Source organism: Glossina fuscipes, unplaced genomic scaffold, assembly GCF_014805625.2.
Source record: "Glossina fuscipes isolate IAEA_lab_2018 unplaced genomic scaffold, Yale_Gfus_2 0, whole genome shotgun sequence".
NCBI classification, from domain to species: Eukaryota; Metazoa; Arthropoda; class Insecta; order Diptera; family Glossinidae; genus Glossina; species Glossina fuscipes.
Genome location: NW_023998414.1, coordinates 20,925,182 through 21,069,360, shown reverse-complemented (window position 1 = coordinate 21,069,360; position 144,179 = coordinate 20,925,182). Strand labels below are relative to the sequence as shown.

Here is a 144,179-nt window from a genome sequence, read left to right as displayed (position 1 = left end):
CGTGGGCCTTCCTTCAAGTCAGTTTAATATCCGTAAGATAATTCTCAAAGTTCATAGTCGGGTGAGGTAAATTTCAGTCTGTACGGTGAATGTATGTTATTTCAATCCCTACCCACCTATCTAGGATACAAAGTTGTATTAAATTTTGTTGCGGATTTATACGGACATTTTTTATTATACCGATTAATTGCAAATCATTTTCTCTATCTGTCTGTCCGTCCATCCGACTCCTTCTGTTCAACCAAGAGTTCGCAATTTTTCAAGTATTTTGATGATATTTGATATATCGACTCGGCTTGGTCGATGGACAAACCCTATTGAAAATTGTTCGGATCGGATCACGTTTTCGATCACTTCCAGTATAAAGCCTCATTCAGAAAACTCGTGTTAAGCGGGATTTAATGATGGACCGTATCCCTACATAGTGTTTTTACCTGTTTTTCCCTTTTCTCAATCAGACAGAATTTATTATAAGGCATAAGTGCGACCATATATTTTATATATTTCGTGTTTGTGCACACGTAAGGATCGCATGTCATATACGAGTGAAATCTATTTACGAATTACGACTGCTTACTATGATAGAAAACCAATTTATTGCTTTTAGTTATTGCACAAAATACGATTTCATATTTAAGTACAAAAATATGTTATAAATAGTACCATACACACATATAAAGCGCCTTAACAATGGCGCCCAAAATAAATTTGAGAAAAATACCCAAATGTCCAGTAGGGTTGAAGTATTTGCACAAGACAACATATTATTATTATTATTATTAATTTCGCCAGGGAAATAAATTCGAAGACTAAACTCATAAAAGCACTAGCATCTAAGGCTATCGGCCTCTATTAAAAACTCTACCGCACTTGAGATTCGAACCCACGACCATTGACTTGCTAGTCGAGATTCCTCGCCTTCGGCTACTCAGGCGGATACAAGACTACATATATAAGGTCGGCGCTGAGCAAAGAAAAGTTGTACGTGCAAAAAAGGGACTATCTATAGGCCAAATGGTAGGCCCGCATGAAAGGCATTTCCTTTTAATACGTTACACCTGAGCTAACACGGGCAGTAAACTACGAGGTTGTTGCCGATCTATCGCATCAGGAATCGAGCCTGGATCTTTCGCCGGTTGATAGCTGAACACCTTAATCTCTAAGCCATGCGATGATCAATTGGAGTTAAGCAATTTCTCTTCAAGTCCTAAAAGTTTCAAATAAGAAGAAGAAAATTTTATTCAAAATTTTGGAGAAGATACACTGATGCTGTACGATGTCCTTTTATATTATAATTCAAGGCTATTAACTCGGATGAGTGAACAATTCTGTTCGTAAATCGTGCAATTATTATACGAGTGTATTGTATATAGGAATGTATTCATTTTATGTGTGCATAAAAATTCTCAATAAGGCGCCGAGTAAGACCCGAACTCCCATCCACACATCTATCATGCCTGCCTTGATTTTTTTTCCTCGGTTTAACGATGATATTATTTGTAACTAAAAATGGGAAGCTGAAGCATAAAAGCTTTGGCCTGAACTGCTTTTCCATTTTGTAATTTTTGCAAACATATCCATCGGCACATCGGACATTTCATCGGCTATTTGCAACAAAAAATGTATTATATAGATTAACTTCTTTGGTGACGTAAGGTTTGCACCGATTTCGTTATTCTTCATGAACTTTTCTCGAAAAATTCCGCAAATGAATATTAAGTACAATTCAATAATCATTATTGACTCTTAAATTAATAAGTAATGGAATCGATTGGAATGCAATTTACGCAAAACTTGTATTCAAACACACAAAAGTGATAATCACTATGACTGAGGTGATCGTAACAAATTTTGTATGATATTGCGAGCAATAATAACAACTGAGTGAATTCAACTAAACTTTGTAAGTAAAAGTAAAACAAAATTTATAAGAAATTATGGAAACTCTTGATCAAATGATTTTCTATTCAACCAATTACCGTTCATCGTTTTTCTCACAATTACTGCTTTAAAAATGTAAGAGAGAAGTCTTACCTTAGGAAGTTGATGCATCCTTGCAAGAATTACATTGACACGCAAGCAAGAAATGAAAGTAATAATTGTAACAGCAATGTCATATAAAAAGCACTAACAATACGAATAATACTAACCATAGCATTTACAAGAACCGCAACATAGACATTAAAAATGGCTACATCGAAAGCAATAACAAAAACTTGGTATGCTCGGTTAGCTCGGTGGCAAGAAAGCACCTACAACAACCTAATAATAAGTATTAAAAGTATGAGCAGCTACAACATCAGTAGCAACAGCATTTTATTTAATAACAATTAACATATATTAGTAAAACATTAACAACGTCAGCACTACTAAAACAAATACCACTACTGCTACCGGTTTGTCAATTTCTTCATCATCTACAGCGGTAATTATAATGCAGTAATGCCATGGCTGTAGGAATAGCTGCACCAGTAGCGAAACGCCATTAACAATAATAATCATAACAATAACAACAACAACAACAACAACAGTAATAACAGTAAGAAAATTATCATTCATTCCAATATGATCTGGTGCTGTGTAAAATGCTGGTCGAAACATCATAACGATTCCTTTTTACTTTATTTGTTTGTTGACAGCTAAGCGCAGCGTAGCCCAATCCATCCTGCGCCGAACACGTACAATTGTCGATGAGATATTTTGACCGCATAATTATCGCGAAGAAGTCGCTTCCCTTGTGCATATTCAAAATGACGAGAAAAGCGGTATGATTTTTTGGCATTAGTCGGGAAAAAGCGGGATGTTCTTGAAATGTAATCGGAGTCTCCCAAAGACATCGTGGACCGATAGAGACCATCAGAGAGGATAGGGTGAAGTTAGGCCCAGGGCGTTGCCCTCAGCTGACTAGCATTACTAAGACCATGCAACGCTCAGGCCAAATGTTGGGAAAAATGCCACGAATTCGTTGCTTGACTCACTATTTCGCTACATAGCAACGCTTGTAGTTTTTGGTCAATTAACAAACTCAATCACTGCTCAATTCACGAAACAATGAATATAGAAATTTGCGAACCACAATTGGATTTAAAAAAAAAATTTCTGAGCCTACAATACGCTGACTATCAGTCATACGACCTATCTCGTCCGGCGATTCCTCGAAACACTAAAGACTTCATTGTCATCAATCAGAATTCGGTAATCGCAAAAAAGAAGACATGTTATGTAAAGGGAATGCCGTGAACTGTTGGTGAACTATTTTATTTTCCTTCTCCTCAATAGGGACAAGTATCGGCGTCACTTTGTTCCATGAAAAATATTTAATGCACTGTATTACGTGCACTTAACTCAAAGTTGAAGCGCAAGGACAAGGCAGTAAAGTTCAGGAAGATTTTATTATTTCGCATATCGTTGATAATTCTGGCAGATATTGCACATCAAAAAAGAAAATTGAATCGTCGATATAGATATGTCGCCAGCATGCGAGACACAAAACGATTAAATCAAAATAATCTAAATTGAACATATACATACACACAAGCGTATAAGAATAAATAAATACTACATTGATAAATGCACATGCATTTCTGAAATAATGCTAACAAATGAGCGCGCAAATGGAAGCTCACTTACATAACCAAACGAATACAATTTCACACACATATAAGAAATATTGTAGAAAGACATATCAAAACGTAAAGAAAAATAAAAGAGAAGGAAATAGCACGTGTGAATGGCAGATATGCACATAATTAGAAATTAGCAGCGACTTGTGTTCGAAGAGTTAAGTTGAGTTGAGTTGAGTTGAGTTGAGTTGAGTTGAGTTGAGTTGAGCAAGTCAGTCAAGTTACTTGAATTGCGAAATTCAATTGAGATCATCAAGTTTAGTTGTGTGAATTCAATAAAGTGCGTTAAGGAATTAATTGTTGAAAGATGTCTCTTTTTCATTTTTTTCCTCGTCAATACGTCGTACGTAGCTGTGTGTGTTCGACAAATAAATCATATTTTGACTGACCGAAAAGCAAGTGGTTCGTGTTCACAATCCAGCGATAACAATAATAGGTTAATACGAATTTATGGATTTTGTTAAGCATTTTCCTCGCACTATTTGCAAATAGATAATTTTCATGGTTGTATTAGTTCAAAGTAAAGGAATAAAGGAGAACACAGTAAAATAAGTGTATCTTCATTGCACAGAGATTTTATTAAGGCAGAGAAGAAGATTTTTATCCGATTAATTTTAACGCTAGTTACGGGTATACTCCCTCCAAGCATTCCAAGCAGAAATCTATGCAATCTCCGCATGTGCTTCGGATTGCTTAAGAAGGCGATGCAGGAGAGAGCTGCTCTGCATTCTTTCCTATTGTCAAGCCGCCATAAAGGCCCTGAAAGGGTAAGCGATAGCATCTAGGCTCGTGTTAGAGTGCGTTTCAACATAGAGTGAGTTAGGCAAGCACAATGATGAGCATTTGATATGGGTGCTTGGCTCTTCGCGTATCAATTGAATCTTTTTGTAGCGTAGCATGACGCCAAGGCTGATACCGAAAAGGGGCCAGAATAAGTCGGATTACCATTGGAGGCAGTGTGCTGGACAATGGCAGAGGAAAAGATTCATAAAATCTTCCGTAGCAGCACGCAAACTACTACACGCAAAGAAACTGAGATGGAGCGACCTACGCTTGATCGTAAGCATCTATACACTGGTCCACATTCCGTCATCACGATTCTGCCAAGAAACGATTGAGATGTCCCATCACATTCTATGTGAATGCAAGGCCATCTGCATTATCAGACACCATGTGTTCGGCGAACACTTTAAAACGCCGGACACTGTATGGTGATCCGAAAGAAAGAAAATGGCGGAATTCATTGGAATCCTAAATCTAAAGGATATATGAGGAATAGATTGTTTAGGTTGCCGTACGGTGGCGGTGAGGTACAACAGTAACAAAAAATATCGTATCGAAAAATTGATATGATGTATGTGTGTACGATAAAAGAGATATTGTGAATCCACTTAAAGCACAACATTCATTACTAAAAGTCATCCACCTAAACTTTCTCTCTGAATTGGTCAATACTTTCAGCGCTCACATCTGGCGTAATGTACTACTACCAGGGATTGTACTATTTCTTCTAATTTCTTTGGGAAGACAATCTATTCTTCTAAATTGCTTTAATTAGCCGATCAGCTTGGTGACGAAGTGTTGCTTTCGATCACCTGTTTTCTTAAATGGATGTTGTCTGCACTTATTTTAGTAAAGCCTTTTCCAAATTAAGCCACAAATAATTATTATGGAAATTATGTCGATAAAGTTCGCACCTAGACTTAGTTACATCATCATTCTCGAATTTTCATGATAGATCCGGGAAAATGCTTTCCAACACATACCAATTCGACGAAATTTCCGTTACATCAGATATCACTTAGGATCTATGCTATTCACCCTACACATTAATGATCTTTTATTCGCTACCAAATTGTCGTCATATCTTCATGTACAACGACAACATTAAATTATTCTCTTACTTCAACTCAGAGTCTTATTAGGGTGTCCTTTAACCTGAGCTAGATCACTTAACTGTCGACGGTTTCGATGTTGTTCAAATGATGTTTACTCAAAGAAAACACTTTATCGTGTTACACAGGTCGGAGAACTTCTTTCTTTTATGCCTTGATTTAGGCGCTCCGCTTGATTATAAACTTCACTTTCACTTACATATTCAAGAATACTTAAGCGAAGTTCACTTGGTGCTAGGTTTTGTTAAACGCTGGTCCAGAGAATTCGATGATTCGTATATAACAAAAAAGTGTTCAAACTGCAGAGGCATATTTCAATAGAGAACGTGTCAAGCTTACCTATAGCTTTTTTGTTATTGTTGCCACATTGACTCTTTAGAGGAACAATTTCTACCGTTCTACCTTCTAAGGAATTTACATTGGGATCCATTCGTCTGCCACCCTATGAAAATATGCCATTACTTATATTCCGACTTTCACTTGAAAAACATTATAGTATTCTAAGGATATCCTTTACGCCGAAGCTGATAAGTGGTGTTATTAACTTAACAATTTTCATAAATTGTATAGCATGTAAACTTCAAGTGATTTACTTTCTAGCGTGCTAAGCCAATGCAAGTTTAATTATAAACTATTTAACCTTAAGTTAGAGTTCTTTGTAAAAGTGTAAATCACGTATATAACAAACTAATCTTTTTACTGGACTCGTTAATGCAACATTAAATTCTCTCTTCCTTATATTCGGACATTTCGGACCATGCCATCGTTAAGCTAAAACCTGTTATATATATTTCAAAGTGAATGTTCCGAAAGTTGTCAGTCTTCTATTTATATGCGATGGCTTGATGCATATCTGCCGCATAGGGTATTTTTGAGTAATCATACACATGCTATATATTTTCTTTTATCTTTTCGCTTTTTTTCCAGATTTATATTCACTTTTTTTATTTTAATCCTTAATCTTTAATAATTATATCATAGTTGAAGCCTTTAATCTTAAGTGTTCCTCGATTTATCCGAATCTAGTTCATAGCTAAGTTTTTTACATGCGAATAAATAAATACATAAATAAGTCTATTTATGGAAAGAAAAACCAAACTTATTGTTAAAAATGCTTTTAAAAATGTTAACAAAAGTCGTCATCTGTGTCGATAGAGCTCAGCTAATAAAGTCTTACTACCTACGTGTAAATAGTGCATAAGTACATGTCTTTCACCTTGTGGTTGTCACTCTGTACAGTTGTTTATACTTCTTTTAAACAATTAAGTCTGCGGTACAAACTGCTGCTGTTAAGAATAGCGCGTAATTAATAGATTCATGGTCTTTACCGAAAGGACCGCAAACATTCACTGTATAATTTTAATTCCTTGAATTGTGTTTTATTGTCATAGAAGCATTGGAGGGAATATGCATCAATTAGAACTTTCTTATAAAGCGTTCAGCTCGTTCTGCGCCATAAATTGGCATTACCGCAAAAGGAAAAAAGGATTTTACGAAACATTTTTGAGAATTTGTAAACGTCGTTGAAACGACGTACACTGTTTCATGATTAACTGGCTGACTGGCTGAAAAAAATGTCAACTTCAAAGGAAAGTGACGCAATTGTTATGACATAACGATATTGAGTGCGTCTTTGAAAGGACAGCCTAACAGCGTGCTGGTTAATCGGCATTCATTAGGTTTGAAAGTTGATGTAATCGCTTATGTTTTTGAATTGCACCGAACGAAATGGAATTAACCCAAGAAATCTTAGTAGTTTTCGCAATTAGTGAAAACTAAAAGCCTTATATGACTTATGAATCTGGTTTACATTATGCATCGAATGAATGAAAACGTTTTAGTTGAATAAAAGTGACGATTAAATCCCTTACACCACTTTGCTTAATATAACTTTTCGTCTGTCCTTTTCATCAAATATCAAAGATTACATCTTGATGACGCACGAAAGCTTACCTTACTTTTATAGATGGACGGAGGTCGCTTGTAGTCGAAACTGTGCTAAGTAAAGCAACCACGGTGTATGTTAAATCACTATTTCGATGATAAAGTACAACAAATTGTATCTGGTTGCCATGTAAATACTCTTGTGAGAGAGGATTCAAAAAACAGATTCATGGCATACAAAATTTTTCGTAACCATTAAATTGAGCCAAAATGAAATTTTGAAAAAATGGCCTTTACGAAGATCAGCACATTTCGAGCAGAATTGGATCAAAAATTTCATCAAAGTGCATCATCAAATTTCAGCGAAATATTTCGCAGACCGACAGACGGACATGGCTCCACATACTTTCCTAAATCAATTTGGTTGCCCGTATACATCCGTATAAAATTTAACATACCCATTTGCACCAGTAGTGTAGAGTGCAAAAAGGGATAATCGTTTTAAGAAATGTAAAAGTGAAACGTATGTTTTCATACATACTATTAAATGTTATCGTAAAGTGGAATATATGTTGCAATATATTTTATTATCCACAAAATGGAATATGGGAGAGAAGTCTGCCTAAGCCACATATAAATGTATAGAATATGCAGAGATGCGGAGAGATGTTTGCCTAGGAATTTAATTTGTGTTAAAGTTATGATGTATGTTTCTCAACATAAAGTGGATGCTGCAAATGTATGGAATATTTGGATGTTGAGTATCTGGGTGAAGATAGTGGCCATAATATTGTTTTCAGTTCGTTTCTGCACTCAAGGATATACGTACACGCGAATCGGAATTGTTAATAAATTTGAAAACGTTTCATTACTTATCACTTTCATTTCTAAACTTAACTAAAGTGTAAAGTGTATGTGTTTGTTTAAAAATAAATATTTAAATATTTGAAAAATAGAATTACGCTTTAGACTGGTGCGTCGATAAATTAACGTCTCGTTTGTCTATTAAGAGAGAGAAAACAAAAAAAAAAAAAAAGGACTACACATGCAATAGGGATATGAAGATGAGCCGGTTTTAGAGGAAGACTAAAGCATCGCTTTACCATTGACCCAGTCAAAGAGCAAACAAAAACGGAATAATAGATCGGTAGGGAATTGCTGTTGCATTTAAGTAAGAACAAGTTTTGGTAGTTCGCGTCTTCTAATTGAATCTATCGTTCTTAGAAGAATAAATATTGAATAAAAAAATGTATATATGGACGATAGGGATATGAAGTTTACTCAAATAGGAAAGATGGGTTTCTTGCGATGCTTAGCTCTAACCCCTGTGTGAGTAAAAAGCAAAGATAATAAATGTGCAAATAATAAATAAATAAAGTTCGAGTTAAGCTCGAAACACAATGCCATTCTCTTCGAATGCGATAATTTCCAAAATGAAGGCAATGGGAATTAAACAATATTTGCTTCTTCACTTCTTCGTTCCTTACCTAGAATCGTTTCGGCCACCACCGCGCCCTTAAATGCCTGCCCTAAGGGGAAATTGACAAGCAAAAAAATCATTTAAAATTAAATAGTTCTGCGCGCATATATACATGCATACGACGATATATTTGTGTATATGTGGATGCATAATACTACAAAGTGAAAACTCGTTATAATTAAACTTGGACCGATTTTCGGAGTTCCAAATATGGATAACTGTTTGCGAAAAATTTTTACTTAATACCTATCGAAGTTGTATGTGGTTTGGTGTGGGTTTAATCCTCTCCATCATCCACACCTCATGTTTATTTTCTAAACGCAAATATTCATTCACATTAGAGCAAATTTTCGCAGAGAAGAATCGGGTCGCGTTGTGCTATTACTTGTTTTAAAGAGTTGCGGACAGATTTCGTTTCTCATATGTTATGTGTTTGCCAAAAATAATTTTTTTTTTTGTTGTTGTTGTTTTTTCAGAGGTTACTATGACCATATATTGTGTATGTCCATTGATTGATATCATAAACTAAATAGATGTATTTGGATTTAGTTAAGCATATGATTGCAATGAATGTAAATATTTGTCGTGAAATTAACCCAAAACGATTAAAAAGTTGCATCTTGTTCGCCTAACAAACTTGCAATGGTTAAATTATTACATGACGATCCTGTGTATCTCTCGTTTGCTTCGAAATACTCAAGCGCGAATGAATATGAATAAATATGGAAAAATTTAATTAAGATCATCAGCACCAAATATTTATTGCGGAGGTTTTTTTTATTAAAATTTTGAAGCAATAAATTTTAAAACAAACGTAAGCACGAACCTAGCAAGCAATACAGTCGTATGTTGTTATTGAATAACGGCTTTGTTGCTCTCATAGAGGATTACGCACAATTTTTAAGGTAAAACTGCATTAATTCGCATTCTTTTTTTTTTTTTTTTTTTTTTTTTTTTAAATAATCCTAATGACAGTGCCTGTCGCTAGGTCGATTACAATGCATTTTCGCGTTTAGGAAAAAATTCCTAAATGTCTGATAAATAGTCGCAAAATATTTCAATTTTTAGTTGTTTTTCCTATTTTTCATATGGTATATGGCACTTATGGGACAAGAGCATATTACGTTTATGCGGATATATGTAACACTTAGAAGGGCTTGAGATGGACGCGTTTCTTATTATACCGATCGATTCAAAAACGCTTCTTGCAAACACTTTTTGAATCGATTTAAACTTGCCTGTTAGCTTGTCCATCTGTCCGACTGATGTCTGCCCGTGTAATCTTATGTTAAGCCTGCAGGTCAGGCACCTTTCGACGAATTTTAAAAAAAACTAAAACCTAAGAACGAATGCCTTTGAAATTGGTGCGGATTGGATCACATTTTAGGCGGCCTCACATATAATGCATTATTTTGAAAAGTTATGAATGATTCGTTGCTTTAAACGAAGTGGTGTAGGGTATTCAATGTTGGGCCGTGTTCCTCTATAGTGTTTTTACTTGATTTTCATGTGAAATGAATACAGAAATTATTCACGCGATGTCTTTGCTTAGTGGGGCGTGAATGAGTGCAATGTTTTCACTTGTTTCCACTACCAATGGCAGCAAGGAAATCAAAAAAAGGGGAAGCGAAATAGTCTTCACGCACATTAAAGGCGGCTGCATTTTGAAATTTTTAAGATGTCGTGAATGAAATTCTCCCAATTTTAAGTTTCATTAGAAGCATAGCTGAATCCCAACAATCGGGGAATTGTTATATTGGCCTTGTATGGCTTAAAATGTATATATGATTCCCTTCAATTGATCAGTGCGCATTTGCACACCTTGTAATTACCTTTCATTAGAAAGACTAAATCATCTGTTTTCACTTTTGGCCTCGACCGAGGGCAATATATGTTGAATAATGTATGAATTCGACAAACTTGTTGCTCAGATCGATATGTCGAAGGCCGAATTGTTTTAAGGGAGCATAATTCAATTCAGTTAGGAGCGTTTTTCGGAATATCTTTCGCCGGGCCAAATTGTTAATAAGGAATACTATTGGAGTTGAGGATTACTTGCAAGGCGGCAAAATAGATTTGAAATAATAAAAAGATTTAAAAAAAGAAGAATCAAGTCGGTCATGCTTTTCTCAAAGAGTAGTACTTGTATACATGTATATATGTAAATATGTGTACAGTAAAAGCTCCTTATTCGCGGGGGATACGTTCCGAATACAGAAACCGTGAATACGGAATTGTAATTTATATAGGACTATAGAGGACACTTTCCCAGGTGACAAAATACAAACAGAAACCGTGAATACAGAATGATAATTTATGTGGGATTATAGAGGATATGTTCCTAGGTGACAAAATAAAAAAAAATCAATTATATAAAAAAATGAATTTAATTGAAGTTTTTGACACATTTTGATTAATTATCTTAAGGCTCAGGCAATGGTTTAAAGAATTTTGTAAGTTTCTCTTGCCTGGCAGTTTTTAAAAGCTCCTTCAATTCAGACTGCTAAGCAGCAGTCGCATTAGCAATTTGCCTCTTAAAAATAAGACTTCGTTCCATAGACGGATCAATGTTCATAAAGAAATCGCGAAGCTCATTTGCCATTCTTCAACCTTCACTAAGACTTTTGAAATTAAATGTCACGTTTCCAGTGCTTGTTGAAACCTCTTCTTCAATGGGCTGTGAATTTATCACTTCCTCCAAGTCAGTTTCAGTCAAATCTTCATCTTGCGATTCAAGCAATTCTTCAATGTCATTTGATTCTATCTGTTCGAACCCATCTCGTCCTATTCCATTCGCGATTTCGGCTATGTTTGCTGTCAAAGTTTGAACTTGCACAGATTTCTCATCATTTTCCGCCAGATCAGGCCACAGTTTTATCCAGCATGACTTCAATGTGTGTGGCTTCAGTTCTTCCAATGATTCTTTTATGTTTACGATGCATTTTGCTATGTCAAATTCCTTCCCGCGTTCCATACCATTCATATCAGGATTACATTCCAGATTATTCAATATGATTTTGAAGGTTCGTCTAATTTAATAGAGCTTAAATATCTGGATTATTTCGTGGTCCATAGGTTGAAGCAAAGTCGTCGTGTTGGGAGGTAAACATGCCACTTTTATGTTTGGATGCATAGTTTCAAGTTCGCGAGGACGACCTGGCGCATTGTCCCAAACTAGAAGCGCTTTTAAGTCTAAATTCTGTTTTTTTAAATAAGTTTCAACTTCACAAAACAAAACAATTCCGGAATCAATCAGAAAAAATCCGCGAATAAAGAAATTTATAGCCGCGAATATGGGAATTGGATCGCATTTTTTTTTATACGCGACTAGTGAAACCGCGAATAAAGGAAGTGCGAATAAGGAGCTTTTATTGTATATGTATATATACACTGTATATGGTATATGGTAATGCAAGACTTACTTTGTTTGCGATAAGCAATTGTAAAGTTTTGACCGTTACATGTTGGCACTTAAAAAAAAGGGGGGAAAAAGGTGTTTGGATAAGGCCGCACGATCTAAATGGATGTGTTTTACCAATTTTTGATGGCAATATTATACATATATTTTTTATAAGTGTGTTCAAGAGAGATTTAACAGGTGCTAAATATATATACCAATCAGTACTAAAAGCGAAGGTTCGTCTGTTCTCGAAGGCATTTGCATAGTATTTTTGATCTTTTTACCGCAAAGTTCATATACAATATTTTACCTACGAAAACATACGTTCGAGAATTTCACGACAGCAAAGATCACAAATAATATAATAATAATAATAATATAATAATAATAATGTCTGCCTTTATTGGTCAACTGTTAGCAGATAGTTTCCTCTCTTCTCCGCATTATATACACACCCGATATACTTTTTTGTTATTTATTTCAACAGGAACTGCGTTTTCTTCCATTTGTCAGCACTAGTATCCTAAAGGGCGACTTTAGTGTTCATAAATAATATGTATGCATGTATATGTAGAGCAGGATATACACGGAGGGATGGATAATAAACATCTGAACAGTTTCCAACGGAACGTTATTCCATTCTTGTATCAAAACAACCGTCAATTTTTTTAATGACATAGGATATATAAGTCACTTGCTAACTCTTCGCCTTTGACGTCTGGCGATTGTGCTAGTCCCGCAAAATGTTCGATAATTCATTTGGACATGTAAAAGTCGGGCAATTTCTACAGTAGTGTGAAACAACGCACCGGGTCTGCAGCAACTTACAGACCTTGCAATAGACTACAAACAAGCGCATGAACAAAGATAATTGACCTCAGATGATCTTGATTCGGAAAGAAGGAAACAGGAATTAATGTACTTAGACTCTCGTTTAATTTACATCCCGTATAAGCTAGATTAGCTATGCAGTCATCTTTAATTTACATATATACTTCATCTCAAAGTACTCTTTCCCTCTCTCTTCCTCTCTTTTGGGCTGTTTCAATTATATTTCACTTGAAAAATCAAACAATCAGGTAAAGAGGTTTTGTCGCTCTAGCAAAAAAAAAAGAAATATTATACAATTTTCTAAATCCCACAATCCAGTAGATACATATTTCTCTTTGACTTTAATTGACTATAAAATATGAATAATTGTTCCCATATATAACCTGTATAAGCAAATGGTAGAAATTTTCTTGAAATAACCTCAAGTAAATTATAATAAAAACAAGATACTAAAGTATTCTTTATTATGCTTACATAACGTGTATAAATACATGTTTATATAAAGTTTTCGTTGTAAAATCTTATTAAACAATAATCTCACCTGGCTCTGAAAAAAAATAAGATTTTTTTTTTTTTTTTTTTGTTAAATTTTTATAGAAAAGCAAAAATTCTTTTTTTTATTTACTTTTTCAAAAGGCGAAATGGAGAAGTCACATCTATCGGAAGATTAAATTTTTAATTTTATGCTTGGCTTCTCCAACCACATTACAGCAATTTTCGGAAAATATGACTCAAAGTCTAATGGGCATGTATTATGATAGGAAAGCTAAAGTCTGGCAAGGTCACCCATTACTTACTCTATACCACTTCGCTCAAAAATTTTCACATTATTTTATTTAAGAATATGCATAATTTGGATGAAGGGACGTATTGGACGATACGTAAACGTCAACGTGCTTGAAAATTAAAAATCATAAAATATAAACCAATTAAAGCTTTTCGGCCTTATTTTTCATTAGCACCGGTATATGGTTTTGGATCCAAAAAATAGACCTGCATGGTCTACATTAGTTGGGATTAATTGTTATATCAAATAGTTATTAAAACGAATTCTCAGCAAAGAGTATTGAAAATGATGCCTTTTTACCATTTATTTATTTAGTTTCCGTAGGAACGCTTACATGGCAAGGGGTTCAAAAAGTCTTTACACCAATTTAGAAAGCCGAAATATCACTACTAAGCGTTTTTTGCAGCCAAATTTTAAAAATTATAATATTCCCTTATATAATGAGATTGATCGGAAAAGTGGTCCGATTCGAATCATTTTCAATAGCGTTCGTCTTTGGTCTGAAGCACTTACCAAATTTCATTAAATTATCTTGAAAATTGTAATCTGCAAGTTGAACATCGGAGTACATGAACACAAATCTAATGGACAGACAGACAGCCAAGCTTAGTAAAAGGGGGGACTTTTTCAAGTCTCGCTTATAAAATCGTCAAGTTTTCATTTTTTGAAAAAATTCCATCTGATCGGATCACTAGACATGAAGAAACTTTAAGAAGTACGCTAAGCGCGCAAAATCTGGTTTCGGAGAAAATGTGCTCAAGTTTAAATATTCATTTTTTCAGAAATTTTCGCCTCATCTTTAATTGGTTATGCCAACACCATATTTTCGATTCGGTGGATTTAAACACTTCCACGGATCTGGCAGGACTATCATCAACGGGACAATTTTCATTTTCGTGTCACGGTGGAGGGCAGAAGAAGATCCAACTATTCAGAACAGAAACAAAATATTATGAAGCGATATTACATCTCTCTCTCTCTCTTTCTTTCTTGCTGTCCTCCGTCACTGCGTGACACGAAGAGTCAACATCCCTTGAGTTATTGGTCCCTATTTGAGAAAAAAAAGGTGTGAAACTTTTTACTGTGTTGAACTACATATTTATGATGGTGCGTGTAATTTTAAATACATTCGCAGAACAAAAAGTATGAATCAATTCTTAAAGCACCTAAAAATATGCCGCAGAAAGTTAGCAAAGCATTAGGTAAGCAAAGAAAAAATTGTACTAGCAGGTGATAAAAGCCCTTGAGTTGTCCCTTTTTTACAGTCAAAGATTCAGCGTAGGCAAATGTGAATGAATTTAATAAGGGCCCAATACTTATATATGCATATATATATATATTTTTTTTTTTAATTTTTTTTTTGATTATTTATCATATTACAGAGTGGTTGCTTATGAGTAATGAAACTAACGACTTAGAATTAAATATGAAATATACACGTACATTTATTCACATAAATCCAATTAGAGGAAAGTATCTTAACAAATTTGTTATGGCATTGCTTTGATTTGTGGTCGCATAAATAAATGCATTGCATGTCAAAAACTGTAACAACCTATATTGGACGAGGTGTTGATTGATGAAAATTAAGTTTCATATGTTCCATCAATTGACATTGAAATAACCATCGTATTCGTTATGATTACGTGTATGTGTGCGTGTATATACTGTATACATTTGCAAGAGCAGACGCAAATGCGTGTACTTTCATATATGTATTTATTTACCATTATTTGTGTATTGCAAATGAGCAGATATGAGTGTGTGCGTGTGTGCATGGGCGTGCATCGCACTAAAACATCCCAAGCACACTTGCAAGAGTAAATGTAATTGCGTGCATACATATATATATATATATATATATATATATATATCGACTATCTATATCCTGTAAACGAGCACATATGCGCGCGCGAGTGTGTGCGAATATGTATGTATATGCTTAGTGTTAATTAGAAATTATTACATTACTTAAATGAGTTTAAAATGCATTATTACTAAAATATGTATATTCAGGCAATATATGATGTTAAGCTTATTATTGCGCAAAATACATCCGAGGTCACTGAATATTAAAAAAAAAAAAAAAAAAGAAATCGAAAGATCAACAGAAAAAAAACCACTTTAACTGTCGTTAAATTCTTCGCTAACTCATACTAACTTTTGCATTGAGTTTCCGGAATTTGGCGAAAACAAAATCAAAACAAAATATGAGAACAACAACAAAAAAAATAAAACATTTTTCTTTTTTTTTTACTTAATGGAAAACTATAAAGTTTTCATAAAGTACTATTCAGCCTACATTATTGAATTGTTTTCAATTTAATTAAATTTTTATTTTTTTTTTTTCTTTTTCATTTGGAATCGAATGAAATTTACCTAAGCATTAACTGAAAGTTTCAGGTTCCTTTTGTTTCCATTTGTTTTTTAATTGCATGCAATTTCTTTAATTAACTTAATCGTAAGCTATGCAAGTAAGATGGTTTGAAATCTATAGAAGATGATCACCCATATCTATATATTTATATACAACTAATATCTATTAATATTGTAGTCGCAATGCTCTTTGAATTGGTTAATAAATGTGAAACTTATTTGTATCTAAGATTATTGACACATTGATACATGGGGAATAAATATCAGCGATATATGATTTCAAGAAGACAATGCCTTGCAATGAAATTCGGCAACAGTTTAATCGCTTTACGTTATGTTAAAACTAGGTGCGGTCAATTTCTTTCTCTTTCTGTTACCTCTGTCGTTGGCAGTTTTCCTAAGAATAAAGTTTAACCTATAAGAGTTAAAATTATTTGGGAATTCTAAAAAGTATATTCAAGACGATATTCTTCAGATATCCTAAGTACTATTTGAGGCATGTTATATGCTTCTGTACGAGCAGATATCAGCAACCGCGGTCGGAGAGGTCAGCTGTCGAGTATTTAAAGGGAAAATATTATTGAAATAAGTTAAAATGTTATTATCGGATAGGACAAGGCCACTATGTATTATTTCTCTTATAGTGCTTCGTCTAAGAACAATTATTCATCTACGTGATAACATAACTGGTTGCCATGGCCATATACGGTTAAACTTTTTATGAAAGTAAATTTTTTAGTAAAGTAAATTTTAATCACACACATCACTCTATGTTCTTGCTTTAATAGATCTTTAAAAGATCTTTGATCTATTTTATTTTGGATGTTGAGTTAAGATGGACGCCACTTTGATCTATGTAATGTTCGCGATGCGATCAATTGGAAAAACAAAGTTTGATATGAAATTTTTCTTTTCTCTCTTTAGGTTTATCCACATTACCTTAACAAGGCATGGTTATCCACTCAAGTCTTAGTACAAGCTATTCGCCAATCCCTAAATTGATTATCATATCTTGCATGATATCGCCCTGCATAATAAGCGTTTTGTAATTGACCAGATAGACATGTGTTAATGGGCTTACATAAAGCGAATGTGTTCGCTTAATCCAAAGCATCGTTATCGCAGCTGCGTCCATCTCGTATTTTTCGTTATTTGATATTGTGGTGAATGAAATTAATTGAAACGGTTTTACACAACAAGAGGTTAGGATTGAATGTTTCAAAAGTATTCAAATGGTAATCAATTGAATGATATAGGACACTAATAATTATCGCTTATGTAGTATGTAAATTTAATTTAATTTAGAAAAATTTGTTTTGCACGCAAAACAAAACAAAATTGAATAATGAAAAGCGTTCCTACTCTGCGAGATTAGGATTGAATTTTCTAAGCTCTTATGTATAGTAATTTTCCATTTTAATTGTTAAAATTAATTCTGTCCATCAATTACCATTGTACGAGATCAAGTTTTTTTCTAATTTCATATTTAATTACCCCTACGACTCTTTGCAGTTGAAGTAAGTTACGCCATTAAGTTGTCAAGTACAGATGCTGTTATACTTTCTCACCTACTCCTAATCCTTGCAGGAGTTTATTGTTATTACTATTCTTTAGCATAAATTAGTTTTTTTTTATTTTTTTCGCTTTCCTCGCAATTAATAAGATGTTACTTTCATATATATATATATATATATATATATATGTGTATTTTTTTTTTATTATTTTTTTGGCTTTTGATAATAAGTAGGTTATGTGTATTTTATTACAGTTTTCTTTTCTGGGTATTACGCCCATGTTTTCCGCATACAATATACTAAATACTATATACTATACTTGTATATAACGGCCGGAGTTACAACAATAAGAGTTTTAATATCGTATGCTGCTTAATTTTTATATTAGTCACATAGGTACATATGTTTTTAAAAACAATATTAGCTTTTTATCTACTGCCAGCATACTTACAGCTTGCTTTTCCTTATCTACAATGCGATATATGTTCGCTTTTATTGATCTACTAAAAATTTCGCGTATTCAGCATCATTCACGTAAGCATATTTTTAAGTTTTTAGTATTTAATCTCTGCGAATGAAAGGCAAACACACATATATATTGCACTCTTTAGAGAGAGAGAAGCTTATAACGCCAAGTTTAAGTTAACTGAAGCTATTCAGACAGATTTCTTATATCTTGCGTAGACTATACGTTTTGGAATTTAAATTTTCTGCTATACTACTTTTTGTCATTGGTATACCTAGATATATATATATATATAAATATATAATAAAAGTTTTATGCTCGCTATGCCAAATAATAATGTGGAAGATTTCATTAAATTGCGATCAACATAAAAGTCATTGATTACGTTTAAGATAATTTTATATACGATCTCGCGAAAGTCTCTTCTATAAATATTAATAAAAACAATTTACGAAAATAAAAAATGAATAAAGACAGCCCGAGAAAGTTACTTCGGTTAGTTTTGCGATGACAAATCCTGCAAGTTTTATGGGTTGATGGCATCATGGTTTGATTATTGTTCGGAGAATCGTTTCGTTTTTTTTTTTTGCCAACAGTAGATCCAATGGCATATTTTTCGCAACCTAGTTCTTAGCTGAGCCCAATTTGCTTCATAAGTTTTAACAGCTAACATAGCAAGGCTTGTTTTCAAAATGATTTGTTTGATTTTACGAAATATTTCACCTTTTTCTTATTGATAGCTTAAAAGCAGTATTTAAGCAGGGAAAAAATTATTGAATGTGTATGAAGAAGATATATGTACTGATAGGAGACCAGTCACACTTTTGTTCCGGCAACATTACTATTGAAGATGTACCGCATTATAGAAGTTCATCTGAAGCTGATGAAGTCAAGATAGGGGGATTAACTGATGCAAACCGAAGAATAAGATCGCTGAGAGCTAACATTTATCGAATTCAACCGTTCATAATAATATATATTTGTTCAACATAAATAAAAAAATCATCTCTCATTTTGACAAAAAGAGAAGGAAGAACGAAATGACTTTTCGAATAATCCAAGATTTATTTTCATAATAAAATTCATGGAAAGCATAATGGGAATATGCCTGACTTTTTATAAATGTGATTTGCTAAAGGCGTATAATAATCACAATTGAATTAATGAAAACTTTAAAGAGAATTCATTGAATAATTAAAAGAGATGTTCATCGAATGCAATAAGACGTCTCTTAAAGCTGCTTAAGACTTATGCAATAGCAAGAAACAAAGAAATCACATTTATGCAGTTGACAGGTTAGCCTTTTCAACTCAAAATTTCACATTCAATAAGTGTGAGTTTTTGCAAAAAAAAAAAAAAAAAAAAAAAACCAACAACAACAACAACCTCAGAATTCTTATCAAGTATTTGTTAAGGATAAAATAGCTACACTTGTATACCTTAGTAGAATTATAGGAAACGTCGGGCATTCTAATGTCTAGAATGCAAAAAAATTATCACATACAACTAAATTTTTTCGTTTTTCATTCATGTTTACAAATAATGGAATCTTTACATCAAAGACAAGACTAGGGCTGATATGAAAGGCGTATCAGAATTCGAACATAATTAGAGGCACGTGGTCTCGACATCTAGCCGTCTTATTAGTCATTATTTTTAATTTCTATAAGATGAATATTTGCTACCTTCTTCATTTTGTTTGTCTCTTGTGCCTCTTTAGAGTAGTGAAAAATTAAAAAAGAAAGTGTCGTACAGCCCGCAAAGTTATCGATAAAAAATATTTCATCTGGTTGAGCAGGATTCATTTACAATATAAGAAACAATTGAAGATGAATTCTTGGCGGACAAACGCCAAGCAATTGTTTTCATCTGTTATTAGGAGACTCAATAAGTTTATGATAAGATTTTTTAGTAAAATTTGCAAAATGCAGCAGAATGTTTTATTTAAACTACACTCCTCTAGGCTAGCAATCACTTTTTCCACGATGGACATTTAGGAGAGGACTCAATTTTATTATCTACTTAGGCAGGAGGATGGTACATTCATTTTAGCAAAACGTTTGTAATACCCAGAAGGAAGCCTTGGTAATCCTATAAAATATATCTATTTATGACCAATATCAAATTCTGAATAGATCGCAGCATGTCCGATTGTACCTGTGAACTTCTGTAAAATAGCAGTGCTAAATATTAAAAATGAAGATATTAGATACTGAGAGCTCCTCGCACAAATCAGTGTTAGTTATTTTTTTTTTGGATGCGAAAGAGTAAAACACATCAGTACAATATTAGAGATGGAGAGGAAGAATTAGATGTTCGTTTTCATCGAAATTGTTTCTTCTTCTTCTTTTGGAAAATCTAAAAATAACACAAGGTTTACTTCATATTGACAGGACATAATGATTGTATGAATGATCGTAGAGTGAAATTAGCGTAAACCAATGATAATGAGTGTGTTGGGAGTGAGTGAGTGACTTTAATTAAACTTTGCAGTATTTAAAAAAAAAAAGAAGAAGATTTATAGTTAAAGAATATTAGTTATTTATATTTGTTTGTCGATTCAAGTGTAATGTGTGAGTACACAGCCAGGTGTTCATTAATTCATTTGTTAACAGCTGAAAGCAATATTCTATCAAAGCTTACTTAACAGATGGTACAGGCGGCTAATAAATAAAGAAAAAAAAAAAAAATTAATTTAGAAAATGGTGGCATCCTCTCTTTCTCTTTCTCTATCTCTTACTCTCTTTCTCTCTCTCTCTCTCTCTCTCTCTCTCTCTGTCTATACTCAATTAAGAGCAACTGAGTGTCAGCAGGATAATAACGACAATCAAATCCAATCTAGTTTAGATCTTTGGCTAAGTGTATGAAGATCTTCTTTTAACGGACAACAAGGTGGACAAAAGTGCCGCTTCTCACGTAATATAGTCACATAGAACTAACTGAGTAAGTAAGAATCGTCAGTGTTCATGGCTTCAGATCTCAGATGCCGTAGAGTTTTCGTTGATCGTAGTTATAGTGAGTGTTCAGTTGGTAAAGGCTTAACATTTATCGATTAACACACATCCACAAGACTGCAGATACCACCTCTCGGTCTCTTTCTCTTTCCTAATTTCTTTCTGACTGTCAACGTTGGTCGATCGCATTTCAAAAGAAAGCAAAATTTCTTATTATAAGAATTTGCATAATAAAAATCTTGCAATCAATTGCATATGAAATCGTTCATGCGTTCAGTGATAGTGATTTTGACGATTTTGTAAAGGAAATCCTATGATAATCGAAATGTAATCCGTTTTCCTTATTATCATAAATAACTCGTCAGCATCTATACAGGATGCTTATGCCAAATTTCAGTGTTTTATCTCACATTCTGCATAAGACGAGGAAACTATGTGCATTCAATCCTAGATATATGAGCATGAAATCGTGGTCCTTCGTTTCCAAGTCTTCAGGACTTAGAAAGCTCTAGCAGCAACTTTAGCATCTTAGATAACATCATTCGGTACACATGTATATAATTTGTATGTATTCAAAAACTTTACGAACTTAAATTTGAAAATTCGAAGAGGAGAAGGATAAAAAGAAAGCATTTTTCCTAATCTTTAGAAATAAGATATGACTTCGAACTTCGTTTGACTTCGTTTAGTATATTAAGGAGTATGACAACGCATGAATTAATATAACGAGATCTAACACTATAATGATTTTAAATTTGTTATTAGGTACATTAATTTCTTAAAGACCCTGTTCTACTTGTGTCAAGCGTTTCAAAATCATTTTCTCAATTGTGTAATCATGTCCGCCCTTCCGACCATTCGTGACGATGCAAACGAAAGGGTATAATTATCGAGATATTTCGATAAAATTTGGTATAGACTGACATGTGCTGGTCCAAGGATGAACTATTGAAGCACAATTGAATGTGATCATTGTTGCGACCACATTCTTCGTGTAAATGTTTAGTTTGAGATAGTTAGCAAATGTGAAAAGTTTTCAATTTTCAGAGTATTAGTGTTTCGTGGTATACTGAAATGATGAGAAAAATGTAGAGGGAATGAATCCCCTTCCCTATAGCGGTTGTTATCACAAGTGAGACAACAACGTTTAATTTTCAATATTTTAATTGGAACCCACACCGGCCCACTATAGTAATGTGATACAAAATGTAAATGTAGATTACGTTGGTCCATCTCTTGCATATCATGCCATGTATAAGGGCTTTCATCTAAAAATAAGCTTGATTTGTATGACAGCAAAGTCCAACTTTTAAATGCGCGGAAAGGTTTCGCATGAACAGATGATGAGGTTGTGCAGGACATTTTTTGTCTCTCTGGTGTGACTCGTGTGTCTGTTGCCTTGCTTTTTAATAAAAATGAATGTTAGAATATAATTTCATTTTAAGGTTTCTCCTTAACGACAACAACTGCACAGATGGAAGAGAGATTACTCCTGCTATCTTTCCTCAGGCACAAAAAGCAGCAATGGCCTGCTATGAAAGTTCTGCACAGTTTCCGTTATTCACGATCGAAGTGCCCAATTTTTTTCCCTTTTCAGACTAAAATTTTGAGTTGAGAAACTTCACTTTTTCACACTTTCATTATATTGATAACATTAACAAGCATTGTATACCATATGCTAAATATGCGGAAAAATATTCATAATATAATCTGTCAAGGGATCAATTTTTTTTGATAGCAAAAAAAAAAAGAAGAAAGTGCTTTGAAAAATCTTCTTCAAAACGATGCTAAATGAAAACGATGCAAAATGTTTGGTGTTAAATGAAAAGAAAATTATGAAAGAAAGAAAAAAAAAAAAATGTGGTTAACGTAATACATGCGAAATTGTTCTTTTTCTGCTCGGGTGTAAATATTTATGTTGATTTGACACGATTGCTTAGAAATTCTCCGCAGTAGAGTCTTCAACATGATTAAACGACTTAAAGCGGAATTTCGTATCCACTACGGACTTAGTTTTAAGAAAATTTACATTATATTATTTTATGTCATGTATATTATATACCATATATTTAATCATATATTATATCATACTTTATATTAGAAATTCTTTTGGATAAATATTTCACGCAAGGTCGTATATTAGTGTTTAGCGAAATTTCGTATGAAGAACTTTTTTAAAATATTTATATGGCATGACTTTAAGAGTAATTATCTAGAAAAAAAAAAAAAAATAAGAAAAAATCATATATTACTTGTCAGTCTTGCAAACATGATTTGGCATAGCATAGATATGACTAATTTTAAAAGGCCGATCGAATATTTTCAGATCGTAGTCCATGAAGAGATGACTTTAAGAAATCAAAATTTAAGATTCAACTTGTTTTTCTAGTCAAATATGTCAGTTCACGGGCTCACTTTGTCGAGCATCGACAATCATCAATCAATCTACCCTATCTATCTTAATCAAGATCTGGCATATAAGATCTTTTCGTAACGATGCTTTATTTTCGCTGACTTCTTTTAAGGTTTTCCATTTGATTACTGGCTGACTACGTTTGTGAGAAATTTCAAGATTTAAGTGATTTGTATATAAACTTTCAAACGTTTGAAGGCATTACATATCGCGTAGCGGTAAAAAATGTTTGTTTTTGACAAATGAGATCTGGCAAGGATGCTTTCAGTGGAAAACTGCATACACTTTAAACTTGAAATTTAGATTGTTTTGACTTTCAGGCTATAGTGTGTTTTAATTTCACACTGACCGACGGCATAAGAGCTCATATGCATATATACGCCGTAAGGCGTATTTCACAGTGTTACAAGGTGTACAAAATGAAAATGTTATTAGTATGCTAAGCCCCTTCTATCCACCTGATGATGGGTGTAAATATTATTTCGTGCACGTCTTTAGTAAATACCCACATGTTCGTAAACATTATTTACACATATACCGAAATATTTAATATGCGAAAAAGTCTTTTGTGTGCGTGTACGGCATAAAGGATTTGCTTTTATATAAGAAATTTCGTCAAAAACACTATCAAAGGAATTTGCTTTTTGACATATTATTTCACATAATATATAGTGTGTGCGTGCGTGCGTGCTTGTGTGTGTTTATGTGTGTGTGTGTGGGCTTATGCTTCTTAACCTTTTCGACACGTCAAAATTGCTGTATACTTTTAGATTTTTTTCATTCATGTGTAAATGTGTACATACCTACATATATATCGCAATATTATAAATTGGATTGTAAACGTTCACTACTGACTCTTGTTGGACTGTGCTGACCGACTACGTTACGTTTGCCTGATTACTTTCAAAAGGGAAACGAAATTGTTGAGAATATAACCGCAAAAAATGCAGTAAAAGCATAAAAAATTACACTAGCACCGTTACTTAAAAGAAAACAAAAAAAAAAAAAAAAAATATATATATATATATATATATATAGATATATATATGTCTCACCATAGACCATTTTAAGTTGTCTTTGAAGTGCTTTTAAATTAAATCCTTAGTCGTAATGCCTTATTATTGTATAAAGCGAAGAAAAATCTTGGATGGAATCATGGAAATAAACTTACGTAACATCTGGTTATTGCGAATATTTCGAGTTTCAATCTTACCTGATTTTGTACAGATGTGCGTAAATATGTAAAAATATGTAAATTATAGAATTTTTAACCAAATCTTGCACAAATAGAACGGAACGAAAACGGAGCAATTGTGCAGTTGCAGAGCAGCAATTTTTAAGACATACCAGGCTTTGGGCTTAAGTGTAGGCTATCGCAACATATATCAGTTAAATTTTTCAATGACATGAAGCTGTCTTTAACTAATAATGTTAAATACGTTATATATTATTATTAAGCGTTGGTTCAAAGAGCTCGACCACGTGTATGTTACAAAAATGCTACGCCTAATGAGACCAATACTTGAATATGTTGCTTTTGTGTGATCTCCTTGCTTTTGGCTCCTGAGAATTTTTTTTGTTGAGACCCGTTTGCCTATTTGAAACAGAGATATTTATACCCAAGCGCTCAGAAGCAAGTATCAGAGACCCCACAAAGTATATATATTGTTGATCAGTTTTAAATTCTGAATCCGAGTCCGTCTGTCCGTCTGTATAATGTCTGTTGTCAACATTCTTTTGGCCGCAGAAATGAAGCTATCGACTTAAAATTCGATAAAAATGGGCCACATTGGTCGAAGGACATGCCTATAGTATTATGTAAAGAATTTTTCTCTTAACAATACCATCGATATGGATATCAAATAAAAGTACTTGCAGAGTAGAAAGCAAAATGTTAAGTGTGTTAATTCTAAAATTAATGATGGTGAACGTCACGCCGCTGTGAATTTATTTTTTCTTAATGATACCTTTTAGTGGACTGAAAGGTGTAAGATAAATTTTATCCCACCTAAATTAATAGTTTTGGTCGAGTTTTTTTGCAAATTCTTCTCTTACAATGAGTTTCTCAAAATAACACGTTATGTAGGAAGGGGTCGTAAAAATGGTCCGATCCATGGGAACTGGTATAGAAGTTCCATTTTATGATATCGTTGAGGAATGAAACAGTGAACAATTTATATAACATGGATTATGAAAGAAAGCCCGATACTTAAGTGTCATGTGAATTAACAGTGAAAACTGTCGTTGTTGAAACAATTTTGAAGAGACTGATCACGAGTGATGAAAAGTGGTTGATATACGAGAACAACGGGAGAAAAATATGGATAAACTTAAGTGAAGGATCACAGACGCCCCGTAAGGTATATGATGGGTTAGGAAAGTGGTGGAGAGAGGGACCAGATGATCGATTTCACTTTTTACAGCCAATAATTATAATGCGAATAAAGTACGTGATGAAGGTAAAAAACCCAGAACTGACATTACGACGATGCCAAACCATGTAAGGCGATAAATATAGAAAGAGTTGGACTGTGAATTTCGGATATATCCTCTATATAGGTTGATCCTTATTCTATGCGAGTTTTTGTTGTCTCGCTATTCCCTATAAATATATAAGACCTTAACTATCTGTGCTGATTTTTCTAACATTCGCCGATTTTTTATAGCTTTAGGTAAGAAGTATATGATATTTCAGATATTTCGCTTAATGTGTATTCTTAAGCACCTCAAAATTCGATACTAAAATTCTCATTTTGTTGAAACTTAAATCATTGGCTCACAGTTGGAAATTGATCCGAACTTTTGCAATAACTGACGACAATGATATAAATGAATATACACACAAACCACGTCTTTTTCTTTTCTTTTCAATTGTTTATTAATGAGAAATGCATATTCACTCTTTAAGCTACACTAAGCAATAATCAACAATTATAGCTTTTTTGTATACGCTGTCCCTTGTGCGAGCTTTCTTATATTCGAAGATCTAAATTTCGCAACTTTTAATTTAATCATTTCAATGCAATAATTTGATGGATTTCCTCATATCATACTGCAGCGCGAAACACTTAAAGATTTAAAGAGATAATGCTTTAAGTCATCTGGCTGTCGTTAAATCTAGCAGCAAGGAAGGGAAGGGTAATAATAAGAAAAAAGATATTCGGCCGTCATGTAATCTTTTATACCCCTCATCTTTCCCCTTAAAAAAAAAAGAAAAGCGACAAACAGAAGTTTCACTACTATGTTATATTGAGCGAGACCGACCGCTATTCATTTCGCGATATCCATAGAATATTTGTGGAAACTTTTATCGTAGCTTACAACTGATGAGAAACAAAATCCAAACTTTTTTGTCGCAAGAATTTTTAATCGATTTGGCGCCTTTCCAACACTTACTCGTGTGGAAGAACTTTGAACTGATCCCCGCGTGGTCGGCATGCACAGAAGCATGGATGGACAGACTGACAAACGGACTTGACTAGGTAAATGTAGAATTTGATATTGATCGAGAATATATATATTTTTTATAGGATATCTGAAATTTTCCCTGTAGGTGTAGGAAGCTTTTCAACTCGACAAACATGCCCTCAACTTTCGGTTGTGAGTATAAAATGGTTTTTTCTTTTCGAATTATCTGCACACATTTACATCTTTTAATCGAGTCAAAAGGACAGAGCGAGCAAAACATTTTTTTTTTTCTTTGGTTCGAGAGATGACGAAAGTTAAATAAAGCTAAATAAAGGGAACGGCCTGCAGATTGGAAAAGGATATAAATTAAATTGCTCGTGACAGTAGTCTCGAAGAGTAAGTCCAATGATCGAAGGAAAAGGGAAACAATTGTAGTTATGTAGTTACGAGAATGTGTGCGCCTACAGTTCACCTATCGCTTTCCTCTTATCATTTTTCTGATCACAGTATATAGTACCGTCTTTATGTTATAACGAAAGATTACTTTTGTTTAACTCACTGGCAAACACTAGCAGGAATATTGAATGGATATACTGCCGTCTAAGGCTTCGATGAGACAAAGCACAATTGCCTGTGTTAATGCCTACTACTGACCACTACTAACAAATGAATTTATTTCGCTTACCAGAAAGAGAGAGAGAGAGAGAAAGAGAAGTAACGTGTAGACCATATAAGTTATATTATTGGTCCAAGACCAATGGCTCGATTGAACTAATTTCCGAACTAAGGTTCTAATCTGATATCAACTTCTTCAAACTTGCCGATATTTAAAATGGTCCTAAAAAATCTAATAAGACATTTGAATACAAGGGAAGAGATGAAGAATTTAAAGAGAATTAATGATAAATTTGATAAGCAGATGCTCCATTTCATATGCTACACTAAACTACTTTTATATTACTAAGCAAATGCAACACGAAAAATAAATAGTAAATAGAGGTCTTAACTAAAACTACTTTGAGAATATTCAAGCAGACTTTATGGCTGATTGGCCACTCAGCATACAACTACTCTCAACTTTCGTCATTTTTCTATTCCTAATGTTCGGGTTGTAATTGGCGGTGATTGGGAAAGACAAAGTTCCAGTGCCGTAATACGGCGAACCTGTCTTCAAAGGAAACCTTTGCAATTTCCTCAAATATTCTTTCTTCAATATATGAAATATCGGTTCAGTTAATGGTCCAAATCCCTTTAACCATTTCTCGTTGAAGCCGATTGTCTATCGTCCATAATCGCATGATGTGTAGAGAAATAAATTTTTTTTTTTTTTTTTTTTTTTTGGTTTCTGGGCTCAATAAGCCAATAGCCAAGCGAATACTATCATTCACAAGCATGTTGCAACTCGTGTACCCACTTATAGAGCGTTGTTTTTTCACGCAGCAACCGCCAATAGCAATATGTTTGTATACATTTTATCATGAACTGTTTGCATTATTTTGAAAACTTTCTTTTTGCTTTATACTCTGCGGCTTTCAATATTTACACCCTACAGCATTGCTGGCAAAGTTGTGCTAAGCTTGGGTGCGAATGCATGCCACAAACACTGTAAAGAATTTGAGTTACTCTCAACTTTTTCTTTCAAGTCATTTTCAACGTGTCTGTCCGTCTGTCGGATGAATATCTATTTAGTTTGTGTTCAGACAATAGGCCGTACTTTTCAAGATATTTTAATGAAATTGAGTTCACCGATATCTAATTTCTAGTGTTCTATGATCAAAAATGATGAAAAGACCAATATATTGTTTGAGATGATTCAGCCTTCGCTTTACGTCCAACGTTTCCAACGCTTATTTTTGGAAGTTTGGAATCGGAAGAAGAAAAGCGAAGCACAATTCTAGTCCTCGGAGATGGGTATGAAAAGGACAACAAATAGTATTCAAATATGACAGCTATGCAAGCCGAAGTTTTTATTGCAGACTATGCGTCTAGTGAGTCGTGAATACTCGTTGATATAGTTCATTATAAAGTTCGCCTTGAACAACTTTAGAGTTTTTTTTTTTTTTTTATTGTTGTTGTTGTTATCATTTTTTTTTTGTTATTTTTCCCGTTTTCTTTCAATGCAAACAGAAGTTTCAGTTATCGCAAATACAGTAAGTATTGACAAATTGCGTTTACCATGCCTGGCATGCATGTGCCGATTTAATGCACTGTATATGCACTGTGTACGTGTACACAATTACACACATCAGAAAACATGTTTTCTGATAATTATAATTGTCGTTATTGTTATTGATGTTTTTGTTATTATTGTTGTTGTTGTTGTTGTTGTTGTTATTTTTGTTATAGTTATTGTATTTGTGTAATATACATAAAATCAAACAAAGAATGGAAGAAAATTACATCTACATAAACGCATTCATTACAATACGATACAATACCTATACGTATACATACAATCGAATCCAATGAAAGTGTAAACAAAATTAAATATGTACATATGCATACGCATGCATGCATACATGCATGCTTGCATGTACGTATCAAATAAACTTGATTTACTGAAGAATATTTACATGCCCTGGCAAATGTGTGTGTGTGTGTGTGTGCGCGCAGCATTGTAAGGATGCAGATGCATATAAGTGTTTTGTGATCATATCTCTTTGATGAATTTATGTCAATGCATTTTGTTACATAAACAAATTTTGTTTGTTTTTGTCTTTTTTTTTTTTTTGTTGTTGTTTTGTTTTTAATTCATTCTCTTGTTTTTTTTTTTTGTTTTTTTTTGTTTTTATGTTATCTTTTTTAATGCATTACCTTTTAAATATGTAGATTTACACACTTGCACACGTGTAAAGTAAAAATGTGCAAAATTTTAAAAATAAAATATTCATGTACATACAGATCGTACATATAATATTTAGGATTAGGAGGTATGTATACAAGTACTGAAGACTAAAATGGAAAAATGTGTGTTTAAACTGTTTTTAGGTTATTACGTATTTACCGTTATTACTACACACATATGTACAGATATAATTCTCTGTCAAATCCAGATTATTTAAGGGATGTGTACATGTATGTGTGTGCTCACATTAGACTACTTCGAGTTCATATATTTTGCATCTGTTACAGGAGATATACGAAATTTGTAAAATGTTGCCATTTTTTTGCCCAACCCTCCCATTTTATTCGGCGGCAAGATTTATTGCCTTGTTTGATCATCATTTCGATAAACAGGAATCCCTCGAGAAGCAGAGAGTGTGTGTGTGTGTATGCTTCATCAAACGGTTTTATTTAAAAAAAAAAAAAAAAAAAAAAAAAAGGATCAATTATTATAAGGATTAGACAAAAATGTAAAATTAATGTGAAAAAATTCGATCAAATCCTGTCAGCATTCGAAAGTTTTAAGCTGCTATCCTACTAAATGTTGAAAAAAGCTAGTCAGCTTCAATTTCTCCTGCTAGGGGAAACATTTAATTTTATGACATCAGACCTTGCCTGAAATTCTAGAAAGGGATTTGCATTCCCTCTATGTATTGCACCTTGCCATCCTTACCATTCCTTCTTACACCTCCTCTCTTGCAAAGAAAACAAAGAGAATTTCGTGATAGGAATCTCATTTCCTATTAAAAATAATAATAAATTGAATTTTATGTATGTAGGTTGTTGATATATGCAAGTTGATTTATAATTATAAAAAAAAAATAAAGATCTAATAAACAAAATAATCGCTCCAAGGCGATTTCACTCAAGCGCATAAAATAGTATACAAACTATGTGATTATTGCTTACTGTGCAATTATTATACCCTATGCCAGCAAGCAGAAGGATTTAAGATAGGCCAACCTCTTATTATGGCGATCGATTCAGGAAATGATTCTAAATCTAAGCCCGTCTGCCGTCTGTTCGTATAGGTTTGCGTTCAAGCTATCGATTGAAATTTTTGAGATATTTTGATGAAATTTGGTACACTGATGTGCTTTTAACCCAAAGACCCATGCTATTGAGACCTCTTCCTATCAAACGCTTTATTTTGAAAAAAGTTGCAAATTTTCAAAATTTCTCGACAAAACTCACTCCGTAATAGTATTTAGACAAGTTTCAGAACGAGGGTTGCATCGTGCACTAGTTTTAAAAAAATAGAAAGCAAAAACATTCGTTTTTTAATTCGAGAAAAAAATTGTGAACGAGTTGCAAAGTTATCTATCTTAACTCTTAGTTATAAGAGAGGTAATATTTTATTTGCAACACGTCACGTTGCACCTCTTTCAGTTAGCTTTCCCCAATTATGGAATTATATCTTTTCTTCTTGTTAATATAAATTTTTAATACATTAACAAAAGTTGTTTAGCTATCGCATCAGGCACTCAACCGGAAGATCCAGATTCGATTCCTGGTGTGGAGATTCTAGGTGATTGCATTGAAAGATAGAAACAATCATTTTCACTCAAATCGCACCAATCGATGCCGAGAGCAATTTTTTGCGGAGACAAATATTATTGCAAATAATTTTACATATATCGCCGACTTATATATGTATATGTATTATGTATATGATTCCGCCCTCCGTCCGCCTCTCTGTCCTTTGTCTACATTCTTTAATTACGATTGCTTTGAATATAGTTTTTCCGAAGCTACAAACTTGGTGGTGAATTTTACTCCATCGCAAATCATTTTCTTAGTTACGGTCTCAACACTGTACAGATTTGAATTTACAATCAATGATTGTCTTGTGATTATATATATAAAATCTGAGCAGGAGTACGTAGGTAAGGTTATCAATTTATCTTCAGAGGGTGCTGGGCGATGCCTCCAATGGCCAATCAATACAACGAATAAATTGATCTTCGCGACAGTATCATAAGGCAGACTTGTGTTAGATCCCCCACGCCCGTTTCCATCATATAATACTTTTTCTGTTTATCGTACGTTTCACGGCGAATGCATATCGCTCAAAATCGATTAAAAAAATTATTATTTAAATTATAAAATAAATAAAAAGGTTACGAAGTTTAGTGATGAAATGAAATGTTTTTTTTTTTTTTTTTTTTTTCATTTATATTTTTGTAAAATATTACTCAGTGTAAGAGTGCTTGATATGTTTGGAAATATGAAGAAAAAGGAACAATTTTACACATTGCAGTTATATTCCGTACAAATTATTGTTCAGGTATTTGTCACAGTTTTGAACAGACTGACAAACACGATAGCTGCAATTGTTAATCCTTGTATTAGTTGCATTACGCGTATGACTAACGTATCATGTTTCAAATGCTCCAAGGTTTATAGCTTCTCAGCATAGATCTGGACATTGATGTGGGTAGACCGAAAAGAACAAGAAAGGAAAAAAAAAAACGATGGACGGCCTCGTTGACCTGTAATTCTCTGGTAAACATATGATGAACGTTCACAACTGAGCTATCACTTTGGCAGATCGTACAGCCCGTTGCATGATGAATCTTTGAATTGTACTGAATATTTTTCATGCATGCATAAAAACTTGCTTTGAAACTGAAAATTTTCATATTAAAACATGTACACACACCCACACACACACACACACACACACGCACACACACGCACTGTACATGGTAAGACCTTCTATCATTATCAATTTATCCATATATAGATATAAACATATTTCAATTTTTATTTAAAACAATTCGTTTTACTAACTTATATTTTAAAATGATTGCTTGTTTGCAACAAACTATGAGAAATTGTTAACTTAGTTAGAATTTACTAATTTGCAGTTGTTGTAGTTGGAAACGGAGTTAGTTTTCTTTTGCAAATGCAATTTAAATAAACAATAAAAAGGAATTTGTTTCCGCTTTGCTTTCCATGTGCATTGACAACAAACTCTAATGGATGTAAAAGTATTTGAAAAGAATTTTATAAAAAATTAATTCAATTATGTTATTTCATATTGCATTTGCCACTGAAACATGACTGACATGCGGAAAAGCTATCATCTCTGTAAAGGCAATATTTTGCCTTTAATTGGAAAATTGACTTTAGAACAGATATTTACTCGATTGATCAAAGGAAATATTAATAAAAAATTTTGCTTAGCATCATCGTTGGTTTTCCAATCGTTCTATCGAAGCACATCATTAGAAATTAACATGAAATGAATCATAAATTTTATCCATATTTAGAATAGAGCGCATTTTCAAAGACTTCAAGTTTGTTCTCTAATAGTTCGGATAATATTTTTTTTTTATTGATTGCTATTATGCGTAAAAGTCAAACGAGAGATTATTATTATTGGAAATGTTGTCACGTTTAGATTACTGCGTTTCTCCTCTAAAATAAGTAAATGTCCCAAGGATTTAATGTAGCTTGAGAGTAGCTTTCTCATTACTATAAAGACTTGCAATACGGGATTGTGTAAGGATGGAAACGCAATACAATTCAAATAGAGAAACGTCCTCCAACATCGGTTGCCTTTTTCTTTTTTTTTTTCTTACAAAGCTTGTACTTTACACAGGCACTAGTGAATCAGTTAGATAGCTTCTCTAAGGCAGGAAAGTAGTGACTCATTTATTGGGATTTAACTTGGCAGGGAATCATTTTGTCCGCTCATGATAGTCCTAGAGGTAAGGGCGGTAATTTAAACATCATTTGCACATAAAGAGAAGTGGCCACGACGCATAGACTGAATTTTTTACGAGTGTAAGAGAATCGCTTTATGATTAAAGAGTGTTTTTTTTTTTTTTTTTTTTTTTTTTTTAATTAAGTAAACGTCGTTTAACTTTCATTTCGAACAAATACAAGATATGCCTTTTTAACTGTCATCATACCAGTGCCAAATAGAACTTGGAACGTTTTCACTTCCAGGCTATAGCTCCCTGGATATGCTGTCGACTCGATTTTTAGATTAAATCGATGCGTTAGCGAACAACTTGATGCTAAAGAGATAGACGAAGCTTATTGCTCGCTGCATGCTGCAACGCCGCTTACACAGCTTATGGAACATTGACAGTATTCGCTGATTGAATTAAATCGACACGCTTTGGCTAAAGACTCTATATACAGGCAATACGAGCTTATTATTGACAATTCGGATTAGAGATCTACGCGTAAAAAGACCCGTTCAAATCTATTATAAATCGAGAAAACCGCAACCATCACTGAAACTTTTTATGGATGAAAGTAAGCCGGACCTGTTCTCGTAAAAACTTACAAACAGAAATAACACTGATTAGCTTGATGGCAACGTTCTCCATATTGTTTCTTAATGCTCACTTTAGGCGATGAGTTTTGAAAACTCATTCCATAGCGGATTCATTTGATTCCTTTGAGTTCCCCGTACACGGAGTCATAGTTTACACTTAAGGCGATCAGTTTTGAAAAATCATTCGCTATACACGAAGGCCTAGACGGAACGTATTACCAAATGTTATGTTTCAAGTCAAAAGAAAAAAACATTGCATTCGCTTACTTACTGCTTATTAGAGTTACTTCCATTTGAGCATGAAAAGCGAAGAAGATTACAAAAGAGGGAAAAAGTAGCGGGAAAAATTAAATTTCCTCTTTTTACTGAAATTTTTTAGTTTTTTTTTTTTTTTCATTTTTATAGATTTTCTGCTATTCTTCCCGCAATTTAAGAACTTTAAAGTATTCTTCATTGTTAACTGTTGATGTAATGATGCTTACGACAAACTCTACTCAACACAACTGCCCTTAAATTTCATTTATTGCAATTTGCTCGTATCCGTACATGTGTACGTGTGTGCATGTGAGTGTGTCAAATCGACAGGGAAAGGCTTTGTTTTCTTAGAAAATTGTATTTTGGTTCATATCGAATTTTTGTTACCCGCCATAATAGAGGAAGTAATAAAATGTGTGCTGAGCAAAGTTTTATAGATAACAAACGAATTTGTCTTTATTCGTGCGCATTATCCATTTTGCCATTTTTTTTTTTTTTTTCCCTCCCCCCCCTTTAAAACAAAATTTCGCCATCGAGAGTATGTTATTACAAATCAAATCATTGCAAATATTCTTAATTTTAGTGAGTTAAGAGTTTTGTTATCGAAAACATTTCAAAAAGCAGTAAAAATAGTAAATAAATCTAACGATTTCGTTCGCTTTTACACCCACACTTACTAACATAATATGCAAGGGTAACTGGGCCAAGGGCCCAAGTATCGCAAAATCTTCTACTTTATGAGCTTTGGCTTTTTTGGCCGATTTGTAGATTAAATTAAATGTGACGCGATAATAGGAATTTAGGATTTTGGGGCCCGATTCCCAATAGGGTTTTTAACTTCGTTGAAAAGCGTTACGATTCATTCAATTTTCGTACTAATGAACCTATTTTTCTCGGCTCCCTTGGAGTTTTGTCGCTTTTCTTGCTTAACATTTGACCAACTACTCAGAGTGTGTGTATATGTAGGCACTGTGTTGCTTACCAAGGTTTATAGGTAGAAGAGCGAGAAGAAAGGAGAAAAGAGTGTTTTTGTGTATTTACAATTCGAAGACGAGGATATCTGAAATAGCGGGGAAAGCTGCAGTCGTTGAATTTTTTTAGAAGCTGTCAGTAGGGCAACGTGTGATATGTATAAACATTGTTTGACGGCGTTTCTTGAACCAATACGATGCTGTACCTTATACATGCAAGTGTAGAGGTTATCAAAAAGAGATTTCGAATAAAATTAATCGCGCTATGTTGTCATTATTTCCCAAGCTGTGCAGGAGGTGATGCCGTTCCTCTGCAAAATCTATAGCAACAATTTCAGGACCGAAAAAGTTAACCAACATTTTTCTTTAACAAAATTCATTCGCTAATAGCGCCATCTGACAATCCACCACCTACTTATCACTCGTTGAGGTCGAAAAGGACTATTTCTTTTGGGGTTTTCGGGGCCTCAGATGTGGCGGACATTTGCTTGTTCATGTCTGTAGGCAAATGAATGCGAATCTCATCGCACAGACTAATTATGTTTAAAAAATCATGATCTTTGTCACACATTCCCTGCATCATCTGTCACATGTCCTCGCAATGGCAGTTGCATGTTGGTAAATCAAAAATAGCTCGAAATCTATAATCACTGTAAACAACCTTTACTGAAACCTTTGCCAAAACCATTGAACAAATTAGTCACAGAATTTCCTTTTTCTAACAATAATACTTAAGAGGGTAAGTCACTGTAAATTTTCCAAAAAAAAAAAAAAAAAAATTTTTTAATAGGATTAGCCCAGTTTCACCAAAGTAACCTTCACGTGTTTATGAGGCTGAAAGCGATTCCGAGGCTTGTCTCTAACAAGAAATTAAAAGTTTGCGGCAAAGTTTTCGAAGTTTATTATGCATTCACTTATAGAATTATAAATCTTCTTCTTCTGTCATTTTGTTCCACAATTTCGCAACATATAAAGTGTGGAAACGTTATAACGGTATACACCCTTCAATTGGGATCATTATCGCTAGGCCTGTTTTACTTTCGCGCCCTTATATCTTACCAGCGCAAGAACATTGTGAAGTGCGGCCGCGTACATGTCGCAAAACGTACTCTTTTTTGGCGTCTGTACTCCCTTTTCGTGTTAGAGGGATATGAGCAGTTAAAGGTTCGCGAAAAGAGCAAATTATGATACAAGAAAAAAAAAACATTTCAGTAACGTGACCGATAAGCAGTCTTTAAGAAAGAAAAACTGTCCTAGTTGGCGAATGACTTTAGCGTGAATTGATGCAGACATTCGGTAATTTGTTTCCTCATCAGGTTAATGCCAAGCACCAGGCTGCCAACTTACTGCTTTGAAGCGTTCACATAACAAAGAATCCTCAAAATCTCACCCCAGTCAATACTATGTAGGCTTTATAGGGATTTTCGAGTTTTACAAATGGAATAATGTCGTCAGTAGACCATTATTTTTCGATGGTTATATGCCTTGATGCAAACATACGCACACAAGACACTATACATTTAATATATAATACATTTCCAACCCTTTTGCTGTTCTAAGAGACATTAGCTAAAATTCTTGCATTTGCATGCCATTTCCATAAGGAAGTCTAAAAATAACAAATAAGAACATTACATTATGGGCTGTGGCCAAACTCTGGCCACTTTCTCTGCTTTTTAAAAGTATTCAAAAAAAAACAAAAAAAAAAACAAAATTTCGTTACTCTATGGCAGTGAATAGACAAATTTTCTTGCATGCATCGATTATTGGTGCTGAGTGATGAGTTGAAAACTATACATTTTACTTTTTTCCTTTTTCAAACTAGGAAAGTCTCCCAATTTGCGTTGTCCGGTAGGCGTACCGTTTACCCAATTCTTATTACGAATATCTGTGCAAATAGTCATAGTGTTCTTGCCAAATTTGAAACTTATCTTACCTTAGTGCACATGTGCAATCGGACAAATGGACAGACGGACATATTTAAACTGACTCAAAACTAAATGCTAATCAAGGATATATATTGATTTTATAGGGTCCTTGGGCTTTTTTTTTTCTGAGCATTGCGAACTATCTTTGCTTTGACAGTCGACGGTGGGACGGGGGACGGGGGACGGGGGACGGTACAAAGAAAGAAAGAAAGAAAAAAAAAAAAATTGAACATAAATGCAATTGTAGCTGTCCTTGGTGGTCTTACAAGCCGAATGAATGGTGTGTTGCCGTAATATATCATAATGGGCGTCTGTCAATCCCCTACCGTGACATTCAAAAGGTTAAAAAAAAAAAAACAAATTTTATGTAATTGTAGCAACAAATATTTATGCTTGTATACCCACACGCGCATACGCGTACATACATTTTTTCCCTGTGCTGGATATGTAAACTGGTTAAAAGCAAGCATGTTTTCATACACATTGTGTGCATACGGGTGTACGCTTATATATATATATGACTGGCGCGATGACGTTATTGATGGTGCGGCAGCATATGTGCATGCACGTTCACGCATATATGAAAGTTTACGCAATTAAATAAGTGCGAAAATGAAATTAAGTTATAAATACTTTGCTTAACATAAAAAAAAAAAAAAAAAACAAAAAGAACAAAGTATCCATCTGCATAAAATGAAAAAAATATATTTTTAAAAAATTTCTACATTTTATAAAAATACTTGCGGACTTGGAAAGTTTTTGAATAAATACACGCGTATGTGCGGGTGTGTATGCATTGGGGCGTGCGACCTTAATAATTACATTAATCTCCTTTGAACATTATGGGCACGCACTCCTAAACACCAACTTGCCCATATACAAACACACATAAGCACGGCAAGCAAACGGATACAAGCACGCACATGGATGCAGATAACCCCATTGCCTAACTGGATTAACGTTATTTTGTGACTCTAATTCCATTTGCAGCTGCACTTTGTTGTTGATGTGTCGGTTTTGCGGTTAATAATATTCACGACTTTAAACCATACCCTGTAGATGCATTCTTTAGCCTCTATAATCATATATATATATATATATATATATATATATAAACATATACAATATCCATAATATATATGTGTACGTCTATACGTGCATAAACAAAGGCAGTAACATAAATGCGAAAATTTATCATATTTACTAATTAATTTATTTGCTTATAAGAGAATACGATCTTATTTGATATCCGCCAGCCAGCAAGACCTAAATTCAAAATCGATATTTATCATCCATCCGCTTTCATACGAGTATTATAACAAAACAGCCAGGGCCAGAGCCAAAGACCACATGACTACTAACTGTGAGTGTGTGCTATGTGAAATCATTTTATTGCATCAGTAAAGCATAAAATTGCTTTACACACATATATTATATATAGATGGATGGATATGTGAATATATATATATATATATAAATTTAATGAATTTCAGTTTTCACATTAAAACTTTTACACGACCATCCATTACTAACTGTTTTACTACCTAAAATTGTACTTCCATCGTGTACGGCACCATGAAGACTGATAAAGAGTACAATGACAATAAAATAATTCCATGGATTTTAAACTAAATTTATGTTTACTTTTTCATTTATACCATTCAATGCATTTGAATCGAGATGAGCTAATTTGTAGCGATTTCAAGTTTATTAAATTATTGGTAATCTTTTCGCATTACATATGAAGGAAGATATGTAATTATTACAAATTTTAACTCCTTGCAAATAGAGTTTTTAATGGACAAACATTTTATTTCAATGTTTCAGGTATATATGTCTATCTGTATACATCAAGCATAATATTTCAATATTAAAGATCTAAAATTTTGGGAATCACTCTTCAATGTTTTTCAAAACTAGTATCATCAAAATGGACATTTTTGCTTCTCCGGCTTCTCTTCTTTAGCGTAGTTTAGGCTAGAGCATACTCTACAATTGTTTTTTTATTTTTCATTTTAACTTCACATATACCCTAGAAGCCAATTGGACCCATGGAGATCAATAGTTGCTGATGTAGAACCCCGATCAACTCCTTGATCTCGCCTTTTACAATTATTTTATTAATAACTTTGCATAATTTAAGCGACGGATTTTCAGCTCATTTCTTAATTTTTCCATCATTTGATGTAACATTCCAGAATTGATTCCGCATATTTCCAATCCCCGAAAAAAATAGCTTACGAAACCGGTTTAACGATTTCTGCCGATGTACATCGATCGGCGCAATCAACGCCTCGTTACTATGATAATAATAAGTTCACGATACACTTGCAATCACTTTTATTATCGTAAAAGTATTTCAGAATTTCATGCAACAACAATAATATTTTATTACTTTATATGCATATCATTTATGCAATGAAATGCTAAGGAAGAATACCGATACAACTTATATATGTGCATGAATATTAGTACTATGGAGAAGAAAATTGGGAATATACTGGATCATATAGACTTAGTGAGGATGGGTTCTCAAACGTTACTCGAATTAAGGTAAAGTTGTCTGGGGTGCGAAAAGTTAATGGATATCCTAGGAATTAAATGCATTGTGTAAAGGCACCCCCAACATATTACGACATTACGACGTGTTTTATTTGCTATCGTGCTTTTCGTTTTCCTGGTCCCACAACTGCCATTGCTGGTGACATTTTACAACAAAAGTTAACGAGGCTTTCAAATATATTTGTTTTGCATTCGCTAATTGGGCTCTGGATGCGCATGAACAAATTCATGACGTTTTAAGCAAAGTTATTTTAAGCGATGGGATTCGTATTAATTTGTAAGTAAAATTCTCGCGCAACTACACCTCCGAAAAGCCACGAAAATTAGTTCGATAACTTCTCTAACCACAACGAATGACAATTTGCGACTAACTGGTTTCCTAAGTGACTGGTGCAGCTTGGCTATGGTTTTTCGAATATGCTACGGTTCAAGGGAATTTACATAATTTAGGCAAAGTGTGCTTAGAGTTTATTTCGTGAAACAATGGCTGCATTGTATGATCGATTGTCAAAAATGAACACCTCTTCTTGAGACATCTTAGATTTCCTTGAATTGCTTTGCACCAATGGTGCGGCAAAATCTTGCTAGTTCAGAGCAATTAAAATTAGAGCATGTAATGCGATGAAAGCTTGCTAAAAGTATTATGGAACACCAACACTTGTAACTTGATGACTTGGTTAGGTGGAAAAAATTTCGCATTTGGAGTCTCAACGAATTCACGAGTGAGAGTAATAGAGAAACAAATGCATCTACAATGTGCCAATGTGCTTGGTGCCAATTTCCGGCTGAAGGCATCATCACATCAATCTTTTGTGAAAATTGAAAATGTCCTCTCAGGGCATTATAGTTAATGATGCTTGCTATCCGTGCTTAAATCGTAAGATACGTAAATACAGAAGATATGCGTTTTCGAGAAGACGATGCCACAGTCAATCATCAATATCCTGCTCTAATATTGCCACACCTTGTACATTGAGGATGCGGTTAAATTTAAAAATGAAAACAGCTTTATTCTCAAGTTTAGATTGAAAAAGAAGAAGAAGAAGAAAAAAAGAAAAAAAGAAGAAGAATGCTTTGCTGCATGCTTTGCTTTGCTGTCAACGAATTTCATTGACTTTAATATTGTATTTGTTGTACATTTGTAAGGCATCATAGGTTTGGTGTATCCAATTTTCAATTTCCTTTTTCTTTACGTTCACAAAAATCTTTAAATTTTTTACTTTCCTTAGATTGAGTTTGATTTCGCATATTTTCTTATCAAATTGTCAAGAAGAAGTGCGCAAATCAGCGTCAGTCGACAAAATATCCCCATGATTAAAGTACGAACAAGCAAAAGTCATATTCGTCTTGCACCACAACTTTTAGTCTACTCAACATTAACAAAATTTCTTCGTTTACTATATATATATATATATATATATATATATATTTATACATATATATACATGTATTTTCCTTATTCCTAAGACTAAGCCTAAGTTCAAATTGCCTGACTTTTCGGAGACACATTTGAAAAAGTTTTTAGAGATTGGAAATAGAAATCAACTCAGAGTAATATTGTGAACAGAATATTCCTAGATATAGAGCAAAGCTCTGGAAAGGTGGTGAAAATGCTTCATTGCTCATTGTACGTACTTTTCGACCGATATTTAAATACTTATTCTTAATCCGAAACGAGAGTAATAGAAAAGTGCTTTTGACAAACACTTATAAGCCAACGACTGTTGACGTTCACAGGATAGACTTGGAAAGGACTTTACCACGACTTTTCCTGGCATGATAAGTTCTGGAAAGATAATTTACTTTAAGGTAAATTAATTACCCCCCCTTCCGTCCGCCCCCCTCCCCAAGTCTACGCCTGTGGTTACGTAGTGCAACCCCATTCCTTAAATTGATCGACAGTTTTCCGAATGTCCGTAAACGTACTTTTGCCGAATTTTATATGCTTAAGAAGATAGATAAAAGAGAAGCAATAAAAATATAAATAAAATTTTATTTTCTATATCGTCGCTGCATAAATATTCACCTCGAGGATATAAGAAGCGCTGCGTACATTATTTCCCTTATCTATAGTTTGAATCTTCTTAACGTTGTCGATAAGGAAAACAGATACAGAAATAGAAATTGAAAAAATAAAAAAAGATCGAAAAACAAAAAAAAAAAAAAACAAAAAAAAAACAGGGATTTTTCTGTTTATTTAATGCTTTTGCTTGTTTTTCATTTCAGAGAAAATGGAGCAAAACCACTTTGCCGCATGTAAGGAATGTTTAAGGAAGGATTCTATGTTGAGTTGAATTAAATTGAAATGTCTACATTTCACATACTTCTCAAAATATATATAAACAAAGGATGGGAATAGCTAAACTAAACTAAACTAAAACTCAACTAAACTAAATTGATACGAAGCGGGAAAGCGACTACACTTCATATGTGCTTTTGTGCGCGTAGTTGAGAAGGGAGGGGACACACTACAAAACGCGCATCATACACACATGTAAAAAGCGTAAAGAGTAAAGGAGCTCAGCAGCAGAATGATTCAAGAAAGTGTAGCTACAGTATAAGGAATTAAGCTATACGTGTGCACTAATGAATATCTATTCAAGTGTATCCTGAAATAGTGTTATCGACAATTCTCACAAATGCCAAGTTATTTGACAGTTAATGCCTGCATGAAGAAAAAACTTCGAATACATAGCAGCTGCTCAGACCACAATTGTATGCACAAGCGATACAAACCTTTACAACAATATGGTTAACTATTTTGATAATGAATTTTAAGTTAAGAGAGATAGAGAGAGAGAAAGAGAAAGAGACAGAGACAGAGACAGAGATAGAAAGAGGGAGAGAGAGAGAGAGAGAGAGAGAGAGAGAGAGAATGTCATACAGCAATGGTACATACAACAGACAAACACACCGTAGTAAATATCAGTGAACAGCAGCTATAAGTAGCAAGGCAAGCAGCGAATGCCTTTAGTTTTTAAGGTGGTCAACTGTTAAGTTGCAAAAGGAACAGTAAGAAATTCTTAACGCACAATCAAATAAACAATTTGAAATACCGCCCATCGTCTCAAATGAGGAACAAAGACAGCAATTGCTGCTGATTCTCTGCGTCAGGATAAAATGAAGGAATGTGATTTGAAGATCAAATTTATTCGCGATAGAATTGAAATCGTTAAAGGATGAGGAGGAGCACGTTGAATCAGCAAATTTCATTTATTACCCTCCATTTGATGACCTTTGCGGCACTTGTTGGTTCGCAAAATCAAATCGTTGGTAAGTAAATTCGATTACCTATTGAAATGTATATATACATGATAACGATGCACATAACAGTCAATCGACAGTGGCTTACATTTTCTGAATTGATTGAAACATATCTATCCATTTGTCTATCCCTTTGATATCTATCTGCCTATGCATACTTTTGTTTAATTTATTCATGTATGTTGATCAAGTTTAATGCATTAAGATTTTCTCGACTACACATGTTAACTGTGGCAAATGGATTTGATCATTCTCAGAAGAGGGTGAAAAAAATAGTTCCAGTTATAATAATTTTTGCTAAAAATAGATTGGCGGGAAATTCATTTCGTACTTCTACTAATGACAAATTATTTCATTTATCAAGTCAAGGCAAGCAGGTGTAATGTGCCATGTGGAGTTTGATTATTTGGCTTATTTGGGACAACTTTCATTAGTTGCGAAGTAGCTTAAAGTGAATAAAGTGTAGTGGATAAAGAGCATATTCAAGACATGGCACTTTGTATGAGCGCCAGAAAGGAAGCGACGCATCGATTGCTCGTGAAAATTTTTATGACACGTTGCCAAGTGAAGTTGTGAATGTTCGGAACTGCGAACGATTCTTTCCTAAACTTTCTGTTCTGGAAATATTAGTTTAAAAAAAAAAAGTACTCTGTGCGTTTTGTAATTACAGAACAACTCGGCATCCACCGTTCAACTGCTCAAATATTTTATTTGAAATACGGCAAAGCTTTCGCGCCAACGCAATAAATCGAACCAAAAATTTAGATGGAATAAAATCATTTATTGAAACATCTCCTCCATAAACTTTCGCGCAAAAATTGCGACTCTGTATGGTAACAGAGTCTTCTTGTAATTATTTTTATAGTTAAAATTTATGCACAAGAGTGTAAGCAATTTTACTGTGTTAAGGTTGCACAGCGTAAGTCTCTAATATTTGGAACCTCTTCACAATTTACGCGAAACATCGCGAAAAGTTAAGCACTATAAGGAAAACAGTAATTATTATGTTGATACGTGAAGCATAAGAATGTTTTTTTATAACAATGATTATCTTTACTACTTGCCTTTGGACGATATAAGCTCTTGAGTTGAGCCCAGTCTCGTGCAAGGATTTTTTTGACAAATAAATCTTTATAAGGGCGAAAAACATATCCATTTTGGTATTTTAGATAAGCGAAAAAGTGTATTAAGGGAATTGTTGTAGCGTAATTAGGGGTCGATCTTGGCTGATGCTAACACTTTGACTTGCTTTTATTGTTTATCTAAATAGAATAATTTAGTAAAGCCTCCAGTTTCAATCAATTATTCGCATCATTAAAAATCTAAAATGTTTCATATAAAGTAGAAATGAGGAGGTCATTAAGGCAAGTTGTTGTTCTTATGTAGAATATAATCTAGATGAGAAAAAGTACATTTTAATTAAGATGAGAAAAGAAAAAAGACAACTTAGTTAAGGAGAGCAGTTTAAATGCTTTATTAAAATTGCGTGGTAAAAAATTTTAGATTAACTTCACATACTCTTTGGAACATTGCCAAATCAATTGTTTTTCATCTCTCTTTCTCTCTCTCTCTCTCTCTTTTTTTTTTCAGGCTCTTTTAAATGTACAAATGCAAAAGAATACGAACCCTTGCTTCTCCCGTTAACATTACGAGACGTTAAGGCGGTCAGGATTTTGGTCTTTATTTGATATGTGGATTATTACACATAAGTCAATTAAGTTCATTCTTTCATTTTCATGGGTCGACCTTGTTGCATAATTATCCCGGAATATTATGAAAGCAGATGAAAAGTTTTTAAGATTCCCTTCGATTTTCCTGTGCCCTTTTGAAAGGGCATTTAAAGACTTAGCCACTTAGCAAAACGATAGAAGTTGACAATCATTTTAAATGAATGGCTTGAACAAGCATGAACAGGCGCCAATTCAGTTCCACAAGTCAAGTGATATAAACAGGGCTCAATATTTCACGTATTCGTACGCTCCAACTATTCCGACATGTTTTCGATGCATTTGCTTTCACTTTAAACCTTTTTTTATTCACTAACACATGCAGATAACTAACTATACATCAATGTTTTGTTTATTTTCTACAAAGAGTTAGATTAAGGAATTTGTGTGTTTGTGACCCACTAAAGCCAGATATATAAGTATTTCCATCCATGAATAACAAATTATTTAAATTGATGTTTTACAGGTACGCAACCTTAGATTAAATGCACATGTACACGTATTTGTTCATTTACAAACATTGTACGAATAGAACGAGACTCGGAGCCAAAGAACGTTAGATACATTTACGTATTTTAACAAAACTTTGCATATATTTTAGTTTAGCGTTTAATATATTATTCTGAAAGTTTTTGCAATAAATAGTTCATTTCAACACATGTGCATATATACATACATACGTGTGTGTATGAGTTTTCATACATTATTAAAACTAATGCTAAGTTTATTACAAAGTTTACATTTTCATATGAATTCTCTACAAAAAAAATAAATAAATAAATAAATATATGTGTGTGTGTGCGTATGTTTATGCAAGGACAAGTGAACATTTGAAGTTTGTCTATCGTTTCTTGTTTATATGATATATGTCTCCTTAAGGGGCATAATAAGTTCGCCAATTGTTTGTAACGTATGCATTGAACAACCGATAAAATAGTGAAGATCACGGGCGGTGTACGTCTTTTAATCGATGCCTCCATTTAATTACTTCAAAATTTACCATAAAATGTTATCAACCTTGTTATCAATTCATTTATTCTTCACTTCAAGAATTAAGATGAACTGGAGCTGCATATAATGCTTACTCTGACAGACAGTCATTTTTTCTTTTATTATCATTTCAATGAATTAATGAATTTTTAATATCAAGTAAAATGTTAATTATAAGAGGACATAATGCAGACCTGTAAACTGTGTGATTAAAAGAAGCAGCAGTTGTCCCAGGATGTGAAAATATTTGAGATAATAAGTTCAATGTCACCTTCGACAGTTATTCTCGGCTAAAAGGCAGAGCTTTTGTCTTCTTAGCAAAAGAAGCCGACTGTTAAAATGCAAATACCTTTGGAAGCTTTGCTTTAAACGATTAAGAGACACTGTCTGAGAGATTATCTGAGTTAGACTGTTGTATGTACTATTAAAGTCAGTTCAAGACTAAAAGTTTTTGACTTGATCAAGATGTGTTATTATTATCAGGCACTTGAGGGGACAAACGATATCGACTAACAACTCAATAGTCGCGGATTTGAACATCAAGTGCGTTAAAATTTTCAGTTGAACCTATAGCCCTTTCGTGCTAGTGCTTTAAGACTTTTGTCTTTTCATTTATTTCTCTGGCTATTATTATAATTTACTTACGCCAAAGAGATTTTGAGAGCATTTGAACACAGTTTGGTAAAAATTTAATTAATACTTTTTTTAAAAGCTAGTTTTGTACGGACTAACATAAGCTTTACACCCACTCATCATTCAACTGAATTAACATCTGCCTCTCATTATGCTTAACTATCCATGCCAGATAAATATCGTTTAAATTTTGACTCATTTGGCGAAAATATATTACTTATCCCCTGGTTTATTTTTGTTTGCCTTTGTATTTGTTTGAATTCGTAATTACGATGAGTGCGCACTGTTCATTGTTGTTTCATTTTTGTTGCCTACTTTTATGATTAAATTCATTTATCCGGCTTTGTATCGCTAAATTGTGATTTAAAACAAAAAAAACAAAAAAAAAAAATAAGAAAGAAGAAAAAGGAAAAGAAACCCTATTTGGATTTGTGTTAGTGTGTGTAGTCTAATTAATTAAATTAATTAAATCCATTATACATAATTTGAAAATAATGCCATATTTCCTCGTGTATTAAGCTTGGGCGCGTTATCCATCACTTTACCCGCTATTTGGCTTTGTTGAGTTAATTCTTTCATTTTGCGGCTCTGACATATCCATTCTCCATGTCTTTATGTATAATGCCGAAAGTGTAAATAATTTGTTAATAGATAGAATCAATTGAATCAATTGAAAACCTCCCAGATTGAAACTTATACAGCAATGAAGAGGAAAAAGAATTCATTACACTCCCAATTCTCATTGTCAGTGTCGATTGGCTTATACAGAGAGTGCTGACAAATCGCCTAAAAGTATGATTTGAATTATAACGCGGCATTTGCTGCAATATGAATGAATTGCTTTTCGCTTTATCATATAATCGAATATCGTATGTAAGCTTTTTCGGGTAACTATTAAGTGCTACATCACTGACGATTCGAAAGCGAAAGCGGACAAAAAGTCGACCAAAAAACTTAATATTTTTTGATCCTGAATCTATAAAAAAACTAATGCTTCACTTATACATAAGCGTAGTGGGGAGACATCTTATTTCAATTACTGCAACTTTTTCCGATAAAAGATAAACGTATGCTTATCTTAACTTCAACAAACAAATCATTTTATAGCAAAAAGCGATTCCGAACATTTATCCAATAATAATAACTGGCATTAAATTTCAAATCCATAACTGAGATTCATTCATTTAAATTCATTCCTTCGTAATATGAATCTTACCGATGACGTATTTATTTTTGCGATGATTTTCAAATTTGTGATTTTCCGTATGTTGCTAATAACATTGAGGATGTTTCAAAAGGGTGTATCGCTTTAAAACCATCTCGTAATGAGGTCATTGTTCTGCGAGCTAAACGACCACAGATGCCGTCCTGGTAAGAATAAACATGCATCAATTAAAGGTAAAAGAGAAAAAAAAAAAAAAGATGCAGTTAGCGCTATTCAGCAACACATCCTTTCACCGTAATACTGGAACAAGTAACATTTTTTAGAAAACCGAAATTATCCTCTTACACCGGCAGCCTAAAGACCGCATTAAACTGTCACTTCTGGTGATTGCAGAGCATATTCGTTTATTTCTTTTGGGTTTCATGAGCGAAACATGTGACAAATTTCCTGGTTTATGCATCTAGAGTGGGGCCATTACTTGCGAAATTAATTTCGTTTAAAAAATCATGATCTCATTCAATGCATTTTCTGCACCCGATTAGCGAATTTACAGCGAATGTGTCCGATATGCTCCTAGTGTTTGTTTATCAAATGTCAACGCGATAACAATCGTATGTTGACCGTTGAAAAATGCCGCAAACTTTAAAGTGATGCGTTTTGTTGAAAGGGGCCCCATATACGATATGTAATTAAAAGCGTCCTTCAACGAATCTTCAATCACTTAATTGTTTCGCCCACTTTCTGGCAAAATAAAAACACACGCAATCTTACAAATAAAAAATTTGAATCGTTTTTTACACAATTCTTTTCAGCCTATTTATGTCTTCATTCCTTGCTGCTCATTCTCATTCTCCATTCCATAGTCTTTTCTAACAAGTAGAGTAACTACATGTGTAGAGATTATTTACTGATTTAGAAATCATCATTTTTTTAATAAAGTTACAAAAATACTACCAAGAAGACAAACTTATTTAATTTGATGGATCAGAAGGAGTAAATGCAAATGTCGCGAGAAAGCTTTTTCATACGCCAAGTTCTAAGCAAGAAAGTTATTAAACGAAAGATGAACGGATGAACAGAACCTAAGGAAGACTCAAGAACCTAATGCAGGTCGAGTAGGTGGCAACCGTGTGCATGGGTTCAAATTTCAGTGTGGCAGAGTTTACTTTGATAACTACTTTGCCCTTTACCGACTGGACATGCAAGCACCAGGCTACGCTCGTCTGCCTAACTCATTTTCTTTACACCAAACTTAAGTCATTTCACTAGATATGGGCTTCGTCTCGTAGGCACGAAACGTGGCTGTGGGTTCATTGTTTTCGTAATAAGTTTTAGCAATGTCCGTATGCCGTTCAACCATGTATGTGTTTGATTCCGCAAATAATGGCGAGCTCCAAACGATATATTGAAAAGAAAATTTGATCCAAATCTTAATCAGAAATGGGTTTTATTTATATTTTACTTTCGGAACCGCACAATATATTTACGCCCTAGAAGAGACAACAACGTTAAAATAAGCTAAGCATTTTTTTTTTCTTTTTTTTTGTTGATCTATAGATTAATGAGTTTTTTTTTTTTAATATTGTTACAGCTGTAGTTACAAAAACAACGGGAACAGCCGTCGCATCAGAAACACCAACAGCAACAGCAACAGCAACAACAGCAGTAAATTTTCGATTCAATGCTTTCGTTTCGACGCGTAACACATCTACACTGTTGGTATCACCACCATTGGTATCATCCTCTAGACCGTCGGCCTCATATGAGCGAGTTGAAAATACAAGAATGTCTTTATTGTCATCATCATTTCCACCAGCAGCGAAATTATCATCATCATCGTTGGTGTTACCGTTGTCGCCGCTAGCAGCATTGTCGACTTCAACGGAGGCGTATTCTGCGTATACAACAGCAACAAGGACAACTGCAAGCTCTTCTGAGAGAAGATCTTCATCGTTTATGAACAACAGAAGCAAAAGCATTAGCAGCAATAGTAACTTTAACGTTAATCCTTCAAATTCTTATCATATATCCACCTCAACTGGCAACAGTATATCAAAAAGCAGCAGCTCATCTCAACATGTTAACAATTACAGATTGACAGCAGCTTTGGCAGCACCGTCAGGTGCTACATCATCATTCAAGAATGTGAAAACCACAAGCAGAAGCAAGTTTCCACTTGAATTTACTTACTCTAGGACTCACTGGACATACACAGGTGAGTTGATGTATACTGTGCACTGCATTAAAATTGAATTAAAATTCAAGTGAATTTAACGATTTGGGTTCCAGTCATAAGGACTTTCATTAATTACAAAACAACTTTTACACCCTTCACAAACGCTACACTGACCTTGACAGCGTATCTGCTTATTCGTTATCATCGCTCAACTACTTGCTGTGGTACTGTCGTGAACGGACTTGTTCTTGCATATTAAGCCTTGCAAATTTTATTTTCAACATCAAATCCCTCCTTTGAGATGTCTATTTTTAGTCAATACTTGTATGTAGATCATCATCACTGGGGATTATGATGTTAGAAATTTGTTTTCGGTTCGAATCTTGCAATTTGGTCACCCTCTCACCTTTTGGGATATTGGCAAACATTTGTTAACAGGTCATCATTACCTTTTACGACATTGGACCTTTGTTTTGGGTTAATATCGTTCAGTAGGTCAACGTTCCTCTTGGTTCTTGGCTTGGATCAACCATTGCTAGCAGATGATCGCTTCAATTGTTTGAGCAAGGGACAAGTAACAACAGTCTGTGTTCACTTAGACTGGAATTGTAAGTAGAGTAATATATCTGAGTGCTTAGCTACCCCACAGCCTTCAACGTGGAGGCAATTTGGATTTGTTCTCAAAAGTTGAAAGTTTTTCTGTTTATTTATAATTAAGACTTAACTAAGTCAACGTAAGATGATGTATGTGTAAATTGTTTATAACTGCACATATGTGTATGTGTACATGTTTTCTAAAAAGTGTTGCCATCCTTATGTTACAGGCAACATGGTTAAGAAACATGTTGCTGCGAAAAAAAAGCAACTTTTTCTTATTTTATGCGTTTTTGCTGGAGTGGGAGACATATCCAGTTTAACAAAAAAAATAAATAAATAAATAAATTTTATAAATGAATCTCTACGAAAGTTAAGAAATTTTAGAAACTATAAATATGGTTTCCCCCAAAGCGATTTTTCGCCGAACTCTGTTCAGCCTTTAAAACGATAGCCTTCCACGCACATCTGCCCAAATGTCTGATCAAAACAAACAAACCGATAAAGTTTGCTTTTTTTGATCTCATATATCCCCGCAAGATACAGATACGGTCTAGTGCAGTGACTAAAGCAACGCAGAGAAGACTTGGGAAATCTTTATATGAATTCGACCTTTTCTTTCCAGAACTTTCCATTGTCTCCTTGTCCTCATATTACTGATCTTTATCTATCAAGTTACTCGTGTCTGCATGAAGCAGAAGTAAGCAAAGGCAAATCTTTAGAAAAAAGAATTTAGATAATTGTTAAAATGTGAACAGTTTTTTTTTTATGATACAATCGTGGACATTTCCAAGTAGAAATGTCTAAAGGAAGATTATAATATTATCCGCAAAAAACCACAAAAAAATAACAGGTAAGACAATTATGTTCGGCCGTGACCGAATCTTTTATATCCATCACCGCGATCCTAAACAATAGGACACGATCTAAACTTTCATGCCCTATTATATTAGTCGACTTTTTCCATTTTTACAGATATGCTATAGCCTCGTCCATGGAATATACGCTCAAATTATTGTGGATTCATTTGCTACAGTTTTTGAGTAATGAGCAAAAAATCAATTTTTGATTCTCTTTAAAACACAGAGATGTTCTCACTTTACGTAGCATAGTAGGCGAGTCGTTCCATCAATTTGACGCATTTTCAACACCAGCCTGCGTACAACAACTTCCAATATTTCTGTCATATTTGAAGTCGATAGCCTTATTTTTGCGAACAAGAGAATGTCTACAACAGACATTACGCAGACGGACTTGCTTAAATCGATTCCGAATTTGATGCTGATCAAGAATGTATATACATTGTCGGATGTCTGACGCTTCCTTGCAGATGGTATAAAAGTGCTCTCAAAAACAAAACATTTTCTTTTTTATAGCATCTCCTTCGTCTCACCGTTACCGATACCTTGGCCCTTAATCAATTGACTCGAAATTTCGTCTACAGCTTTGCAATGCCACATTGTTCTCTAGTGAAACATGTCGGTTTTTATACCCTGCGTCACTTGTGGCATAAGGGCGAATTAAGTTTGTGCACATGTGTGTAACCCCCAGAAGAATTGGAGGTATTATAGCGATCGATCTAATATTGTCTGCTCGTCTTTTTTTTTTTTTTTTGTCTTACCTACGGGCCGCATTTTTTGAGATCTTTTGACGAAATTTGCTACATTAAACTCTTTTGGCCCAGGGAAGAACACTATGGCAAATGGTTCGGATCGGACGACTTTTTCGAGTGCCTCCCTTCTAACGCTTTATTTTGAAAAGTCGTTATATAAATAACAGTAAACCGGGCCGTGGTCGACTATACTGTTTATACTTGTTTTACTTCTCACAACAATTATAACTCGAGAAATGGCTTTCACTTGAATTTTTAAATATGACGTCGCCCGATTACTAAACAATTGTATGTATAGAAGAAAATTGTGTAAATAGCTGAAAAGCTGAAAATATGTATATAGAATGGCACACGTCTTCAATTGCCTTCCATACAAACGTTCTTACAGAATACAAGCTTTCTTATGTCAAATACATTGTTCGAATACATTGTATTTTATGGTGATTGATAAAAGAACAATGGTTTGTCATACGAATTCATTGTGATAAGTTTGGACGGCGTAAATTTATTTTTCGGACTCCTCTCCATACCAGCGTTCTCATAGAAAGTAAGCCATGACATGGAATTGGGATATAATTTTTGAAAAGTTGAAATTTGTCTTTATTGACACGAAAATGGATAAAGAATATTCTTAGAAGAAGTGGTTTCGAATATTTGAAGTACGGACTTGCTTAACTGTAGGATGTAAATATGATTAGATTAGAACACCATACCATTTAATTTACACACTACAAGTTCAAATTATTTAACGCGTACTGAAGAACCTTTGCATTACTAATCGAGTTAAAGAGGAAAGGCATATTTTTACATCATCAGCCAATTTTTTTTTTTTTTTTTTTTGCACGAAAATCCTTTTAGAATGATGGAGGGAGGGCTTTTCATTCATGCTAAACAAATTTCGAATTTTCTATCGGCGAGCTGCCAAGTGTTCAAAAATTGTTATTTTTAATAACATATATGGTTAGAAGTAAGAGAAGTAAGTAAGGCGGCTCGCCATCATTTTGCGGCTATCGCTAAAAGTCGTCGTCACTTAAATTTTCAAATCGTTGTTAAGTCGAACGAGAAACTGATATCCAGTGGGTATCCTTTAACTCATTTTAAAGAATCTGTGCCAATATAATATTGACAGAAAGATATTTTCTCCTCCAATTTTTTTTTTTTTTTTTTTTTTTGGTTTTCCAGTTTATTTTATTTATTTACTTTCTTTTTTGTCTTCTTCTTCTTCTTCTGCTTTAACGATTATACATTATCCTTCAAAAGAAAACCGCACTTTATAAAATTTCCAGCATTCAGAATTGTTGGCGGAAAACCTTAACGCATTTCATGAATGAAACTCTTTTTCAAATTTCTTTGCATTAACAAAAGAAAGAAAAGTGAAACCATTCATAACTGTGCTTCCTTTTGTTATCAAATGCTTGGTGTTTTTTTTCTTTCTTTTTTTTTTTCCCCCATCTAACGCCCTTCACTGATGTTGGCAATAAAGCGAAGAGAAGGGAGAGAAATTTTAAATATTTTAGTATTAAAATGAAATAATTCTTGAAATCTATTGAATTTATTGGTCTATCTTACTTGATTTTTTTTTTTAAATATTTTTTCCCCTTCTTTGAACTGTGAGCTACACAGTAAATAGAAAACAAAAACATATCTCTATCATTTACTATACAGCTAAGGATAGAGTAATATATTATTCAGTCTATTAGAGGCGGGAGCGAAGAACACCATACATTAATAAATATTAGGAAGAAAAAAAAAAAAAATGAATAAATAAATAGAACACGTATTTATATTTAAAGTGTAAATAAGTTAAAATTTATATCATATTTATATTCACTTTTAAATTTATGGCTATGGAATCACTAATAACGCAAATATACCTTTGCTTTAAATTACAATAAAATTTAAAATTTTTATACACTTCCCATATACATAGAATAGCAAGAAATTAAATTAATTGTCAGGATAGAGATGGGTCCCTCTTCACTCTTTCTCACTCTTTTTATATATTTCTTTCAATATCGTTCAATTATCAGTTACCCTAGCATAGGTAGCGTGGGAAAGAGGTGTGAAGACAGCTCATCTTTTACCAAAGGCAAAAATGTGGAACGCGTACCGTGGGCTAACTTCACGCTAGTGAGAAAATAATAAAAATGAAAGTTCACTCGATACATCACAAAAACCGTTGCATGGAAAATGCTCCAATGCGGTCCAAGTTTACGAAAGGAAATTTTTTTATTAAATCATTTTTATGATCATAAAATTCTAACAACTTTACCTTGTTGCCATAAAGAGGGTTACTTTTTATGAGAAGCCTTGCTTAGCATGGAGATGGCTCTAGATGTTTTACATGGATACATGCCGTGAAAGCTTAACTCCACAGTGCCCGATGCCGCACCGAGTGCGAACACTCAGTTGTTATGAAGATAATAGTTACCGCATAATGAGACACTAGTTGCCGCGAGAAAAATGACGAAGAGTGATACGAAAAATAAACCAATTTAGTCCAATTTAACTTTTGTTGACCAATTTTCATTATAAACTACAGAAAATTAGATCGTGCCGCCATACAAGGGCGAAAGTTAACAAAAAGTGTTCTCATCCAAATCAAATTCTCTACGCTCATACCACAAATATCACCAAATTTTTGACGGAAGATATTAAAATTGGAATTGCTTTTATTTATATATCCACATCGGCATATGTGATTCAATTCATATTTTATTTGCAATGGGGTTATTGGTTTCAGTAAAGCGAATCAGCGAACCGAATATAACGAAAATATTTCGAAAAATCACGATACATATGTAAAGGTTGAACGCAATAACACATTTACATGTATATGTAAGAGGGATAAACGTATGCATATCCTTACATTGGCTTGCAAAATAATTCTGTATCGATTGGTATTGTGAGAACTATGCCAATCTTAAGTCATTCTGCGTTTTGCACTTAAGATGCACTTAAGCTGAATGCACGGAAATTAATTTAAAAAGCTAATGTAAAGCTTAAGATGAAACTTTAAACGCCTATAATTTTTTTTTTTTTTTTTTCTTTTTTTTAACTTTAACATTCTGAACATTCGGGAATTAAAGAAATTATCGTTCAATGAAAAGTTACCGCAATGCGCTGCACTGACTTGAGCATAGGCTCGACCTTAACTAATCGGACTGCCATCTTTTAACTGTGTAAAAGCTGATTTCAAAATGGGGCCTATTAGAGATGCTTGACTCAGCTTTCCAACTAAAAAATAGTTCGAAACTCGATCAGAACGGTATACATTTGACTTAAAAAAATTCATTTGAAATGTGATGAAATTATAGTTGAATTCTGGTCAAAAAAAGCACGAAGTTAAGCAATCAACTGACTTGTTTGAGCGACCAATATACGCTTCCAAAGTCACTCCGCACATAATCGCATTTATGCACTCAACACAGTTACGCTTTCATTTCAATATTTCGTATTCACAGTTACACCAAACATTTCATTACACTGTTAAAGAAAAAGAAAAAACAAATCCACCCTCGTTTGTCTATCAAACTTCTCTTCGTTAAACAATCTCATATATAAACAACACAAATAATGTCCTTCAAGTTGGTGCTTAGCACAGCGTTGGTAAGCGAGACCCCTAACCGGCACAATATTTATGTTAACAATAAACTACATAAACTTCCATACTTTCGGTCATTCTTGTACATAGGGTTGGTATAGAAAATGGGTCAAATCGGTTGACGGGCACGTCCGCAACTCCCCGCAACTTGGGAATACCATCATTACCCAAAGGAAGAAAAGAAGAAGTTGTTTTTTTGCTCATGCCCCAGCAAATAAATCAGTTGTGATTTATTCTATGGGTGATGTTTTAACGCCTTTGCACTTTTTTTGTCAGAATCTTTTGAACGTCCAGAACGAACTTTCTTTACCAGCGTGAAATTGGACATCCACCAAAAAATGTCCGCCTGTCTGTCTGTCTGTCTGTCTGTCTGTCTGTCTGCCAAACTGTGTAGTGTCTGTGGTAAACACTATTCCGACCATTGGTTGATAATGGGCCAAACCGGCCGAAAGATTCGTCTACAATGACAATAAAGTGAGAACACCATTGCTTTTCGTATTCTTCGCTCGTTACTTAAAAACTGTAATGGACACACTTTCACTTTTTGTGTCAAAAATATTTAAAAAATTAGCCACGCCCACCTAATATTAATATAGAGTAAAGAAATTTAGTTTTTTGCTTTCTTTGTTTTTTTTTTTTTTTTATCTTTTTTTTCAAAATAACGATTCACAGTCACAGTCGAATATAATTTTCTTAGCATTTTTGTTCATTTGAAAAACGGAAAAGCCAAAGTAAATAAATAAAGTGAAAAGAAAGAAAAAAGAAAGTAAGGAATAAGAGAAGAGAAGAAAAGAAAATAAAAACTGATATGCATTAAAATAGATGCCCAGTTAGGGCCGATAATCATAAAGCTACAAAGTGGAAGCTTACTACCACGAAATCAGGATAAACAAGTAAGATGTTTACCATCAAGTTATTGGAAAAATTAAAAAAAAATCCGTAATAAATGTGAGTAAAGTTTATGTCAATTATCGTTTAATTACACACAAAACTTGTGAGTTTTTTTTGACGCTGCATCACTATGGTCTACGATACTATTCGTAAAATACTCTTATACTTGCATATGATTATTAAAAATGAAAAGTTGATAATTTAATGCGATAAACAATCGTAATTCATGGACAGATCTCATTACTATAATAAGCGCTTTTATCCTTACGAATGCTCAGAGACGATAAAATGTGAAGCTAAGTTGCCTTATAATAAATCTTGATTGCATAGCATAACGAAAATGGCACTTTGAACTGTGGTTTAAAAAAAATAAAAAAAATAAAAAACCCATAGAATAGTCAATTGAAAAGTTTATCAAGAGTTGAAAGGCGACAAATGCAATAAAAGGTAATGTGGCAGTGGACTAAGAATTTTTTCTTAACTTAACGGCAAAAGTTTTAGTTTTGTTGGGCGGAAGTATATGTGTGTGCCATCATTGTTGTTACAATATTTGGGCAATAAGCATTTTAAAAATAATTTGTTATTATGTTCCGTTCATTCATTTTGTCCTCGTTTACCTTACCTTACCGTACAGATGCTGTCAATAATAGCAATTTTGGAAAAAGCCCATTATCAACAGCATCGTTATCGTCGACGACGACAACTACCGAATTGCCGCGAATATTTCGCAACAATAACAGGCATCACCATGAGCACCACTGGGGGCCGTTTTTTGAGGAGCCACTCAATTCAACGTCTTCAGGTGATAACATCATAACAACAGCACATCTATTCACGGAAGCCATACTAAATTGTCGCGTTGGCATGTTAAAGGATAAAACGGTAAGTGCATGCATAAGATAAGCCCGTATATGTATCTATCTATCTATCTAACTGCATAGTTATGGGAGTTTGGATGTTTAAAAAATGTTAAGTACAACAATAATAACAATAACAATAACAGCAGCAACAATAGCAACGACAACGAGTATATGTAATCTACAGAATTATATGAAAGACATGCAAGCAGGATAAAAGGAAAACAGCAGCTAGACTTGATTTTTGAATTCATAAATAACAAAATGTTTCCTCTAAAGAAAGTCAAAAGCCATAAGAACAGCGGCGCATAAATACATAAAGAGCTAAAATGGCAGCAATAACAGCAGTCGCATAAACAAGTATGCAACTAAAAATCCATTAACGCAGTTCCTTGTTTTGTAAAATTCCCCAACAGGCAATTTCAATTTGTATAAAAGCTTACCCGTTCCTCGTGGCAAACAGTGAGCATAGTTTACTTACTTCCTTCCAAGCGCCTAACTGCCAGTTATACATGCCTATGTACACATATGTATATATACATACGTATATACATAATACATATTTCTAGTGCATATACATAAGCATTTATAAATATATATAAAAACCGACAGACAGATACACCCATATATATCTATATATATATATGTATATACAACATGCATTATATAAATGTATGTGCGGACAAAGCGCTGTTTTAACTCAACTAGCCAACGCAATATACATTACAAGTCGTTACCATCTTTCTCATATAACTCATACAACTTCAAAAGTTCTAATGCCTTGAATATATTTTCATAGGAATGCATGTAAAATAACATGTATCACATCGCTGATAATTTCTTAGTGAAACGATTGCTTATTTACAGTTGACCTACTCTCGTGTAATCTTCATATCAACGTCTTACGCAAAATAATTACTTCCCTTTCTTCCTATTTAATGCAGCGAGTGTGCTTGGAACTCATTCCCAAGCAAAAACTCTTGACAAGTCATCTTAAATTGTCAAACGACCGTGTCTCCTCTTTCTTACAATCACACTTCATATACTCTCTGAGCACACGTTAACACGAACCAACTTGTTTTTCTTTTCTTTACATCGAAGATTAAAAAAAAAAAAAAACAACAACAACAACAACAAATTTTCTCTCTAAGACATTGACAATGAGCCGTAACGTTTAACTAAATGTATTCGTTGTGTAATTTCCTTTAGCACTTTTCATAATGAAGTAAGTTCAGTGCTTGCAGCGCGAAATCATTATAATCATCTGCCACGGTTACTATATATATGAGTGTAAAACTGCTTAGTGGTGATGACACTCTTCATTTTAACATAAACGATATCCCAAAAAGGAAAAGCAAAAGCAAAAAAAAAAAAAAACTATATATGCAAGAAATTGCATTCAATACATTTTATAACTAGAAACCAAAATTTGCTTTTTATATAGAAATTGCCGAGAAATCTTTAATACATTGAATAAGGGGATCATCGATCAAGAAATAGTGCGACTGTAAGCATTCTTCAGTTATCACAGTATAATCCATTATGCATTGCTTTTTGACGAGCCAAACATTATTATACATGAAGCTAGTCGTCACAATTATCGACAAACGGTTCTTAGCAAAGGCATAGCGATAATGTACTTTGGCACATTTAATTGATTCTCTTTATTCATAAAAAAAAAAAACACACTTCATATCACTGAACAATGGCCCTGTTCAGCTATTCTTAATAATGAAAATCTTACTCTTCGAACATTATTTTGACTCGATTTGAAAAAATAAACTCGAAGTGAAAGAAAGGAAGGCATTGTTTTTTCAAATTCAAATTAATAAGGCCCATCTCAACTTCCGAGAAAGAATCTAGCCTTCTGTCGGTCTGTAATATACATCTGTATATTGATAAATATTCATGAGCAGCTTCAGGATGAAAAGATTTATTATGATCAGCAGGATGGAGCACCTTCCCACTATCATAGTCATGCGAGAGGTTATATCAATGAAAATCTGCGCGACAGATAGATTGCGTGCAGAGATGCTATCGAATGGTCCTCGCGCTTTCCAGACCTCATCTCACTGGATTTCTTCCTTTTTTTTTTTTTGCGAGGACGCATCTCTCTCGTTTATCTAACAAAACCGGCAATAGACGATCCGTTGAAGGCGGAACGAAATTCCTAAAGGAACGATTCGTGATTCCGTTGTTTCGCGTTATCGGGGACGTTTTCATCAAAGTGGACATCCATATGTCTTCTTTATTTTGTACTCTTAACCTGTAATCCTTCCAAGTCTATACGCTTTTTATAATCACCCAATGTGTGCAGAACTTTTTTCGAGACACCCTGTATTATGTTTGAAGAAAATCTATTACTACTACTAGTACTACTACTTCTACTACTACTACTACTACTACTACTACTACTACTTTTTTTAAAGAAGGGTTTCTCAAGTTTTAGTACGCCCATCCTATGCATTATGTTCCTATTCTTTGTGCCGGGAGACAATCAATTCAATATTTTATTATAGGAATTTTAGGAAGATTCGCATGCAATCAACAAAAAAAGAATAAAAAGGAAGTAAAAAACTTACATTCGACTGTGGGCGAATCATTCACACCCACCTCCGTTGGCTTAAAGAAGCTAAAATTTCGATGCTCTGCGATATTAATGTCAAGTGGACGTAGCTACTTTGTACCATTTTTTGCTGAGGTCGTACAATCCCAGTAAAATTTATGGATAATGAGTAAAATACCTAATTTTTTATTCGTAAAAGCAGAGATGTCCTCCGTTTGTATTGTTATGTGATTTGTGCGTCCTCTAACCGATTAGCCCTATTTTCAATACTAAACTGCGTGCAACGATGTTTCCGTTTTTTTGTATCAGGTTTGAAACCGATAACCGGTGAGGCCGCGTTAATGTTTGCCATAGATATTGCGCGATCGGACATAGGGACAAAGGGATAAGCGCACAGACGAATAGACAAACACTTTTCGATTATAGATTGCTTAGGTTATAAGAATATCTACGTATTATAGAGAAACTAAAGCTTTTTTTCTGCAAATGTTGGAAATGTTTCGAGAAAATTAATACACTCGTCCCCTTTCTCATATTACGACGATAGGTATAAAAAAATGGAAAAAATACACAGAGCTCAGCAATCTCTTCACATGCTATACATTTGTCTGTAATAAAAAGCCCACATAAGGTAACGAGAAAACTTTCAATATTTCTTGATCGTATTATATATATATATACATATATATATATGTACATATGTGTATATATAGTGTACATATATGTATATATATGGACAATTTAAAGTGTGCGATACGTTTTTCTGCAAACATTCTACAAATTTATCACTTTTGCCCACAGGCGCTACTAAGTCCGCAAGTATAAGTCAAGAATCAAGGAATATAGAAATGAAAGCAATCAACCGTTAACTTGTAGTTGATTGAAATTCAACATTATTTTTAGATCCACTACGATCTTCTTTATATTCAAACTATCAGAAAACGTCGGTATATTAATTTTATTACTTGCCTTGAATTGAATCATAGATAAAGTCAGAGGCTTCTGCTTCATTATAAGCAAATTCTTTATTCGCTTTGTACATTGATTTGTCTGCTCTCATGTTCGAAATCGTTGGGCGTGGTTAGTTCATGATTCAAAGCATTTATATCATATGATTAAGATAACAACAACGATTAACAAAAACTTCAAGATAAAATTGATTGTACACGACACGAACACAACTACTTTCTTATTGCATTTTTTGTAGGGAGAGAGTGAAAAATAAAAACAGATCTTATTAGAAGCAAACGTAATTTGCTTAGATATTTATTTCGCAGGATTCAAGTCTCCCGTAGTCATAGTTGTTGATGAAGTAAACAATATTCTCGGATGGCGGCTACATCATGACTTACATTTCAACGTGTATTAGTGATGCTTCACATTCAACTTGAATATCTACTTAAAAACAAAATATCGTTTTAAAAAAGAGCTATATAAAAATAAAAAAATAAAAAAAAACTGGCACTATATTTAGGTTATTGCTCTACATTGCCTTTTATATTCAATTGCATCCTAGATTTAAGCGTTTCACAACTTAAAAATGCGATTTCTTTATATCTGCGCATTTATCTAAGCACGTGTAAATGTGAGTTGCTAAAGAACACGTAATGCATATACATAGTAAAATTAAAGAAAAACTTTTTTGCTCTTCTCATAGTTTAACATTTGTTTTTGTTTTACTTTACTTGCGTTTTTTGTTTTATTTTTCTTGTCACATAAACCTCGTATAGGATTGTGTAACAATAATAAGAAAACAAATATAAAAAAAAAAAAAAAAAAAAAAAAAAAAAAAATACTAAAATAAAATAATATAAAAAAGAAACAACGCCATTTAGTCGCAAACTTTTAGTGTTCATGTGTCAAGAGTTGTAATCGATTACCCAAACAACAAAAAATATTTTGAAAAACTACTTAAAGTTATTGGCTCTTGAGCTTGAATGCAAAAAAAAAAAAAAAAAACAGAGGAAAAAAAAAAACATCTCAACAAGAACACTTACTACATACTATACTTCGTGTGCGTTAAATATTTTGATAAATTGCCCTTGCATCATAACCTTCTGTGTGTTCTATTAATTTAAGAAAGAGAGAAAAGCTTTTTACTTAAGAACACTTTCATTCTTTCATTTTATTAATTTCATCATCATTAGTTTGGCAAGTAAATTATATCAATTTTTTAGTTTTTAATTTTAAAAGTAGATTTTCATATACAATTTAATTATAATTGCCTTTATACACCTACAGGTCAAGAAAGGGCCAAAGCAAAGGAACATGAAAGAATTTCTACTCTGCCAACATCGTTAGAACCACTCCGATTGTGTAGAATTCATAAGCCATGCCACAGCCTATTCATGGCGCCCTTAGCTCTATACAACTGAACAACATTTCTATATATTATATATACACTCACTTTCTTGCCTCCATTGGAAGTTTGAATCGAGGTTGATTTAAATTTGCTTTTTCCTGAAAATACACTCTACAAAAAGTTTCATGATAACCATCATGGTTTCACTCTTCGACAAGTAAACGTTTTGAACCATCAATTCTCTGTCGTGCGAAAGATAAACGTAATTGTCAACAAAATAGTCTCGACTTCAACACCATAATGCCCTTACAATAAGTCTTTGCGGATACCGTACCCATATTTCTCTTGGTGTTCTTAAGCACTTTGAGATATTCAAAAAACCTCATGTCTCACATCTTTACTTAGTACTTACTTGGCCCAATTGTATCTTATTTTATAGTATTCAAGCACAAGTTATGTCACATATATATATAAAAGGGGATTATTTTTCAAACTTTTAAAATACTGTCGGTTTCTAATACGTTTCCATAGGGAAGTTACCTGCAACTCCCTCTAATTTCATATGTTTTCTTTTTTTTTTTACCGTAATTCGATTCGTCTTTAACTGAAGAAGATATTAATACTCGGTCGCCTATTTATTGCGTATTGAACACTTTTGCGACACGTCATTTAGCTGCGGATCGCAAAAAGTATTTCGTAATATGCATACACTTCACGCAATGACTAACAATTTTATTAAGTACGCGTGCGAGAGGATTGCATCTAAATTTCATATAAAATTAATTTCCCTCAGCGAATTTTCGCATCACAGCGACATAGAAGGTCGCAGCATTTTAAAACAAATGCAAATGAAGAAGAATTGAAAGGTTTAACTTCGGATTTTTGCGATACCAACAAAATTGCATAATATACCGGGCAGAAGACTTAAGATCAAATCAATAAAATTTCACTTCACTTTCATTTCATCAACATCTGAAAGCAGCAATCATCACTCATACTAATGATCGTTAGTAGTAAGTTACTACAAATGGAGGGAAAAAATTAGGGACAACTTGCGATACATGTACCACATACTTATATAGACCGATTCGGAATCATTTTTCACAACGATTTAAGCTTATTTTTGCGTCCGTCACCGAGGTGTGAGGAATATATTCATTTGGTCGAAGCATTTACAACATTGTCCAGAAAAAAGCTTCAGAGACCAAAGAAAGTCTATATGTGTTTAGTTGGCCAGCATCAAATTCTGAATACATTTGAACATGTCTGTCTGTCCACTTGTCAATCTGTGCAATGTCTGCTATAAATATGCTCCGGGCCGCAAAAATGAAGCTATCGCTTGAAGAAGAATTTGCAAATGATCCAAAGTTTTCAAAGAATACTGTTACAACGGGCCACACACCTACGCAACAAAATCCATATTTGTTGCTTGTTACTCATAAAGCACAACACACATACCCTATAAAGTTATCCATTTTTATTCTGAAAATAGAAAAAATAAGCCACACGAGCGTAATAATATGGAGTACAAAAGTTTAGATAACAGCGATGGATATAAAAGATCCGGTCACGATCGAATATATCTTATTTGTTATTGCATATTCTTGAAAATATGTCTAGCAAAACTTAAAATTTAGGAATGAATCTAACTAATGCTTAATGATATTTTTATTCACTATTCAATCCTCAAAGCAGATAATTTGCATCTTATTAAATCTGGTTAAAACCATCAAGTTGTTTGTTTTTTTTTTTTTTTTTTTTTTAAGCTTGTATTACGTCGTTCCATTCAGAATGATTCGTGCTCTCTTGCCCGCCTCTCTGTCTGATTTTTGAGCTCAATTTTCACCTCGCAATTTGCGAGATATTTCGATGAAATTTATTACACTGGCATGTTTTGACCTAGGGACGAACACGGCTGATAATGGATTGTATCGAATCATTTTTAAGGCCATTCCCCGTATAAATCCTTAATTTAAATAAACATCCTTTCGGATTGAAAAATAGTATTTCGTTGCAGTAAATTTAAATTTAGTATATTCGGATGGTACGGAATCATCTTTTGATTCCCTGCTCATATAGATGTTTTCATAAAAAATAAACCCTTACAAGGCAAAGAGACGAAAATGTGAGAAAAATAATTCTTATGAAAGACAAGTCGATAGCACTTTTAACGAATGTTCTCTCAAAGGATTCATAACTCGTCGCCTTCAACGTTTTGCTCACTGTTGCATATGCATTTTTACCTAGCTTAACGCTCTTATGTATGGATGCAGTTTATCGTAAATTTTCTCTTACATCACCAAAGACTGCATCACAATTTATCCGATGAATTTTCACAGTCATAATCATTTTCTGTAGGATTTTAATGTACTGGAAATTATGATGATGTTATCGTTAAACAAGTAAGAAAATTATATTCGGTTGTGACCGAATTTGTTGCACCCATCGCCGTCAGCCTATTTTTGTAGAATAATTTTGTTGAAATTTATATCGCATATCTGTTGAAATTGATAAGAAAAGCGTAAGAGAGAGGTAAAGCAAAAGTGTTCATTATCCTCTTTACACGGACATGTGAGCGTTGTAGGTGTATTCTTTGAAATGTTTAGCTGTTTTTCAAATTCTTTTGCAAGTTTACAAGCGACAGCTTCATTTTTGCGGCCAGGAGTATGTTTACAAAAGACATTGGCCAGATGGATAGATGGACAGACACACATTCTTAAATCGATTCAGAATTTGAAGCTAATTAGGAATATATATATATATATACCCTGTATGTTCTCTGAAGCTTCCTTCTGGGCGTTACAAACGTTTTGACAAAATGAATATACCCCTTGTGCTTCGGCCATGCGTATAAAAAGAAAAAAAAAATTACATAATTCACACTCTGGCCGTTTTCATCATTTCTTGGTGCGATAAAATACGCATTTGCGTTAAATTGGTGCCGCGTGGTAACTTTCGCGTTCATGTTCAAAGTGCTGCAATTAAACCGAAGAATAAACTTAAACTTCAAATATTAACTTGAGAACCTTGAACATGACAGTTTCCAACCCACTCCCTGCGGTATTACATTAAGCTTTATCGCGTCATTTATTACTTTAAATATATATATATATATATATATATATATATGTATGTATGCACATATATGCACACAAGCATACATATACTAACATACATGCATATATATTCATGTACCAAATATGTATGGAGCAAACGTCGGTTGTTTCTTTATATAAATGTGTGTGTGTATGTGAATGAACATAAAAATCATTGTCCTTTTTGGCAGAGAATCAAAATCCATATTATATGAGCGTATTCGCATATATATATATATATATATATATATATGTATGTTTATATATATAATATAAGTAACATTCCGCACCCACACATGCAGAAAAGTTAATAAAATGTCACAAGTCTTGGAGGAAATTCCAAAAAAAAAAAGCGAAGTAAAAAAAAACAATTTAATTTCCTCTGACCCGCTTGTGCGCAAACTGACTGTCGGTCCTTATCGACTACGTATCATTCATTCATTTTCACGTTTTCTTTTTTCTTTTTGTTTTCTTCTGGTAGCAGCAGTGGCTTATGTATGCGTTGCCTTGTGTATGATTTACTTTTTTTTAAAAAAATATATATATATTTTCAGGTCATGTGGGTGAGACGAACGGCGGAGAAGGTCTCTTTATTAACATTCGGTAATGTCACTTACAGCAGTGACCCGCGAATACGAGTCAAATTTCAATATCCCAACAACTGGCGGCTGTTGATAAACCCCACCCAATGGGAAGATGCGGGCATCTACATGTGTCAAGTGTCCACACATCCACCGCGCGTATTCACAACAAATTTGACCGTTATTGGTAAGTGCGCAAACAAAAAAAAACAAAAAAAAACAAAAAAAAAAAAAACACGAAAGGAAAAAAGACGAAAAACCATTAACATATGTCTGTACATACACACACACATAAACATATGCAACTGCAAACGAAGAAAGATATTCTACATATTCAAAACAATTCAACTCTCAAATCCCTTTTCGTAGAGCCGGTTCCAATGGATTGCACTTTTTAAGTGAACGCGTATATGTAAAGGTGTTTAAAAGCCTGAATGCAGATTTACTATGTTTTGAGGGCCACACACAGTACACATTACACAGTATATATGCACAAAAGCATAGTAGCTCTCGCAATTTCATTTGCATTGAGGCATTGACGTAAAGACAAACGCTGCACGCTCATAACATACATTTTCTACTTTTTCTACTACGGTTTTGCAAGAATACCACTTTACTACTCTACTAAAGGAAAGAACCACATTAGCTTTTTGAAAACTTGAATAAACACAAGAACTAGTTTACCAAAGCGCTCGTTGTGGATATCAAAGGATAAACAACATCCTTTTCGACATAATCAAAAAAAAAAAATATATATATATATTAGTTTGGGGAAAAAGAAATCCATTATTTTTTCGATAGATGGCTGCACTGATAGATTTCTCGTAAAGTATCGATCAAACAATTTCAGATTTATGCTCGTTGGAAAGGTGACATTTCGCAGTAAAAAAAATTCTTTAGCTGTTTTTTGTTTGGTGCATTCAGTTGTGCATTGCAGCGTGTTAAAAATGGAAGTGAATAAAGAGAAAATTCGGTACATTTTACAGTTTTTCTTTGACAAAGGCGAAAATGCAAGCCAGGCGGCTAAAATTGTGAATGGTGTTTATGGTTTCGATACTGTAACAGCCAATTATGTGCAATTTTGGTTTCGTAGATTTGATGTTAAAGATGCACCTCGCACAGGTAGGCCGGTCGTCGAAAATGTCGATAAATTCGGAGAAATGATCGAAATTGACCGGCATGTTAGCAGTCGTAACATCGCCGAGGAGCTAAAAATCACACCATAAAACAGTTTTAAACCATTTACACAAAGCTGGATTCAAAAAGAAGCTCGATGTTTGGGTGCCACACCAATTAACAGAAAAAAACATGATGGATCGAATTTCCATCTGCGAAGCCTTGGCCAAACGGAATGAGATAGACCCATTTCTTAAACGGATGGTGACTGGAGATGAGAAATGGATCACATACGATAACCCTGTGCGAAAACGATCGTGGTCAAAGAGCGGTGAAGCACCTCAAACGGCCAGGAAGGTTTTGCTATGCATTTGGTGGGACTGGAAGGGGCTTATTTATTATGAGTTGCTTCCATATGGCGAAACGCAAAATTCGGATCTCTACTGTCAACAACTGGACCGTTTGAAGATAGCGATTGACCAGAAACGGCCAGAATTGGCCAGCAGGAGAGGTGTCGTGTTCCACCAGGACAACGCTAGGCCACACACATCTACAGTGACTCGCCAGAAACTTCGGGAGCTTGGTTGGGAAGTTTTAATGCATCCGCCATACGATCCGGACTTAGCACCAAGCGATTATCATCTTTTTCTTGCATTGCAAAATTTCTTTAATGATAAAAAATTGGAATCTAGGGAGGATTGTGAAAATCGACTACTAGAGTTTTTTGCAAATAGAGACCAGGACTTCTATGAGAGAGGCATTTTGAAGTTACCTTTAAAATGGCAACAAATCATACAACAAAACGGCGCATATTTCACCCAAATCGGACAATCCGAAGCATGTTAAATAAAGTCCTGAAGTTCATATAAAAATAATGGATTTCTTTTTCCCCAAACAAATATATATATATATATATATATATATATATATATATATGTACATGTATATATATATACATTTTTTTAACTCTGCAATACGGCATCTAAGCTACTAATAAAGCGTTTTTATGCATCATCAGAGGGATATGAAGGTCAACTAACATGTGTTTTGCCTTTGGGCATCAAAATTGAGAATACTTTCACTGTTATTGGAATATAGCTTACAACAAACGTAGTTTTCATTGACTTTGCGTAAGCTTATAGAATAATAATAGAAAAAACTATGACACATGACTCCTAAAAAAAATTCCATTCTTCGCGATTTCAAAGTTTCACGTTTTGAATAGTTTAAAATGTGGTAAAGAGTAACAACATTCAATTTCGGTAAATTGGCTATTGAGTTAAACGTTAAAAACGTATACAAGCCTGCATGGACACACATTCGCCTTTAGCAAGTTCCGTCTACTATTCTTAAATTTGAATATTAACTATAATTCTTTCAGTTATCGATATTATAGTACTAGGGTGTTGCTTCGTGAAGCGTGAACGCAGTTGCGAATGTAAGTAAGTAAGTTGCTGGACGGATAGACAATTGTGGCTAGATTTTGACCCATTTACGTATGTATTACAAAAAAAAAATAAGAAGCAATTTGAAATTTTATGGCCAGGCAAGAAAGGATCCATTAAATATGCATACACACATTATATATATATTAATGTCATTGAAGATGAGCATGTCTTATATCGTGGTTAATGGTCTTTTACGATAAGTGATGTAGGTCTTAATAAAGAGTATTTTTCATATCTTGCCGAAGGGAATATAAATTTAATGAATGGAAAGCAGTTTAAGTTTACCTTTCGCCGTTCAACCTACTTTTCATGCGTAACGTAACTATGCGTCAATCAATTTTATGGCAGAGGCATAGAAAAATATGTTGAATTTCAACTAAAATTTTATTGATTTATATTAAAAGTGCTTGGGTAAGAAAATTATTCAAAAAAATGAACCATAGAATGAATATTCACATTAACGAAGTTATAACAAGAATAAAAGTTAAAAAGAGAGCAAAACGATTTTTACCCCCCAGACATATGGTATTGAATTGAGTCAATAAAACTGAGTGAAGAAACAGTGAAGCAAAAAACAAAAAATTTAATTTTTTTTTTTTCAGTAATAAACAATTTTTCGAATAAGAGTGGTACGAATTCTTTTGAATGAATTTAAATGAGTCGCATGGCTCCCATGGCGAATCCGTTGAATCTAATTTACAAACGTTTTCTTCTTCACTAAATCCGATATAACGTCGTTGAAGTGATCTTCAATATATCATTAGAATCTAGTTTCTTGCTAAAGAGCAATGATTTCAGGTAATCCGGCAAGCGGTAGACCAAAGATATTAAGTCAAAGTCTCTTGATATTGAAATTTGTTGAAATTGTTGCTTCACCAAATTGTCGCTGCACGCTGAGCTTTTCCACATGTTATATGATACGAGGCGTGGTCACTTTACCACCACAAAGAAACGAATCAGCAACATTTTTCACCAATATTTAGGAATGCGAGCTCAAATGTTGTTATTGTAATGCATCGCGATATATATATATATATACATATATATGACATTCACAGGTTTACGATGCTTTCAATTTTTTATTTTTTTTTTTTTTTCAGGTAAACCTGATTAATTTAATGAATTTCTATTCTATATATATATATATATATATGGTTTTAACAATATTTTTTAGAGCCTCCCTTACGTTTGATTGATGAACAAGAGCGGGATGTCGGAGATCGTTATTATAAAACTGGGAGTACCATCGACTTGCAATGTCAAGTGTCACGTAGCTTTTTATACAAAGAAAATCAAAACATCCTGAAATCTTTAATGCCTTTGAATGCTAATTTAAGCTCCTTTGCCGACATAAATCAAATAATCAAAACGAATAAAGACAAAAGCAATTTGAGCGATACGAAGATTGGAAGCGCCCTAAATGCATTAACGTCAAGTACAAATCAGAGTGACAAACAGGAACTCAGTGCGGAGAAACTGTTTAGTAATATAGTGTTTTGGGCTAAAGATGATGAGGAGCTACCGACCACAGCGCTCAGACGTATCAGGTAAATTATATTTTCGTTTATTTAAAATCACTTATATATTAAAAAATTAAAAATTATATCTACACTAATAGAAAAATATCGGTATCTAACTGATAATTATCAAGTTTTTTTTAGATGTTATTTAACTTGAAAGGAAGAAAATTTATTAACGCAAATCATTGTAGTTAGATAAGAAAGAAATTTCCCCCGCTCTCGCAATTCTCTCAGCTTTTGGAACGAATAGGGAGAGTAAAATAAAAAACCCTTAAGGAAACGTCATAGATGGGTCCAAACAGGGGACGACAATACCTGTCAGAGGCTCCATGAAAATGGATGAGTAAACTCTTGATGATGGCGTGAATAAAGCGATTTATTTATGCGAGTACCATTCGTCGAACTATCAGTTAAAGTCACGATTGCCTTCTTTTGTAGTCTGATTAAAATCAATTACTTGCATCCACACACAGACACACTATTATCAGATATCTATAGTGCTATAGTTATTTTTGTCTAATTTTTCATAACATTAAACAGTTTACTCTTATAGCATATGTCGAATGCATTTATTACATTGAAAATAATATAACCTAAGAAAAATAGCTTACACATGAAGCTGTAAGCTGTGTTATCTGCCGTCTATATTATGTTGGATTTGTGAAAACAAATGCTCTCAGCTGGCCCGTACACTGCTGCCATACAACTATATATATATATATATACATATATTTCTCTCATGAAAGATGTTTCCTATAATTTCGACAAAACGCAAGTAGATGGTGGGAAGAAAAACGTCGTAAAGATCGAACTAAATGTCACAAGAAGGCCATGTATATACAATAATTAGAATTTTGTTACGTCATTACGTAGAAATACGAAAGGCACATAAGTGATAAATATGGAAAGCGCTTGCATAGGCTCGTTCCGATTATCATTTGTTTGCATTGATATGAGAATTGTCTGATGAATGGTTCGCGGCAAAGAGAAGAGATTTTCGTTAACGTGATATACACGCGATATATTCATGTGAAGAATATCTAAAATTAGCGATCTAGCATTATTTTGAATAAACTAATTTTTATTACTCTTCGGAAGTTTACGACAAACGCAATTTGAAATATCAACAAGTAAGAAAATTATATTCGGCTGCAAACGAGTCGTTTATACCCGTCACGGTTAGAATATAAAAAATTGGAAAAGAGAAAAAAATATTTATTGCATATCGCATAATATTGGATGGGCGTGTCTGTTTGTTGATATATTTGTAAAACAAAATTGATTGTAGTTTATGAGCGATGAGCAAAGGATACGGGAAGCAAATGTGTTCTCAGTTTTTGTTGCCTAGACTTGTATGCACTCAAGGAATGTCCTTTGAAAAGTTTAGGTGATTTTCAAATTCTTTTGCAAAGTTTTTAGGCGATATCTTCATTTGAGAGAAGTCTACTAATCGATTCAGTGCCGTCTGTCCATCTGTCCGTCCCTCGGTCTTGTATTCTTGTTCTCAACCTAAATGTCGTAATTTTTTTTTGATATTTTGATGAAATTTGGCATATGGAACTAAATTGGAACGCACTTGTGATTTTGAAAAATCGTTATATATATATAAGTGTTAAGCGAGGCAGTGTAGAATAGATAATCACGACCCATTGTCCACTATAGTGTTTTTACTTTAATGTAAGGTAAAAACAGCAAGTTATTTTGATTGTTGTGTAAAACTTATATATAGATATAAGGAAATATTCGTGCATAATTCCTTAAGCGACCTGAGTGAGTGAGATAGCTCCTTCGCCCAATCAATTTTCCGCTTTATATTATTATCTATTTTGTTGTAATTTTTTTATTGTTGCATACATGAGTCTCGGTTTGAGAACCTATTATTTAGTTGACCCTGAGCAGCCATGACAATAACAACATCAAAATACTCAGGCACATTCATGACAAATTCTTACATCGTCAATAAGCATCGAAGTGCACATTTATCACCAAACTGATGCAAATATGCCAAAACTTGGCAATCCGTTTTGTTTAAACACGTCACATTTGCTGACAGCCATACGCGACATTGTTAGTTCATTATTGTTGTTTGAAGATCATTGAAAGAACCCTACATGGGGTAAACAATTCACAACTAGGTCTATAGTAAATGGATATCGTTTTATGAAACAGATGAATATAAATAGTAATAAAGTTAATTTCATTTAGCAAAGTTGTCGCATCTAAAAAGCCATTTATCAAATTTATTAAAAAATTTCTTAATTGAGATAATAACGATCTGTTTCTATCCTACAATGAATTCCTTAACGCAAACAAATAAGAATTATTTTTGCAATGATATAATAATTGATTCTCCTTGATGACCATAGCATATATACCACACTTTGCGGAAGCGTATTATCATCCTGCTAAGTTCAACCTAAATCGTTTTATGAAAACAAGTTGAAATGTTATAATCGGCAAAGCTAAACTATTCGCCGGTTTATTTTTTAATGAATCAGGGGATGTCCCCTACTCGCCCAATACGACGACGGCTAGAAAGACGAGAGGAAAGAGAACAACATAGGCAGGTGATCACAGTCTTTGCCCCCAGTCAATGAGTTTTATGCATTTATCGACTGAGCTCACTTATTATAGCTGCGAACAAAGTAATCTCCACCGCACTAAGATTCGAACCCGTGAACCCAACTCAACTACCCGACTACTGTTGCGAACAAGATGGTTAAGCAGTTAACTGTGCACGACGAATATATAGATCATGCCATGATCCGCCCATCCGTTCTATGCGGATTTCCTTAATAATAATGTATTTAAGCATATATGTATGTCGTTCAAATTATTTCATTACAACCTAACTTCATATTACACGTACTCTTTTATATGAAGGTATAGTCGTCATCGCTTAATTTTTGTGATGCAATTGAAACGCATAATTTCCAAAGGGAACCATATAGTTAACTGGTTAAATGCTCAGCATTGCTGCATCGATTAGAAATTTTCAGTTACCCGCATCATAAAATATCAAAAATATTATCTTTTGTTGCCATATAAAGGTTTATTTCTCATAAACATACATTACATAATATGCTGATATCGGGAAACTAAACTTATGTAGACCATACTTACGCACGCAGTAAATTTATACGCGAACGCATAATTTTAAACCAATTTCCACTCTAAAGTACTGAAAATTAGATATGATTTGCCATACAAAGGCTATTTTTTTTTTTTTTTTTTTTTTTTTTTTTTTACAAAAAATTTCAATTAGAGATGATTACAAAGACACTATTTATTCCTTTTTTCGCATGCATGGTGCATGCACAACGTGGTCACCGAAACGTCAAAAACATTAGTTCGGCCATTGCGTTTGTGATCTCTACAAAACAAACGCAGAAAGGGAAAACATATACTCTGGGTCAGTACGCGGTTGTTTGTATTGTTAGAGTTCTCACATGTACGGACTCGGATAGGAAATTAAGATTTCTCACATCAGTTCTTAATTACGTAGTTTTCAAAATGAGTTTAAGTCTTCAAAATGTAAATCTTAAGGCACTGCCTTTAATATGATTACCGAATACCGATTTCTGTTATTGCTGTCTAGGAGGGCCTTAAGGTTGAGACACTTCATTGACACTTCATGAATTCGGTTTAGATGATGCGTACCCAATATCCGGCACAAGACGAATGCAACTTATGTTAGCTCGAATTTCGTTGCATATTTGGCGATAAGTTAGTGACAGTATTTCGTTTATAACCCAAAAGCTTTTCTTTTTGTCATAGAAGTTCAGTGATTTGAAAAAATATCCTTTATGAAAAGTTATGTAGTGATTTCTTAGTTCGTCCGAGAGTGATGGTTTGCAAAAGAAAAGGTAGAAAAAGAAGCTGTCCAAGAGACCCGGCTGGGAAGCTACATTTCACTATCTAGGTTTCAATATCTTTATGTATTTGAAAGAAGCGTACATAAGAAGAGATTTACTGCTCTAAAGAGACTTTCGTATTTGTCTACCATTAACTTTACTTTACGGTAGGCGAGATCGTTAGATTATAAAAACGTAGCTGCAACAAATGAATTAGAAGATAAGCAATAGCTAGCTGGACTTTAATCATGATGCTTAAGTAAATGAAACCGATAATATCCAATCAAAGCTTGCGAGCCTTCTACGGTCTCTTCATTTAAAAAACCATTAAATATCCTTACATACGATTCTTATGCTTGTGTTGTTGAGTACTTAGTGCTTAGATATATGCTTTGTTCAGTCGAAAGTAAATATTTGCAATTCTCTTAAAAGACAGTATTAATGTATTTATTACTTTAACAGCACTTATAGCAATCGGACAGTTTATCCTTTTGCTATAATACTTGTGTTTAATTTATGTCATTGTGATTTGACAGTTTAAGCGTGTAACATTTATTTGAGTTTTCCATTTATTTTACTTTATTAACATTTTAGTTAGTTACTTATTAAGTTGCGAATGCACTCAAATTATATATATATTAATATATAGTTATACAATTATTAATACCTACAATGGAATAGGGATAGGGATTTTATGAAGACTACATTTCGGCCCCATAATTACATGCATATTAGGTATACAAATAAATTCTCGGTTTTATTTCATAAAATTCTAATTTAACTGAAAATTACTTTTACTCGTCTTTTGCACTCAACAGAAATCTTTTGTGAGCAGGTGATCTGAAGCAGTTGCGCAATTGCGACAAATGTCTCATCCCAAGTTGAAAATGATTTTCTAAATTGCTTTTGCTAGACACGAACATACGTACAACAATATTGATCATTCTCAAGACTACATTTTTTTTTTGCACGAAATATCGCAAACCATTTTCCAACTATTATATATCAAAGGTTATTGCAACAGTCATTGCATTGCATCCAAGCCAACTTAATCGTTTCCGTAACTTTAAGTGCATTTTTCTTTTTTTGTTTGCATTTTAAAATAGAATAAAATGTATGTTACACTTTAATATACACTGGGCATCAGTTTTTAAACAATTGAAACTTTGTGCCATTCAAATATCAGCGTCAAAGCGTCAATCTATACTTGGAGTTTCCGAAGAAATGAACACGACACGTAGTAGACTTTATAAAGCAAAAAAAAATTTCAACCCACACAACTTGTTTGCATACCTACTATTTATATAATAAATCACAGGAGTTTTTTTCTTTACGCCCTTTGCCTTTAGATGTGAACAAATTTCATCAAGGGTGTGATCTATGGATTGAATATAAGATAACCTAAATAAATAATAGGCAGACACATTTAAAATCTTTATTATATATCTTTTATCTCGAACAAACTTCTGAAGAAGACTTGAAACGGTTTAACAGTGCCTTTAAGGAGGAATGTGACACATGATCTACATACGTATATCATATAATTTAGTTGATTAACCCCAAGAAACTATAAGTTGCAGCTCATGAAAGGTATTATTAAAAAGGCTACTTAAAATTCTATTAAAAAAAATGGGCGTGATCTACGTACAATAATGCCTACTGCAGAACTTGTTGAAATTTGTAGCTTATGAGAGACGCTATATAAAAATACTTAATACGTCAGCTAAAGCTCTGTCGTAAAAGTCGTTCTAATTGATCAACCGGCACGCCCACATTTAACAAAACATTATAAAATTGTCATGTTTTGTTGAAAGCCGAATGAATATAAATTTATCTTACTTGTTATCGCCTATAGCGCTTAAATAACGCTTAAGCTTCTATGAATGTATCCAGGCATGGACAATATGTTAAGAGACAATTTTCTTTTACCTGCACAAATTAATTCAGGAAATGACACTAAATCAATATTAAGTCCGTTTATCTGATATGATTTTACATGGAACGCCTCATTTCAAAAAATTATTTCATATCTAACATTTCTCGTCAAAAATTAAGGAAAAACAATTTTGCGGTTCATTATATAAATATTGAGAGTTTAAACCCCTGTGTTTGGACCTGTTCCCAAATGGAGATAGGAAATAAGTTTTCATAACTAGTTAACTAGGTTCGCTTCTTCGCCTTTTAATATTTTCTGTATTAAGCTCCAAGCACGTCGGTCTATTTTTCGAAGCCCTTCCCTTATAAGATATATCGTAAATAGACTATAAGCCCTTATAGGTCAAGAATTGCATTAGGCAAAGTCATAAAGGTTAAAGGAGAATTTCATTTTCGAAAAGGATCCAAATTTCCAAAGGCTACAATATTTACTATTCAATTTTAACGTTGATAATATTCTCATCATTATTTTCCATTGCTTGAAACCGTTTATTTATTGCCGATTAAACAAAAAGCTATCGAATTAAATCGAAATATTCTTCAATAGTGACCAAAAAAATGTTCTTTCAATAGCGTCAAGTAAAAAAAAAAAATGATTAAATGATTACCCGAAGTTTTCCGTCCGCTAATTAATACCGCATCAGGTTGTTGATTCATGTTTTCTTTGTTATTGTTTTATGAAGGCATCAAGCTTAGGTCTTCGTTCATACTTTAAATGAAATTAATATAATTTCACATTACATTCAAGTCATTAGTTAATCAATCAAGTGTCAATAATTTTCAAGTGAATTGAGGATACTATATAAAAGACAGTGAGAGAAGGAAAGTTGAAGCGAAAATAGTTAAGGAGGGGAGAACGGGAAAAGGTAAATTGCTTAAACTAATTGCTTTAGATTTTTCACTAAATCAATTCCTTTCCTGTTTTGTTGTTCTTTCCTCCGTTTTTATGCAATTGGTTAGCAGGTTTTGCGCACAATTATTTATTTAAATAACCAATAGATCTCACTATCGGAGTAATAAATTAATTTAATATACTACGGGCGTATGCAACATCCAGATGGATGCGGATTGATTAAGAGTCATCTACTGAATTCATCTAAGCTTGTCTGTCCATCTGACGTCTGCTCATGCTGTTTCGTATTCAAACTACAAGTCGGAATTTCGTAAATCAATTTGATATAAAACTTAGATCAAACAGGTCTTCTGCTTAGACCCAACCATATGAGAGCGTTCTCATGAAAAGCAGAAACTTCTCTGTCGACAATTTCTTACTTATAGTTTTCAATGACGGATGCAAGGGAAAATTACTGAAATCTTAGACAAGTCAATTGGGTTTGCTAAATTTGATCTACGTTAGTGTAAGTCTCGGTCATCCTCTGATATGAGGGCTTGCATGAAAATTATGCCTTCACATAAAAATAATCTATAATTGTTAATGTGTAATTTTGCATAAAGTTGTATGTTAAGCAAAATGATGTAGGCTGTCTAACTGTCAATCTTGCCCAACTATAGTATTCTTATAGATTTATACTTAACCCGCTGAAAATTCAAATATTATCGGTTCACATTTTTATTGACTGATACATCGACATATGTACGAATTGAGATAAGGTTATTAACAAAGATTAAATAGTTGATGTAATGTTTTTAATTCAGTGAATAGTTTCTATATACATATATCAACAATTTCATTATAAAATAATAATTAATGAAATTTTTAAAAATCACAATCAATTTCCTTAGAGTGAAGAATATACACCACTACAATGTAATTAAACAAGTATGAATGTTGCACTTAGATAAAGCCAATCATTAGATACCCTACATTATTTCGCTAAGTACAATTATTCACTCGTTTTGGGTAATAATCCATCAAAAATGATAAATTATTTCCATGCCAAGGCATAGTTTTCATGAAAGGCCGTGTATTGGAGGATGTCCAAAATATCAAATGGCGTGATGCAAAGTTAGCAAACTTGACTTCCTTTCCAAATATTTTATTGTTTTTCAATTCCCGTCATAAAAAGCTAGAAATTAAACATTACCTCCATATAAGCACTTGCTTTTGGTGATATATGTTGGCGTCTTTAAAATAAATCTATATGATCCAAACTCTGCATCATTAATTTTTTTGCACAATCGCTACTATGGATCAATTATGAACATAATTTATTAAAAATGAAATCTTTTTCTCAACGGTTTACTATTCATCAGAAATCTTATATGGTCTATGGTCGAAGATCCATGTGATTCAAATTTGATTCTTTTAATTTTTATATCAAATTCAGATTCAGTTTCATTTAGGGACAGTTATATAGCGAGGAGTTCAAAAAATTGCTCAATCCGATTTCAAGTTTACATAGCAATTAAGCTGAAAGACGACTAATACCTGATTTTTGACGCGAAAATTATAAGAAAAAATATACAACTTAACCGAGTAAGGGGTTATATGGCGAGTGGTCCGACCCGAATCAGCGTTCTAAACGCAGGCCAAAACACTTTGTAGTGTCATAAATTTCCTTAACATATCTCGAATATTGTTGCCTGTAGGTTGAACACAAGAAAACAAGGCAAACAGACAGGCGATTGAATGTAGGGACAGACAAACTGAAATCGATTCAGAATCATATAATAAAAGATGGGTCTATCTGAAATCCTTCCGGGTCTATTGCAATCATCCGCACAAACTTAATAAACAATATTAAAAAAAAAAATATTATCTGAAATGAACGACATCCGTTATTATCATGTTTACGATGATAACAGATAACGCTCATTATTGAACTTGCTTTCGGGCAAATTGTATTAAATAGAGAGTTGAAAACAGTCGAAATTGATGAAAAATCTTATCATACTTAGTTAGTTAATAGCTCCTTTAGCTTTATCGTAAAATTTTCCAAAATTTAATCATTTTCTTCAAATTTTGATTAAAATATACTTAAAGTCATCAGCTGTAAAATGAAATGAAATAAAATGAAAAGAAATGAAAATAAATGCAAAGTACTTTTTGTTACTGCGAAAAGACAAACAAAAGATACCTTAGTGACGAGTTTTCACGCAAGCATTTTACAATGCTTGCGGAACTTTCTTAATGAATGCAACAGCTTCCTGACGAATGCGTCAACAAGAAAACTTTAAAATAAATTAAAATTAAATTAAAAATTTTTTCTTCTTCAAATCTAGAAACAAAAAAAAAAAAAGAAGAACAAGAAAAAAAAAAAATGGCATAATAAATAAGCTGTTTATTGAGTTGAGAAATTTAATGCGAAAAATAAATTAGATTTTACTGCGATGACCGTGACAAGGCGGAAGAGAAGGTAAGCGGAGAGAATAAGAAAGAAAGATGCGGGCCAACGCATATTTCATATATTCATCGATGTAATTGAGTGAATAGCGATACATTTAGTTTACCTTTCATTAAAATTGTGCCATTGAATTTTATATCAAATTATTATTAAAAGCATTGCATAATATTTACATACGACAAATAGTTTGGTAAACATATTGACACCTGCAACGCCTAACTAAAACGGCATATGAAAATTTATACACCAATGCAAATGCATCAATGCTATTGTTGTTCTCGTTCTTGCCGTTTGCGTTCTTCTTCTTCTTCTGCTGTTGTTTTTATCGTTGCTATTGTTTTTTGGAAACAAGAACTTTAATCGTTATGTTGCCAAAAATATCTCTATTTATGTTGTTGAATCCAATTTAGACGGACAACAACAACAACAACCACAACAACAACAACGTAATAATGGGTTTGATGTGCATGCATGCGAATGAATAACTTAGTCGCTAAGCATATATGTACATATATGTATATGTATATGTATACAACAATCAATAAGTCCCGGGATAATCGAATAGATGAATCATGATAGAAATTATTGTTACGATAACAACAATATCGTTTACGAGTTAAAATGATTTTGTTGTAGCAGTATTTTTGTTTCTCTCAACGTAATGGTCTGAGAAATTCTATGGCCACAATATAGCCGCAAGACTTGCACTTTTAAGGTTTCATCATTTACGTACCGACACTTGCCTGTAAGGCGAGTTTTTAGTGTTCGGTCATTCATGCGATGTACACTATTACAATTCTCGAAAATACTACAAGCGAAATGGAAAAGTAAAGTTTCGTGAATAACAGTTCGTTTACTCAGAAGATCGTCTACTGCTTTGGGTAAGCAAGCTATAAAAACTCATTGGCATTACGTGGTTCCATAAATGGTTTCAAAATGGAAGAAGCTTTGCATAATTTCTCAAAAAAATTATTAGTGTAAGTCGTAGTTTTCGGATACAGGTCCGAACTACCTGAACTACGTTTAAGAAATCTCACTTGTAAACACACTATGTTCTTAAACTCATTCACGTGAGCGAGTGGCTAGTGGCGAGTGGCTGATTGCGGAAGAGGGCCTAAAACGTGAAGCTACTTGTTCGCAACTTTCTTTTAATTGATATTTTTGCCGTAGTTCCTATTATTTTCCGTTTACTTTCTATGAGCTATCAAAAATTGTGCATTGTTGTCATGTGAAGGCTTATTGTGCACGGAAATCCTTATATGATGAACAAATCCTTTCAAAGTAATGTGAAGAGTTTTTGTCTTCATTTGCTTCATAAATATTGAAACTTCTGGTCCTATAAGGTTATGATTTTGTAAAAGCTTTCACAAGGAAGGGCATGTAGAAGATATTGTCATTCTATGTAAAGTTCCCACACATAAATTTATACCGAAATACTAATTTTCACCGATTTTTCTCGAAAAACTATTAAACATGAAAAATTTCATTAGAACGCTGTATTTAAAATGAAGGGGTAGAAACGACTCGATCCAGTTCACTTCGAGCATAGATTGTCTTTAATCTAAAACATGTCAGTCCATTAGATGAACCGCCGGAAACCGCCGTTTTTATGATGTTCTCAAGAGTGCATGAACAGACCTTATGCAGACAGGCAGATAGGAAGATAGGTTTTTCTTAAATCTATTAAGAATTTAAGTGTGAACCCTACTTTTCATGATTGCCTATATTCCTACGAACTTAATATCGGGGCCTGGGGCATAAAAAGACTTAATAAAAGATTTCCTCCTATCTATCCAATCTGCGATTTAGATAAGTAAGGCAGGATTCGTTCTTGCACTTCTTCCAAGTATCAACTTAAGCATTTGCTAAACGCTTATGTCAAGAGTTTCGATTACTGTCGAATATAAGCGGGTAATTTTTTCGCTTTCGTGAATTTTAGTTTAATTCCATTATTATTATATTTTGAAACATTTTAGATGCATTTCAATTTAATTAATCGTCCTTTAGCACTTTCTTATCGAAAATGTTCTTCCACACATTTCAATTTGCTGAGCAAATTGAAAATGATTGTTTAATCTCCTTAGTAAAGAAGTATGTATTGAAATTTTCGATAAGCACACTTTCCTGCGCACACATGAATGTAAATAAAGCATTACATGACCGTACGGAAAATGCTATTTAATAAACAAATAAATAAACAAATAAATATGAAGAATGTGTGTGAAGATCAACATTAAACTTTGACACATACATACACACACACACACACACACACACACACACGCACACACATACACGTTTTATATATATAATGGATTGCGAGTATGTGACACGACCGACTCGTATTTCTTGATACAAAGTAATTTCTCAAGTTTACTTAGTTACAGAATGGATAGCCATATGTAAGCCAGACAGACAAGCATTGTACAGCATATATATATATGTATATGTGTACATATTAATGAATAATAATTGGCATACATGCAAAGGCCATTGTCTGAAATTGACATTTCGTTATTTGGAAAATGCGTAAAAGGACACAAACAGCACACAAGAGATTTCGCAGGATATTAAATGAATTTGTTTATTAATATTCCTTAAAGCAAGGTGCCGTTAAGCATCCCCATGGGAGAAACAATTAAAAAAGCTGATTATTCTTCATATTCGCCATCTAAGGAGATCACACGACTCTATCACTCATGGTTACGGCATATTTACTTTTTGTGTGTAGTGTCATATATCACATCTAGAAATATGTTCCGTTTTAATCATGTCTGTCCGTTTGTCCATCCACAAGACATGATAAACTTCGACGAATAAATAGAATCTTACGGTTATGGGAAACAAACGAAATAATAAAATCATTCGAGAAACGATTCCTTCAAGAATGTTGGCATAGATGGCTGATTTGCATGTCTGAGTGAAATTTTCACTCCTCAAAGACAACTATCTCTACTTACATGCGTAAAAGATTAAAAACGCAAACAAAGGTAAGAACAAGCAATCTCGGTGGCTTTGAGTAAGCACCAAAAAATATGGCTGCGTCAAATGTGTGGCTCAAAAGCGATGCTCGAAAAAAAATTATTTTTTTTTAACTGCACATATAATCATTCTGCGCACAATTCAGTTAGCCTGTAAAGAACGTCTATGGCTGCTAGGATTCCTTCCAAAGACAATTTATATAGTTTTCTCTATAAGTCTCCGCTGATAGAGAACTAATCTGGGAGACGACAGATCTTCATGAAATTAATATTTGCTAACCTGTTTTCATAATAATTCACTTTATGCAGCCTTTGTACTCCCTTCCGTTAGATTCCGCAAGACCTCATATATTTAAGAGTTTACTTATCTGGGCTTGTGTCTATTCTTGTCTGACTGGGATCATCATTGTGATTACTTTTTACTTTGAATACCACGAATTTATGACTTACGTCGTCCGCCACGATACGTAAATAGCTTCTTTTTTTTTTCTTATTCTTTGCCTAAGATATTTAGTTTTGCCAGTCGTAACTTCAAGATCTGAACTTAATGCAGTCAATTTCGAATGAGGCCGTCCCTGTCATGTTACTTAGTACAGTCGCTCGCCAAGTTATTTAACATGAACTTTTCTTATCAATAACCATAAAATAAGAAAACTTAGCTATAGATTAAAAACGAGCGTAGACTTTCGTCCTCACAAGCTTCGCGAATTCAAACTCAATAATTAGCAGCGAGGGGGAAGGGGTAGGTTTTCTAGTCTAAAAAGTCTTAAAAGTTGAAATGCGTTTATTATAGGATTTACGCCATCCTCGAGCAAAAATGACTATGAGTATATAAGACGAACATTTTTACGGAAACTATTCCGCATAAATCTAAATCAATAATGATAAATGTACACTGGAAAAGTTATGTATATACACTCAACTATACGTTTATACATAAATGTTCTTATTTCACAAAATACTATTTCCAACGTCTTATGACTTCAAAAATGACGTTTTAAAATATTACCTACTGTTAGTGTGTTTTCATTAATATTCGCTTTCGCTACAAGTACTATTTGTCTTAATTTTCCCCGGATTTACAGTTTTTTCTATCTTTACACCCGTCACCGAGAGATTAGGGGCATATTCATTTTGTCAAAACGGTTGCAACGTCCAGAAGGAAGCGTCAGAGACCCCACAGAGTATATACGTTCTTGATCTGTATCAAAATGTAAACCTATTCAAGCTTGTCCGTCTGCCCGTCTGACCGTCCGTCCGTCTGTTGTAAATATTCTCTTAACCGCAAAAATGAGGCTATCAGCTTCAAAGCCGGCAGAAACATTGGAAGTTCTTGTACGCAGGTTGGTATTACAAATACGCCAAATCGGTCCAAGAACGCGCCCGCAGCATGACGTAAACTGAGAACATCTCTGTCTTCGAAGAGAATGAAAAATTAGTTTTTTGCTCATTACTCATAAACTGCAGCAAATAAATGCACAAAAATTTGAACACATATCCTATGGACCATGCTGTAGCATCTATTTATAAATGTGGAGCAAATTGACCACGCCTACCCAATTTTATAGTGTATCAAAATTTAACCATTTTTTCAATATCTTTATAATACGCAGAAAGAAATTTCAAAAACCGCATAAAGTGTACAAACTCTTGGCCAGTTACAGGCCCTTGAATGCACCTAAACATGTTCGCCGGGTCGTCTGTCTATCTGTCTGTTCGTGTAACTTTGTAGTATTTGTGACAAAAATTCCCCTGTTTCTCACTTAGACTTTTCGACAGACATGCCCCTGAAGAAATCAACTGCGCCTGCTCCATATTATAAAGCATTAGAATTTTGAGGCTTTTACTTCGTTTGTGTTTTTTTTTTTTTTTAGGGTAAATGGTGGTGGGTATAAAAGATTCGGTTACGACCGAATTTAATTTTCTTACTTGTTTCTCTTTCGTAATTCTTTTTGCAATTACAGTGCTAACGAGAAATGGCTTACGAGTCGTATGTCTATACCGGATGCGAAATTTTCCGACAGTGGCAATTATTCATGTGCGATTGGCAGACTTTTTGCTGCAATTGTTCAGGTGCAAGTACTGACAGGTGAGTCTCTACTTGATTACAATAATATAAATTCTTTGCGTAACATTTACAAAAATGAAATTAGCATAAACTCTGCAATAATAATTCGAAACAACCAAACGGAGAGAGAGAGAGAGAGAAAGAGAGAGAGAGATAGAGAGAGAAGTCAAGTAAAGATGTTTTATTAACTTTAAAGTGTATCTTGACGCTTTTCGCACCCACCAGTTCAGGCGGATATATATATGATAATTGTAAAATTGCGAAGCGCTTCTGCTTCAATTGCAGTCAATGAATAGTTTTCACGCGCTTAATATCACACAAAAATCGACTTCATTTATTGTTGCTCTAAGGGGCAACACCATTAACTAAGAACAGGCCTATTATGTCAATTTCTGCGATCGTAAGATTTCCAAAAAAATTCATAGCTAAATTTGGATCCTCATACTGCGCGAGACTACATATAATAAAGTGTCTTTGTAAATGTTACAAATCAAATGGAAAATGTGGTAGGCTTCGTTCGTTTAGGTGATGTATACAAAAATTAGCGTCTGCAAGGATTGCTATTGTACAAAATCCAGTCTTCCATAAAACGAAAAAAAGAAAAAGAAAAAGAGAAAAAAATGCTCAACCTTTAACATGAGCGACATACATTTCGTGTTGTTTTACTTTTTCTTTCTTTTTTCCTTTTTTTCTTTTTTTCTCTTCCACAAAAATGTAAAGGAGAAGAGAAAACTATATTTTCATGAACGGCATTTTTTATCCTGAGTCAATTATATAAAAATTTCTATTTAATTTTTATTATATTTGTGCAGCGAATTAAGAACTTTAGAAAAGTTGAGTTTGCATAATCACACGACACTTAGATCGCATGCGAATTGTGTCCTGTTTGGAAAAAATTTCCCGCTGTTTCAGTCAAGGCAGTTTACAGTTGGAATTGAAGATCGGTAGAAAAAACGAATATTTTTCCGAGAAACTGTATTAAACGATTATATCAGATTCAAAGAACCGAATCTCAATACACTTTTGATTTCTAAGTAATCAAAATAATTACATAACAACCCTGAGATATATATATATATATATATATACATTTCAAAAATAATGGATTACATAAAAAGGTCGAAGTGTTTTACTTACGCAAATCATTTGTATGTCGCTGATTTTGCGATAAGGCATCGTCATGGCACACCGCACGAATTTTTCACATATGCAAATGTAGCGAATTTTTTGCAGAAGTTTGGCTCAGTTTCAAAACTCAATTACTTTCAACTGATTTCACAAATGTGACAACCTTGTTGTTGTATGCCCACTGCTGAAGGATTGGCGGTATATTCATTTTGATCGCATACGAAACGTTTGTGACACGTAGAGAATATTTGTATTCTTAATCTTGATATCAAATTTTGAATAGATTTAAGTACGTTACTCTGCCGATTTGTCTTTCCGCTTATGGTAAACATTGTTCATTGGCCTCAAAATTTTTTGAAATATGCAAAATTCTTGAAAATGGGCGTAATTAATCATAGAAAACGCTCTCAGTTAATTTTTGTTTTCACAATAAAAAAATTAAGTTTTTTGTTCATTATTCATAAATGGATAAAATCGATGTTGCGATAAAGTTTTCCTCATCAATATATATTGTATGAAAGATCGTACGGTATTTGCTGAAAATAATGAATATAATTGTCCACGCCTACTCATACGCCTACTAATACAATTCCTCAGTTTCTTCCTTACTTTCTTTTTTCCAAATTCATTCACGGAATGTCACATTTCACAAGCGTTTAAGTCTGACTTAACAAAAAGGTTAATGTTATCCGAGTAATGCAATCTTGAAGCCATCTATTTGTGAATACGCCACGAACTTTTCCTTCGACCTAACATATATTCTTTGGACAACGAAATGCTTATCTGTCTATAATATTTACAGATATAGGATTTATGGTACAAAAAAAGCAGTAGTTATATAAGAAGAGCTTATATATATTGCAAAACACATAAATTAGTCAACTAATGCCAAGTGATAAAATATCAAGAAATACATTAGTGAAGTCTGCTTATTAGCTTTAGGCTTTATATGTTAGGCCTAGGAAGGTGCGTACGATTCATAAATTAATTAACAACAAATAAAATAATCATAGGCGTCTCTATGGCACACCTCGAGCAAAAACAATAATGACATATTTATTTATTTATTTATTTATTGCTTCACCAGAGCTACGATCTGAAAGTAAACTCTACCGCATTTAAGATTTGAGTCCGCGAATACTGCCATTGTTACTTACTCTACTACTCACTACTTGATAAAATTTAGGGAGTCCTGTGCCCTATGCTGTGTAACTAGTCTAAGTTTTAATTTAACGTAAACAAGCAAGAAACTTATATTCAGTCGTGATCGACTCCACCAAAAAATTTTAGAAAAGGGAAATTTAAATGTTCATACTCTATAGAACTGGGCATTGCAAACGTTTTCAGGAAATGAATATACCTGTCATCCTTGGGTGATTAGCATAAAAAGTAGTTTCTGCTGAACAAACTTTGTTAATTCACTCATTCATTCATCCAAATACTGATTTGGGAGGCAACTAAAGGAAAATCTTTGGTTAGACTCTAATATTTGTAGACATCATGTCTAACGATAAAACAACTTATGTATTAAATGAACTTCTGCCCATTATTTGTTAGAGTACAGGTTCATTATTCCTCACCCAGTACCCCACTCAGATGAATTGCCAATTATTTGTTTCCTGTACTCGATTCGGATGATTCATCATTTGTAATCACTTGAACCCTATAAATCCCCTTATTTTTTTTTTTTTTTTTTTTGTCTGGTGGACCTTACATTTGTTATTAATTAAATTTCTTTTCCCACCTTTCTCTAAGATGTAACACCGTTTGAATAAGTCCGAATCCATATGCAGTGCTTCCGCTCTCTTTTATGAATAAAGAGTAAACTTTGACAAGTTGTAACGTGGACAGAAACAAGCATACAAATGCTGCGACATAACCTTAAACGCAAGAAATGCAAATTGCACTTTCATAGAAGTAAGACACTCTAGGTGTTAAGTCCTTATAGAATTATTGCCTTTGGTCCGGTATCCAATTAAATGTAATATTCTTATTCTAATTAATGTTGAATTACTTATGACAGCGATTTAATATAAGATAATCAATTTAACTAATTGAATAATTTAATATCCATTCTGTGATTGCATTATGAAATGCTCTCCACTACTCAAGAAAAACGAACAAAAGTATTTTGAGAAATAATCGTATTTACTTGCATATGTGTGTGCGTGTTTTTATATGTATATATGTTTGTATTAGCTGAGTGTACAAATTATCAAGCATACCCAGATATGTACGGTATGACTTCAACAAGGAAAACATTTTCTAATAAGAAATTCTCATCACTTAATGAAATAAACCTTTTACAAGAATTACTCAGATGCCAATCGGAAAATGTTCTTTGAAATTGTCATGCTATTCACTTATTCTGTCAGATTCAAAATTATGCAACGACATATGATTTGTGTTGAGCAAAGTAAAACTTGCGATAGCAAGCAAAAATTTCTTTTAAATGGCAATAAAAACTATCAATCTGACATACTATCATTATAACGGCACTATCACCTCTATTACACCCTTAAAGCATTTGTGATAGAATATTTGAATTTTTCACCTACTTATACGACAGTCAGAAGTGTTTGAAAGAGATGCATTTCTCCTTTTTTTTTTTTTATAACGTCAATCGCTTCGAAATCGGAATTATTTTCTAAACCGATATAAACATGTCTGCCTATCAGTCCTTTTACCCACGTATTCTTGTGTTCAGTAGTTTGATGACGAAATTTGATTTGTGTGTGTTTGATAAGCAAGCCTCTTCTGAAACTTTGTAATAAAAGTGGTCATATGGAGAAGTTTCCCATTTTTATACTTTCACGACAGCAATCGGGGAAAATAATATTTTTGGCGTATTAAATAAATAATATGGAAAATTTGGATGGAACAATTTTTTTGACCCCCCTATCATCTTCTCTCACCCCGTCTCTTTCTTTCTTTCTCTCTCTCTCTCTCTCTCTCTCTCTCTCTCTCTCTCTTTCCCTTTCCCTTTTTTTAGACGACCAAAAAACAGATTGAGTTTTTAATATTTTACGATGAAAATCGGCCCAGAATAGTGATTCGATATGTAAATTAACTACGGCAAGCTAAGATCACAGCAATGTACACTTCAAATTTCCTCCTACATTAGAGGTTTTTTTAATATTTTTTCATGAAAAAAAACGCCTTACCCTAGTCTTTAATATTTTATGATGAAAGTTAGTCTACAGAGCTAAATGATTGTCTTGCAAATTTATTCTGCGTACATTAAATCGAATTGGATTTTTTTTTCGAACACGCTTCCATATCAAAAAGAAAGAAAGCCTTTATCCAACAACGTCGTATTGTTTTGGATATTTCATAATGAAAATAGTGAAGAATAATAAATGCATTGAGCAAACATCTTCAGTGTATATGATATATTTACAATACGTCGTCTCATATTTTGTGTCTCCTATCATATGTAGCGCTTATCTAAAAATACATTTTTTTTTTACTTTTAAAATTTGCAGTTTATATGAAATTTTATAACAACTTTTATGCTTAAATGTACAAAGATTGTCTTAGAGTGACAAAGTAATGTAAAGTATTTAATGATCGGTCTGGCTCGGCAATAATGCATTAACTTGTTTCAATTTACAATACTAAACATGGACAGGACGTTTAACTAAAAGTATACAATACGGAAAACTTTAATTGTAGTTCTTTTGTTATAAAAGCTCAATACAATTCCTTCAGAGTTGTTTTTTGTGTTTTTTTTTTTTTGTTTTTCGTTTCTCAAGCAATAGTTGCTTAGGTTTAATCACAATGTAACATATGTTGGCCAACATATCTTCGACATTCGCGAAACAATTTGAAATGTTATGATATCGACGCCATAAGTTCAGTTTTGAACTGGGCAGCACTTATCGCATTATTACAAACTTGGAATAATTTATCATTTGATCATCTATATAAATTTTTTTCTTGTTCTTTGCATTGTTTTTAATTTCCTTTTTAAAAATGAATAAACATTGGTTTCCTTTATTTTCAGGTGAATTGCCAGCCGCCGTACAGCATAATTCGGCATCCGACACGTACAAGGGCAAAAACATGGAATGGAAACACATATGGGAGATTTGTTTAATTTACGCTCTTTTCTTCCCCCAAATAATATCCTCGCCTTAATTAAATTTAATCAAGGCATTTAAACAGCTTACGACACAACTACATTGTACATTATGTGACGAATGGTCATTACTGTGCTGCTCTCATCATTCACATATGAAGCCAAAGCAATTAAATGCTTGAATGTTAAATACGTACACATGAGCAAAATAGAAGCTGCCAGTAAAGTGGAACAAACAATGAAAAAAATAAAACCCAAAAAAAAAAAAAAAAAAACTAACGCTGAGCGAAATATACAAGCAAAGTATAGGGTTAGGAACGCTAGGGGCTGCATAAACTGGCAAAAACTTATTATAGATGTGTCACTACAAAGCGAACACGGCCAATCATTCATCAATGTGCTTAACACTGCTGGTTGAGGCTACAAATTTAATATATACTTGAAATAAAAAAAATGTCCTGTTCTCTTATACCTAACATGGAAGGATAACGATGGAGATATTTTCGTTTTAGGAAAAAGTTTTCAACACACATGATGTAAAGTAAGATGTAGATATATTCTTAGTCAGTATTAAATTCTGAATCGATCCAAGTATGTCCGCCTGCCCATTTAAATGCGCATGGTAAATGTTCTTCTGATTGCAAATCTAAAAATTTCGATTTTGAAATTCCGAAAAGCTTCCGAAATTCTCGACGCAGACCATTGAATCGGTCAAAACATACGCCCACAATAAAATAGAAATGACACCAGTTCGATATTCAGGAAAAAAAAAAAAAAACAAACAGATTAAACAACAGAGGAAATACGATAATAAAAATTTCAAAGTATACTCTAAGGATGATTGTGCAAAATACCTGCATAAAAATAAAAGAAAAGTCTACCACGCGCAGCCGATATTGTAGAGCATTTATTTTTCCTTTATTTAAATAAACTCGATGGTTATAAAAGATTCGGCCAGAGCCAAGTACAACTTGCCTGCTTGTCTAATCTTAAATTTTTTATATATGTAAACTACGGACACATTTATAAATATTCCTCTGTATATATAGTATATTAGCGATGGAACTTTTAAACGATAACCATCAAATTATTCGATAGAAAGAAACTATCCTACCTATGAAGCGATTTCTTAAATGAATAAATAAATGAGGAAGAGTTTCGTTACCAATTTTTCCCATTTTTTAAATAAATTTCACCAAACTTTTATTTCTGTCTAATAAAAATTCTATGCAATTTGGATAATTAATATTAACTAGAGCACATATATATATATACATATATGCACATACACATATACATATATATATATACATATATGCACATACATATATATATATATATATATATATATGCAGGTAGATTATGCTAAGTAATTGATTAAACGACTCACAGTCGCTTTGAAGTGAAAGAGAAATATGCCAAAAGTATTGAAATTCATCATATATGTGCCAGTAGGCCGATTGACAACATTTTTGTAGGGAGTTTCTATACCCAATATGGGCCGTAATAAAAGACTTAAAAGAGACATAGGATCTCGTTTTCGATTATGTGACATGTGATGTAGTCGTGTTGAAACCAAATACTTTAGACCTACTAAAGACAATAACAATTGCTGGGAATGGTACGTAATCCAGTAACCCGGGATCTTTAAGAATATTTTCTATGCAAATTACAATTAGTTCATTCAGTCCTTCTGCTTACGTCGTATTGACACGGATGTCCTATGAATTCTATAAAACAAAATTTCCAATTGTTCCCTTACTACGATAAATTTTCGTAACTTCATAAGCGATAAATGAAAGTAGGGCAGATCTTTGTAAAGACTATACCTAGTTTGTATATATATATATATATATATATATAAGAGTATTTTATGGGATTTATTGTGTGCATACGAATATACATGTATATATATATATATTTGCTTTGATAAAATTCAAATCTTCACTAACAAGCAGTGACCTCTACGAAAGGATTTTTCTTTAATAAACTTTTATTTTTGTATGCTTCCATGACAAAGAGAATACCAAATAAGCTGTATAAACATATTTTTGGGTCTGTGAGCAAAGAAATGTTTGCAGACATATTGACTATATGTGCCAATGATTGTGCCTGCAATGAAAATATATGTAAACATATTTATGTACATAGAAGGCAGACGTACTTCACAAATAAGTGAATATTTAAAAGGAATCCATCAGACTATTCTGTCTTTCTTTCTCTCTCTCCATCTCTTTCTCTCTCTCTTTCTCTCTCTCTCTCTAACGCACATAAAATTGTTTCAGGTACTCACCACAAGTACACAAAAGATATGTACGCACACCCTTGCATTGAAAGCATTGCAAATAACCGGAAAAATGGTCTTATTATACTTACATATACATATACGTGAATAATATCGCACAATGTACAAAAATTTATGGAAAAGTATGAAAGAGATTACAATTTTCAAAAGATTTTCTTCTAACATAACTCACTTGCAAGAAATTTGTTATTAGTATGAAAACACATAGACACTTTCATTCATTCATTTATTCATTCATTCATTCATTCATTTATTCATTCATTCACAAACAGTTATATGTGCTTTAAATCTTGCTTTTATTACTAAAATTGTTCGATAACACTTGTCGCTATGAATTATTTAAAGTGCAAGGTATGGCCAGAGTTGAGTAGGGCATAAAATGGCAACTTTTTAACTTATTTTAGACCTTTAATGAAATTGAAAATATTTTATTTCTGTTAGTATATGATAACATTTGGAATATAAACAATATCTTAAGACCAAAGTATGATCTTAAAGGGTAACATCCCGCTGTAAGGACTTAAAGGACAACGCTCTTTTTTAGCCAAATTTTTTGAAATCAAAGCAAAAATTAATGGATGTTAATATTCGCAAAAGTTCTACGGATTCCGCTGAGGTGAAGTCATGTCCTGCAATTTGTGTTTCTGAACGCGGAAACTTTAGGAGCTTTGTATAACTAGCTATTGTAGGACGTACCAATGTACTCAAGGCGATGCATCCCGATATTGAGATATTTTTAAATAGAGGTGCGCCAGCTATTTTTGTGTAACGATGTGCATACTATATGAAACGATTCCCTTGCCGCATTCTTTCATAGCTTAGAGATGCTTGAAGCCTCTACGCATGCTCTGTGTGTTGACGGTTATACCTTACATCACTTGTTGTACCAGAATATATTCAGTTAAACCGCGTAAATAGTCGAGGAGCTAATAACTGCGACTACCACGTCAATATTCGCGGGTTCAAATCTCAAGTGCGGTAGAATTTACTTTCTGGTCGTAGCTGTGGCAAATGCGCGTCTAGTCGGTAAACACGTGACAGGTACCGGTTGGGCGCACAAAACCTACGAGGCTTCCGCCGCCAACATCTCCCCATTTCTTCTCTTCCCTCCCTTCTTTCTGGCAGTCACCGTGTTGCACAAATAACGAACATCCCCTGAGCGATTGATTACATATAAAAAAACAAAAAGGTTTGCGCGGACGTATGCAACACCTAAAAGGGCTTGGAATAGACCCATCTTTTATTATACCGACCGGTTCATAATCACTTTGTGCGTCCCTCTTTCCGTCATGTTTTCGAATGTGTTCAACCTACAGATTGCAATTTTTGAGATATTTTATTGCAACTGGATACGTCGACATGTTTTCGCCCAAGGCCCCTTAAAAATGTTTCTTTCTCGATTGCTTCCCAGACAAAGGTCTTCTTTTGAAAAGACGTTATATGAATATATGTATTAAACGAAGTGGTGCGGGTTGTTTCATGATGGATCGTATCCCACACACATTTCTTCTTTGACTTGGATTATTTTATTAAATTTTGCTTCAACTCTGATTTTCCAAAACACATGTAATATGTAATGCTAGATAACAACAAGTGTCCTATTATGCACCTATAAAGCAAGTACACAAATTATAAAAAACATTTTTTATTTTAAATAATACATAATTTTTGAAATTTTTTTTCTCGATTTAAAGTTACAAGTTTGTGGCGACCAGAAATCAGAATTTCATTATCTTCGCGGGTATTCGGCATTAGTGCGTTAAATCCATATATATTTTTTTTTTTTCGTAAAAAAATTTCCAAAATAATTGCAACACCGAAAACATTCTCGCTAGGCATCGTTCATTTAACAGACTCTGCGGTATGCCAATAAAAAACCAAAAACAAAAAATTTTAATTATTCCACATGTGGATAAGGATTTAAAAAATTGGGATTTTTGTGCGATTGGCGAGCATTTGAATGAAAAAAATCCAATCCATTGTTTGGGAAAAAAAATATTATGTGTTATTAATAAAATATTTCGAAATTAATTTATCAAATATTCTCTTTCCATAGATGTTTGTAATGAAAGCAATATTTACAAGTGGCGAGAAAAATATTTCATTTATTATGTTTATACGCGTTCAGGATCGGCATTTAAAAATTTCTAACTCGAATGCAAAATTCACTAAAAGCGAAAACATATAGTAAATATTTATTTTTTTTTTTTTTAGATATAAAATCCTATAGTTACTTATGGAATTTCTGATATGATACTGTGTTGCCATCCAAACCAAATCTTTTAGCATTGAATCATGTGGCTTTATCATGTGAGTTTCTCTTTGTAGCCTGTTCTTTTCAAATAATTCCAAACTGTCATGTGATTGATGTTTAATGCCTCCGGTATTTCCTAACCGCTTATATGCCGGTCCTGCTCCACTATTCGCAGAATTTCGACTATTTATATAGGGTTACTCATCAAAAGATAAAACCTTTATATGGCAATCAGACATGATATTTGGTATTACCATATAAAAATATAAAGTCATCCTATTTTTGTTTTCATTACCTGTAAATAAGAGCGCCAGACAATGCGGTCATAAATAAATTGCATGTTGACAATTTTACATAAATATGCTTATTATATAAATGATAGAACAAAAAAGTCGGGACATAGATAAATTAAATGGGCTCTTGTTGCTCTTACAAAAAGGCGAACTTTAATTAAGACGACATTGAATTGCTAGAAAAGAATTCCAAATAGAACGTACCTCCATTTGACCAGGCACTTGATATATATAAAATAATAGTTGGTATTGAAGAAAAGAAATGATAAATAGCAGCATATTGCTAGTGACTTGATTCTAATCAGATTTTATATCAGCCATGATCGAAACAAGACACAAAGTCTTCCACTTCTTGAACACAACTTATTCTTTGAGTGGATATAGTGGATATAATTTATAAGATATGGAAATATTTTTTTTATGTAAGAAAATGCAAATCATATTAAAATTGATTTAATGTTATTTGTTTTGTCCGAAAATATGATTTACATTCTATTATATAATAAAAATATTAAAATTATTGCAAATCAGCCCAAGTGGCCGAACAGGCAAAGGATCGCTACTAGCAACTCCAATGGTCGTGGGTGCAAATCTCAAGTGCGATTGAGTTTCCCATAAAGTCGATAGCCTTACATTCTAGTGCTGTAAGAGTTTAATCTTAGACTTAATTTTTATGGCTAAATTAAGAATGATTGATAAAATTGATTCAAGCATTTTCATTACCATCTAATATACATGCGACTGCCCCAAAACAATCTAAGGATCATTATATAACTACCATAATATTCATTGTATCCTACAAAGTGATAGATAACATTGTTGCTTATTCCTTTAAGAAAGGCTTAGAACCCTTCCGATAATTAATGTCTACATAATATCATGATAGGAAGATCTTCACCTTACACTTGTTAGAATTGTGTACGATTGTGTCGATAAGGCGATAGTTTCATCAATTGCTATTAATTTTTGCACCTTGAAATGACGGCAACAGTAAGCAATAAAATTGTAAATCAATAAAAAAATGTGATTTTACATTTTAAGGCGACCGACCGTGAAGAAAAATATTAAATTTTGCTACATTTTCTCTCTTGAATCTTGAAAATAAGCTTTCATGAACTCTGAGGTTTATGTGATGTAAACTAAAGTATGTCGCTTGAAACTGCACCTTGGAACTAAGACAAAGTACAAAACATTATAACCCCGTCCGTTTCCATACCGTATTTTTACTTCATTGTAAAAATTTTCTGCATATGACGCGCTAGCATAAACCAACTACTTTCGGTCAGTTGCATGCATTAAAATAATATTACGCATAATTCGGGCAGTTTGGCAAACGCGTCGCGGGTTTGTGTTTTTTTTTTTAATTTTTTTTGTTTTTTTTTTTTTTTTTTTTTTGTTTGTGGGCTTAACAAAGTTTAATAAGATGCAAATTGCCAATTCTCGTGCAACATGCGGATTGAATAGTAATTCTATCATTCCATCGCGCATTGGATTGGTTCTTACACCATAAGTTTCTCATAAGGTATTTTTTTGCAATTTTTTTCAATAAAGTTTGTATAATAAATGATTGGTCTATCTCAAGTCCTTTTACATGTTACATGCATGGAACACTTGCCCTATGTGCCCTGTACGACGGATAATGTAGGTTAAAAATTATAAGAGAGTAATAGACAGTGTCATTCAATCAATTAATCAATTCTTTTTTTTTTTTTTTTTTTTTTTTGATAAAATTGCTTAACCAACGAAAAGTCATTTTGGGTCCACGTCGTCTAGTGTTTACATAATTAAAGGAAATATACTTTAACATACTTCATCAATAAAGATTATATTTCACTGTCTTATAAAGATTTGGTTTGGTTTTCATAAAAGATCTTATGAGAAAGCGTATTCGAACAATGAATCTAATGCTGGTCCATTATTATTATTATTATTATTAGAAATTTAGGCAGAGAATAAATTCTAAGACTAAAGTCTTAAAGCACTAGCATCTAAGGCTTTCGGCTTTATTAAAAACTCTACCGCACTTGAGATTCGAACCCACGACCATTGAGTTGCTAGTCGAGACTCTTGCCTACTCGGCCACTCAGGCGGGTCCAATGCTGGTCCAATTTTAATGGAATGCATTAAGAAGTCAAGTCGCTAGTCTGCATTAGTTTTTCTTGTAAATCCCGTTAACACGTACAACGGGCTAAGTGCGTTAATCCTGAATTAAGTATCACGGACGGCACGACGGCGTATAACCGATACCATCCGATCCGCACTTTTTCATATTTAAGCGATATGCGAAAATTTTATTCTCCATCAACTTTTATCAAGGTTAATATCATTATAAACGAGTGTGGGCAGCCACTTCTTCTTCTTCGGCTTCTTCTTCTTCTTCTTCTTCTTGCATTCATCGATATCATTTATATAAGATTAAGAATATTGATAAGAAAACAAAGTTGAGACATTTCTCAACTCTCTCTCTCTCTCTCTTTGTGAAAACAAGGCTTTATAGAAGAGATGTTTGTCAAAATGGACCAATCCAATGTATTAATGGCTGTAGCATAGGATTTTGCTTTAACTTTCGATATCTATCCCAGTACTGGTGTCGATGGCGTATAGCGAAGTTATGTGAATGAGTATCCAAACATTTACACGCACAAGCAGCAAATTGGAATGGAAAACTTTATAAAACTTAATTTAATTAAACCAACACATGGTTTGCATATTTTTTTGTTTTTTTTTTTTTTTGTGAACAAATCTGCAGATATACAGATGCAAATATATATGATGAAATTTTTTTTTTTGCAAACTTATGCACGGAAGTACGCATGTTGATGCGTGTGGGTGTAGAGCAGAGGGGAGCACTGTAAACTCGAAACTTATCGTTCTGATACACAATAAGGATTTCTTTATTAAATTAACTTTTCAGAGCCGGAAAAAAAAATTTTTTTTTTTTTTTTTTTTTTTTTTTGTTAGAAGATTTATTTTAACATTTTTTTTTTACTTTCTTACATCTATGATCTATGTCTATGCCGCAAATAGGCTCTTGCCGTTAACTGACTATGCGTTTCAGTGCGCTTCACAGAATTTAATTTTTTTTTTTTTTTATGGCTTTTTTTTTTTCTCCTATATTAAGAGCTCTATACTTATCTGTTGCGAATAAAACGCTAACAACACTTAAAAATAATATTTCTCTCCCGGAAGGCAAGAGGCATGAATTGTTAGCGAAGCAGTTGGTTCAATGATCATTCATTTTAATACCCATTCCCGTCAATAAATAACTGCATGATGAAAATCTATTGCATTCATTACATAAGATGTGTTTATGTTGCGAATATAGAAAAGATTCCATTTTAATTTACTAAAGTGTACGGGAATGCATTCACGCTTACAATGAGTATTATGCTTGAGCTTCAAAGATACGAATTAAGGTGAAGCCGTTCAATTCAAATTGCAATTGAAATTTTCCCCTTCTTCTAAATTCGTGGATTCATCTCAGATTCCAGGTGAAAAGTTATATTTTATAATAGTAAATAATCTATTATGTGTAATATAAGAGAGAGAGTACGACTTATTTAATTGTAAGCATTAAGCAGTTAATCGCGTTTAATGCGGGCATGCAGAACAATCCAAATTTTCGTTTGCCACGTATATACACGTCATGTCATATGCAAAATTGCGAATTCATCTAAAGAGTCAAGACTTTAATGAAGACATAGTGACATAATGTTTAATGTTTTCTTTATAACATCAGTGTGGTTGCTCTAAGCTAACAAAGAAAGAATTTGTTTTTTTTTTTTTTGATAATTTCTATATATGTGAATTTCACTTTGTTTTTTTGTTTTTTTTTTTCATAATTTTTAAATCTTCAGTCACGATAACTTTTTCAATAATGAATTGTTGAAAATGAAGTATTATTCGCTTTACCTTAAATTTTCCGAAAATTATTACACTTATCCACAAACTCGCACAGTGTCCGAGCTCAGCTGACGCGGAGGAAAATGTGAAGCATGCTGTGTTCCATTGGCTACGATTCAGGACGTATGGTCGGCTTAGGTGAGGTACCTACGAGACAGTAAAGGACATGGCCGAGAATTTCGAAGTATATACACGGGCACTGTTAACGGTTTCGAGGCCAAGGCGCTGCTGAAACTAAAGCGCTTAGACAGATAGCAGGTGAAAAAAAGTGGGAGTGGGAGCCAATACAGTATACTCGAATATTTCTCTTTCCAGCTTGCACAACCAAACCAAAAAGAAAAGAACACACATTATTGCCATAGGCTTAGAGAGAGAGAGAGAGAGAGATAGATAGATAGATTCATTTCATACTATCTAAATTGCTTACATGCTTACGATTTTCGTCAGGATATATTAGAAATGTCTGATGTATTTCTCACCCAAACGTAGTGCCGATCCCATTCCTATTCTCTAGGGTTTGTCATTGTGGCAAATTTCATCAAAATATGTGGAAAATCTTAAGCTACGAGTTGAAAAGAAAAATTAACCGACAACCATTCGTAGGACGGTCAGGTCAAATAAATTCAGAAAACAATGAATTATTTCGTAGAATGAAAGTCAACTTCACAGCAAGTCTAGGTGCGCTGGTTATATCATACATCTGTGTAAATGCTTTATGATCATAACGGAGCAGTGATATGTTACGTATAAATATGTACAACAATATATCGTTGATGACGTTGCGTAGGGCGGAGGAGTTCTTAGGTAACTTTGCAACAACTCGGTAACAATTTGGAAATTTTACACTCAATTACTTACCCTGGAATAGTTTTGAAATGCATTCTTTTTCCAATTTTCTTCTTCTTCTTCCTTGATTTCCTTTATTAAAGATCGTCGATCAAATTCGATTCCCGACATCAATCTAACTCATCGGAAGTGAAGTAACTTTCATCAACTTTCACATCAATCAAAAAACGGAGAAATTAACTAAGAATCGAAGGGAAAATTTTGAAATTTCTTAATTAACGAAGGGAGACAAACCAATTAATCGAAGAGTGATCTTATTTGAATGAGATTAACTTTCTCCCATTTTGAAAAATTATTGCATAACCTTTGCATTCGAACTGATTTTGTAAGTTATTAAGTGTTAAGTTTAATTTAAGATTTCCTTTTAATGGTGGCAGAATGACTAATGATTTAATCATTAATAGTGTTAAAGAAAATTTGAGTTTATGAGTATTTAGAGTGGATAGAAGTCCTTTGACTCTTTTTTTTTTTTCTACTCTCTTTTTTGTTGTTGTTTTTTTTTTTTTTTTTTTTTTTTTTTGATTATTATGTCATAAAAATGTCATTGACTGAGTTAGATGTAAGCTTCAACAGACAATAGCATCACAATAGTTGACGTTAACAAGTTTTCACTAATAAGCAGCACCGACAGACAGACAGACAGACAAACGAACAGACAGACAGACAGATAGACAGACAGATAGATAAATGCTTTGTTTTTCCCAATTGTTATAGTTGGACTACATAACAAACTGTCAGGCATTTGCGAGTTTTAACAAAATCCAGGCGTGTTCAAGTGAGATGTAAAAATTGCCTCAGCTCTTTAACGTTACCAACAACGTTTCACTGTATTGTGGTCGATGTTGATGTTAGTGTTGATGTTGAAGCTGATGCTGATGCTGATGCTGATGCTGATGTTGCTGTTACCGTTGCAGTTTATGTTGCAGCTGATGTTGCTGCTGCCGTTGTGTGGCGATGATTGTGATGGTGGTGGTTGTGGTGGTGCTGGTGGTGGTGGTGGTTTATTGTGATGGTGTATTGTTGCATGCCGTGACAACTATTCGGGATACTAAATAAGAGATTTCTTTTTCTTTTTTTTGCCAAACCAGACGGTAATTGTCAAATCCAGAATCCAGAATATCCAACACATTTGTATATACATACGCCAGGCTAAGTGCTTGCCCAACGGGCATATGTATAAAAATTGTTACAGTTTCTGAAGTACATGCAAATGAAATTTTATTTAACACATTCATTCTTCTATTTTGTTATTGTTGTATATGTTGGCTGGGTGCTAGAGACTGGCTAACTAGCTAGCTAACATAAGGCAATACAATTATCCCAGACACGCATATATACATGAACACGCGCGCACGCATATTTTTGCAGATATGCTCTAACAATTCTAATTCTACATTTTTATATATTTATGTTTATATTTAGTAAAAGACTATCCTCCCCTCTCCCCCCCCCCGCTATGAATGCGCAAATATGTATACATATATATGTGTTTTTGGCTGTATATTCAAGTATATGTATATGTATAGTTATTTTGTATGCATATGTATACAAATTGCAATTATTTGATATTAAAAAGTTTTCAGGCTGTTCTTTAATTAAGCCAAATATACATAACAAACAAACAAACAAACAAACAAACAAATAAACAAGCAAACAAACAAACAAATATTCATATAACGCAAGCAAGCATAGGCAACAGCACAAGGCATTGTATTGCTTTTGTTAATACTTGAAGAAATTTTTGTATATCAAATACACAAATTCGTGTGGAAGCGTGCGAAGAAAAAAAGAACAAGATGGAAAGGAAATTTTCCTTGTAATTGCATGGTTAACTTAATGTGCATTTATTCATTCATTCATTCATTCATTCGCTCATTTCATTATAACGTGTATTACGATTTAATGAAATTCTTGAAAAAAAATTTCAAAATACTATACAAACATTTCGTTACGTTCCTCCCCCGCCCGCCGCCCCCCCCACCACCACCCCACAGACCAATTTTATTTCTTAATAACATACATACTGTATATACATACTACGTACATGTATGCGTGTACACACATTCATAACATTAAGGAGTGACTTGGTCAGTTAACATAAAACATAAAACACAAGCATCAATAAGTCACAACGAAATTTAATTAAAACGTTGAAGCGTTTCCCTCGTTTAGGCTGATTTCGGAATGAAATGAAAAGTTGCCTTCTTTTCGTTTTATAAGCATTGGGGTGACCTTTGAAAACAGCAAACTAATCTCTTTTAATTGAAAAACAAATGCAAGACAAAGTGAACAAATTTTTCAGCTCAAGCATCTTGAAGGGCTGTTAACCTTTTTAATTTCATTTTTTTTTTTTTGTTTCTTTCTTTCTTTTATGTAATTGCAAAATATTTGCTTAGCAAGATGAATATAATAGATTATGCTTTTCTATGCAGTTTCCCGTGTATAGGTTTTTGCAACGCAAAACATTTTCTCATATCTGAAATAATATTACAATTAAGACATGCCCTTGCAGTTGTAATTGTTCTCCGTTAAATACAAATGTATAAAAACGAAAGCGGTTTTTATCCTATAATTGCTAATGCAATAAATAACATAAGTATGCCTTGGGTTAGGAAATTTTGATAACCTTCGCCTGTTTCGTAAATGAATCCAATCAAAGAGAAATGCAACAAAATATTCAATTTTCTTCTTTCCTTTCATCAATTCAAATTTGATTACGAATTGAAAAGAGTTGTTCAGTGGTTGGAACGATGGTGAACTAATAGTCATCGATAATTGAATGAATGCAATAATGAATGCAATAAATGACGAGTGTGCCCAAAAGTCACGATTAATGTGGGCAAAGGCGTTGTGCTCTATATAAAGATTAAGAAGATTGTAGCCATCAATCAAGTCCTTCAACAGCTCGAATTTCTCAACTTTCTCATCCGTTCGCCTTAGACATGGCCATATACCGTACGGCTCACTATTCATATGACTTGTCTTTCTTCAATAAGGCTACAAACGTGCAATGATCTTTCACGTTGTTCCAGATGTTTCTATCGCCAACGCGAATGTTCTCTTGCGATCTGCAATTCGAAGCGGGGACCTTTTATTTAAATATTTACATTTTGAGTAACAATCCACACTATAGTAAAATGGGCGAGAGGGTGAGCCCTTAATCCAGCAATAGAGTTGCTTACAATTTTTAATGATAATATCATTATATAATTACAACAATAACATTTTATAGATAATAGCAAGCATAGCTAAAATTTATTTCTTCGTTCATCGTAAAGCTTAGCGACTCGCTACAATTTTCCAACAGCTTATCCAACTATTCAGCTTAACGTATGAATGCTGTAAAGACTAGATTTTTTATTTGCCTAGAGATTTTATTGGATGTATTCCCATACGGTTCTTCTAACAAATTAAGAGTTTCTCTATGGCTTTTAGCTACACATTGACCAAAGGGCAGATGACGTCTTCACAGGACATTCCTATGCAGTTTTAATTCTTTGGGTCCCGCGGGCGGGATTATTTCCGCATACTTATGACGGACAGCCGCGAAAAGAGCGAACTTTACGAAAAGCCAAAAGAAGAAAACTCTTTTCAAAATTTGAAGATCGACTATGTTTTTGAATCGAGCGGTGCAATAAAAGGCCGATATATTTCAAATCCTTCTGGAAGTTGTATACATTCGCGCAAACTATATATAACTTATGTATATCCTATATATAGCTTATACCCCAAAAATGAAAATTTTTATGTTTTTTTTTTATAAATTCTTTCAAACCACGAAGAGGTTTACATAAATAATTCAAAAAAAAAAAAAAAAAAAAAAAAGGAGAAGAAAACAAAAAATGTAAGCACCTAGGATAGGAGCACACTCCCAGTCGATATACATCCAACTAAAAGTCTACTAAGATGCAAGGATTTGACACTTAATTACAACAACGACATTATTTCGCAGACTGAAGAATCGTCATAACGCGACATTGAAAAATTTTGCAAAGTTTAGCTTAACACTCTTGCACTGAAAAGGGTGAATTTAATTGTATATGAGTAGTGCGATGGACAGATTACGTTATAGGCATTATTTGGATTTTCAGAAACGACTTTCACTGAATTGAATTTACATTGTCTCAGTTTAAGACAAATGAAATTCCTTAACGGGCGAATAGAGGCAGTGAAGACGAGTCAACTTTACAAAATTGATTGCAGATCAATGCTAAAGTTATTACGCGGCATCATCGAAAAACGGATCGCGGGATTGCCGTCATCTGACATCGTTTAGATCAGATAAATGAAAATGCGACAGATATTTGCATAAATATCTTTAGAAAATTGAAGAGAGGAGCGAGCGATATACCATCGATACGATACGTTCGCATCTGATTCGTGTCAAACTTTCTTTTCCGATAGGTATATGCGAATTTAATCTGTAAGGAAAGTAAACGGCCCCACCTTTCGGTATATATTATGGCACCTGAAATGACTATTAGTCACTAATGTATATGAAATTTAAACTTTTTCTTTTTGTAATAATTTAAATTAGTTTTCATTAATTAAAGACAAAAAAAAAAAAGAAAATAAAACTTTTATTAAAAGGAGACTTTGATTAACAATCTAAATCTCTACGTCATCTACGTATTTTCGCGGGCGCACAGCTACTTATTAATCTAAAAGAGAAGCCGTTTTCCTTTTACACTTAAATTTTGTGAAGTGCGAAGCTGAAACAATGGAAAATGTATCTCACAATAAAACCCGAACGTTTGCTCTCCTAATTAAATAAATTAATTACAAATTTGAATAGAAACGATAAAAATCTACATATTCCTTAAAGCGAATCTGGAATATTCGTTACAAGGATAGTTTTCAAACAAGCTTTTCCAAGCAATATTTCCAACGATTATGGATAAATTAGATATGACGTCGGATATGGGGAAAAAAAATGCAAATAAAAGTGCAGGAGGTAAGTAGACCTCAATGATCAACATCTAGTCCATTAACTGGTAATGCCCCTTATTAGCACAAGTACATACATACACATACAGGCACACATCCATACATACATACATACATACATACATATACACACTTTCAAACGTTCCGAGAGCAACACATTTCATCAAAGTGTTAACGAACGCGCTGTTAATTTTTACATACTTGTATATGATGCATATACTTATGCTCCTGGTCATGAATATAAAAAATAATAATAATAATAATAATAATAATAAAAATTAAACAAAAGAAAGTATTAAGAATTATGTTAGGAACAAATTTTTTTGTAATTTAACTCTCATTAACTAGGATTATGTGTAACAAATGTGTGTACGTACAAGAGAAGACTAAAGGTAAAGTAAATAAAAAGCGAGAAAACGAGAGAAATCTTATGTAAATTATTTTTAAAATAATAAATTAGAAACACACACACACACACACACACACACACACACACACACACACACACACACACACACACACACACACACGCGCGCGCGCGCGCACACACACACACAAAGAACACTGAAATTACTGAGTTCATTTAAATGAAATGATAAATATTAAGAAAGAATAACAAAGACACCTAAGTGTATTTATACTATGCGCATATGTATTCACTTTGATAATTTAATTCGTTAGTTAATAATAAAGTACTTTAGAGCATAAGATAGATACAATCTGTGAAACTATACTAAAGTAACTTTTCGATGAAAAAACCAAAGAAAATAGTACGTAAGAGACGTTGGTTCGTTCGCTTTAAGACGAATCGTGAAACACCTATCACTTAAGGTGTAAGCATACAAAATAATGGTTTCTCGTAATTGCAGGCGTGTCAATAAAACAATTCCACGCTATTTTTATTTTAATTCAAAATAATTCCCCTGTGCACAGTTTCACGTTGATGTTGGATTTTTATTCAATAAAAAATCGATCTGTAACAAATTCCAGATCGGCAATATATGTATATATAAATTGACTCCGAATGTCAGCTTGCGATGGTTTTCAAATCGATATCATCATTTAATTATAACGATGGGTGTATAACAAATGGGTCGAAGAGAGTCATAAAAATTCATTTTTTTTTTTTTTTTTTTTTCATTTTTTCACTTGGAAACTGAATTCGGTCTTGGGCTGTGCAGTGTTAGGAGCAATGCCTGATTGCCTATATCGTATTCAAGTAATGGCAAAAACGAACGATTAACCCACCATTAAATACGCTACATACTGTCACCTCATACACTACTTCACTTTCTTTCATTGTGTACAAGCGCAAGAAATCATATCTCATGGTCATGTAGAGGCTTAGTTTTCATGATAGGCCTGCGAAAAGTCAACGCTTATGGTCCAGAGTTCAGCTAAGGAAAATTACATATCGAATCATTCAAGAAATTCTTGCTCTTGCAAAGGTTTTTTATTATATGCAGAGGTTGGCGTCTTAAGAATAGAAGAGTTAAAGTGCCTCATTATCCAAACTGATTTGATTCGTACAAGTCCTTGCATGTGTTGCATATATCGGCACAAGCTTATTATACCACATCCTACATGTTGTATAGGATATAAATACGAAACAAAAATTCGTATTAACGAAAATAACGTAAGGATTTTCAATTCGACAAATATTTCAGTATTATCGTAACTATTTCTAAGTTTTAAAATTTAAAAATGGTTTCACAAAGAAATTTAAAGCGAAACAGAAAGATCTCCACACTTTACATGCAAAGTGTAACTAAAATTCACTCTCAGGCTCACCATCTGTTCGAAGCGAACAATGCGAGGTCGTGGACTTCCGGATTTCCTTATCATTCATATCATTTCCTTGACTGGGCAATAAGTCTTACGCTTTATCGATTATTAGCGTAGATGTAAAGGTTAAGCTATTGATTTCTGGAGTGGCATATAAGATTTATAATCGTATTCTGAACAAGTTCACGAGCACACCACCAACAAGTTACAAGGCATATTTTTTACATAGTTTGACGAACTTAGCAAACCCTGTTTGACAGAATAAACGGTTATCGGAGCGTTTCCTTATGTCCACTCGTTCGGAATATGAAGTTAATCAAAAGATCAAAACACCTATAACAAGAATACACATTGTTCTATTCTATTATGACCAGTCTGACTTTGCGACACCTGTTTACCTGCGCCACCTGCTTTACTTACAGTAGCGTCCCTATGCTATATTGTACTACAAACAGCTTTGCTTATAATGTCTATTCCTAATGTTGAACCAAGGATATCTTATGCTACTCTTTTGTTAGTAATTTGTAAAAAAAAAAAAAAAAAAAAAAAAAAAAAACAAATGAAAAACTTATAGTTAGCTTGGAGCGTCCTTCTGAATAATATGTGAATGTGTCGATTCGTCAATCACTTACAACACGTCATCTACCGATCATCTAATGGTGCCTAAAAAGTGCTTATACCAAGCTTTAAATAAATATCATTTATTGATTAATTGTAAGTAAAAGTTTTCGCGTATTCTGACCATTCTGTTGGGCCAATTTAAGAAAGTTTCAAATCATGATCCGGAACGAAATATTTATCTGGGACGCCCACATAAGAGCAACCAGATGCCAACTTTCAATTTTACAATATTAGACAGACAGACGGACGGATTGATAAGAATTGATCATGACTATACATATACATATACATATACATATATATGTAGTATGGATGTTACAAACGAAAGTACAAATTCAAATGAAAGCTTTTATTCTTGAGTGAAGGGTATAAGAAAACAAGTAAAAAAAAAAAAAATAATAAGAAGAAGAAGAATAAAGAATCCATTAAACCATTATTATGTTCATAAACAGAAATATATAATCAAATATCAAATCAATCAAACTTGAATTGTACATTAATGTAATTAATAGAAGAAAATCACAACAACATCAAAAAAATAATAATAATAATAACAACAATATGAAAAAACAACAAGAACAACAAGAACAACAATTATATAAAACATATTATTAATAAGTGAAATATGTTTTAGAGATTGTAAAGAAATTTTTCAAATTTTAAATACTCTCTAACTGTTTATTACAAATCAATCAAATCAAAACAAAGTCTTATCTCAATTCCTTTTTCGTATATCGCTATGAAATTATCGATCATTGTAATTATAAATAATAATTATTGTTTATTGCGTAAGTGACGTTCACATACGAGAACAATTCTGTACGAGAACAAAAACTGTATCCATTTCATAAGATAAGAATTATTAAAGCATTCCAATATTGCTTAACCATAATTTTCATAACTAAGCATCAAGCCAAATTTCTATATCTGTCACCGATCGGCATCTTGAATGGAACGAAATGGATTCAAATCTCGTTTGCTTGGCGTTAGAGCTTTCACGTTAACCAAACTTGAAGTGAACGATTGTAACTTAGCACACGTACTCTTGATAATCGGCCCTTGCCGATCAAGTTTAAAAGTGAGCGTGCGATTTAACCGTAAAAGATTCCTTTGAATTTTTCACATATTTCGGCGGGGTTTTCGGGCAATAGCATTAGAGGATAAACGGGGAAAAATGCGTTTATATCGATTCTTTTACGGTTTACACTCTTACTTGTTAAGAAAATATGTTAAAGGAGTGTGCAAAAGATGCATCCCAAGGTGAAGATTGCTTTATTTTTCTGCTTCTGCTTCTTCTTCTTTTTTTTTTTTTTTTTTTCTTCTACTCGGAATGCTTTAATATCGAATACTCGAACTTTATGAAATCACATAAAATAGTTACGGCTGCAAGAAACATATTATATGTTATCTCTAGCCGAAAATGCATTTGTTTTGTTGCAAATTGTATGTCGTTTCGTTTTCTTTATTTCCCTAATAAAAGATCCCAAGCAAGTCTTGGACAATACATTTATTATCTCATTCATGTGAACAAGTTCGAAAGTATTCTCGGAGGAGAAAGTAAAATTCACGAATATGTGAGCAAAAATGTTACATACGCGTATAACATATTTATTATATAAGAAACGCATGTAAACAAATGATCATTGCAAAGGAAGTCATCTAAAAAGTATTATTGAAAATTCAATGTTAAGATTATTTACATTTAAATGAAAAAAGACAAAAAAACAAAAAAAAATTAATAAATAAAAACTAAAAAAACTAAAAAAAAAAAGAGAAAAGAAAAGAAGCAAATATCGCACACTAAATAAAAAAAAAAAACAAAATAAAAAAAAATCAATAAATAAAGAAATTAAAAATTAAATGCATTTTACATTTTTAATTTATACGATGTTCACACACACAAGCAATATCTGTGTAAATGACCTTTTTCCTATCTCCTTCAAGTAGCAAATGAAAAAAACGTCTTATCTTCCTTGAGATTTGAACTTGTGAACACTGATTACCTTGTCGCGATTCGTATTTAGTCGACTACTCGTGCGGAACTATTATTAATTGGATTCAAAAAAAATGTTGCCAAAACTACGTAATAGCTGTAACAGCCCATAACAGAAGGTTTAAACATTGATCGACTTTAGCGATTTTAGGCATTTTTGCATTTTCAATAAACATTACAAATTTGTTATGCATACCAAAGCGTGCAAGCCAGAATTAACTAACTACCAGTAAATTTGGAATGGAATTGTAAATGGAGTGGACCTCGTCAAGCTCTCTCTAAATAAGTTTGTGCACACGTATATAACACCCAAAACGGCTTAAGATTGATCCACCTTCTATTATGCCGAAGGATTCAGAAAATGATTTTGTCTCTGTGTCTGTAAGTATGTCTGTCCGTCTTCAGATCTGATGTCTGTTCATGGCATTATTCTGTTTAACTTTATCTTAGTGACATTTAATGCACTGATCTGGTTTGACCCAAGGGTAAACGTTATTGAAAATGGTTCGGATTCCACTTTCTCCGCCACTCCCCATATAACGACTTTTTAAAATAAGGTGAAAATTTCCAATTTTTATAATTTTTCTGGGTCAAATTTTTGAACCCCCTCTCAGATAACCGCTCCACCGAAAAATGAATCTTTATATAGTAAATAGGTCTTATTTTGAATGCTCACTCGTCGTTCCAATAGCTCGTTTCGTTTAGCTCACCGTTGTCCTGCACCCTGCTTCGAATGCCTACTTGATTTTTTCTATGCACATTACGATAGCGTGTATGTGTCCCAGGTACGTCACAATAAGGTTCCGGTCCTATCTTGACCAAGCAGTCAGCCTGCTCCTTGCCTTCGATGACTCAATGCTGAGATACCCGTAATGGGTGCACCTAATTCTACTTCCCTAAACGATTTAGGGATATTACTATATATTAAGTTTACATAAATGCAAACGAATGGCAATTCATCTGAAAATATTCAATGCTATAGCATTCAAGTAATTTTTTATGACAATGAAAATGAATGTTATAGTGATTCTCGTCCGTGAATGTATTAAAATCTTTCATATATCATATATATCATCTAATTTTAACGAATGGAACGATATCAAAAGAATAGAATTGAGCGTTGAAGCTTCGTCGAACTTGAAACTTAGGGCAAGAAGCGGTTTGTGTCTTGTAGGATTTTGTAAGAGCTGGAACAGTGTGGAATGGAACAATATCGCAAATTACAACCCTTCACAAAGATTGTTGGATCAGAGAAAACTAAATGATAAGATGTTCCAAGATTTAATTGAAAATTCCAACTAATACAAACACTACTTACCTTTTTTTCTTTCTCGTTATTTCCATGGACAGCAATGCAGTTGAAAAGTTTACAAAGCAAAATCATATAGATTTTTATGTTTTTCAGCGAAGACAAAACGCAAAAGGTACACCAATTAAGAAACTTTCACCGGAATCTTTGACTATGCAAATAATCGTAAATGAAAGAGCAAACAATCAAGTAATTGCAGAAGCAGAGCGAGAAAATCTCTATATATTTAGTTCTCGCTCTTAATATGTAACTGTTTTTGCCTATAGCAATCATTTTAAAATTTCAGTCAGCATTTTAACCTCAGCAATGACAAACAAGCTGTTACTTGAATTAAAATCAAAGACACTAACCGAAGATAATAATAATAATAAAAAAATGTTCAACTGTTGCCAGTAGTATAATATTTTTGCTTTCCTGCAGCATTGATTAATCTTTTCAAAAACATAAATAGAAGGTCGTCGGACATCAATAATTAAATGGAACGAATAACCATTTAATTATTTAAAACGAAAATGAATAACGACGAACGAAAGTTTTTACGTACAATTTTATTATAGATGAAGAAAAAAACGATTTTATAAATAATGCAAAGCAAAGACAAAAGGATTAACGGACACCTCGCCAAATAGAAAGGTCGTAGAGACTTATTTATTCTCTTTAATTTGGCGTCACTTTTTCGAGTATTATTTCGTTATGGCAATGACGGAATTTTTTGGTTGTGCATGAGTTTTTATTCAAAGATTACTTGCACATTTTTCGATTTTATATTAAAATCCATATAAATGGATCAATTAAACTGGAATTTAGATGAGTTTATGAAAAACTTTTGCAAAATGATTGATTTTGTAAGAAAACTGTTACCAATCACTTATAATAAACAAAAAATTTAAAGGAATCAAGGACACTCTCTCTTTTAAAGGAATTGACAAGACTTGTTCAATATTATATATTTTGAAAATTAAAACTATGAGTATTATATTGTAACGATTGAAATTTTCCCTCTGTCGGGAAATCTCTTATTTCTATAATTTCCTGGAATTAACTAATACTTCCAGTTCAGGCGCCCTGATTATTTATGGGTAAACTGAACCTGTCAGCTTGCGCTTTCTTTGCGTTCATAATAACGCACATATTCACTTTCGGATCATCAACTAATGTTTCAATTTATAATGGAGTAACTCTAAGCTTAAGCATGGGTTCATGCCCAAAAGATGCAAAAAATTTCATGGCATGAGCTAATCAATATGCCAACGTCCTTCGCAATTTTCCAAATAGTGATTCGACAATTCTCTTTGAACAACTTTCTTCACTCCTTCAACGTTTCCTTTGGTTGTTGACGTGCTGGGGCATGCAGGGACGACGTCCCCATCACTATTTATTTACTCTAGCTTATTTGAATATAGATTTTGCATAATTCTGAGTGCAACTGATATTTCAATCTTGGCCTAAAGACAAATTTAAAAGCTAAGACCGCACGAAATGAAAAACCTTACAATTTTCAGGCCGTTACGTTATCAAGCGTTCTTGGGAATTGCGAATGGCTTCATAGACTGAGACAGTTAAATTTTGAACTTAATCTGACGACGGTTTGATGTTCTAGCCAATGTTTTGATTCAGAGATTTGGATAACAAAGTAGGCAGACAAATAGAAAGTTATGACTAAATCGGCTGTATTATGGAATATATATATATTATGAAATTTGCGATGCATTTTTTATCGGTTAAAAAGATTTAACAAATCGAGTAAGTCTCCCCCATGGTTTGCATAACAAAACACATCACTTTTACTTATGTATACACATTACACAAGTAGGTGCATATGAATATACAGTTTTTATACATACTTTTGTTACTTATAATATCCTTAGTAAGGTTCAACAATGAAAGATTTTTTGCATAAACATGATATTGTTATGCTTTGAGCATGTTGCTAAGAGAAAAGATGTTTTTGCGTAAAAACTGAGCATTTCTTAATGGAATAATTTAAAATGTAAACACACATACGCAAAACATTCTTTCTTCTTACATCAATTTTTTAAGAGTAGTTGTTTACGTACAGTGCAGTACATCGACACGTGCTTCATGCATTCTACTATAGACCGAGTTTTATTTGGATGCCGGCTATCGAAAGTGTGGACCTGCATACGATTAGTTTTAAGTTATTTCGTTTCGTCGATGAAACGATATGTGATTTCCATGTATAGTGAGAGAGGGTTTTTTGCTTATTTCTAACGTAAGTAACTTACAAAGCATAAATTTAAAGAAAAGAAAAAGTGTTTAAAATTGTAACGGATTAAGTCAAGTTAGCGTAACGTGAATAGGATGAGAAGATTTAAGCAGACAGACAGACAGACAGACAAACGGATATTACTAAATCGATCTGGTTATTCATGCTTGCCAAGTATGTACACAAAGCCTGTAATGAGTGCTTGTGTACGCTGCAACAAACATTTATCAAATCTAATAAACCTCTTCTGTGAAGTGCAAGCGCAAGAAGCAAGCAGTAGACCCAAGTGAAAAATAAATCTTTTTTTTTTTCTTTGTGTTTATTTTCTGGCATATTTATTAATATATTTTAATATATTTATATAATTATGGTTTTTATTTATTATTTATGATCGAATTTCCAATTTCCAATCAGAATCATGCCAAGATTCCCTTTGTTTACATATTATGCATATATAGCTTTACGATATAATATAAAGCTTTGTTCCATAATATACTTACTATAAGCATATTGTAATTACGGAATTGTTTTAATAATATTCACTATAATTTATTTCATTTTTTATTCTAATGAAAATGTTCTGCTGTTGCTCTAATTCATCGCCGATATACATTAAAGTGCTAACGTATTAAATAATTTATACATATATTGTAATTAGAAGAGAATACTCTTCTCTTCTGTGAATTTTTAGGTTTAAGAAAGTCTTTTTAACAACATCATATAGTCTAATAAGGATATCTCGCTGCATCGGTGTGATATTTGTTATAGTAACTATGACTAAAGGGAATATATGACAAGAGAGTTTCCGCTCGTTTTACTATAATAGTTAAAGAACCAAAATTAGTTAAATATATCGTTAATAGTTAATAACACAAAATTTTGTTCACAGAGTAAAAAGAAAGAAGAAGAAAAATAATTAATAATTTTATCACTTTTATCAGGCATTCGTATATACGCATACCTCCGTAGTTATTTAATGTAAATATCTCCAATTCATCGAAAAGCAAGCAGTCGAATTCAGAGTACGCAACAACAAAAACAGAAGTTTAATATTCTTAGGTTGTTCGGAAAATAATTTCGTTGTTCACTAAATTGTTTTTCTTTTTTTAAATATAACACCGGAATTTTGATTTCATACATGATTTCAACATCACTTGCAATGGGCACATTTGTCTGAAGTTGTGCTTTTCTCTACCGCTTAGACATCTGAAAACAATAAGCAGCCGTATCACCAACAAATATCGCAAGATGAAAATTTACTTTTTCTGGCAATATAAATAATGACTTTTGTGCCAAATGAAAAGCATATTCTCTCTTCCTGAACCGTATAAAAAAAAAAAATCATTTTGCATTGTATTCTAGCTAGGAATCAAAACTCGATCTATTTTGAGAATTCCAGGTATAAGAATTGATCAGTAGTCGTAGGCGTACCTTCCACAACGACTGCGGGACGGAATCGCTTTGGCACCAAGACAATATTCCATGTCTGATGCTACTCGAAGAGTGTCATCCGTTATTGACTGAGATATTTTGATGAAATGATTAATACCAAACACTACTAATAACAATTAATCGAATAGAACCGTTTCTTATGTTCAAAAACATAGCAAACTATAAAAAAAGGCACAAGAAGAACATTCTTTTTACCTGCCACCCACCTATCCCTTCCATACAGCGAAACCGGCTCACAATGCATTAGAAGCACTAAACCAGAAAGTGTTAGCTCATATGGCCTACACATCAAACTCGCATTATTTTCGTTACTAATTGTGCGGATCAATATGTTTTGCCTCAAAAGAGCAAGAACTTTTTCAGCGTGGTATTCCCAAATTGTCAAACAAGTAGGAAAAATATATAGCTAGCGATGGTCAATACTTGGAATGAAATAATTTTTATCATTTTCTGAGGAAAAAGATTTTAATTGATGGGCATCGTCTCATAACATCTTATAAGGTCGCTGATACATTAAACCTATCGAATTCAATGGTTCATGGTGAAGCGTCCCCACTCGACATATGGGTGCTTATAGAAGCACCTATGAAAAGCAGAGGTCAAGAATATGATTCATTTTTAAAGCGAATCAATACTGCGGATGACAAATAGATGGTCCACGTCAATGTTAAACTCAAGGAATTTTAGAGCGAAAAGATTCAACCATTACAAAAGCCGATATTCATCAAAAGCGTCGATACTATCTGCTTGATTGGATATCAATGGAATCGCTTTTTATTTTTTCTTAAGCTTCTACCGAAAAATACCACAATGATAAATTAAAAATCCCAGATATACTATTCTACAAAGATGATGGGAGACCTCGGGCAAGTTTGATAACGTGCCAAAAAGGTTTTGCGGCTTTGATTGAATCGGCTGCAACAGCCACCATATTCTCAAGATATGGGATTTATATTTGTCCCGGTGTCCGTAGAGCTTCACTTTAAAAGATAACATAAAAATCAAGTTAAATCAACTTTCAGAGGGCAAAGCTGGTATCCTAGTGCCAAAAATATTGTACCCGCTTCTAAAGGCTTTCCCCAACAACCCAATTGTTCCTTAACGTGATATCGATAATTATTTCTCGAAGTAGTAAAAGAAACGAATGCAAGCTCTATAGTTATACATGATGTTTGATAGTAATAAACAAACTAACAAAGAGACTTGATTAGTTGGACAGAGACACGAACAAATGATGCGTGCATATGTGAAACTTAAGCGGATTATGTTCTTAAACTGAAACACTGCAATCCATTTACTGCAAAGCAAAAAACTGAAATGAGCGAAAGAATGTAAATATTTACATGTATAACAAAATTAATAAAAAATCTTTAATAAACAGTTTATCCTTTGACTTTGTTTTATAAACTGTTAGGCGAGACCTCTCCGTATATTCGTATCGTGTTAATCTTCATATTTATCAGTAGCTTAACTCACATAAATAAATTATATTTTACATAAATGGCATCTAAAGCATACTTTTAGGAAGATCTATAAAACGCATTAAAAAAATCGTTCATATAATCAGAAATTTATCACTAGCCTTGAGAAGCATCAGAAACGTGAATATCTTGTTGACGATATTTGTCGTATATAAGCGACTCATATAAATTTTTTGCTTAATATAGCGCTTGGCTTTGAAATTTGACCGCGAAACGTATGCACGTAGCTCGATCACTGTTAGTTAACAAACGATAAAATTGAGAAAAAAAAAAAATATTAAAGCAGTGAAAAGTGGATTGTTCCCATCAAAAAAATATAAAAGTCGGGCGTGAATTTTTATAATCTCTTAAGCGGAATTTTCCTCATATGTTGGAGTATCTCGCCTCAAGTTCAAAATAAGTTTTCTCTTAAATGTTTTTAGCGTCAAGTATTTCAGTTTATTTATAACTTTTTGAATCGGGACGACTAATGAATGAACGAATTGAAGAACGCAAGAACAACTAGCAAATATTCTAAGCATCAATTTCATGTGTGTTTGCCTTAACAGCAACAACTTGTTGCTTGTGCGTTTACGAAAGCATATTATCTCTCCTTTCTCAGCTTTTAGTGCAATCGTTGACGTTGCTTTGTAACAAACACTCATTTATTCAGTCGATTCGCAAAAACTTATAATTATTGAACAAAAAAAAAAAAAAAAAAAAAAAAAAAAGTTTTTATTAAATATTCTATTGTTGTACAATTAAAGTTCTTTATGCCTTTGTAGAAAAGTCGAAAAAAAAAATTTTTTAATTTTGAAATTTTTCATAAAACATCTTTAGACAATTTACGTGTGCGTACGTGTGTATATCATGATGTAATTTTTTTTTTTTTTTTTTTTTTTTCTGCTCTATATATTCTTTTCAATATTTTATTTTTAGATAATTAATTGTGAATTTATTAACACAAGAGCGACTAAATCTGTATTAGATTTACAAACTATTGTTATATTATTGTTGTTGGTAAGCATTATTTAAACATTGGTGCCATTTGATCTTTATTTGGAGAACCTGCCAATGCAGTGAAAGTTTACATTTAAAGGTAAATATTTTTTCTTTACTCAAAAATATATAGATTTATATAGTTCCCATATATGCGATAGTGGTTAGATGGCGAGGTGACATTTGAAAGTGATTGAAAATGAACCGGTATTGCGTTCAAGGTTACTACTCATAAGCCGAACATACATTTTTCAAACAGCAAAAATTAACAAGAAGTATAATACAAACGCACCATGCGATATAAGTGCATAAAAACAATTTCATTTAACTGTGATTTTTCACCTTTTGCAAGCGTTTTGGTGCACTTTAGCGAAAATGCATTTGGCTTCGACTTGTTCTTCTCTACAATGTACTATAATATATTAGCGAGCAGTGCATTTATGCATTGTAGAATAAGACAAGAATCAAAGCCACTATAAGAGTTTCGTTCTAATTCTGTCTTCAACTTCATGCTTTTTAGCAAAAAAGAACAACATTTCTTCTCTTCTTGGGTTTGCTTTTGCTTTAATGTTTGCGATAGCTGCATATGCGTCAAACACTTTAATCTTGCAGCGAAAATGCACTCCTTTGGATTTTCTTAGAGTAAGAAGTTTATAAGGAATAGATGATAATTCGATTTTTCGATTCAATTGTTCATCGATTTTGGTCGAAATAATCGAAAAGTGCTACTCTCTCCTTCCTTACTGCTCCGCTTACAATCGTTCCTTATAATCATGGCACTTGCCTGCCAAGCAATATTTCATGCGTGACAGTTCAAATAAAAGGCAAGAAAAACCAGTAAGAAAGTTATATTCAGCTGAGGCCGAATCTCGCATACCAATGGCCATTAAAATCTTTGGCCCCTTTTGGCCAAATGAAAGGGATGACATAAAATTTATCTTTTAGCTTTTACTTCATTAAAAGACGTTGCTAAGAAATATTGATCTTTCACGTCGTGACCTCTACCATCATTAAATTCGAATTAACCGACACTCTTAGCTTATCGCGTTCTACTCTTTAAGCCCTTTTATTTGATATCCAATTATTTACTTTTTTAATTTTAAAACTAACACATTTTGGTTTGATTATTAACACTCTTGCTTGCCTTATGGGATACTCTTTTCGACTTCATTTCGCCGAGTACAGTTTGGTAATAGTAAACTAACAACTACACCATATTTTCATACAAAGATATACTTTCCACCCCACATCGCACATATTGGAAGATGCCCAAAGCATCATATGGCGTGATCCAAATTTGGCAAACTTTATTAACTTCCCAAAAATATGACTATATTTGCGTTTCCGTTATGAAAAACTACAAATTATATATTCTCTCCTTATAAGGGTTTGCTTTTCATAACAGCACCTATATATGTGAGTGTCTAAAAAATGTGGTCCAATGTGGTACAAATCCCCTGTCGTTGATTTTGTTGTTAAATTGTTACTATGGACCAGTTTCCACCATAAAAAATTAAACCTTTTCTTCAGGGCTTACTATTCTTATATGAAATCGGGTCCAAGAAATAGACCTACATTGTCAAAATTTGACAAGATAAATTTTTATGTCAAGCCACTATTATAAACCGTTTCCCACTGTGAAATATTGAAAACCAGACATGGTTACCTTATAAAGAATCAGTCTTCGTAGGAACAATTATATGAGAGAAGGATTAAAAAATTGACTCATTCAAACCACATTATTCATTTCAATTTAGAAATTCGCAACACTATTATAGAGCCAACTTTATCGAAAAATGTTGAAAATTTGAATTGTTTCCATGTAATGACTTTTCAGAATAAAGCGTTGTACGGGGAGTAATCTAGAAAATGGACCCGTCCAAATTATTTTCAATAGCTTTCGCCCTTGGGCCAAAGCAAGTTAGTGTAAAAAATTTCACCAAATTATCTCCAAATATTGTGGTCTCCATATTGAACACAAGAAAATAAAACGCACAAATGGACAGACGGACGGATAAGATTCAGAAAATGACTCTTAATCGATTGGTATAATAAAAGGTGGACGTATCTCAATTCCTTCTGGGTGTTGCATACGCACGAAAAAACTTAATACACCATTGTACCACAAATGGTGTGAGATAACAAAAAAAATATGTGAGATACATTTTTGTTCTTAACGTACGATCTCGATCAGTTATCGATTTGAAATTCGCAGAAATATTTTTGCGACACAAAGCGTTGAATAAACAATTTAATGAATAATTCGCCAATTAACGCAATGAATACGTTTGCATATCTGAACTTCCCCTGGGAAAATGCCATATATAATACGTAATCTATCTACATAAAATGAATATTTGTTTTAATAGCCCATTACTATAAAAACAAAAGGTAATATCGACCGACTCTAGATCGACTTGACCGATTAGTAGCTTATCATAGACAGTAATTAGTGTTCAGGCAAGTAGTGAGTTTAAAAGACGGTAGTGACGGAGGAGCACTCGTGTAACTATTTCGTGAGCTCATCTTTTAAGCCAATGCGTTTGGGAAGAGTCGTGACATGAAAAAAGGTATAAGTTATTCAAAACATGATTCCAGGACGCAAAGTCTTACTCTTAGTTCGCATATACTGCGAGACATGATGGATTTAGTGGCTAATAATAAAAATTTGTAGACTTAAGCACACTTTTAAACAAAATCAAATATTGCTTGAAATCATTTAATATTCATATGATATTTTTTTGCTTATAAGTATGTAGATCTTTGCAATTCCATCGCATAAGCTTATTGTTAAGCAACTCACGAGATTTAGCCAAAATTTTAGAATAAAAAGGGCCTTCCAGCCTTTCCTAGCATTACACAATACTCAAGTAAAGGTAACAATGATATAAGGTAGCCCTTAAACTGACCTGGACGTCCTTGCCGACAGAGTCAGGCAAAAAAGGAAATGCCTCCACCAAGGACAAAAAGAAAAAAGAATCAAATGATCATAGGACGCACTTGCTTTTTTTTAAATCGTACCAGAAAACTCGATTAATCCGTCATTAGAAATTTTAGTGTAACTGCGTAAGAAATTCCTTCCATTCATTTTTGGATATATTAACAGAGTTGCGATCCTCTAAACCATAATCAACCGTTAAAGATACCGTTGCAAATATGTCCTTATGATATAATTACTCGTAACCTTCCGCCGATAAGCATTCTTGTTTACACATCTGCATTTTCGCGTTGAACAGAATTCTTTCAGCGTTTATCGCACAATCCATATCATTGAGTAAGCAAATAGTGGCATTTATCAGAAGCGCAGGCACATAGGGTGTTAGGCAAATACAGTTATGTAAAAATAGCTTGGCATCGCATTCTGTTTCGCAATTATACAGTAGACTATTTGCGGTATAGGGTATATTAAATTTATGTAGACATGTGTATCATCCTAAAGGACTTGAGCGGGACCCATCATTTTTTATACCCTTACCCAAGCGTGTCTATCCCTCTGTCCATCTGTCCATGTTCTTTGTTCTGGGTTTAACCAGGAGCTCGTAATTTTTAAGACATTTCGATGATCTTTAGTAAACTGACGTGCTTTGACCCAAGAACGAGCGCTATTGAAAATGATTCGGATGGGACCACTTTTTCGACCACTCCTCATCTAAGTCATTCTATGAAAATATATTCCAATTTTCAGAATTTCGCAACAAAAAGCGCGAAACAATAGCACTTGGGCATTCTAAATTAGTACGAAAAACTAGGACCGGATGGGGTAATTTTTATAACCCCTCTTGCCAGTTTCTGCGAAAACTGAATCTTTATATGGTAAAAAGAAAGACCTTATTTTTAAAATTTCTTGATGAAAATTTCCGCGTAATAACAATTTGAGATTACGCAATTTGGACAACGTAGGTTCATTTGCTGTATCACCAATTATGAAAAATATGTCCTTATATAGCAAAAATGTCTAATTTTTGATACGATTTTGAACGATTCCCATTAAAAACGAATTGAATGGGACATGTTTTTGTGACAACTTACGATCATAAAATTTCGTTTAAAAAACATCAAAAACAATTTTCGATATCAAATGTTTTTTGGCAAAAAAGTGGTGAAAAATAATACATTGCCATACTAAATGGACCATTTTTGGAACCACCTCTCACGTAACACTTGTTCTTGCAATAAATAGGGCCTCCTACATCAAGAACAACTGATAGCTCGTGAAGAAACATTGTCCAGAATAGCGATTTGACATATACAGTTAACTACTACAAAATTTGGACCACATTGATCTATTTTTCGAATCTCATCCCATAAAAAGTAAATCTTTATATGGCAATAAGATGTAGTTTTTGATATTTCGCAATGGTAAATGGATAGTTACCTTAATCGAACTAGTGTAGGGTGTTTAATGGACGGCTAGATCGATTATGACGTCGTGGCTTTCTCTACGGTGAAGATGTATTCTTACAAAGAGAACTAAGAAGACTATTGGTGGTACAAAGCAAAGCATTTGGAAATTTTCAGGTTTTGGTTAGTTAGGGACGAAAGTACAGTTGTGTACGCATCTAACTCATTTTCGAAAAGGAATTTATGAGTAGTCAGCTTCAGCTTTCTAAACGAAGTGGGAAAAAAAATTTTTTTTTTGTCCAATTAAAGCTTTTCGAATCGCATTTGATTGGAGCGAAAGGCATCAATTAAATAGCTTTCATTCGCTAAATACTTCTCTTCTTATTTTTATTTACATCTTGCTCTCAGCAAAACATTAATCATCATCACGAAAAAGATCTGAGCATGTCTCCTTAGTCGCAATATAATATTGCCATATTAATCTTACCACGTGATTGGCTATGCTATGAGAGAAGATAGCACTCTAACTTCAAATGAAAAAAAAAAAGAAAAAAAAAACTCATTCTTCAATAACGCTAATCGCGTTAAGAAAACTTTTTCGTAAACATAATTAGGCAATTTGACTGACAGATCATTACTTTCGAAATGTTTTGATGAAGACTTCAATATGCAATTCATCCACCACGCGAGTGAATAATTTCCAACACCTACGCAACTATATATAGATAAATAATGTCCTTTAAACCATCTTCTAGTCTGAGCAGAATTTTCACATTTGAATTTTATACTTTACTACATTTGTGTGTGTATGTTATCTTAAATGAATAATAAAATCAATCTATGCGCCATTTGTCCATGACTTACAGAAATATCATGATAAATGAGAGTGTAGAGGTATAAAGGTCTCTCTGCAAATCGAATGTTTTTTAATGTCTGAAAAGTTTGCCATTGTTTAAACATCCATTAATAATGTAATTTTACACACATGCAATCTTTGTTCTTTATTTAATGCTCAACAATCACGAAATTCATACAATAAACGTTTGTGTTTTCTCTAATGTCTGTTTACCGATTGCTATTTCGCAGACTAATAGGTGTTTCATTGTCTAAGAATAAAACAAACAGTAACGACATTTAGCATTAAAAATTGACACCTCAAGCTTCTGTATTTCACCATAGCACGAAAGAAGAAAGAACACTATACGAACAGTGGGCAATTAAAGGGTTATTGGAAATATACCCATCCCTCGATTTACACAAAAACCAATAACGTGCTACGAAAATCACATAAGCGAAAAATAAAACAAACATTAAAAAAATGCAATAAAGGTATTTTCAAAGTTGAGTTAAGTCGCCTTGATAATCGTGGACATGTAGAAGAGCTATTAAGTTATAGACGACTTTAGTAGTATTTTTCGATACTTTTTCTTCATCATTTAAGTTGTGTATGCATGAAAATCGTAAGAGTACTTTTTTTAAAGATAAACATTTCATTCGAGTCAGCGTTCATAACAAAAAATTCTATTTTAACTTCTGCTATAGACATTAATGAGAATCGAGTGTAATTTGCATTGTTTTTTCGCCTGTTGAGATTAAGTCATTTGAGGGGATATCATGATGCGTGCATTTGATCTTACCAAATATCGACATCTATGTTCCTTTCTCTGTTCTCGCAACCTTCATAATCCGATTATGAGGTAAATAGACGATAGGACACAACGCTCAAGGATGTAACTAAATCGCCAAAATCGCCAAGTCCGTTAAAGGGATATATCTGAATTTGATTTCACAGTCACTGACTGAATTTTTGCCTAACATGTTGCAGTCAAATAAATTCAATTTAATTTTTAGACAATTTTGCACTGATGGTTCCAACAACTTAAAAATTCCTTGGAAGTTTTTTCAATTACCAATCGCGCTGATTTTCCCAATACTTTCCTATTAAATGTTAACTTTCATGTAGATTAAGGTGTGGTGATGACTTTTTAATTTGCTGCATGGTGAATGAGAATGATTTCGAAGAATATGGAGATTTGGAAGTTCCCAATGCAATTGCATTAGATTATCTAAGTACCGTTCAACTAAAGCATTTTTCAAAAATGCATCACGTAATGCGAGGAAATGTGTAAACAATAAATAAAAGTACTTTTTTTTTAGGAAACATTTTCAAAAAAAAAAAAAAAAACAATTATAATAACCTAAAATATGCAACTCTGCGATAATTTGAGCAAGAACTTTTAAGCCTTCAACACAATGATGCGTTGTGCGTACAACTTCAACTTTGTCAGCCTTTTTCCGAGAATGAGGTAATTGGGAAATTAAACAAGAAGATATAAGGATTCTTTTTCTTCTAATTTAAAAGTTATTTATCCAAATTTCCTTTGCTTTATACGAATATAAATTTTTTTACACAATGAAATCTCCATTATTCTGGAGTATATTATATATTATATTATAAGGTATGAAAAAGAAACAATAAAAGCAATTAGCTTGCTATGCAAAAAGCATAAAATTCCAATATCTATGGCTGCGATAATAAAACTTGCATGAGAGATTCAAAACAGTAGCATAGCGTAGGAATATACTATAAAACTATGCTATTTATTTATTTATAAACAAATAATATCTACCTTTAGGATTGAACAAAAGAGATCCGGACAATTGTGTATCTGTCATCCATGGCCGTGGTGGAATAGGGGCAGACCCACATGTTATCGAAATCCGAAAATATTTCCTTCCAAACACATTTGTTTGCGAATGTTATGCATGCAGGTACTAAGTTCTTTCATGCGATTTCGCATGTTTGACATGCCCTTCTTAGATAAAAAGAACAGGTGCTGTATGCTATCATTGAGTGCTAAATATGTAACAGAACTCAATTGATATGGGAGCATTTATATCCGTTCCTGGCACAGAAACCCATGCCGAGTATGAGCAAAAGTCCACATTTAGCTGATTTAGTGGGCGATTCAATTGAACTTTGAGAAATTCATATAACAATTCCAACCAATTTCGGGTTCTTTTTCACACTTTCCCCATATTGCAAAAGCGCCTCCAACATTACGATTCTATGATCCTATCAAATATCTTCTTACTTTCCATTCTTCGTTATTTTACTGCTCAACCAAAATGCTTTTGCATATATGTATATTCTTTTTCATATATGAATTATTCTATATTCGTTCGATTTGGTATAATTTCGCAAGCCAAACTATTTGTTTTTGTTTACATTTGCATAGGTTTGCTTACGTGCTCGTCTAACATAACATGGCAACGCGACTTACCCGATTGTATTTACCACTTGGGACCTATTAAACCGACAAACGAAATAATGCGTCATTGTGTTTAAGGTCTTACTCATGTACACATAAGTATCTTTTAAATCAACCCCACTTACGGTACCCTTCAGTTGCTGTTTGCTCTTTGAAACGTTCGTTTCTTACGGTGATACAGTTGAGAGTGTTTTATAAAAAGCGGTTTTTTTTTTAACAGAAGAAATAATTTAAAGTACCTTTTGTCATACAATCTACTCAGTTAACAAGAAGCAGCAGAAAGAAAAATATAAAAAATACATATATATATATATATATATATATATATAGACATACTGTTACTAGTTAATTTACAGAGAATTTTATTTATATAAAAACTACACAAACTACTTACGACAAGTGCCAGTAAGTTGTTGTGTTTTAATTTAATTGTGCATAAGTTTATATATAAAGAAATATGAAGAGAATTTCATCTTATAAAATATATTTATTTATTTTTTTTTATTTTTTTTTTTATTTTTTTTATCTACAATACTATCCCCAATGTTAATGAAATCATATTTATTAAGTTCATTAGGTTGCTTGTAACATTTAAAAACATGTTCACCATAGGAACATTTCTTACTTCTTCATACTGTGGTCCTTTGTAGTATATACTTCAAATTTTTGGTCCAATCATGTTTCCTAAAAATCTCGTTACAATTATGTTAGTGAAAGGCGCGATTATAATTATTTAAAAAAAAAAAAAAAAAAAAAAATCTCGAAAACAGTTCCACTTTTCTTCGCATAAGATTTTTAATGACATGGTGGCAGTAGTGTAGCCAATATTGCAGTCACAACTTCCTTAGTTAAGTATTGATATTGAAAAAAGCCGTATTTAAAATAATGGATATCCCGGCTCCACCCTAAGCCAAAAATAACTTTCATCTACTGGAGTTGTGTGTAAAAATTTCACATTGTTAGCAAACAGGTTTTCATTTTACCTTAGATCGGCATACATATATGCTTTAGTGTGTATATGCGTACAATTTCATAAGTCTGCAGTTTTTTTGTATCTTCTCTTATCTTACTTATAGAAGAACTTTTCGCCTATAAATTCTGGAAAAAGTAAAAAGCAAAAACTTGTAAAGAGACTTGTTTTCATCTGCTTTACTTTCATTATAAAAGCGAACATTGTTTTTTGTTTTCTCTCCTTTTTCCGACATAATGTGCATTTGATTTGTTATTATTAATCTGTTACTCGGCTATAAATGAGTCATCGCTTTAAACGCAAAACACGTAAATAATAATTCAAAGGTATTTTTTAAAAATTTTAACAATAACAGCACTCTTGCTACTCTTATGCATAATATAATATAAACGAAAAACAAAGGCAATGTGTGCATTCATTAATTTAAGATACAAAAGAGAAAAAGAGATTGCTTTCGATTTGAACTAAAAATCTTTTGTTATAATTTTCCAATGAAAGGCTTACAAATACGGCAGACATCAATTCGCGTTGCCTTAAACGCAATAATGTTTTTTCCAATTCACTTGCATTTCATGTCTGAAATAATCATTTACAATTTTTACAGTTTCACTTTTCCATACCCATTGCCGAACTATAAGGAGTATATTTATTTTCTTAAAACGTTTGCAACGACCAGAAGAAATTTTCAGTCACTCCACAATTTGCACATATATTCTTGATCAGTATCAAATTTTGAATCGATTTAAGTATATGCATCTGTCCGTCTATGCAATGCCTGTTGTAAGCGTTCTACTGACCGCAAAAATCAAGCTATCGACTAAAAATTTGACCAAATCGGTCAAATGACCCGCTTACGTGAGGTACTACGTAAGGTGAGGACACCTCCGCTTTTTAAAAGGACTAAAAAATTGTCTTTTCGCTCATTACTCATAAACGACACCAGATATATCTACAAAAATTTGAAGGTACATTCAATAGGCGATGCAGTAGTATCTCTAAAAAATTGAAAACATTGGCCACGTCTTCCTAAATTCTTAAGTGTGTCATAATTCCATTTTATTTCAAAACCTTTATAACGCTTTTAATTGGCTTAGTATCTGTGGTTGGAAAAAAATTCAAAAATGTCGCCATCAAGTCAAAGAATACGTCCGCAATTGTCATGCGTCTATACAGCCAAGTCTGTGAACACTTTTGCTTTCCGTATGGTTTGTTTGTTACTCATAAAGCCCAACACATACATCATACATAAATTTCCATTTTTATGCTGAAAATCGAAAAAGTCAGCCGCACTCACAAAGTATTATAGAATATAAAAATTTAGTTTTTTTGCCTTTTTCCTGGGATCACAAAAGATTCCGTAAGGATCGAATATAAACTTCTTACTTGTTTGAATTTTCGAGCGAAACTAAAAGAAAAGGATGGAAGAAGGATCTGCAACGAATCTCAATATTCGAAACTCCTTTTACTTAGTCAATTGCAGGAAGAACTTTTTGGAAATCGTTCAATGTTGTAATGAAAAATGACTTTTTCCTTTCGCTAAACCGAGTTTATTTTTTTGCTTCCAAGTTTTCATAATCAACAAGTTTGCTGTTGCTAAAGTTGCACAAATTTACTATCAGCTCAATACTCAAGCCTACATCATGATTTTGCAAACTTTTGGTTTTTTCAAACAAACCAAAAAAAAAAACTGAATGTTTGAAACAAACTGTTTGATAGATCAATTAAAGTGTGCTTATACGAGGGACGACAGTTAACATTTATGGACTAATCTACGAACTTTTTGAATGACTTTTGCCTGAACGCGAAAACACATACACAATTGCTAAAACAAATACAAAATATTAGGTTATTCGGAAAATCATTTCGCTTTTTTCCTATCGCGGATTTAATTGCGTGTTTTCAAAGGCAAGTTGACCTTTGAGCCGCATCATCATGATATATTTTATTAGCTTATATAGCAAGGGTTTGTTTTTTGCATGAAATTTCTTTGATTCTGGAGAATAAATTTTGTTTGATGGCTTATCAGTCATATTTTGATATCCAAACAATAAAAAAATTATTGAATGCATATGAAGAAGTTATATGGGCAGAAGATCAGTGCAAAACTGATTTCGTTCCGATAGTTTTGACATTGAAGAAGACGTTCTACAACGTGAGTGGAAGCTGATTAAGAGATAATATTAAGGGATTAATAGATGCAAACCGAGGTATACAAGTTCGTAGGATCGCTGAGAGATTACATTTATCGGTCCGATCATTCATAATAATATGTTTATCCACTAATAAAAAGATCATCTTTAGTTTTGAGCAAAAAAAAAAAAAAAAAAAAACAAAAACACAAAATGAAGGATTAATGAAAAAATTAAATGGAAGGCAGTACCTTTCATTTATGGTATTTGAAATCGTATGCGAACAAAGTGTTCAGTCCACCGTCAACGATACATAAGCCAACTGGACGAACATGTTAATAATGCAATAATGCTTCCTTCGCCTTTGTGATTGCTTGAATTGATCTCCATCCGCTAAGCAAACCTAAGATTATTCAAGGTATGGTCTATTCTCAGCCTAATAATTTGTCATTTTTCCGGGCAACGAGAGAGAGCATTGCTCAATATAGAAGATACACACGTTCCCAAATCAGTGCTGATCTAGCAAATTATTTAAGACCATGATTATCACAAGGTTCACTAATTGGAGAATAAAATGTGGGTGATAGAATTTTTCATTTAAGTTATTAGCACTTTTCATGCACCTGTAAATCTGTTTATCTATCGCCCTTCACGGTATTTATCACACATTATCCGATTATGTGCCGAAAGGTTCAATATCTTGATGATCAATTACTGCAGAGCAAATTCTTATATAACATTATTGTGAATGATGGAAAATTAATTTTAAATTGAACGGCCTAGATTAATGGACAAGCTAACTGGAAAGATTTTTCATTTGCCGAGCGTAAAATACCCTACACTATTTCATGTAATACAATTCTTCGTTCATTTTCAATGGGATGGCATACTTTTCCATGTATGATTTGAGATCGAAACCACGTAGATCTACGTACTCGAAATTTAGTAAAATTAATTTTGATGTGCAATCACTATAATCAAATTATATATGTAAAGTCTCACTTTTCATAGTAACGATTATTTCAATGGCTGCTGAAAAAGTGGGTACCATCCAAACCAAATTTGCCCCATCACTTTCCTTTGATGAAGCGTTATTGCGAATTTGTTTCATATAAGAAGTTTTTCAAAATAAGATACAATTGCAAAAGACGTGAGAAATGTTCGTAAATTGATCTAATTGAAACCATTTTCAAGAAGTTATTTGGCTAAAAAAATGTCAACGTAATAAACTTTGTCAAAATATCTTAAAAGTTGTAGTCTATATATGGTATACTATAGATAAGCTAAGCGGGTGAGTGAGGCTCTGTTAACTTCTTTTGGGAGTTACATACATACATGCAATCTTTATATATAGAAAACCTTGTATCATAAAACTTATCCTCAAAAAGGTATTGTAAAGGACTAGGTGACCCATTCAGCGAAACTTTAAAGAAGAACACTTCTAGCAAAAGTTCTGGATAATCTTGAGAACAATGAATCTTCATAAATATCGGTCAATTAAAATTGTGAGCGACTTACGCTATTGTCTTGTCAAGACTATAAACAGGTCCATTGAAGCAAATGTTATTAGTGCAATGTTTAATGAATTCAACATTCCCTCGCATTCATCATGACTCCTAGTCGCCTTCGCCTCGATTTGTTGATACGCATATGCAAAGCGAAAATCTTACCACATATGTAAAGAAATCATAGTAGAAAAAGGGCACTAAGTTTAAGGCAGCAATATACATATACATGTGCATTTCCACTATCGTTAGTTTTCTTATTTAATCTAATACTTCTTCTTCTTCTTCTTCATTTTCAACTAAAACTTATTTCAACTTTCGATAGCACGTGAAATATCTGAAACGTTTAGATGGTAATGGATTTAATTATTATTATCGTATCTCGTAGTTATTCAGGCCTCTTAAAGTTACGGAAAGCATTTAGTAAAGATTACGGCATTTCAAGCATCTTCACAGAGGTTTTTTTCTATTTGCAATTTAAGCTATTAAGATTGTAAGAACCGTTGTTGTTGTTGTTGTCGTTATTTTTTTATTTTTATTTTTTTTTTTTTATTGAGTTTTTTAGTACATCTTCTTATTCTCATTTATATTCTGACTTATACTGACAGTTTACGCTTATTGTAAAACAAATTATCTGTGATCGTAATTCAACAACAATCAGCAAAAATTAAAACTACTTAATAGTAGCACAACAGGCAGGAAATGTAACAACAAAAAAGCAAAAAAAACAAAAATTAGTTATTAAAATTAAAAAAAAAAAAAACAACTTAGTTCATTATAAATGTAAAGAGGAAAAACCCAAAGCTCTATAATGTAACCCGTGCGTCCCGTGCGCAATCAATGCGTAAGCAAATTTAACATGTAACGTTGGAGTTATTAAAAATTTCCAAGCGAACTCAATGAGAAAATTCGAGAATAGAACTCAATTCTTGTTAGTTCGGTTGTGAGTTATATTTTCATAGCATGTAAAATACTTACAAATTAAACTGAAACTAAAGCAAGCAAATTAGATCGAATATTACTCAGTTTTTTTATACCCATCATCGAACAATGAGGGATATATTCATTTTGTCCAAACGTTTGCAACGGTCAGAAGAATGCTTCAGAAGCCCGACAAACTATATTACACGCTTGGGCTGAATCGATGCAATCATGTTCGTCTGTCCGTCTGTCCGTTTGTCATGTCTGTCGTAAACATTCTTCGGATCACAATTTGGCAAAAATATTATCAGGGTTCTTATTGAAAATGGACCAAATCGGTCGAAGAACACGCCTACACTAACTTGTGAACATCTCTGTTTTACAAAAGCAATAAAACATGAATTGTTTCCTCGTTACTCTTAAAGTACAGCAGATAAATCTGTCAAAATTTGAACGTATGTTCTGTAGTAAGTGATGCTGTAGCATCTCTACGAAAATGGGAAAAATTCACAACATTAGAATATATCGAGATTTAATTATTTTTCCAATTCCTTTATAACGCTCTGAAGCAAGCTTCCAAAACCTCATAAAATATACAAAATTTTTGCTGCAAACAAAATTTAAAAATGACCTGAACTTGAGGTCAAAGAACGCGCCTATCTTGCCCAGACGGTTATACAGCGAAAACTATGCAAAATTTTATTTTCCTTTTACTTTCTTTTGCTCATTGCTTGTAAACTGCAATAGATACCCGCTACAAATGTGCACAAAATTTACACTTAATTTTGTAGAGTCTGCAAAATTTATATTTTTTCCTTTTTTTCTTCTTTTCAACCGTTTTATCGGGTAACAGTGATGGATATGGAAAATTAGATCGCGACCGAATATAATTTTCTTATTTGTTATTGTTCCATAGATTCTATATGTTTCATAGGGCAGTCTTATTAACGCAATAGATATCTTATGGCATAACTGTAACGTACTAAATATGGCAGAACAAATCTCACGTATCAGTTTGCCGTTATAAGAAAGTTGTTGCTACGATAAAACATATTCAGGTTATCAGTTCTTATAAATCATGACCTTGTAAATATTTTGTAGATTTCGATTTGGCATTTCAGATCGGTATGTCAATCCTTCAATTGAAAGAAAATGGATTTGAAGGGAATAATAACTAACACATGTTAATAATGTGCATTCATATAAGCTTGGCTCGAGACATATTTCGATGTTCTATTCAACAATTAACTCTTTCGCTACGAACCATCGTATATATGTGACACAGCCATTCCTTATCGTAGCCTAGCGCAATATTTTTGTGTAGGATTTAAAATAAAATTTATTTTACTTTTTTACTAGAATGCCTCTAAAACCACAAACGTAAAATCTATTCCAATTAATGTCTTATGCTCTCAGGAAAAACATCTTGGGCTGTGATCGATGTGGTCTCCTAGGAGACTCCGTACAGCGTACCGGTTAATCTTCAACAACAAATTTCATTCAATTGCATATACGAAAGAGCCTCTAGCGTATCCTATGTTAACTGCGTTGAAAAATTGAATAACAATTTTCGCTAAAAGAAATATGAAAAAGCATTACATTGAAAAAGCTCTGCATATGCAAGATAAGATGAATTTCTTAATTAAAAAAAAATAAAAAAAAAAAAACAAACATTCACGATAAAGGGATAACAAGTACAATAATTTTTGTTTTTTTTTTTTTTTAATTTATATGACCCATCGCTCAGAGGATGAAGAAGAGGGGGGAAAGAGAAAGAAATAGGAAGGCGTTGACCGCACACGCCTAATGCATGTGTGCTCAATCGGTCAGTGTTATGCCTTTACCGACTGAGCATTCGCTATAGCTACGACATGAGAAAACTCTACCGCACTTAAGATTTGAATCCGCTTACCCATTCGGCTACTCAGGCGGATAATAATACTAAGAAGTATTAGAAAAACAAAGAATACTGCTTCTCTTATTACAACAATTGTTGTTAACGATTTGCAAAATGTTTAAACAAAATTAGGAACATTTTGTTGTATATCAAGATACTCGGAAAGCGAAATTCTTTCGATGGCACCAGTAAAAGTTATTATAAGCTGATTGTATGAGATGAATGCCAAACTAACACATAGTGTTCTTTGAACTATGAAGTTATTAGTTGGCGCGTTTGAGGCTAATCTTTTGGAAATTCTTTAGAAAACACTGATAGATATATTTGCGACAAAATTCAGTTCAACGCATGCTCTTCAGTTAAGGTTTGGTTGAATTGTGCTCGTATTCAGTTAACAGTAATTACCTCATCAAACATATTACTTAAGCGCAAAATTGATGTTAATCAGGAAGACTGTTTGCTCAATTTAGAGAAGAAAAGTATGGCGGCCACCTCTCCATATACACTCGCAAGTCATTAATAAATTGTCGAAGGAGCATTATTACATGTCAGCTACTCATTTAAGGTAATTAATGAAATTTGAAAACGAAATAGTCGGCTATGAGGCACTTCATTTTCCTAATTACTTACATTATGCAAGCCTGCGCTCACCCATAAATTATTGCCCTATTCCTGATACCAAGAATTGATGAATAAACAGAATAAGAATATTTGAAAAAAAAAAAAAAAAATTGTGAAAGTTTCTATTTATAAAAATTAAAATCATGTAAATGAGATTAACAATTGTATGTATGAGTAGGTAGGTGCCTTCTGCAGGCAATGTAAACAAAACCAATTGAATACTCGATGCTCATAAAAACGAAAGCAAGTGAGGTAAAGGTTAAAGCGAGAATCCTTTTACATTATTTGATATTAATTGATATTATTATACCCTACATCACTTGTGCAACAAAGGTATGTTAAGTTTGTGGCGACGTTTGCAACACCCACAAGGGCTTAAACTAGACCCATCCTCCTATTATACCGATTGTCTGTCCATTTGTCTGTCTATCCATGTATTCTTGTTTCCCACCCATAGGTTGCAATTTTCAAGACATTTTGATAAGATTTGACGAGCTGATGATGTGTTTTGATTCAAGGACAAATCCTATTTAAAATCGTTCGGCTCGGATCGGTTTTTCGTTTACTTCCCATCTAACGCCTAATTTTGATAACGCACTTTAAGAGAAAATTGTAATTTTTAGAATTTCGAAACAAAAATCGCTGTGAAATAGTATTTCAACATTTTAAATTAATGTCGAACGCTGGATTGGCTGGAGCAATTTTTTAAATCTCTTATCATATGACTGTTCCTAAGAACATTGAATCCTTATATGGTAAAAAGGCCGTATATTTTCATTCCGTGTTGAAAATATAAATTACGTTTAGCAAACGTATCCACAGTCCAAGTCTAATCGCCCTAAATGAAGCGTCTCATAATCGATTGATAATCAGAAATCAGTTCCTCACGCAGACTGTAAAAGTCGGAAAAAATACATTTTGCATCGCATAAGACCAAGCGCAACTGAAAATGTAATACCGATAGATAGGATGTGGAATTTAATAGAGATGTCTGTCACAGTGCAATCAATTTAAAGAAAATGAATTTCTTATATTTACGATATACACGCGTCATTTAACTTGAATATTGGTTTCACTTTTCGGTCACAGTATCATGGGCGAGTGGAAGAACAACTCTAACCAACATCTACCGGAATCGTGCGTAGCTAAGCGACATGATTTAATAATATTTTGTATAAAGTTCTTGATGTCATATATAATGATCACGGAGCCCACTTTAGTTACTTCCAAATAGATTCCAATTAGATCAAAAGGCATGAAAGGCTTAACCGTCTGGGGTATAATCACGAGTTGTATACATATTCTGGTTTTATGTGAAATGAGAAACGACGTTAGGAAATGCTTATAAAAACTTTATAAAGCTACTCTCTTATCGTACAATCGTTGTTATTTTATTGCAAACGTATATTAAAAATTTAATTGATTTATTTTAGTGACTACTTTTTACAATTCATACTGGTTAACACTGTACAATTATTGATAAATAATTATTTTCTAGTCACGTTTCTTCAATTTTTTTCTTTTCTTTTCTTTGCTTTTTTTTTTTTTTTTTTTCTCAATAAAGTTATTTGCTTAAGCGGCATTAGCCGTGGCTGGCATAGGTTTTCGTTTTTTCTTTTCTTTTTTTTTATCAATTTATTAGTTTGACGTCATACATTTACTATGAACACTCAGGCTATTGAAATGAGTCCAATCACATTTAATGTGCACTTTTTTTCATTTATTAAATAAACAAATTAAAGAAAAATATATTTGTATAGAAAACGTAATACGATCAAATTGATGAATTAAGTGACGTGGCGAAATCAAATGACACACATATATAGTATTAAGTAAGTAATCCAGATGATGAAAAGAAAATAATGATATTGTATTAAAGAGACCGTATGGCATTTGTCCAACTTTTCCTTTTTTTTTTTTTTTTTTTTAAAGCAAATAATAGAAATTTTGGAAAATACTTTAGAAAAATCTTAGAAAAAGAAACAAAAAAAAAAAAACATTTTAATTGTATCTCAGACAGCAGATGTTTTTCAGACAAATTTCTTTTTTCAATTACTACTCAGCCTCCAAGTGTAGCGATGTAGCAACCTTCCTTAAACCATTTACAGCATTCAAAGTGTATGCATGTTAATCCCGATAGAGGATATTTTTATTTAATGTAAAATTTGCTGAGACCTCTATCGAATTGTCCCATCAATGATTTTGTCTGTTTTCATAATACTTTTGGTGTCGAAAAACTTCCATAGCAATCTTAAGCTTGTCTCATACATATATTCCATGAGATGAGGTAAATTGATCAAATATGTATGATTGCTGCTATGATATGCGCAAAATTATTGCTACATTACTTAAGAAGATGTTTCCAGTAATAATTCCGATAATCTAGTTTGTTACTAAAACAACAACAGTAACTGAAAATGAATTGTATTCAAAATTTCACCTTAAGTGAAATATAAATGTCTTCGTTAAACGTACGCTATTGTATATTTATTTTCGCTTGCAATATCCAGAGAATAATACCCGCATCAAAGACAAAGACGTTACGATATTTCTGATTAGCGTAAAATATCAAGTAGATCTAACCACGTCCATCAGTCCTTGCCGGAGTCCATTTGCCGGACATTTGTTATTGGAGCTGAAAAAAGATGAAAACTAAACTCTGGCCTCTACACTCTCAGCTCATAATCAACCTGCTCCCAAGAGGAACATGAACCTAAATGATATCGATTTGAAAATGCACGAAGATTATGTAAAATTGCAGGGTAAAATTATTAAAGTTAGAAGGTTGAAATTTTCGATATTTACTTTACTCTCTAGGTCCAAAAATGCAACCAATCGGCCGTGCTCATACAACATTACGGGCAATTATATTTTATTTTTTTCCTTTCTTTCAGATTTTATGCTTATTTATCATAAGGCAAACAAGACAGAATTAGTTTTAATGTACTTTGTAAATTCCTCAAAAGTGGATATATTATCTGCATAAAAATGGATCTAATGGATCAATTCTTTCTTAATAATACCAGCGATGATATGGGCATCAAATAAAGGTACTTGGAGAGTAGAATGCGAAAAGCATAGTGGCGGGTATGCGAGATTCGTCCTCCGCCGAATATAACTTTCTTACTAGTTGTAATAGAGATTGCCTGTTGTGCTAGTCCAAAAAAATGGAAGAGTTTTTTTTTTTTTTTTTTGAATAATTGTAAGGTGGTATTTATTATATTGTTTACGAAGAGATAAATAAATTCATAAGTTAATTAATCTTGACATTAAAATTAGAAAATTAGTGTCAAGTAAATTAATAGAACAAAAAATTGTACTTAAATTTTTATGTAAAAAGTAGCGTTGGCTGACGCCTACGTAAAAACATGAAATTCGGCAGACGAGAAAGAATTAAATAAACTGGTTATGTATATAAATCTCTTTAAATGAAATTAGTCCGCAAAAGTTGAAATGTATTTAAGATGACGTGTCTTTAATATTTGAAAAAAAAACAGAAATATCTTATATGAGTGAGATTGTTATCATAATTTCTCGCTCGCTCTCTCTCTCTCTCTCTCTCTCTCTCTCTCTCTTTTAAAATACATTATGAGTAAATATCGATTACAGAATATTGTATTGTATCGTTTGTATTGGCAATGTATACGATATAACTCTGCGTAAATTTATTCACGATAAACAGAGTATTCATTGAGAATATTTACAATGCTCTTCGACGCTAATTTTCATATATTTTAACAGTATATGTTTTAACAATAAATGCTTTAATTGTGAAAACTAATAATCCGTTACTTACAGTAATTGAAAAATTATACATAAAATTAAAGAAACATTTTAAGGTTCAACTCTCAAGCTCGGTAGAGTTTTCAATGGAGCCGAGATGCTACTACTTTAAGACTTTAGTCTTGGAATTTATTTCTCTGGCTAAATTAATAATAAAAAATTATGTTAAATTTCATATATGGGATGTGACGAATTTAGATAACGCTTGTATCTATTTTGTATAGAACAACTTTTTCTTCCCCACAAAAATGTTCTCCTTTGGATATCTACCGATGAAAATCAAATATACCTATAAGAGGTGTGCTCAAGAAAAAGCTGACTTTTTTTATTTTTCTCATTGGTATAGTACTTCTGGTATGTACCTCCCTGAGTATTTTCAGCCAAGCGGCCTTTATCTTGATAATCGTAACAAAACTGCGTCTTTTTATGAGTCCATTCAGTTTTACGAACAGGAAACGGTCGTAACGGGCCAACTCTAATGAACGCGATGGCCGAGGTATGATCATAACGTTGCTTTTGGTCAAAAAACAAGCAATGATGTCTGGGCGAGGGCATTATCATGTTGCCATATCCATGAGCGGTTATTTCACAATTCTGGACATTTTTTTCGTGTTGCTTCGTGCAGACTTCATCGCATAACTTCAAGGTAGTATTCCAAGCACATCGCCAATGTAATCGAAAAAAACATTTCTGACCGAGCTTGGCGTGCGTTTTTCGGTCTTGGCTCTTCATGGTTAAATTTTATCATCTGTAAATAACAAACTAAGAATGCAAAATGGCTGATAATGTCAACATATGTTGGGGACATGCGTGAGAATGAAAATCGAACGTATGTGGCAAACGAAATTTGAAAAATCACATACACACACCTCGTATTGTAAGCGAGTAAAGGCACATGTATGCGTTGGATGGCTTAATGGAATGGGAATGTGAGCTATTCGATTACAGACGCATTGTAAACCCGGAAAACATTTACGTAGATAGCTCTCGTTATCAAACAATCGCAATAACATACGAATTTTGTTCGATTTCGCGTTTGTACTTGAATCCATAATAGCTATCGAGCTTTAGATTAAAAGGCGAAATAAATCAAAACATTATTGTAAAAGCATAATAATTGATAAAATTAATGGACGTAGAAGAACGTCTGAATCGTCAAAATTCGAAAATTCTAGACAGAATAGTAGAATCAAATCATCGCTTTCAAAACTTTTACTTCATTGATATCGTAAAATATGGAAAGGGCTAAACTAATGTGGAATAAGTGAAAAAATTTATGGAATGGAGAAAAAAAGCGGAAATGCAGAAATGTCACAAACTATTTAAGAAATTGTAGTTTTTTTATTTTGTTGTTAATCAAAAGTTGTGACCAACAAACAATCACACATAATAAAATATTCTGTAACACAGATGTAACCGACCGCAATTTATTTTTGGTGACAAATTCGATATTTTTCTTTCAAGTTTGCAAACTTCTAGATATATTTTAATAGGATTGCCATCAGTCTTAAAACTATTATTAATTCCCACAAGATATTCTAAAAATGTAAGATTCGCCGCCTACGTGGACGGTCAAATTTTGTCCACAAATTATAAATATTAATTTACCCATTAAGAAAAAGAAAAATAAAATAGTTTCAATTTGTTTTATCAAACTTTTTAAAGTTGTTTTTAACGTTTTCGATACAAAATTTTCTTCCATGTTTGCCTGATCAAAGGTGTTAGCTAAGCCTAAAAGTGCATTTTATTGTGCGAAGAAAATTATATTGAACGGAAAACTTATAGAAAATTATTCCCAAGAGGGCAGGGAAAGAGGCGTAACTCTCATCTCTCAACATTCTCCTTTCGATATTCGCACGATTTCTCCACGCAGTTGATCAAATAGAGTTAACACAGCAAACGATCGTATCGTTGTGACTATTGCGACTATTAGTAGAGAATGTAGGCAGAAAATGTTAAAAGGGTAGCGATAACGACTACTACGTCCCTTTAAAGCTCCAATCATGTTCATATTCGTAACATTTATTGTCTTATGACGAGCGTATCGCCATTAAATGGCGAATATATAAATAACTTAGAAATGAAACACCTAGCGGTGAACACAGACATAGGATAAGGCAGCTGATGAGTCAAATTCTTCCCCCGCGTTCATAGTGTTTCGAAACATATTGGTAAGCAATGCTTGTTGTATCACTGACAACTGAGATTGCTTATTACCTCAGCATATAGTACCATACTTTTTTTTCAGTTTTCAAAATCCAAATTTCGGAAATGACGAAAACGTTTTTCTAAATATCAATAAATTTGAAATATATTTACGGTAAGAGAAAAAAAATGAAAGTGAATTTTTCAAAATATTTCCTCACTAAAATCAATTTTTAAGTGTCCAACGAGAGAGAGTAATGCTACTTAAATATAAAAATCTCTTACATCGATGGCAACCACTTGCCTATAGGGGGCAGGTATTTACCATGTGTCATCGGTATTTCATACTAACATATGACCCTTGTTCGATTTAATCGTCTGCATTAATCTCTTCAAAAACGTTATCTCTGCAAACAATTATAATTCGCAACCAAAGTTTACGTTTTCGATCTATTGGGATTCGGCCAGTTATGGAGGTTGGGAGCAGAAAATACCTTGCATTAATTTGAACTTATAGACTTGTAAGGGCTAATAAACTTGCTAAATATAAGACCAAATTTATCTTTAAGGCAAACTGAAGCTTACAGCAATCGAAAGTGTATTTGGTATAAAAATTCGACTAACAATAATTAGCAGAAATGATGGATGCCTCAACAATATTCTAAAACGAATCTAACTACTTTTTCTTTCACAATTCCAGATGAACTAAATCTCGTTTCCTTTTTCTTACAGATTTTACTAGAAAGCTCAAGGTTTTAAGTGCGTCCAGTTCCTTGCAACATCTACAAGATGTATCCATTCGTAAGTATAACGCGCTTCCTTTTTTTTCTTTCTAATTTTTGATATATAGATACTTAAGCCAATCAAATCAGTTATGTGTTTAAAGCAATATCACTCTTAAAGAGCATCAGTGGGGTGGACTAAGGTCGCTTGGGAGCAAAAAACCTAACAAGAAACGTTACTTTCCTTATAGAGAGGAGCGAAGTACTAAGTACATACGATAGCATCGGATTAGTAGAAATACTGCTTGAATATCACATATCATGTAATATCATGATTTTTCTTATAACCTAGTGTTGGGGTTACAACTCAAAACTTGTTTATAGGTTTTATTTCGCCAAGCAAGGAACGAGTACACGCTTCACTAATTTTGTTACTCAAATTCTCTATCAAAATTGCCATTAGCTTAGATTAGTTTAACATTATATATATCCCGATAAATAGACATTGGACAGTATTAATAGAAAATATATTTAAAATCCTCATAATCGTTCTACGAATAAAAATATTGTCATGCGACTTTATTGGAAATTCCGTCTCCCTGCCGTTCTTATGCCCCACTCATGATGCTGCAGCATTATTACACAAGACTCCATACTCCATAGTTCGCAAAAGAATGCAAATTGTTCGAAAACCGACAATCAGCTAATAATATACCCTATACAAATTTCACTACCAAAGCAAACCCATCGATTAGTAAATTAGGAAATTTTTGAATCAAAAAATTTAATCTGAGTTCAAGGACTTCGAGTCAAACGATGAGAGTATTGCTTAGTTCTTAGAGTATATTGGGCTAGGTTCAGCTTTTAAATGCCCGTTCCACAAAAACAAAATCCAATAGAGCGAATATGTTGAATCTGTAACCTAAAGAAAACTGCGACAATTGAATATTGGGCCATTGAAAACTAGATACAATAAATGGCGCATTCTTAATAGAAAACAAGTTGGGATTTTCTAGGGCTCCCGTTCGCCTTCAGATCCAACTCCGCATGATGCTTCTCAACATTATATAATTTTTATATTATTGTGCATAATCACTCTGATGTGTCTAATGACTAAAATTAAGTTAACACGAATATTGTTAGTTACTGCCATTTCGACCTCAGAGGCAGCATAAAAATAACCTCTACGTACGCGCACCTATTTAGGTTATTATCAATCCTAGTTTCAAGGGCACTATCATCAAAGAAAAAAAAAAAAAGAATTTCTTATGCTTTTATGGTTTATATACATTTATCAATTATCTTTATTTTACTTCTACTATGAAATACGGTGTGTGGTGTGGTTTTGTGGCATATTATCAAAATTTAAAGCAACAAACAAAAAAAAACAATATCATTATAATTTAAATTAAAGCAAAAATTTCATAAACATTTCATAAAAATGATATATATAAATATTCAAATAAACGAGCATGTATCACTTGCTTATACTTATGTGCGTGCATACATACTACATACAATATCACTTAATAACGTTAAATTGTTAAACAAAGTCTCATGTAAAATCATTTTCATGATTCATAGAAATTTCCAAAAAACGATTTTTTTTTTTGCTTTCGTTATTTTGCCTTCTTATCGTCTCCTTCCAGACAGACTCGCTAGATGTTTTTTAAGCGATTTACTCCCTGATTAGTTTCTTGAACATTCAATAATCCATCTATAAATTTTCTCGTTCATTTCTCTGTTTTTTCTGTTTTCTCTTATAGGGCTCCGGTATGCCACAACCACATGCCACTGCCTCACCCTATAATAATAATTCTGGTCCCAGTCCACCACCAGCCGGTGCACCTTTCGGAGGTGGTTGGATACCACCGATACCGCAAACACAACATCATTATCAGAATCACCCACAGCATCAACAACAACAACTACAACATCATCAACAACATCAACAACAACAGCCATCTCATAATACAGCACCTTATCCCACGACCCCAAGCTATCCCTCCTCCACTCCTTATCCATCTGCATATCCACCCTATCCGGCAGTTAATCAATCATCAACAATTCCCTATCCCGGCTCTTCTTATCCCCACAATCCCCAGCACATACCATACCCGCAAACTAATAAAAATCAAGCTCATTTTATATCATCACCATCAACAACCGGGCATCCATCGTCATATGCGCCCAATCATGGTTACACACCGGTAATGACAGCTGGTGGTTATGAGTCTCCGGCTGGTAATATGGCTCACTGCTTCAATGAATTGGCACAACGTCAAGGTCAATCCACGTCAATGCCACGTCAAAACGCTCTACGCAAGGAGGTTAGTTTCTCTCTCTCTCTCTCTCTCTCTCTCCCTCTTTTTTTTTTTTTTTTTTTTTTTTTTTTGTTTGTTTCTTATTTCTTTGCTGAAAACCAAGAGAAAATCAGTTAATTTTCAATTAATATTTAAAAAACAAAAAAGCAAATATATGTTTCAAAACATTGCCAACGTGAGGAAAGCATTGACACATATATTGATGAAAATGTACGTACGAAAATCTGTTATCTTATTATTCTAAAGTAAAGAGTAGTTGCTAATGGCTTCCTTTCTTTTTTTTTTTTTTTTTCTTTTGTAAGAAGTTTGCGCATTGTCTTTAAAGCAAATTACTTTATATATCACGTATGGTAATATTCGAACCGTACTTTGTTCGCTCTTGCATAAGCAAGCATAGATTAGAACAAGAAAATTTCAAATACTTGCCATCTCTAAGAGATATACAGCCATGGATACACGGATAGAGCAAATTTAACGTAAATCTATGCTACATGAATTTTTACACTTACCACAAAAGTTGGGGTTATATTGATTTTATCGAAACGTTTGCACCGCTCAGGAAGACTCTTCATAGACTGTGTAAAGTAATTACATAAGGGATGGTACAAAATTTACGCGAGATTTCAATTAAATAAAAAACAGAGATATTTTCTTTTTAATCAGGATAAGGTTATGTGTGGAATAGCCTGCGCATGTGCACATGCACTGCCCTCTCTTATCGAAGTTTTCCATGACCATTTTGCACAAATGTGACTGAATTTCGTTGATGCACTCTACCTCCTATGCTTGTGGGCTTGTTGGGATGAATCAATACCCCGACCATCCCTATATATTCTTGATAAGTATCAAATTCTTAATTGATCTAATCAGAGTAAAGACACGCATTGTCGCGCCGCGATTCGAAAATTTGCATTCGCCGCATTCGCATTCGGATTCTCATCGACATCCTGGAGGTGGTCGTAAATATTGAATTTGATTGAAACGCTAAAACTAAACAACTAAACTTTTTTTAGTTTTGTTTTTTTTTTTGCTTAAGGGATTGCGATATTCTTGGCAATTTGTGCTCATCCTACTCTAATCTAAGAATTTATTTCTTTGCCATAGTAATAGTAAAATAAAAATAACTTTTTTTTTTTCTTTTTCGTAAACCTTTGTTTACTTTTATGGTACACTGTGTGCTAATTATGTGTCTTGGACTGTTATAAAAATATTCTTCTTTTCTTTAATAATAGGCAGCTGGATTACAGATCTATGCTCGGTTACTTTTGCATTTACACAATCTTTTTTTGTTTGCATTCGATCTTTGTTCGATATCTGCTATGGCTTATAAATTATTAACAGCAATATTTGCGGCAATTGTGAGTATAGTTGTAAGCGGATTTGAAAAACGTTGAGGATCGCTTATATATCCAAACTGTGGACTTTTTTTTTTTTTTTTTGATAATGATGGACCTCAACCAACTTTGTTTTCAATATTTCGCTTCTTCTGTTGCCTGGAGAGTAGGTTGCAACACATTTGAAGACAATCAGTTCTTCATCGAGAAATTCATCGAGAGTGCTAGCGATTTCCTATTGTGAGATGGAAAACTTCATTGAAGGCAGGCTCATTTGCCCTTTAGAGGCTGCCATTCCTGCACATAGGCATGATGGTGATAGGCAGCGAAGGAAGGAAAGAAGGGATTTGTTTTTATATCTGAGAACGATCTTATGATGAGTACTTTCAACTTTTACGGTAGGGTTTGGAGCTACGTGTACTGCGGACGCTGAGATTATAGATTAAGCAGACTGAAGATTTTAGTTCATTTCCTGACAACCATGTATAACCGAATTAATTTATGGTATTCTGTTTTCTCCTTGCCTTTTGATAGGATATGGAAATTTCCTAAGCTATACGCGAAAATCAGATTTCCATTCATTAGTAACGTCATTAAAACCAGTGTAATCTGCAAACTAATGATCGGAATGTCATGAAATTTGGATATAGTTCGTTGAAGGTTGCTAGTATCAAACATGTATTCATTAATAGTGATGACATCTATCTTTCATTCGGCGACCTTGAATGAGATCTCATATGATAGACTTTGACAAGTTGTGAAATATTACAAGACCGCTATCAAAGGTCTATGGAAAAACTTTAGATGAATTAATGATTCAATTATCGATAGTCGGATTAAGTGTTCACAGACAGATTTTCACACAACAGACAACATCGCAACGATCATTAATTAATTTTATTTAGAATCTAACTTAAGCTGCTCTTAAAGTCTATAAGTTACAGTTTTTTAGTTGTTATGGAAGGATTATAAAAGGCAGATGACTTTGGGCAAAATTTTTATTTGATTTTCTCCGATCAGGAATCAGTGCAATAGAATTACAAGGCAACTAATTAAGACGACTTTCTGAGATTTCTAACAAGTACAAAGGTGTTCCGCATCTTCCATAAAAAAAAAACTTTTATAATAACGGAAAGCCCTCTTAATATGCAAGAGTGAGCAGATAAAAAGTAGGAATATCTCCATGGTCTATGTACATATGTAAGTTTATATGATATGCAATAAAGTAATTTACTTTTTACAGGGTACTCCGACCGTATTGCCAGCACAAAATTTTGATCCCGTCAAAGATGCTCACGATTTACGTAAAGCCATGAAAGGCTTCGGTACTGATGAAGATACTTTAATTAATATTATATGCCGTCGTTCCAACGAACAAAGACAAGTACGGCCTGAAATGAATTTTCTTGCATCAAACATAGTTATGGAATAATGATTTAATTTGTTTTTTCATTTTCAGGAAATCCAACGTCAATATAAGACACATTTTGGTAAAGATCTTATCGAGGATGTCAAGTCGGAAACGAGTGGCAATTTCCAAAGACTTTTGGTTGGTTTATTGCGTCCTATTGTTGATTTCTATTGTGCCGAATTAAATGATGCTATGGCTGGAATAGGAACCGATGAAGATGTTTTAATTGAAATCTTATGTACTCTCTCTAATTACGAGATACATACGATTAAAAATCAATATTTAAGATGTAAGTAACGTAACACAGTGCACATTACATTACGTCATTAAGGATAATATTTAAATTCATTTTTTTTAGTGTACGGTGCTCATTTGGAATCCGAATTAAAATCGGAGACATCGGGCAATTTTAAGCGTTTATTGGTCTCTTTGTGCACAGCAGCCAGGGATGAAAGTGGTCGTACCGATCCGGTGGCGGCTCAAAATGATGCGCGTGAATTGCTTAAAGCTGGCGAATTGCGTGTCGGCACCGACGAAAGTATGTTTAATATGATTCTGTGTCAGCGCAATTATCAACAATTAAAATTGGTAAAATAAAAAAAGAAAATTAAGTGTATGGCGAAATAATAATAAATAATCATTTAAACGGATAGATATTCCACGAGTATGAACGAATGACTGGGCATTCGTTGGAGAAGGCTATTAAAAAGGAATTCTCGGGTGATATCATGGAAGGTCTGATTGCTATCTACCGTTGCGTTACAAATAAAGCGGAATATTTTGCGTCACGTTTATACAAAAGTATGGCCGGTATTGGTACTAACGATAAACAACTAATACGCGTAGTTATAACGCGTTGTGAGGTTAGTGTAAAATCGCCTTTTTTTTTCTTTCCATTATCATCATTATCATCATCACCAACACCAACACGATATCTATTTGAAATTTCATCCTCATTTTTTACCGTGCGCATTAGACAAAGCACAGAGCTCC

General features: G+C 33.2%; 2 protein-coding genes across 8 annotated transcripts in view; both read left to right on the top strand.

Annotated features, from left to right (window-relative positions):
* Nucleotides 1–42,789: 42,789 nt before the first annotated feature.
* Nucleotides 42,790–90,109, top strand: LOC119639604. Its single transcript, XM_038037088.1, has 7 exons — nucleotides 42,790–43,197; nucleotides 49,295–49,918; nucleotides 57,215–57,462; nucleotides 65,955–66,168; nucleotides 69,720–70,092; nucleotides 84,105–84,229; nucleotides 89,343–90,109. The coding sequence occupies exons 1-7, from the start codon at nucleotides 43,104–43,106 to the stop codon at nucleotides 89,474–89,476; spliced, it is 1,812 nt and encodes a 603-aa protein (XP_037893016.1). The 5' UTR covers nucleotides 42,790–43,103; the 3' UTR covers nucleotides 89,477–90,109.
* Nucleotides 90,110–115,516: 25,407 nt separating this feature from the next.
* The window catches only part of LOC119632843 (annexin B11), a 29,969-nt gene continuing 1,306 nt past the window's right edge, over nucleotides 115,517–144,179 (top strand). Inside the window, exons 1-8 of one of the 7 annotated variants that reach the window (XM_038025988.1) lie at nucleotides 115,517–115,663; nucleotides 115,752–115,911; nucleotides 138,128–138,196; nucleotides 139,884–140,447; nucleotides 143,019–143,159; nucleotides 143,235–143,475; nucleotides 143,545–143,774; nucleotides 143,840–144,049. In XM_038025988.1, the coding sequence (XP_037881916.1) occupies nucleotides 138,185–138,196; nucleotides 139,884–140,447; nucleotides 143,019–143,159; nucleotides 143,235–143,475; nucleotides 143,545–143,774; nucleotides 143,840–144,049 (1,398 nt within the window). In that variant the 5' untranslated portion in view covers nucleotides 115,517–115,663; nucleotides 115,752–115,911; nucleotides 138,128–138,184. Of the gene's footprint in view, nucleotides 115,688–115,751; nucleotides 115,912–123,577; nucleotides 123,830–137,894; nucleotides 137,917–138,127; nucleotides 138,197–139,883; nucleotides 140,448–143,018; nucleotides 143,160–143,234; nucleotides 143,476–143,544; nucleotides 143,775–143,839; nucleotides 144,050–144,179 lie in introns of those variants that run through there. The other 6 variants (XM_038025980.1, XM_038025971.1, XM_038026013.1 and 3 more) reach the window with 6 other exon arrangements.

Bases quoted from the DNA above. Each gene is read 5' to 3' on its own strand.
- LOC119639604 (XM_038037088.1), top strand. From the start codon at position 43,104: ATGAGGAGGAGCACGTTGAATCAGCAAATTTCATTTATTACCCTCCAT. The intron at 57,463-65,954 runs GTAAGTGCATGC...ATATATTTTCAG, and splicing joins GCATGTTAAAGGATAAAACG to GTCATGTGGGTGAGACGAAC. The intron at 66,169-69,719 runs GTAAGTGCGCAA...AATATTTTTTAG, and splicing joins AACAAATTTGACCGTTATTG to AGCCTCCCTTACGTTTGATT.